Below are 144179 nucleotides of genomic sequence, written 5' to 3'. Positions count from 1 at the left end.
GTTGTTACGGCCATGTTTCATCCAAATGAAGCCATCTTGCACTATTTGAATGGCCTTGAAATTTGATGTTGAGTTTTGTTGCCATCTATTATCGTTGTTACGGCCATGTTTCATCCAAATGAAGCCATCTTGCACTATTTGAATGGCCTTGAAATTTGATGTTGAGTTTTTTTGCCATCTATTATCGTTGTTACGGCCATGTTTCATCCAAATGAAGCCATCTTGCACTATTTGCATGTACTTAAAATTTGATGTTGAGTTTTTTTGCCATCTATTATCGTTGTTACGGCCATGTTTCATCCAAATGAAGCCATCTTGCACTATTTGAATGGCCTTGAAATTTGATGTTGAATTTTGTTGCCATCTATTATCGTTGTTACGGCCATGTTTCATCCAAATAAAGGCATCTTGCACTAATTCAATGGCCTTGAAATTTGATGTTGAGTATTTTTGCCATCTATTATCGTTGTTACGGCCATGTTTCATCCAAATGAAGCCATCTTGCACTATTTGAATGGCCTTGAAATTTGATGTTGAATTTTGTTGCCATCTATTATCGTTGTTACGGCCATGTTTCATCCAAATGAAGCCATCTTGCACTATTTGAATGGCCTTGAAATTTGATGTTGAGTTTTTTTGCCATCTATTATCGTTGTTACGGCCATGTTTCATCCAAATGAAGTCATATTGCACTATTTGAATGACCTTGAAATTTGATGTTGAGTTTGTTGCCATCTATTATCGTTGTTACGGCCATGTTTCATCCAAATGAAGCCATCTTGCACTATTTGAATGGCCTTGAAATTTGATGTTGAATTTTGTTGCCATCTATTATCGTTGTTACGGCCATGTTTCATCCAAATGAAGCCATATTGCACTATTTGCATGTACTTAAAATTTGATGTTGAGTTTTGTTGCCATCTATTATCGTTGTTATGGCCATGTTTCATCCAAATGAAGCCATCTTGCACTATTTGAATGGCCTTGAAATTTGATGTTGAATTTTGTTGCCATCTATTATCGTTATTACGGCCATGTTTCATCCAAATGAAGCCATATTGCACTATTTGCATGTACTTTAAATTTGATGTTGAGTTTTTTTGCCATCTATTATCGTTGTTACGGCCATGTTTCATCCAAATGAAGCCATCTTGCACTATTTGAATGGCCTTGAAATTTGATGTTGAATTTTGTTGCCATCTATTATCGTTGTTACGGCCATGTTTCATCCAAATGAAGCCATCTTGCACTAATTCAATGGCCTTGAAATTTGATGTTGAATTTTGTTGCTATCTATTATCGTTGTTACGGCCATGTTTCATCCAAATGAAGCCATATTGCACTATTTGAATGGCCTTGAAATTTGATGTTGAATTTTGTTGCCATCTATTATCGTTGTTACGGCCATGTTTCATCCAAATGAAGCCATCTTGCACTATTTGAATGGCCTTGAAATTTGATGTTGAGTTTTTTTGCCATCTATTATCGTTGTTACGGCCGTGTTTCATCCAAATGAAGCCATCTTGCACTATTTGAATGGCCTTGAAATTTGATGTTGAATTTTGTTGCCATCTATTATCGATGCTACGGCCATGTTTCATCCAAATGAAGCCATCTTGCACTATTTGAATGGACTTAAAATTTGATGTTGAGTTTGGTTGCCTTCTATTATCGTTGTTACGACCATGTTACATCCAAATAAAGGCATCTTGCACTAATTCATTGGCCTTGAAATTTGATGTTGAATTTTGTTGCCATCTATTATCGTTGTTACGGCCATGTTTCATCCAAATGAAGCCATCTTGCACTATTTGAATGGCCTTGAAATTTGATGTTGAATTTTGTTGCCATCTATTATCGTTGTTACGGCCATGTTTCATCGAAATAAAGGCATCTTGCTCTAATTCAATGGCCTTGAAATTTGATGTTGAGTTTTTTTGCCATCTATTATCGTTGTTACGGCCATGTTTCATCCAAATGAAGCCATCTTGCACTATTTGAATGGCCTTGAAATTTGATGTTGAGTTTTGTTGCCATCTATAATCGTTGTTACGGCCGTGTTTCATCCAAATGAAGTCATCTTGCACTATTTGAATGGCCTTGAAATTTGATGTTGAGTTTTTTTGCCATCTATTATCGTTGTTACGGCCATGTTTCATCCAAATGAAGCCATCTTGCACTATTTGAATGGCCTTGAAATTTGATGTTGAATTTTGTTGCCATCTATTATCGTTGTTACGGCCATGTTTCATCCAAATGAAGCCATCTTGCACTATTTGAATGGCCTTGAAATTTGATGTTGAGTTTTGTTGCCATCTATTATCGTTGTTACGGTCGTGTTTCATCCAAATGAAGCCATCTTGCACTATTTGAATGGCCTTGAAATTTGATGTTGAATTTTGTTGCCATCTATTATCGTTGTTACGGCCATGTTTCATCCAAATGAAGCCATCTTGCACTATTTGAATGAACTTAAAATTTGATGTTGAGTTTTGTTGCCTTCTATTATCGTTGTTACGACCATGTTACATCCAAATAAAGGCATCTTGCACTAATTAATTGGCCTTGAAATATGATGTTGAATTTTGTTGCCATCTATTATCGTTGTTACGGCCATGTTTCATCCAAATGAAGCCATCTTGCACTATTTGAATGGCCTTGAAATTTGATGTTGAGTTTTTTTGCCATCTATTATCGTTGTTACGGCCATGTTATATCCAAATGAAGTCATATTGCACTATTTGAATGGCCTTGAAATTTGATGTTGAATTTTGTTGCCATCTATTATCGTTGTTACGGCCATGTTTCATCCAAATGAAGCCATCTTGCACTATTTGAATGGCCTTTAAATTTGATGTTGAGTTTTTTTGCCATCTATTATCGTTGTTACGGCCATGTTTCATCCAAATGAAGCCATCTTGCACTAATTCAATGGCCTTGAAATTTGATGTTGAGTTTTTTTTGCCATCTATTATCGTTGTTACGGCCATGTTATATCCAAATGAAGTCATATTGCACTATTTGAATGGCCTTGAAATTTGATGTTGAGTTTTTTTTGCCATCTATTATCGTTGTTACGGCCATGTTTCATCCAAATGAAGCCATCTTGCACTATTTGAATGGCCTTGAAATTTGATGTTGAATTTTGTTGCCATCTATTATCGTTGTTACGGCCGTGTTTCATCCAAATGAAGCCATCTTGCGCTAATTCAATGGCCTTGAAATTTGATGTTAAGTTTTTTTTGCCATCTATTATCGTTGTTACGGCCATGTTTCATCCAAATGAAGCCATCTTGCACTATTTGAATGGCCTTGAAATTTGATGTTGAGTTTTTTTTTGCCATCTATTATCGTTGTTACGGCCATGTTACATCCAAATGAAGTCATATTGCACTATTTGAATGGCCTTGAAATTTGATGTTGAATTTTGTTGCCATCTATTATCGTTGTTACGGCCATGTTTCATCCAAATGAAGCCATCTTGCACTATTTGAATGGCCTTGAAATTTGATGTTGAATTTTGTTGCCATCTATTATCGTTGTTACGGCCATGTTTCATCGAAATAAAGGCATCTTGCTCTAATTCAATGGCCTTGAAATTTGATGTTGAGTTTTTTTGCCATCTATTATCGTTGTTACGGCCATGTTTCATCCAAATGAAGCCATCTTGCACTATTTGAATGGCCTTGAAATTTGATGTTGAGTTTTGTTGCCATCTATAATCGTTGTTACGGCCGTGTTTCATCCAAATGAAGTCATCTTGCACTATTTCAATGGCCTTGAAATTTGATGTTGAGTTTTTTTGCCATCTATTATCGTTGTTACGGCCATGTTTCATCCAAATGAAGCCATCTTGCACTATTTGAATGGCCTTGAAATTTGATGTTGAATTTTGTTGCCATCTATTATCGTTGTTACGGCCATGTTTCATCCAAATGAAGCCATCTTGCACTATTTGAATGGCCTTGAAATTTGATGTTGAGTTTTGTTGCCATCTATTATCGTTGTTACGGTCGTGTTTCATCCAAATGAAGCCATCTTGCACTATTTGAATGGCCTTGAAATTTGATGTTGAATTTTGTTGCCATCTATTATCGTTGTTACGGCCATGTTTCATCCAAATGAAGCCATCTTGCACTATTTGAATGGCCTTGAAATTTGGTGTTGAGTTTTGTTGCAATCTATTATCGTTGTTACGGCCATGTTTCATAGAATAAAAGCCATCTTGCACTATTGAATGGCCTTGAAATTTGGTGTTGAGTTTTTTTGCCATCTATTATCGTTGTTACGGCCATGTTTCATCCAAATGAAGCCATCTTGCACTATTTGCATGTACTTAAAATTTGATGTTGAGTTTTTTTGCCATCTATTATCGTTGTTACGGCCATGTTTCATCCAAATGAAGCCATCTTGCACTATTTGAATGGCCTTGAAATTTGATGTTGAATTTTGTTGCCATCTATTATCGTTGTTACGGCCATGTTTCATCCAAATAAAGGCATCTTGCACTAATTCAATGGCCTTGAAATTTGATGTTTAGTTTTTTTGCCATCTATTATCGTTGTTACGGCCATGTTTCATCCAAATGAAGCCATCTTGCACTATTTGAATGGCCTTGAAATTTGATGTTGAATTTTGTTGCCATCTATTATCGTTGTTACGGCCATGTTTCATCCAAATGAAGCCATCTTGCACTATTTGAATGGCCTTGAAATTTGATGTTGAGTTTTTTTGCCATCTATTATCGTTGTTACGGCCATGTTTCATCCAAAAAAAGGCATCTTGCACTATTTGAATGACCTTGAAATTTGATGTTGAATTTTGTTGCCATCTATTATCGTTGTTACGGCCATGTTTCATCCAAATGAAGCCATCTTGCACTATTTGAATGGCCTTGAAATTTGATGTTGAATTTTGTTGCCATCTATTATCGTTGTTACGGCCATGTTTCATCCAAATGAAGCCATATTGAACTATTTGCATGTACTTAAAATTTGATGTTGAGTTTTGTTGCCATCTATTATCGTTGTTACGGCCATGTTTCATCCAAATGAAAGCATCTTGCACTATTTGAATGGCCTTGAAATTTGATGTTGAATTTTGTTGCCATCTATTATCGTTATTACGGCCATGTTTCATCCAAATGAAGCCCATATTGCACTATTTGCATGTACTTTAAATTTGATGTTGAGTTTTTTTGCCATCTATTATCGTTGTTACGGCCATGTTTCATCCAAATGAAGCCATCTTGCACTATTTGAATGGCCTTGAAATTTGATGTTGAGTTTTGTTGCCATCTATTATCGTTGTTACGGCCATGTTTCATCCAAATGAAGCCATCTTGCACTAATTCAATGGCCTTGAAATTTGATGTTGAATTTTGTTGCTATCTATTATCGTTGTTACGGCCATGTTTCATCCAAATGAAGCCATATTGCACTATTTGAATGGCCTTGAAATTTGATGTTGAATTTTTTTGCCATCTATTATCGTTGTTACGGCCATGTTTCATCCAAATCAAGCCATCTTGCACTATTTGAATGGCCTTGAAATTTGATGTTGAGTTTTGTTGCCATCTATTATCGTTGTTACGGCCATGTTTCATCCAAATGAAGCCATCTTGCACTATTTGAATGGCCTTGAAATTTGATGTTGAATTTTGTTGCCATCTATTATCGATGCTACGGCCATGTTTCATCCAAATAAAGCCATCTTGCACTATTTCAATGGACTTAAAATTTGATGTTGAGTTTGGTTGCCTTCTATTATCGTTGTTACGACCATGTTACATCCAAATAAAGGCATCTTGCACTAATTCATTGGCCTTGAAATTTGATGTTGAATTTTGTTGCCATCTATTATCGTTGTTTACGGCCATGTTTCATCCAAATGAAGCCATCTTGCACTATTTGAATGGCCTTGAAATTTGATGTTGAATTTTGTTGCCATCTATTATCGTTGTTACGGCCATGTTTCATCGAAATAAAGGCATCTTGCTCTAATTCAATTGCCTTGAAATTTGATGTTGAGTTTTGTTGCCATCTATTATCGTTGTTACGGCCATGTTTCATCCAAATGAAGCCATCTTGCACTATTGAATGGCCTTGAAATTTGATGTTGAGTTTTGTTGCCATCTATAATCGTTGTTACGGCCGTGGTTTCATCCAAATGAAGTCATCTTGCACTATTTCAATGGCCTTGAAATTTGATGTTGAGTTTTGTTGCCATCTATTATCGTTGTTACGGCCATGTTTCATCCAAATGAAGCATCTTGCACTATTTGAATGGCCTTGAAATTTGATGTTGAATTTTGTTGCCATCTATTATCGTTGTTACGGCCATGTTTCATCCAAATGAAGCCATCTTGCACTATTTGAATGGCCTTGAAATTTGATGTTGAGTTTTGTTGCCATCTATTATCGTTGTTACGGTCGTGTTTCATCCAAATGAAGCCATCTTGCACTATTTGAATGGCCTTGAAATTTGATGTTGAATTTTGTTGCCATCTATTATCGTTGTTACGGCCATGTTTCATCCAAATGAAGCCATCTTGCACTATTTGAATGAACTTAAAATTTGATGTTGAGTTTTGTTGCCTTCTATTATCGTTGTTACGACCATGTTACATCCAAATAAAGGCATCTTGCACTAATTAATTGGCCTTGAAATATGATGTTGAATTTTGTTGCCATCTATTATCGTTGTTACGGCCATGTTTCATCCAAATGAAGCCATCTTGCACTATTTGAATGGCCTTGAAATTTGATGTTGAGTTTTTTTACCATCTATTATCGTTGTTACGGCCATGTTATATACAAATGAAGTCATATTGCACTATTTGAATGGCCTTGAAATTTGATGTTGAATTTTGTTGCCATCTATTATCGTTGTTACGGCCATGTTTCATCCAAATGAAGCCATCTTGCACTATTTGAATGGCCTTGAAATTTGATGTTGAGTTTTGTTGCCATCTATTATCGTTGTTACGGCCATGTTTCATCCAAATAAAGCCATCTTGCACTATTTGAATGGCCTTGAAATTTGATGTTGAATTGTGTTGCCATCTATTATCGTTGTTACGGCCATGTTTCATCGAAATAAAGGCATCTTGCTCTAATTCAATGGCCTTGGAATTTGATGTTGAGTTTTGTTGCCATCTATTATCGTTGTTACGGCCATGTTTCATCCAAATGAAGCCATCTTGCACTATTTGAATGGCCTTGAAATTTGATGTTGAGTTTTGTTGCCATCTATAATCGTTGTTACGGCCGTGTTTCATCCAAATGAAGTCATCTTGCACTATTTCAATGGCCTTGAAATTTGATGTTGAGTTTTTTTGCCATCTATTATCGTTGTTACGGCCATGTTTCATCCAAATGAAGCCATCATGCACTATTTGAATGGCCTTGAAATTTGATGTTGAATTTTGTTGCCATCTATTATCGTTGTTACGGCCATGTTTCATCCAAATGAAGCCATCTTGCACTATTTGAATGGCCTTGAAATTTGATGTTGAGTTTTGTTGCCATCTATTATCGTTGTTACGGTCGTGTTTCATCCAAATGAAGCCATCTTGCACTATTTGAATGGCCTTGAAATTTGATGTTGAATTTTGTTGCCATCTATTATCGTTGTTACGGCCATGTTTCATCCAAATGAAGCCATCTTGCACTATTTGAATGAACTTAAAATTTGATGTTGAGTTTTGTTGCCTTCTATTATCGTTGTTACGACCATGTTACATCCAAATAAAGGCATCTTGCACTAATTAATTGGCCTTGAAATATGATGTTGAATTTTGTTGCCATCTATTATCGTTGTTACGGCCATGTTTCATCCAAATGAAGCCATCTTGCACTATTTGAATGGCCTTGAAATTTGATGTTGAGTTTTTTTGCCATCTATTATCGTTGTTACGGCCATGTTATATCCAAATGAAGTCATATTGCACTATTTGAATGGCCTTGAAATTTGATGTTGAATTTTGTTGCCATCTATTATCGTTGTTACGGCCATGTTTCATCCAAATGAAGCCATCTTGCACTATTTGAATGGCCTTGAAATTTGATGTTGAGTTTTTTTGCCATCTATTATCGTTGTTACGGCCATGTTTCATCCAAATGAAGCCATCTTGCACTAATTCAATGGCCTTGAAATTTGATGTTGAGTTTTTTTTGCCATCTATTATCGTTGTTACGGCCATGTTATATCCAAATGAAGTCATATTGCACTATTTGAATGGCCTTGAAATTTGATGTTTAGTTTTTTTTGCCATCTATTATCGTTGTTACGGCCATGTTTCATCCAAATGAAGCCATCTTGCACTATTTGAATGGCCTTGAAATTTGATGTTGAATTTTGTTGCCATCTATTATCGTTGTTACGGCCGTGTTTCATCCAAATGAAGCCATCTTGCACTAATTCAATGGCCTTGAAATTTGATGTTAAGTTTTTTTTGCCATCTATTATCGTTGTTACGGCCATGTTTCATCCAAATGAAGCCATCTTGCACTATTTGAATGGCCTTGAAATTTGATGTTGAGTTTTTTTTTGCCATCTATTATCGTTGTTACGGCCATGTTACATCCAAATGAAGTCATATTGCACTATTTGAATGGCCTTGAAATTTGATGTTGAATTTTGTTGCCATCTATTATCGTTGTTACGGCCATGTTTCATCCAAATGAAGCCATCTTGCACTATTTGAATGGCCTTGAAATTTGATGTTGAGTTTTGTTGCCATCTATTATCGTTGTTACGGCCATGTTTCATCCAAATGAAGCCATCTTGCACTATTTGAATGGCCTTGAAATTTGATGTTGAGTTTTGTTGCCATCTATTATCGTTGTTACGGCCGTGTTTCATCCAAATGAAGCCATCTTGCACTATTTGAATGGCCTTGAAATTTGATGTTGAATTTTGTTGCCATCTATTATCGTTGCTACGGCCATGTTTCATCCAAATGAAGCCATCTTGCATTATTTGAATGGACTTAAAATTTGATGTTGAGTTTGGTTGCCTTCTATTATCGTTGTTACGACCATGTTACATCCAAATAAAGGCATCTTGCACTAATTCATTGGCCTTGAAATTTGATGTTGAATTTTGTTGCCATCTATTATCGTTGTTACGGCCATGTTTCATCCAAATGAAGCCATCTTGCACTATTTGAATGGCCTTGAAATTTGATGTTGAATTTTGTTGCCATCTATTATCGTTGTTACGGCCATGTTTCATCGAAATAAAGGCATCTTGCTCTAATTCAATGGCCTTGAAATTTGATGTTGAGTTTTTTTGCCATCTATTATCGTTGTTACGGCCATGTTTCATCCAAATGAAGCCATCTTGCACTATTTGAATGGCCTTGAAATTTGATGTTGAGTTTTGTTGCCATCTATAATCGTTGTTACGGCCGTGTTTCATCCAAATGAAGTCATCTTGCACTATTTCAATGGCCTTGAAATTTGATGTTGAGTTTTTTTGCCATCTATTATCGTTGTTACGGCCATGTTTCATCCAAATGAAGCCATCTTGCACTATTTGAATGGCCTTGAAATTTGATGTTGAATTTTGTTGCCATCTATTATCGTTGTTACGGCCATGTTTCATCCAAATGAAGCCATCTTGCACTATTTGAATGGCCTTGAAATTTGATGTTGAGTTTTGTTGCCATCTATTATCGTTGTTACGGTCGTGTTTCATCCAAATGAAGCCATCTTGCACTATTTGAATGGCCTTGAAATTTGATGTTGAATTTTGTTGCCATCTATTATCGTTGTTACGGCCATGTTTCATCCAAATGAAGCCATCTTGCACTATTTGAATGAACTTAAAATTTGATGTTGAGTTTTGTTGCCTTCTATTATCGTTGTTACGACCATGTTACATCCAAATAAAGGCATCTTGCACTAATTAATTGGCCTTGAAATATGATGTTGAATTTTGTTGCCATCTATTATCGTTGTTACGGCCATGTTTCATCCAAATGAAGCCATCTTGCACTATTTGAATGGCCTTGAAATTTGATGTTGAGTTTTTTTGCCATCTATTATCGTTGTTACGGCCATGTTATATCCAAATGAAATCATATTGCACTATTTGAATGGCCTTGAAATTTGATGTTGAATTTTGTTGCCATCTATTATCGTTGTTACGGCCATGTTTCATCCAAATGAAGCCATCTTGCACTATTTGAATGGCCTTTAAATTTGATGTTGAGTTTTTTTGCCATCTATTATCGTTGTTACGGCCATGTTTCATCCAAATGAAGCCATCTTGCACTAATTCAATGGCCTTGAAATTTGATGTTGAGTTTTTTTTGCCATCTATTATCGTTGTTACGGCCATGTTATATCCAAATGAAGTCATATTGCACTATTTGAATGGCCTTGAAATTTGATGTTCAGTTTTTTTTGCCATCTATTATCGTTGTTACGGCCATGTTTCATCCAAATGAAGCCATCTTGCACTATTTGAATGGCCTTGAAATTTGATGTTGAATTTTGTTGCCATCTATTATCGTTGTTACGGCCGTGTTTCATCCAAATGAAGCCATCTTGCGCTAATTCAATGGCCTTGAAATTTGATGTTAAGTTTTTTTTGCCATCTATTATCGTTGTTACGGCCATGTTTCATCCAAATGAAGCCATCTTGCACTATTTGAATGGCCTTGAAATTTGATGTTGAGTTTTTTTTTGCCATCTATTATCGTTGTTACGGCCATGTTACATCCAAATGAAGTCATATTGCACTATTTGAATGGCCTTGAAATTTGATGTTGAATTTTGATGCCATCTATTATCGTTGTTACGGCCATGTTTCATCCAAATGAAGCCATCTTGCACTATTTGAATGGCCTTGAAATTTGATGTTGAATTTTGTTGCCATCTATTATCGTTGTTACGGCCATGTTTCATCGAAATGAAGCCATCTTGCACTATTTGAATGGCCTTGAAATTTGATGTTGAGTTTTGTTGCCATCTATTATCGTTGTTACGGTCGTGTTTCATCCAAATGAAGCCATCTTGCACTATTTGAATGGCCTTGAAATTTGATGTTGAATTTTGTTGCCATCTATTATCGTTGTTACGGCCATGTTTCATCCAAATGAAGCCATCTTGCACTATTTGAATGGCCTTGAAATTTGATGTTGAGTTTTGTTGCCATCTATTATCGTTGTTACGGCCATGTTTCATCCAAATGAAGCCATCTTGCACTATTTGAATGGCCTTGAAATTTGATGTTGAGTTTTTTTGCCATCTATTATCGTTGTTACGGCCATGTTTCATCCAAATGAAGCCATCTTGCACTATTTGCATGTACTTAAAATTTGATGTTGAGTTTTTTTGCCATCTATTATCGTTGTTACGGCCATGTTTCATCCAAATGAAGCCATCTTGCACTATTTGAATGGCCTTGAAATTTGATGTTGAATTTTGTTGCCATCTATTATCGTTGTTACGGCCATGTTTCATCCAAATAAAGGCATCTTGCACTAATTCAATGGCCTTGAAATTTGATGTTGAGTTTTTTTGCCATCTATTATCGTTGTTACGGCCATGTTTCATCCAAATGAAGCCATCTTGCACTATTTGAATGGCCTTGAAATTTGATGTTGAATTTTGTTGCCATCTATTATCGTTGTTACGGCCATGTTTCATCCAAATGAAGCCATCTTGCACTATTTGAATGGCCTTGAAATTTGATGTTGAGTTTTTTTGCCATCTATTATCGTTGTTACGGCCATGTTTCATCCAAAAAAAGGCATCTTGCACTATTTGAATGACCTTGAAATTTGATGTTGAATTTTGTTGCCATCTATTATCGTTGTTACGGCCATGTTTCATCCAAATGAAGCCATCTTGCACTATTTGAATGGCCTTGAAATTTGATGTTGAATTTTGTTGCCATCTATTATCGTTGTTACGGCCATGTTTCATCCAAATGAAGCCATATTGCACTATTTGCATGTACTTAAAATTTGATGTTGAGTTTTGTTGCCATCTATTATCGTTGTTACGGCCATGTTTCATCCAAATGAAGCCATCTTGCACTATTTGAATGGCCTTGAAATTTGATGTTGAATTTTGTTGCCATCTATTATCGTTGTTACGGCCATGTTTCATCCAAATGAAGCCATATTGCACTATTTGCATGTACTTTAAATTTGATGTTGAGTTTTTTTGCCATCTATTATCGTTGTTACGGCCATGTTTCATCCAAATGAAGCCATCTTGCACTATTTGAATGGCCTTGAAATTTGATGTTGAATTTTGTTGCCATCTATTATCGTTGTTACGGCCATGTTTCATCCAAATGAAGCCATCTTGCACTAATTCAATGGCCTTGAAATTTGATGTTGAATTTTGTTGCTATCTATTATCGTTGTTACGGCCATGTTTCATCCAAATGAAGCCATATTGCACTATTTGAATGGCCTTGAAATTTGATGTTGAATTTTTTTGCCATCTATTATCGTTGTTACGGCCATGTTTCATCCAAATCAAGCCATCTTGCACTATTTGAATGGCCTTGAAATTTGATGTTGAGTTTTGTTGCCATCTATTATCGTTGTTACGGCCGTGTTTCATCCAAATGAAGCCATCTTGCACTATTTGAATGGCCTTGAAATTTGATGTTGAATTTTGTTGCCATCTATTATCGATGCTACGGCCATGTTTCATCCAAATAAAGCCATCTTGCACTATTTCAATGGACTTAAAATTTGATGTTGAGTTTGGTTGCCTTCTATTATCGTTGTTACGACCATGTTACATCCAAATAAAGGCATCTTGCACTAATTCATTGGCCTTGAAATTTGATGTTGAATTTTGTTGCCATCTATTATCGTTGTTACGGCCATGTTTCATCCAAATGAAGCCATCTTGCACTATTTGAATGGCCTTGAAATTTGATGTTGAATTTTGTTGCCATCTATTATCGTTGTTACGGCCATGTTTCATCCAAATGAAGCCATCTTGCACTATTTGAATGAACTTAAAATTTGATGTTGAGTTTTGTTGCCTTCTATTATCGTTGTTACGACCATGTTACATCCAAATGAAGCCATCTTGCACTATTTGAATGGCCTTGAAATTTGATGTTGAATTTTGTTGCCATCTATTATCGTTGTTACGGCCATGTTTCATCCAAATGAAGCCATCTTGCACTATTTGAATGGCCTTGAAATTTGATGTTGAGTTTTGTTGCCATCTATTATCGTTGTTACGGCCGTGTTTCATCCAAATGAAGCCATCTTGCACTATTTGAATGGCCTTGAAATTTGATGTTGAATTTTGTTGCTATCTATTATCGTTGTTACGGCCATGTTTCATCCAAATGAAGCCATATTGCACTATTTGAATGGCCTTGAAATTTGATGTTGAATTTTTTTGCCATCTATTATCGTTGTTACGGCCATGTTTCATCCAAATCAAGCCATCTTGCACTATTTGAATGGCCTTGAAATTTGATGTTGAGTTTTGTTGCCATCTATTATCGTTGTTACGGCCGTGTTTCATCCAAATGAAGCCATCTTGCACTATTTGAATGGCCTTGAAATTTGATGTTGAATTTTGTTGCCATCTATTATCGATGCTACGGCCATGTTTCATCCAAATAAAGCCATCTTGCACTATTTCAATGGACTTAAAATTTGATGTTGAGTTTGGTTGCCTTCTATTATCGTTGTTACGACCATGTTACATCCAAATAAAGGCATCTTGCACTAATTCATTGGCCTTGAAATTTGATGTTGAATTTTGTTGCCATCTATTATCGTTGTTACGGCCATGTTTCATCCAAATGAAGCCATCTTGCACTATTTGAATGGCCTTGAAATTTGATGTTGAGTTTTGTTGCCATCTATTATCGTTGTTACGGCCATGTTTCATCCAAATGAAGCCATCTTGCACTATTTGAATGGCCTTGAAATTTGATGTTGAGTTTTTTTGCCATCTATTATCGTTGTTACGGCCATGTTTCATCCAAATGAAGCCATCTTGCACTATTTGCATGTACTTAAAATTTGATGTTGAGTTTTTTTGCCATCTATTATCGTTGTTACGGCCATGTTTCATCCAAATGAAGCCATCTTGCACTATTTGAATGGCCTTGAAATTTGATGTTGAATTTTGTTGCCATCTATTATCGTTGTTACGGCCATGTTTCATCCAAATAAAGGCATCTTGCACTAATTCAATGGCCTTGAAATTTGATGTTTAGTTTTTTTGCCATCTATTATCGTTGTTACGGCCATGTTTCATCCAAATGAAGCCATCTTGCACTATTTGAATGGCCTTGAAATTTGATGTTGAGTTTTGTTGCCATCTATTATCGTTGTTACGGCCATGTTTCATCCAAATGAAGCCATCTTGCACTATTTGAATGGCCTTGAAATTTGATGTTGAGTTTTGTTGCCATCTATTATCGTTGTTACGGCCGTGTTTCATCCAAATGAAGCCATCTTGCACTATTTGAATGGCCTTGAAATTTGATGTTGAATTTTGTTGCCATCTATTATCGTTGCTACGGCCATGTTTCATCCAAATGAAGCCATCTTGCATTATTTGAATGGACTTAAAATTTGATGTTGAGTTTGGTTGCCTTCTATTATCGTTGTTACGACCATGTTACATCCAAATAAAGGCATCTTGCACTAATTCATTGGCCTTGAAATTTGATGTTGAATTTTGTTGCCATCTATTATCGTTGTTACGGCCATGTTTCATCCAAATGAAGCCATCTTGCACTATTTGAATGGCCTTGAAATTTGATGTTGAATTTTGTTGCCATCTATTATCGTTGTTACGGCCATGTTTCATCGAAATAAAGGCATCTTGCTCTAATTCAATGGCCTTGAAATTTGATGTTGAGTTTTTTTGCCATCTATTATCGTTGTTACGGCCATGTTTCATCCAAATGAAGCCATCTTGCACTATTTGAATGGCCTTGAAATTTGATGTTGAGTTTTGTTGCCATCTATAATCGTTGTTACGGCCGTGTTTCATCCAAATGAAGTCATCTTGCACTATTTGAATGGCCTTGAAATTTGATGTTGAGTTTTTTTGCCATCTATTATCGTTGTTACGGCCATGTTTCATCCAAATGAAGCCATCTTGCACTATTTGAATGGCCTTGAAATTTGATGTTGAATTTTGTTGCCATCTATTATCGTTGTTACGGCCATGTTTCATCCAAATGAAGCCATCTTGCACTATTTGAATGGCCTTGAAATTTGATGTTGAGTTTTGTTGCCATCTATTATCGTTGTTACGGTCGTGTTTCATCCAAATGAAGCCATCTTGCACTATTTGAATGGCCTTGAAATTTGATGTTGAATTTTGTTGCCATCTATTATCGTTGTTACGGCCATGTTTCATCCAAATGAAGCCATCTTGCACTATTTGAATGAACTTAAAATTTGATGTTGAGTTTTGTTGCCTTCTATTATCGTTGTTACGACCATGTTACATCCAAATAAAGGCATCTTGCACTAATTAATTGGCCTTGAAATATGATGTTGAATTTTGTTGCCATCTATTATCGTTGTTACGGCCATGTTTCATCCAAATGAAGCCATCTTGCACTATTTGAATGGCCTTGAAATTTGATGTTGAGTTTTTTTGCCATCTATTATCGTTGTTACGGCCATGTTATATCCAAATGAAATCATATTGCACTATTTGAATGGCCTTGAAATTTGATGTTGAATTTTGTTGCCATCTATTATCGTTGTTACGGCCATGTTTCATCCAAATGAAGCCATCTTGCACTATTTGAATGGCCTTTAAATTTGATGTTGAGTTTTTTTGCCATCTATTATCGTTGTTACGGCCATGTTTCATCCAAATGAAGCCATCTTGCACTAATTCAATGGCCTTGAAATTTGATGTTGAGTTTTTTTTGCCATCTATTATCGTTGTTACGGCCATGTTATATCCAAATGAAGTCATATTGCACTATTTGAATGGCCTTGAAATTTGATGTTTAGTTTTTTTTGCCATCTATTATCGTTGTTACGGCCATGTTTCATCCAAATGAAGCCATCTTGCACTATTTGAATGGCCTTGAAATTTGATGTTGAATTTTGTTGCCATCTATTATCGTTGTTACGGCCGTGTTTCATCCAAATGAAGCCATCTTGCGCTAATTCAATGGCCTTGAAATTTGATGTTAAGTTTTTTTTGCCATCTATTATCGTTGTTACGGCCATGTTTCATCCAAATGAAGCCATCTTGCACTATTTGAATGGCCTTGAAATTTGATGTTGAGTTTTTTTTTGCCATCTATTATCGTTGTTACGGCCATGTTACATCCAAATGAAGTCATATTGCACTATTTGAATGGCCTTGAAATTTGATGTTGAATTTTGTTGCCATCTATTATCGTTGTTACGGCCATGTTTCATCCAAATGAAGCCATCTTGCACTATTTGAATGGCCTTGAAATTTGATGTTGAATTTTGTTGCCATCTATTATCGTTGTTACGGCCATGTTTCATCGAAATAAAGGAATCTTGCTCTAATTCAATGGCCTTGAAATTTGATGTTGAGTTTTTTTGCCATCTATTATCGTTGTTACGGCCATGTTTCATCCAAATGAAGCCATCTTGCACTATTTGAATGGCCTTGAAATTTGATGTTGAGTTTTGTTGCCATCTATTATCGTTGTTACGGCCGTGTTTCATCCAAATGAAGTCATCTTGCACTATTTCAATGGCCTTGAAATTTGATGTTGAGTTTTTTTGCCATCTATTATCGTTGTTACGGCCATGTTTCATCCAAATGAAGCCATCTTGCACTATTTGAATGGCCTTGAAATTTGATGTTGAATTTTGTTGCCATCTATTATCGTTGTTACGGCCATGTTTCATCCAAATGAAGCCATCTTGCACTATTTGAATGGCCTTGAAATTTGATGTTGAGTTTTGTTGCCATCTATTATCGTTGTTACGGTCGTGTTTCATCCAAATGAAGCCATCTTGCACTATTTGAATGGCCTTGAAATTTGATGTTGAATTTTGTTGCCATCTATTATCGTTGTTACGGCCATGTTTCATCCAAATGAAGCCATCTTGCACTATTTGAATGGCCTTGAAATTTGATGTTGAGTTTTGTTGCCATCTATTATCGTTGTTACGGCCATGTTTCATCCAAATGAAGCCATCTTGCACTATTTGAATGGCCTTGAAATTTGATGTTGAGTTTTTTTGCCATCTATTATCGTTGTTACGGCCATGTTTCATCCAAATGAAGCCATCTTGCACTATTTGCATGTACTTAAAATTTGATGTTGAGTTTTTTTGCCATCTATTATCGTTGTTACGGCCATGTTTCATCCAAATGAAGCCATCTTGCACTATTTGAATGGCCTTGAAATTTGATGTTGAATTTTGTTGCCATCTATTATCGTTGTTACGGCCATGTTTCATCCAAATAAAGGCATCTTGCACTAATTCAATGGCCTTGAAATTTGATGTTTAGTTTTTTTGCCATCTATTATCGTTGTTACGGCCATGTTTCATCCAAATGAAGCCATCTTGCACTATTTGAATGGCCTTGAAATTTGATGTTGAATTTTGTTGCCATCTATTATCGTTGTTACGGCCATGTTTCATCCAAATGAAGCCATCTTGCACTATTTGAATGGCCTTGAAATTTGATGTTGAGTTTTTTTGCCATCTATTATCGTTGTTACGGCCATGTTTCATCCAAAAAAAGGCATCTTGCACTATTTGAATGACCTTGAAATTTGATGTTGAATTTTGTTGCCATCTATTATCGTTGTTACGGCCATGTTTCATCCAAATGAAGCCATCTTGCACTATTTGAATGGCCTTGAAATTTGATGTTGAATTTTGTTGCCATCTATTATCGTTGTTACGGCCATGTTTCATCCAAATGAAGCCATATTGCACTATTTGCATGTACTTAAAATTTGATGTTGAGTTTTGTTGCCATCTATTATCGTTGTTACGGCCATGTTTCATCCAAATGAAGCCATCTTGCACTATTTGAATGGCCTTGAAATTTGATGTTGAATTTTGTTGCCATCTATTATCGTTATTACGGCCATGTTTCATCCAAATGAAGCCATATTGCACTATTTGCATGTACTTTAAATTTGATGTTGAGTTTTTTTGCCATCTATTATCGTTGTTACGGCCATGTTTCATCCAAATGAAGCCATCTTGCACTATTTGAATGGCCTTGAAATTTGATGTTGAATTTTGTTGCCATCTATTATCGTTGTTACGGCCATGTTTCATCCAAATGAAGCCATCTTGCACTAATTCAATGGCCTTGAAATTTGATGTTGAATTTTGTTGCTATCTATTATCGTTGTTACGGCCATGTTTCATCCAAATGAAGCCATATTGCACTATTTGAATGGCCTTGAAATTTGATGTTGAATTTTTTTGCCATCTATTATCGTTGTTACGGCCATGTTTCATCCAAATCAAGCCATCTTGCACTATTTGAATGGCCTTGAAATTTGATGTTGAGTTTTGTTGCCATCTATTATCGTTGTTACGGCCGTGTTTCATCCAAATGAAGCCATCTTGCACTATTTGAATGGCCTTGAAATTTGATGTTGAATTTTGTTGCCATCTATTATCGATGCTACGGCCATGTTTCATCCAAATAAAGCCATCTTGCACTATTTCAATGGACTTAAAATTTGATGTTGAGTTTGGTTGCCTTCTATTATCGTTGTTACGACCATGTTACATCCAAATAAAGGCATCTTGCACTAATTCATTGGCCTTGAAATTTGATGTTGAATTTTGTTGCCATCTATTATCGTTGTTACGGCCATGTTTCATCCAAATGAAGCCATCTTGCACTATTTGAATGGCCTTGAAATTTGATGTTGAATTTTGTTGCCATCTATTATCGTTGTTACGGCCATGTTTCATCCAAATGAAGCCATCTTGCACTATTTGAATGAACTTAAAATTTGATGTTGAGTTTTGTTGCCTTCTATTATCGTTGTTACGACCATGTTACATCCAAATGAAGCCATCTTGCACTATTTGAATGGCCTTGAAATTTGATGTTGAATTTTGTTGCCATCTATTATCGTTGTTACGGCCATGTTTCATCCAAATGAAGCCATCTTGCACTATTTGAATGGCCTTGAAATTTGATGTTGAGTTTTGTTGCCATCTATTATCGTTGTTACGGCCGTGTTTCATCCAAATGAAGCCATCTTGCACTATTTGAATGGCCTTGAAATTTGATGTTGAATTTTGTTGCTATCTATTATCGTTGTTACGGCCATGTTTCATCCAAATGAAGCCATATTGCACTATTTGAATGGCCTTGAAATTTGATGTTGAATTTTTTTGCCATCTATTATCGTTGTTACGGCCATGTTTCATCCAAATCAAGCCATCTTGCACTATTTGAATGGCCTTGAAATTTGATGTTGAGTTTTGTTGCCATCTATTATCGTTGTTACGGCCGTGTTTCATCCAAATGAAGCCATCTTGCACTATTTGAATGGCCTTGAAATTTGATGTTGAATTTTGTTGCCATCTATTATCGATGCTACGGCCATGTTTCATCCAAATAAAGCCATCTTGCACTATTTCAATGGACTTAAAATTTGATGTTGAGTTTGGTTGCCTTCTATTATCGTTGTTACGACCATGTTACATCCAAATAAAGGCATCTTGCACTAATTCATTGGCCTTGAAATTTGATGTTGAATTTTGTTGCCATCTATTATCGTTGTTACGGCCATGTTTCATCCAAATGAAGCCATCTTGCACTATTTGAATGGCCTTGAAATTTGATGTTGAGTTTTGTTGCCATCTATTATCGTTGTTACGGCCATGTTTCATCCAAATGAAGCCATCTTGCACTATTTGAATGGCCTTGAAATTTGATGTTGAGTTTTTTTGCCATCTATTATCGTTGTTACGGCCATGTTTCATCCAAATGAAGCCATCTTGCACTATTTGCATGTACTTAAAATTTGATGTTGAGTTTTTTTGCCATCTATTATCGTTGTTACGGCCATGTTTCATCCAAATGAAGCCATATTGCACTATTTGAATGGCCTTGAAATTTGATGTTGAATTTTGTTGCCATCTATTATCGTTGTTACGGCCATGTTTCATCCAAATAAAGGCATCTTGCACTAATTCAATGGCCTTGAAATTTGATGTTTAGTTTTTTTGCCATCTATTATCGTTGTTACGGCCATGTTTCATCCAAATGAAGCCATCTTGCACTATTTGAATGGCCTTGAAATTTGATGTTGAATTTTGTTGCCATCTATTATCGTTGTTACGGCCATGTTTCATCCAAATGAAGCCATCTTGCACTATTTGAATGGCCTTGAAATTTGATGTTGAGTTTTTTTGCCATCTATTATCGTTGTTACGGCCATGTTTCATCCAAAAAAAGGCATCTTGCACTATTTGAATGACCTTGAAATTTGATGTTGAATTTTGTTGCCATCTATTATCGTTGTTACGGCCATGTTTCATCCAAATGAAGCCATCTTGCACTATTTGAATGGCCTTGAAATTTGATGTTGAATTTTGTTGCCATCTATTATCGTTGTTACGGCCATGTTTCATCCAAATGAAGCCATATTGCACTATTTGCATGTACTTAAAATTTGATGTTGAGTTTTGTTGCCATCTATTATCGTTGTTACGGCCATGTTTCATCCAAATGAAGCCATCTTGCACTATTTGAATGGCCTTGAAATTTGATGTTGAATTTTGTTGCCATCTATTATCGTTGTTACGGCCGTGTTTCATCCAAATGAAGCCATATTGCACTATTTGCATGTACTTTAAATTTGATGTTGAGTTTTTTTGCCATCTATTATCGTTGTTACGGCCATGTTTCATCCAAATGAAGCCATCTTGCACTATTTGAATGGCCTTGAAATTTGATGTTGAATTTTGTTGCCATCTATTATCGTTGTTACGGCCATGTTTCATCCAAATGAAGCCATCTTGCACTAATTCAATGGCCTTGAAATTTGATGTTGAATTTTGTTGCTATCTATTATCGTTGTTACGGCCATGTTTCATCCAAATGAAGCCATATTGCACTATTTGAATGGCCTTGAAATTTGATGTTGAATTTTTTTGCCATCTATTATCGTTGTTACGGCCATGTTTCATCCAAATCAAGCCATCTTGCACTATTTGAATGGCCTTGAAATTTGATGTTGAGTTTTGTTGCCATCTATTATCGTTGTTACGGCCGTGTTTCATCCAAATGAAGCCATCTTGCACTATTTGAATGGCCTTGAAATTTGATGTTGAATTTTGTTGCCATCTATTATCGATGCTACGGCCATGTTTCATCCAAATAAAGCCATCTTGCACTATTTCAATGGACTTAAAATTTGATGTTGAGTTTGGTTGCCTTCTATTATCGTTGTTACGACCATGTTACATCCAAATAAAGGCATCTTGCACTAATTCATTGGCCTTGAAATTTGATGTTGAATTTTGTTGCCATCTATTATCGTTGTTACGGCCATGTTTCATCCAAATGAAGCCATCTTGCACTATTTGAATGGCCTTGAAATTTGATGTTGAATTTTGTTGCCATCTATTATCGTTGTTACGGCCATGTTTCATCGAAATAAAGGCATCTTGCTCTAATTCAATGGCCTTGAAATTTGATGTTGAGTTTTGTTGCCATCTATTATCGTTGTTACGGCCATGTTTCATCCAAATGAAGCCATCTTGCACTATTTGAATGGCCTTGAAATTTGATGTTGAGTTTTGTTGCCATCTATAATCGTTGTTACGGCCGTGTTTCATCCAAATGAAGTCATCTTGCACTATTTCAATGGCCTTGAAATTTGATGTTGAGTTTTTTTGCCATCTATTATCGTTGTTACGGCCATGTTTCATCCAAATGAAGCCATCTTGCACTATTTGAATGGCCTTGAAATTTGATGTTGAATTTTGTTGCCATCTATTATCGTTGTTACGGCCATGTTTCATCCAAATGAAGCCATCTTGCACTATTTGAATGGCCTTGAAATTTGATGTTGAGTTTTGTTGCCATCTATTATCGTTGTTACGGTCGTGTTTCATCCAAATGAAGCCATCTTGCACTATTTGAATGGCCTTGAAATTTGATGTTGAATTTTGTTGCCATCTATTATCGTTGTTACGGCCATGTTTCATCCAAATGAAGCCATCTTGCACTATTTGAATGAACTTAAAATTTGATGTTGAGTTTTGTTGCCTTCTATTATCGTTGTTACGACCATGTTACATCCAAATAAAGGCATCTTGCACTAATTAATTGGCCTTGAAATATGATGTTGAATTTTGTTGCCATCTATTATCGTTGTTACGGCCATGTTTCATCCAAATGAAGCCATCTTGCACTATTTGAATGGCCTTGAAATTTGATGTTGAGTTTTTTTGCCATCTATTATCGTTGTTACGGCCATGTTATATCCAAATGAAGTCATATTGCACTATTTGAATGGCCTTGAAATTTGATGTTGAATTTTGTTGCCATCTATTATCGTTGTTACGGCCATGTTTCATCCAAATGAAGCCATCTTGCACTATTTGAATGGCCTTGAAATTTGATGTTGAGTTTTGTTGCCATCTATTATCGTTGTTACGGCCATGTTTCATCCAAATAAGGCCATCTTGCACTATTTGAATGGCCTTGAAATTTGATGTTGAATTGTGTTGCCATCTATTATCGTTGTTACGGCCATGTTTCATCGAAATAAAGGCATCTTGCTCTAATTCAATGGCCTTGGAATTTGATGTTGAGTTTTGTTGCCATCTATTATCGTTGTTACGGCCATGTTTCATCCAAATGAAGCCATCTTGCACTATTTGAATGGCCTTGAAATTTGATGTTGAGTTTTGTTGCCATCTATAATCGTTGTTACGGCCGTGTTTCATCCAAATGAAGTCATCTTGCACTATTTCAATGGCCTTGAAATTTGATGTTGAGTTTTTTTGCCATCTATTATCGTTGTTACGGCCATGTTTCATCCAAATGAAGCCATCTTGCACTATTTGAATGGCCTTGAAATTTGATGTTGAATTTTGTTGCCATCTATTATCGTTGTTACGGCCATGTTTCATCCAAATGAAGCCATCTTGCACTATTTGAATGGCCTTGAAATTTGATGTTGAGTTTTGTTGCCATCTATTATCGTTGTTACGGTCGTGTTTCATCCAAATGAAGCCATCTTGCACTATTTGAATGGCCTTGAAATTTGATGTTGAATTTTGTTGCCATCTATTATCGTTGTTACGGCCATGTTTCATCCAAATGAAGCCATCTTGCACTATTTGAATGAACTTAAAATTTGATGTTGAGTTTTGTTGCCTTCTATTATCGTTGTTACGACCATGTTACATCCAAATAAAGGCATCTTGCACTAATTAATTGGCCTTGAAATATGATGTTGAATTTTGTTGCCATCTATTATCGTTGTTACGGCCATGTTTCATCCAAATGAAGCCATCTTGCACTATTTGAATGGCCTTGAAATTTGATGTTGAGTTTTTTTGCCATCTATTATCGTTGTTACGGCCATGTTATATCCAAATGAAGTCATATTGCACTATTTGAATGGCCTTGAAATTTGATGTTGAATTTTGTTGCCATCTATTATCGTTGTTACGGCCATGTTTCATCCAAATGAAGCCATCTTGCACTATTTGAATGGCCTTGAAATTTGATGTTGAGTTTTTTTTGCCATCTATTATCGTTGTTACGGCCATGTTTCATCCAAATGAAGCCATCTTGCACTAATTCAATGGCCTTGAAATTTGATGTTGAGTTTTTTTTGCCATCTATTATCGTTGTTACGGCCATGTTATATCCAAATGAAGTCATATTGCACTATTTGAATGGCCTTGAAATTTGATGTTTAGTTTTTTTTGCCATCTATTATCGTTGTTACGGCCATGTTTCATCCAAATGAAGCCATCTTGCACTATTTGAATGGCCTTGAAATTTGATGTTGAATTTTGTTGCCATCTATTATCGTTGTTACGGCCGTGTTTCATCCAAATGAAGCCATCTTGCACTAATTCAATGGCCTTGAAATTTGATGTTAAGTTTTTTTTGCCATCTATTATCGTTGTTACGGCCATGTTTCATCCAAATGAAGCCATCTTGCACTATTTGAATGGCCTTGAAATTTGATGTTGAGTTTTTTTTTGCCATCTATTATCGTTGTTACGGCCATGTTATATCCAAATGAAGTCATATTGCACTATTTGAATGGCCTTGAAATTTGATGTTGAATTTTGTTGCCATCTATTATCGTTGTTACGGCCATGTTTCATCCAAATGAAGCCATCTTGCACTATTTGAATGGCCTTGAAATTTGATGTTGAGTTTTGTTGCCATCTATTATCGTTGTTACGGCCATGTTTCATCCAAATGAAGCCATCTTGCACTATTTGAATGGCCTTGAAATTTGATGTTGAATTTTGTTGCCATCTATTATCGTTGTTACGGCCGTGTTTCATCCAAATGAAGCCATCTTGCACTATTTGAATGGCCTTGAAATTTGATGTTGAATTTTGTTGCCATCTATTATCGTTGCTACGGCCATGTTTCATCCAAATGAAGCCATCTTGCATTATTTGAATGGACTTAAAATTTGATGTTGAGTTTGGTTGCCTTCTATTATCGTTGTTACGACCATGTTACATCCAAATAAAGGCATCTTGCACTAATTAATTGGCCTTGAAATATGATGTTGAATTTTGTTGCCATCTATTATCGTTGTTACGGCCATGTTTCATCCAAATGAAGCCATCTTGCACTATTTGAATGGCCTTGAAATTTGATGTTGAGTTTTTTTGCCATCTATTATCGTTGTTACGGCCATGTTTCATCCAAATGAAGTCATATTGCACTATTTGAATGGCCTTGAAATTTGATGTTGAATTTTGTTGCCATCTATTATCGTTGTTACGGCCATGTTTCATCCAAATGAAGCCATATTGCACTATTTGAATGGCCTTGAAATTTGATGTTGAGTTTTGTTGCCATCTATTATCGTTGTTACGGCCATGTTATATCCAAATGAAGTCATATTGCACTATTTGAATGGCCTTGAAATTTGATGTTGAATTTTGTTGCCATCTATTATCGTTGTTACGGCCATGTTTCATCCAAATGAAGCCATCTTGCACTATTTGAATGGCCTTGAAATTTGATGTTGAGTTTTTTTGTCATCTATTATCGTTGTTACGGCCATGTTTCATCCAAATGAAGCCATCTTGCACTAATTCAATGGCCTTGAAATTTGATGTTGAGTTTTTTTGCCATCTATTATCGTTGTTACGGCCATGTTATATCCAAATGAAGCCATCTTGCACTATTTGAATGTCCTTGAAATTTGATGTTGAATTTTGTTGCCATCTATTATCGTTGTTACGGCCATGTTTCATCCAAATGAAGCCATCTTGCACTATTTGAATGTCCTTGAAATTTGATGTTGAATTTTGTTGCCATCTATTATCGTTGTTACGGCCATGTTTCATCCAAATGAAGCCATCTTGCACTATTTGAATGGCCTTGAAATTTGATGTTGAATTTTGTTGCCATCTATTATCGTTGTTACGGCCATGTTTCATCCAAATGAAGCCATCTTGCACTATTTCAATGTCCTTGAAATTTGATGTTGAGTTTTTTGCCATCTATTATCGTTGTTACAGCCATGTTTCATCCAAAGAAAGCCATCTTGCACTATTTGAATGGCCTTGAAATTTGATGTTGAATTTTGTTGCCATCTATTATCGTTGTTGTGGCCATGTTTCATCCAAATGAAGCCATCTTGCACTATTTGAATGTCCTTGAAATTTGATGTTGAATTTTGTTGCCATCTATTATCGTTGTTACGGCCATGTTTCATCCAAATAAAGCCATCTTGCACTATTTGAATGTCCTTGAAATTTGATGTTGAATTTTGTTGCCATCTATTATCGTTGTTACGGCCATGTTTCATCCAAAGAAAGCCATCTTGCACTATTTGAATGGCCTTGAAATTTGATGTTGAATTTTGCTGCCATCTATTATTGTTGTTGTGTCTATGTTTCATCCAAATGAAGCCATCTTGTACTATTTGAATGGCCTTGAAATTTGATGTTGAGTTTTGTTGCCATCTATTATCGTTGTTGTGGCCATGTTTCATCCAAATGAAGCCATCTTGCACTATTTGAATGGCCTTGAAATTTGATGTTGAGTTTTGTTGCCATCTATTATCGTTGTTACGGCCATGTTTCATCCAAATAAAGCCATCTTGCACTATTTGAATGACCTTGAAATTTGATGTTAAATTTTGTTGCCATCTATTATCGTTGTTGTGGCCATGTTTCATCCAAATGAAGCCATCTTGCACTATTTGAATGGCCTTGAAATTTGATGTTGAGTTTTTTTGCCATCTATTATCGTTGTTGGGGCCATGTTTCATCCAAATAAAGCCATCTTGCACTATTTGAATGGACTTAAAATTTGATGTTGAGTTTTGCTGCCATCTATTATTGTTGTTGTGTCTATGTTTCATCCAAATGAAGCCATCTTGCACTATTTGAATGGCCTTGAAATTTGATGTTGAGTTTTTTTTGCCATCTATTATCGTTGTTACGGCCATGTTTCATCCAAATGAAGCCATCTTGCACTATTTGAATGGCCTTGAAATTTGATGTTGAGTTTTTTTTTGCCATCTATTATCGTTGTTACGGCCATGTTACATCCAAATGAAGTCATATTGCACTATTTGAATGGCCTTGAAATTTGATGTTGAATTTTGTTGCCATCTATTATCGTTGCTACGGCCATGTTTCATCCAAATGAAGCCATCTTGCATTATTTGAATGGACTTAAAATTTGATGTTGAGTTTGGTTGCCTTCTATTATCGTTGTTACGACCATGTTACATCCAAATAAAGGCATCTTGCACTAATTCATTGGCCTTGAAATTTGATGTTGAATTTTGTTGCCATCTATTATCGTTGTTACGGCCATGTTTCATCCAAATGAAGCCATCTTGCACTATTTGAATGGCCTTGAAATTTGATGTTGAATTTTGTTGCCATCTATTATCGTTGTTACGGCCATGTTTCATCGAAATAAAGGCATCTTGCTCTAATTCAATGGCCTTGAAATTTGATGTTGAGTTTTTTTTGCCATCTATTATCGTTGTTACGGCCATGTTTCTTCCAAATGAAGCCATCTTGCACTATTTGAATGGCCTTGAAATTTGATGTTGAGTTTTGTTGCCATCTATAATCGTTGTTACGGCCGTGTTTCATCCAAATGAAGTCATATTGCACTATTTCAATGGCCTTGAAATTTGATGTTGAGTTTTTTTGCCATCTATTATCGTTGTTACGGCCATGTTTCATCCAAATGAAGCCATCTTGCACTATTTGAATGGCCTTGAAATTTGATGTTGAATTTTGTTGCCATCTATTATCGTTGTTACGGCCATGTTTCATCCAAATGAAGCCATCTTGCACTATTTGAATGGCCTTGAAATTTGATGTTGAGTTTTGTTGCCATCTATTATCGTTGTTACGGCCGTGTTTCATCCAAATGAAGCCATCTTGCACTATTTGAATGGCCTTGAAATTTGATGTTGAATTTTGTTGCCATCTATTATCGTTGTTACGGCCATGTTTCATCCAAATGAAGCCATCTTGCATTATTTGAATGGACTTAAAATTTGATGTTGAGTTTGGTTGCCTTCTATTATCGTTGTTACGACCATGTTACATCCAAATAAAGGCATCTTGCACTAATTCATTGGCCTTGAAATTTGATGTTGAATTTTGTTGCCATCTATTATCGTTGTTACGGCCATGTTTCATCCAAATGAAGCCATCTTGCACTATTTGAATGGCCTTGAAATTTGATGTTGAATTTTGTTGCCATCTATTATCGTTGTTACGGCCATGTTTCATCCAAATGAAGCCATCTTGCACTATTTGAATGGCCTTGAAATTTGATGTTGAGTTTTGTTGCCATCTATTATCGTTGTTACGGTCGTGTTTCATCCAAATGAAGCCATCTTGCACTATTTGAATGGCCTTGAAATTTGATGTTGAATTTTGTTGCCATCTATTATCGTTGTTACGGCCATGTTTCATCCAAATGAAGCCATCTTGCACTATTTGAATGGCCTTGAAATTTGATGTTGAGTTTTGTTGCCTTCTATTATCGTTGTTACGACCATGTTACATCCAAATAAAGGCATCTTGCACTATTTGAATGGCCTTGAAATTTGATGTTGAATTTTGTTGCCATCTATTATCGTTGTTACGGCCATGTTTCATCCAAATGAAGCCATCTTGCACTATTTGAATGGCCTTGAAATTTGATGTTGAGTTTTTTTGCCATCTATTATCGTTGTTACGGCCATGTTTCATCCAAATGAAGTCATATTGCACTATTTGAATGGCCTTGAAATTTGATGTTGAATTTTGTTGCCATCTATTATCGTTGTTACGGCCATGTTTCATCCAAATGAAGCCATATTGCACTATTTGAATGGCCTTGAAATTTGATGTTGAGTTTTGTTGCCATCTATTATCGTTGTTACGGCCATGTTATATCCAAATGAAGTCATATTGCACTATTTGAATGGCCTTGAAATTTGATGTTGAATTTTGTTGCCATCTATTATCGTTGTTACGGCCATGTTTCATCCAAATGAAGCCATCTTGCACTATTTGAATGGCCTTTAAATTTGATGTTGAGTTTTTTTGCCATCTATTATCGTTGTTACGGCCATGTTTCATCCAAATGAAGCCATCTTGCACTAATTCAATGGCCTTGAAATTTGATGTTGAGTTTTTTTGCCATCTATTATCGTTGTTACGGCCATGTTATATCCAAATGAAGTCATATTGCACTATTTGAATGGCCTTGAATTTTGATGTTTAGTTTTTTTTGCCATCTATTATCGTTGTTACGGCCATGTTTCATCCAAATGAAGCCATCTTGCACTATTTGAATGGCCTTGAAATTTGATGTTGAATTTTGTTGCCATCTATTATCGTTGTTACGGCCGTGTTTCATCCAAATGAAGCCATCTTGCACTAATTCAATGGCCTTGAAATTTGATGTTAAGTTTTTTTTGCCATCTATTATCGTTGTTACGGCCATGTTTCATCCAAATGAAGCCATCTTGCACTATTTGAATGGCCTTGAAATTTGATGTTGAGTTTTTTTGCCATCTATTATCGTTGTTACGGCCATGTTACATCCAAATGAAGTCATATTGCACTATTTGAATGGCCTTGAAATTTGATGTTGAATTTTGTTGCCATCTATTATCGTTGTTACGGCCATGTTTCATCCAAATGAAGCCATCTTGCACTATTTGAATGTCCTTGAAATTTGATGTTGAATTTTTTTGCCATCTATTATCGTTGTTACGGCCATGTTTCATCCAAATGAAGCCATCTTGCACTATTTGAATGGCCTTGAAATTTGATGTTGAATTTTGTTGCCATCTATTATCGTTGTTACGGCCATGTTTCATCCAAATGAAGCCATCTTGCACTATTTCAATGTCCTTGAAATTTGATGTTGAGTTTTTTTGCCATCTATTATCGTTGTTACAGCCATGTTTCATCCAAAGAAAGCCATCTTGCACTATTTGAATGGCCTTGAAATTTGATGTTGAATTTTGTTGCCATCTATTATCGTTGTTATGGCCATGTTTCATCCAAATGAAGCCATCTTGCACTATTTGAATGTCCTTGAAATTTGATGTTGAATTTTGTTGCCATCTATTATCGTTGTTACGGCCATGTTTCATCCAAATAAAGCCATCTTGCACTATTTGAATGTCCTTGAAATTTGATGTTGAGTTTTTTTGCCATCTATTATCGTTGTTACGGCCATGTTTCATCCAAAGAAAGCCATCTTGCACTATTTGAATGGCCTTGAAATTTGATGTTGAATTTTGCTGCCATCTATTATTGTTGTTGTGTCTATGTTTCATCCAAATGAAGCCATCTTGCACTATTTGAATGGCCTTTAAATTTGATGTTGAGTTTTTTTGCCATCTATTATCGTTGTTGTGGCCATGTTTCATCCAAATGAAGCCATCTTGCACTATTTGAATGGCCTTGAAATTTGATGTTGAGTTTTGTTGCCATCTATTATCGTTGTTACGGCCATGTTTCATCCAAATAAAGCCATCTTGCACTATTTGAATGACCTTGAAATTTGATGTTAAATTTTGTTGCCATCTATTATCGTTGTTGTGGCCATGTTTCATCCAAATGAAGCCATCTTGCACTATTTGAATGACCTTGAAATTTGATGTTGAGTTTTGTTGCCATCTATTATCGTTGTTGGGGCCATGTTTCATCCAAATAAAGCCATCTTGCACTATTTGAATGGCCTTGAAATTTGATGTTGAATTTTGTTGCCATCTATTATCGTTGTTACGGCCATGTTTCATCCAAATGAAGCCATCTTGCACTATTTGAATGGCCTTGAAATTTGATGTTGAGTTTTTTTGCCATCTATTATCGTTGTTACGGCCATGTTTCATCCAAATGAAGCCATCTTGCACTATTTGAATGTCCTTGAAATTTGATGTTGAGTTTTGTTGCCATCTATTATCGTTGTTACGACCATGTTTCATTAAAATAAAGCCATCTTGCACTATTTGAATGTCCTTGAAATTTGATGTTGAGTTTTGTTGCCATCTATTATCGTTGTTACGGCCATGTTTCATCGAAATAAAGGCATCTTGCTCTAATTCAATGGCCTTGAAATTTGATGTTGAGTTTTTTTGCCATCTATTATCGTTGTTGTGGCCATGTTTCTTCCAAATGAAGCCATCTTGCACTATTTGAATGGCCTTGAAATTTGATGTTGAGTTTTGTTGCCATCTATAATCGTTGTTACGGCCGTGTTTCATCCAAATGAAGTCATCTTGCACTATTTCAATGGCCTTGAAATTTGATGTTGAGTTTTTTTGCCATCTATTATCGTTGTTACGGCCATGTTTCATCCTAATGAAGCCATCTTGCACTATTTGAATGGCCTTGAAATTTGATGTTGAATTTTGTTGCCATCTATTATCGTTGTTACGGCCATGTTTCATCCAAATGAAGCCATCTTGCACTATTTGAATGGCCTTGAAATTTGATGTTGAATTTTGTTGCCATCTATTATCGTTGTTACGGCCATGTTTCATCCAAATGAAGCCATCTTGCACTATTTCAATGTCCTTGAAATTTGATGTTGAGTTTTTTGCCATCTATTATCGTTGTTACAGCCATGTTTCATCCAAAGAAAGCCATCTTGCACTATTTGAATGGCCTTGAAATTTGATGTTGAATTTTGTTGCCATCTATTATCGTTGTTGTGGCCATGTTTCATCCAAATGAAGCCATCTTGCACTATTTGAATGTCCTTGAAATTTGATGTTGAATTTTGTTGCCATCTATTATCGTTGTTACGGCCATGTTTCATCCAAATAAAGCCATCTTGCACTATTTGAATGTCCTTGAAATTTGATGTTGAATTTTGTTGCCATCTATTATCGTTGTTACGGCCATGTTTCATCCAAAGAAAGCCATCTTGCACTATTTGAATGGCCTTGAAATTTGATGTTGAATTTTGCTGCCATCTATTATTGTTGTTGTGTCTATGTTTCATCCAAATGAAGCCATCTTGTACTATTTGAATGGCCTTGAAATTTGATGTTGAGTTTTGTTGCCATCTATTATCGTTGTTGTGGCCATGTTTCATCCAAATGAAGCCATCTTGCACTATTTGAATGGCCTTGAAATTTGATGTTGAGTTTTGTTGCCATCTATTATCGTTGTTACGGCCATGTTTCATCCAAATAAAGCCATCTTGCACTATTTGAATGACCTTGAAATTTGATGTTAAATTTTGTTGCCATCTATTATCGTTGTTGTGGCCATGTTTCATCCAAATGAAGCCATCTTGCACTATTTGAATGGCCTTGAAATTTGATGTTGAGTTTTTTTGCCATCTATTATCGTTGTTGGGGCCATGTTTCATCCAAATAAAGCCATCTTGCACTATTTGAATGGCCTTGAAATTTGATGTTGAATTTTGCTGCCATCTATTATTGTTGTTGTGTCTATGTTTCATCCAAATGAAGCCATCTTGCACTATTTGAATGGCCTTGAAATTTGATGTTGAGTTTTTTTTGCCATCTATTATCGTTGTTACGGCCATGTTTCATCCAAATGAAGCCATCTTGCACTATTTGAATGGCCTTGAAATTTGATGTTGAGTTTTTTTTTGCCATCTATTATCGTTGTTACGGCCATGTTACATCCAAATGAAGTCATATTGCACTATTTGAATGGCCTTGAAATTTGATGTTGAATTTTGTTGCCATCTATTATCGTTGCTACGGCCATGTTTCATCCAAATGAAGCCATCTTGCATTATTTGAATGGACTTAAAATTTGATGTTGAGTTTGGTTGCCTTCTATTATCGTTGTTACGACCATGTTACATCCAAATAAAGGCATCTTGCACTAATTCATTGGCCTTGAAATTTGATGTTGAATTTTGTTGCCATCTATTATCGTTGTTACGGCCATGTTTCATCCAAATGAAGCCATCTTGCACTATTTGAATGGCCTTGAAATTTGATGTTGAATTTTGTTGCCATCTATTATCGTTGTTACGGCCATGTTTCATCGAAATAAAGGCATCTTGCTCTAATTCAATGGCCTTGAAATTTGATGTTGAGTTTTTTTTGCCATCTATTATCGTTGTTACGGCCATGTTTCTTCCAAATGAAGCCATCTTGCACTATTTGAATGGCCTTGAAATTTGATGTTGAGTTTTGTTGCCATCTATAATCGTTGTTACGGCCGTGTTTCATCCAAATGAAGTCATATTGCACTATTTCAATGGCCTTGAAATTTGATGTTGAGTTTTTTTGCCATCTATTATCGTTGTTACGGCCATGTTTCATCCAAATGAAGCCATCTTGCACTATTTGAATGGCCTTGAAATTTGATGTTGAATTTTGTTGCCATCTATTATCGTTGTTACGGCCATGTTTCATCCAAATGAAGCCATCTTGCACTATTTGAATGGCCTTGAAATTTGATGTTGAGTTTTGTTGCCATCTATTATCGTTGTTACGGCCGTGTTTCATCCAAATGAAGCCATCTTGCACTATTTGAATGGCCTTGAAATTTGATGTTGAATTTTGTTGCCATCTATTATCGTTGCTACGGCCATGTTTCATCCAAATGAAGCCATCTTGCATTATTTGAATGGACTTAAAATTTGATGTTGAGTTTGGTTGCCTTCTATTATCGTTGTTACGACCATGTTACATCCAAATAAAGGCATCTTGCACTAATTCATTGGCCTTGAAATTTGATGTTGAATTTTGTTGCCATCTATTATCGTTGTTACGGCCATGTTTCATCCAAATGAAGCCATCTTGCACTATTTGAATGGCCTTGAAATTTGATGTTGAATTTTGTTGCCATCTATTATCGTTGTTACGGCCATGTTTCATCGAAATAAAGGCATCTTGCTCTAATTCAATGGCCTTGAAATTTGATGTTGAGTTTTTTTTGCCATCTATTATCGTTGTTACGGCCATGTTTCTTCCAAATGAAGCCATCTTGCACTATTTGAATGGCCTTGAAATTTGATGTTGAGTTTTGTTGCCATCTATAATCGTTGTTACGGCCGTGTTTCATCCAAATGAAGCCATCTTGCACTATTTCAATGGCCTTGAAATTTGATGTTGAGTTTTTTTGCCATCTATTATCGTTGTTACGGCCATGTTTCATCCAAATGAAGCCATCTTGCACTATTTGAATGGCCTTGAAATTTGATGTTGAATTTTGTTGCCATCTATTATCGTTGTTACGGCCATGTTTCATCCAAATGAAGCCATCTTGCACTATTTGAATGGCCTTGAAATTTGATGTTGAGTTTTGTTGCCATCTATTATCGTTGTTACGGTCGTGTTTCATCCAAATGAAGCCATCTTGCACTATTTGAATGGCCTTGAAATTTGATGTTGAATTTTGTTGCCATCTATTATCGTTGTTACGGCCATGTTTCATCCAAATGAAGCCATCTTGCACTATTTGAATGGCCTTGAAATTTGATGTTGAGTTTTGTTGCCTTCTATTATCGTTGTTACGACCATGTTACATCCAAATAAAGGCATCTTGCACTATTTGAATGGCCTTGAAATTTGATGTTGAATTTTGTTGCCATCTATTATCGTTGTTACGGCCATGTTTCATCCAAATGAAGCCATCTTGCACTATTTGAATGGCCTTGAAATTTGATGTTGAGTTTTTTTGCCATCTATTATCGTTGTTACGGCCATGTTTCATCCAAATGAAGTCATATTGCACTATTTGAATGGCCTTGAAATTTGATGTTGAATTTTGTTGCCATCTATTATCGTTGTTACGGCCATGTTTCATCCAAATGAAGCCATATTGCACTATTTGAATGGCCTTGAAATTTGATGTTGAGTTTTGTTGCCATCTATTATCGTTGTTACGGCCATGTTATATCCAAATGAAGTCATATTGCACTATTTGAATGGCCTTGAAATTTGATGTTGAATTTTGTTGCCATCTATTATCGTTGTTACGGCCATGTTTCATCCAAATGAAGCCATCTTGCACTATTTGAATGGCCTTTAAATTTGATGTTGAGTTTTTTTGCCATCTATTATCGTTGTTACGGCCATGTTTCATCCAAATGAAGCCATCTTGCACTAATTCAATGGCCTTGAAATTTGATGTTGAGTTTTTTTGCCATCTATTATCGTTGTTACGGCCATGTTATATCCAAATGAAGTCATATTGCACTATTTGAATGGCCTTGAATTTTGATGTTTAGTTTTTTTTGCCATCTATTATCGTTGTTACGGCCATGTTTCATCCAAATGAAGCCATCTTGCACTATTTGAATGGCCTTGAAATTTGATGTTGAATTTTGTTGCCATCTATTATCGTTGTTACGGCCGTGTTTCATCCAAATGAAGCCATCTTGCACTAATTCAATGGCCTTGAAATTTGATGTTAAGTTTTTTTTGCCATCTATTATCGTTGTTACGGCCATGTTTCATCCAAATGAAGCCATCTTGCACTATTTGAATGGCCTTGAAATTTGATGTTGAGTTTTTTTGCCATCTATTATCGTTGTTACGGCCATGTTACATCCAAATGAAGTCATATTGCACTATTTGAATGGCCTTGAAATTTGATGTTGAATTTTGTTGCCATCTATTATCGTTGTTACGGCCATGTTTCATCCAAATGAAGCCATCTTGCACTATTTGAATGTCCTTGAAATTTGATGTTGAATTTTGTTGCCATCTATTATCGTTGTTACGGCCATGTTTCATCCAAATGAAGCCATCTTGCACTATTTGAATGGCCTTGAAATTTGATGTTGAATTTTGTTGCCATCTATTATCGTTGTTACGGCCATGTTTCATCCAAATGAAGCCATCTTGCACTATTTCAATGTCCTTGAAATTTGATGTTGAGTTTTTTTGCCATCTATTATCGTTGTTACAGCCATGTTTCATCCAAAGAAAGCCATCTTGCACTATTTGAATGGCCTTGAAATTTGATGTTGAATTTTGTTGCCATCTATTATCGTTGTTATGGCCATGTTTCATCCAAATGAAGCCATCTTGCACTATTTGAATGTCCTTGAAATTTGATGTTGAATTTTGTTGCCATCTATTATCGTTGTTACGGCCATGTTTCATCCAAATAAAGCCATCTTGCACTATTTGAATGTCCTTGAAATTTGATGTTGAGTTTTTTTGCCATCTATTATCGTTGTTACGGCCATGTTTCATCCAAAGAAAGCCATCTTGCACTATTTGAATGGCCTTGAAATTTGATGTTGAATTTTGCTGCCATCTATTATTGTTGTTGTGTCTATGTTTCATCCAAATGAAGCCATCTTGCACTATTTGAATGGCCTTTAAATTTGATGTTGAGTTTTTTTGCCATCTATTATCGTTGTTGTGGCCATGTTTCATCCAAATGAAGCCATCTTGCACTATTTGAATGGCCTTGAAATTTGATGTTGAGTTTTGTTGCCATCTATTATCGTTGTTACGGCCATGTTTCATCCAAATAAAGCCATCTTGCACTATTTGAATGACCTTGAAATTTGATGTTAAATTTTGTTGCCATCTATTATCGTTGTTGTGGCCATGTTTCATCCAAATGAAGCCATCTTGCACTATTTGAATGACCTTGAAATTTGATGTTGAGTTTTTTTGCCATCTATTATCGTTGTTGGGGCCATGTTTCATCCAAATAAAGCCATCTTGCACTATTTGAATGGCCTTGAAATTTGATGTTGAATTTTGTTGCCATCTATTATCGTTGTTACGGCCATGTTTCATCCAAATGAAGCCATCTTGCACTATTTGAATGGCCTTGAAATTTGATGTTGAGTTTTTTTGCCATCTATTATCGTTGTTACGGCCATGTTTCATCCAAATGAAGCCATCTTGCACTATTTGAATGTCCTTGAAATTTGATGTTGAGTTTTGTTGCCATCTATTATCGTTGTTACGACCATGTTTCATTAAAATAAAGCCATCTTGCACTATTTGAATGTCCTTGAAATTTGATGTTGAGTTTTGTTGCCATCTATTATCGTTGTTACGGCCATGTTTCATCGAAATAAAGGCATCTTGCTCTAATTCAATGGCCTTGAAATTTGATGTTGAGTTTTTTTGCCATCTATTATCGTTGTTGTGGCCATGTTTCTTCCAAATGAAGCCATCTTGCACTATTTGAATGGCCTTGAAATTTGATGTTGAGTTTTGTTGCCATCTATAATCGTTGTTACGGCCGTGTTTCATCCAAATGAAGTCATCTTGCACTATTTCAATGGCCTTGAAATTTGATGTTGAGTTTTTTTGCCATCTATTATCGTTGTTACGGCCATGTTTCATCCTAATGAAGCCATCTTGCACTATTTGAATGGCCTTGAAATTTGATGTTGAGTTTTGTTGCCATCTATAATCGTTGTTACGGCCGTGTTTCATCCAAATGAAGTCATCTTGCACTATTTCAATGGCCTTGAAATTTGATGTTGAGTTTTTTTGCCATCTATTATCGTTGTTACGGCCATGTTTCATCCAAATGAAGCCATCTTGCACTATTTGAATGGCCTTGAAATTTGATGTTGAATTTTGTTGCCATCTATTATCGTTGTTACGGCCATGTTTCATCCAAATGAAGCCATCTTGCACTATTTGAATGGCCTTTTAATTTGATGTTGAGTTTTGTTGCCATCTATTATCGTTGTTACGGTCGTGTTTCATCCAAATGAAGCCATCTTGCACTATTTGAATGGCCTTGAAATTTGATGTTGAATTTTGTTGCCATCTATTATCGTTGTTACGGCCATGTTTCATCCAAATGAAGCCATCTTGCACTATTTGAATGGCCTTGAAATTTGATGTTGAGTTTTGTTGCCTTCTATTATCGTTGTTACGGGCATGTTTCATCCAAATGAAGCCATATTGCACTATTTGAATGGCCTTGAAATTTGATGTTGAGTTTTGTTGCCATCTATTATCGTTGTTACGGCCATGTTATATCCAAATGAAATCATATTGCACTATTTGAATGGCCTTGAAATTTGATGTTGAGTTTTGTTGCCATCTATAATCGTTGTTACGGCCGTGTTTCATCCAAATGAAGTCATCTTGCACTATTTCAATGGCCTTGAAATTTGATGTTGAGTTTTTTTGCCATCTATTATCGTTGTTACGGCCATGTTTCATCCAAATGAAGCCATCTTGCACTATTTGAATGGCCTTGAAATTTGATGTTGAATTTTGTTGCCATCTATTATCGTTGTTACGGCCATGTTACATCCAAATAAAGGCATCTTGCACTAATTAATTGGCCTTGAAATATGATGTTGAATTTTGTTGCCATCTATTATCGTTGTTACGGCCATGTTTCATCCAAATGAAGCCATCTTGCACTATTTGAATGGCCTTGAAATTTGATGTTGAGTTTTTTTGCCATCTATTATCGTTGTTACGGGCATGTTTCATCCAAATGAAGTCATATTGCACTATTTGAATGGCCTTGAAATTTGATGTTGAATTTTGTTGCTATCTATTATCGTTGTTACGGCCATGTTTCATCCAAATGAAGCCATATTGCACTATTTGAATGGCCTTGAAATTTGATGTTGAGTTTTGTTGCCATCTATTATCGTTGTTACGGCCATGTTATATCCAAATGAAATCATATTGCACTATTTGAATGGCCTTGAAATTTGATGTTGAATTTTGTTGCCATCTATTATCGTTGTTACGGCCATGTTTCATCCAAATGAAGCCATCTTGCACTATTTGAATGGCCTTTAAATTTGATGTTGAGTTTTTTTGCCATCTATTATCGTTGTTACGGCCATGTTTCATCCAAATGAAGCCATCTTGCACTAATTCAATGGCCTTCAAATTTGATGTTGAGTTTTTTTGCCATCTATTATCGTTGTTACGGCCATGTTTCATCCAAATGAAGTCATATTGCACTATTTGAATGGCCTTGAAATTTGATGTTTAGTTTTTTTTGCCATCTATTATCGTTGTTACGGACATGTTTCATCCAAATGAAGCCATCTTGCACTATTTGAATGGCCTTGAAATTTGATGTTGAATTTTGTTGCCATCTATTATCGTTGTTACGGCCGTGTTTCATCCAAATGAAGCCATCTTGCACTAATTCAATGGCCTTGAAATTTGATGTTAAGTTTTTTTTGCCATCTATTATCGTTGTTACGGCCATGTTTCATCCAAACGATGCCATCTTGTACTATTTGAATGGCCTTGAAATTTGATGTTGAATTTTGTTGCCATCTATTATCGTTGTTACGACCATGTTTCGTTAAAATAAAGCCATCTTGCACTATTTGAATGTCCTTGCAATTTGATGTTGAGTTTTGTTGCCATCTATTATCGTTGTTACGGCCATGTTTCATCCAAATAAAGCCATCTTGCACTATTTGAATGGCCTTGAAATTTGATGTTGAGTTTTTTTGCCATCTATTATCGTTGTTGTGGCCATGTTTCATCCAAATGAAGCCATCTTGCACTATTTGAATGGCCTTGAAATTTGATGTTGAATTTTGTTGCCATCTATTATCGTTGTTACGGCCATGTTTCATCCAAATAAAGCCATCTTGCACTATTTGAATGGCCTTTTAATTTGATGTTGAATTTTGTTGCCATCTATTATCGTTGTTACGGCCATGTTTCATCCAAATGAAGCCATCTTGCACTATTTGAATGGCCTTGAAATTTGATGTTGAATTTTGTTGCCATCTATTATCGTTGTTACGGCCATGTTTCATCCAAATGAAGCCATCTTGCACTATTTGAATGGCCTTGAAATTTGATGTTGAGTTTTGTTGCCATCTATTATCGTTGTTGTGGCCATGTTTCATCCAAATGAAGCCATCTTGCACTATTTGAATGGCCTTGAAATTTGATGTTGAGTTTTGTTGCCATCTATTATCGTTGTTACGGCCATGTTTCATCCAAATGAAGCCATCTTGCACTATTTGAATGGCCTTGAAATTTGATGTTGAGTTTTTTTGCCATCTATTATCGTTGTTACCGCCATGTTTCATCCAAATGAAGCCATCTTGCACTATTTGCATGTACTTAAAATTTGATGTTGAGTTTTTTTGCCATCTATTATCGTTGTTACGGCCATGTTTCATCCAAATGAAGCCATCTTGCACTATTTGAATGGCCTTGAAATTTGATGTTGAATTTTGTTGCCATCTATTATCGTTGTTGTGGCCATGTTTCATCCAAATGAAGCCATCTTGCACAATGTTAATGGCCTTGAAATTTGATGTTGAATTTTGTTGCCATCTATTATCGTTGTTACGGCCATGTTTTATCCAAATGAAGCCATCTTGCACTATTTGAATGGCCTTGAAATTTGATGTTGAGTTTTTTTGCCATCTATTATCGTTGTTGGGGCCATGTTTCATCCAAATAAAGCCACCTTGCACTATTTCAATAGCCTTGAAATTTGATGTTGAATTTTGTTGCCATCTATTATCGTTGTTACGGCCATGTTTCATCCAAATGAAGCCATCTTGCACAATGTTAATGGCCTTGAAATTTGATGTTGAGTTTTTTTGCCATCTATTATCGTTGTTACGGCTATGTTTCATCCAAATGAAGCCATCTTGCACTATTTGAATGTCCTTGAAATTTGATGTTGAGTTTTGTTGCCATCTATTATCGTTGTTACAGCCATGTTTCATCCAAATGAAGCCATTTTGCACTATTTGAATGGCCTTGAAATTTGATGTTCAATTTTGTTGCCATCTATTATCGTTGTTACGGCCATGTTTCATCCAAATGAAGCCATCTTGCACTATTTGAATGGCCTTGAAATTTGATGTTGAATTTTGTTGCCATCTATTATCGTTGTTGTGGCCATGTTTCATCCAAATGAAGCCATCTTGCACTATTTGAATGGCCTTGAAATTTGATGTTGAATTTTGTTGCCATCTATTATCGTTGTTACGGCCATGTTTCATCCAAATGAAGCCATCTTGCACTATTTGAATGGCCTTGAAATTTGATGTTGAGTTTTGTTGCCATCTATTATCGTTGTTACGGTCGTGTTTCATCCAAATGAAGCCATCTTGCACTATTTGAATGGCCTTGAAATTTGATGTTGAATTTTGTTGCCATCTATTATCGTTGTTACGGCCATGTTTCATCCAAATGAAGCCATCTTGCACTATTTGAATGGCCTTGAAATTTGATGTTGAGTTTTGTTGCCATCTATTATCGTTGTTACGGCCATGTTTCATCCAAATGAAGCCATCTTGCACTATTTGAATGGCCTTGAAATTTGATGTTGAGTTTTGTTGCCATCTATTATCGTTGTTACGGCCATGTTTCATCCAAATGAAGCCATCTTGCACTGTTTGCATGTACTTAAAATTTGATGTTGAGTTTTTTGCCATCTATTATCGTTGTTACGGCCATGTTTCATCCAAATGAAGCCATCTTGCACTATTTGAATGGCCTTGAAATTTGATGTTGAATTTTGTTGCCATCTATTATCGTTGTTACGGCCATGTTTCATCCAAATAAAGGCATCTTGCACTAATTCATTGGCCTTGAAATTTGATGTTTAGTTTTTTTGCCATCTATTATCGTTGTTACGGCCATGCTTCATCCAAATGAAGCCATCTTGCACTATTTGAATGGCCTTGAAATTTGATGTTGAATTTTGTTGCCATCTATTATCGTTGTTACGGCCATGTTTCATCCAAATGAAGCCATCTTGCACTATTTGAATGGCCTTGAAATTTGATGTTGAGTTTTTTTGCCATCTATTATCGTTGTTACGGCCATGTTTCATCCAAATGAAGCCATCTTGCACTATTTGCATGTACTTAAAATTTGATGTTGAGTTTTTTTGCCATCTATTATCGTTGTTACGGCCATGTTTCATCCAAATGAAGCCATCTTGCACTATTTGAATGGCCTTGAAATTTGATGTTGAATTTTGTTGCCATCTATTATCGTTGTTACGGCCATGTTTCATCCAAATGAAGCCATCTTGCACTAATTCAATGGCCTTGAAATTTGATGTTGAGTTTTTTTGCCATCTATTATCGTTGTTACGGCCATGTTACATCCAAATGAAGCCATCTTGCACTATTTGCATGTACTTAAAATTTGATGTTGAGTTTTTTTGCCATCTATTATCGTTGTTACGGCCATGTTTCATCCAAATGAAGCCATCTTGCACTATTTGAATGGCCTTGAAATTTGATGTTGAATTTTGTTGCCATCTATTATCGTTGTTACGGCCATGTTTCATCCAAATGAAGCCATCTTGCACTAATTCAATGGCCTTGAAATTTGATGTTGAATTTTGTTGCCATCTATTATCGTTGCTACGGCCATGTTTCATCCAAATGAAGCCATCTTGCATTATTTGAATGGACTTAAAATTTGATGTTGAGTTTGGTTGCCTTCTATTATCGTTGTTACGACCATGTTACATCCAAATAAAGGCATCTTGCACTAATTCATTGGCCTTGAAATTTGATGTTGAATTTTGTTGCCATCTATTATCGTTGTTACGGCCATGTTTCATCCAAATGAAGCCATCTTGCACTATTTGAATGGCCTTGAAATTTGATGTTGAATTTTGTTGCCATCTATTATCGTTGTTACGGCCATGTTTCATCGAAATAAAGGCATCTTGCTCTAATTCAATGGCCTTGAAATTTGATGTTGAGTTTTTTTGCCATCTATTATCGTTGTTACGGCCATGTTTCTTCCAAATGAAGCCATCTTGCACTATTTGAATGGCCTTGAAATTTGATGTTGAGTTTTGTTGCCATCTATAATCGTTGTTACGGCCGTGTTTCATCCAAATGAAGTCATATTGCACTATTTCAATGGCCTTGAAATTTGATGTTGAGTTTTTTTGCCATCTATTATCGTTGTTACGGCCATGTTTCATCCAAATGAAGCCATCTTGCACTATTTGAATGGCCTTGAAATTTGATGTTGAATTTTGTTGCCATCTATTATCGTTGTTACGGCCATGTTTCATCCAAATGAAGCCATCTTGCACTATTTGAATGGCCTTGAAATTTGATGTTGAGTTTTGTTGCCATCTATTATCGTTGTTACGGCCGTGTTTCATCCAAATGAAGCCATCTTGCACTATTTGAATGGCCTTGAAATTTGATGTTGAATTTTGTTGCCATCTATTATCGTTGCTACGGCCATGTTTCATCCAAATGAAGCCATCTTGCATTATTTGAATGGACTTAAAATTTGATGTTGAGTTTGGTTGCCTTCTATTATCGTTGTTACGACCATGTTACATCCAAATAAAGGCATCTTGCACTAATTCATTGGCCTTGAAATTTGATGTTGAATTTTGTTGCCATCTATTATCGTTGTTACGGCCATGTTTCATCCAAATGAAGCCATCTTGCACTATTTGAATGGCCTTGAAATTTGATGTTGAATTTTGTTGCCATCTATTATCGTTGTTACGGCCATGTTTCATCGAAATAAAGGCATCTTGCTCTAATTCAATGGCCTTGAAATTTGATGTTGAGTTTTTTTTGCCATCTATTATCGTTGTTACGGCCATGTTTCATCCAAATGAAGCCATCTTGCACTATTTGAATGGCCTTGAAATTTGATGTTGAGTTTTGTTGCCATCTATAATCGTTGTTACGGCCGTGTTTCATCCAAATGAAGTCATCTTGCACTATTTCAATGGCCTTGAAATTTGATGTTGAGTTTTTTTGCCATCTATTATCGTTGTTACGGCCATGTTTCATCCAAATGAAGCCATCTTGCACTATTTGAATGGCCTTGAAATTTGATGTTGAATTTTGTTGCCATCTATTATCGTTGTTACGGCCATGTTTCATCCAAATGAAGCCATCTTGCACTATTTGAATGGCCTTGAAATTTGATGTTGAGTTTTGTTGCCATCTATTATCGTTGTTACGGTCGTGTTTCATCCAAATGAAGCCATCTTGCACTATTTGAATGGCCTTGAAATTTGATGTTGAATTTTGTTGCCATCTATTATCGTTGTTACGGCCATGTTTCATCCAAATGAAGCCATCTTGCACTATTTGAATGGCCTTGAAATTTGATGTTGAGTTTTGTTGCCTTCTATTATCGTTGTTACGACCATGTTACATCCAAATAAAGGCATCTTGCACTATTTGAATGGCCTTGAAATATGATGTTGAATTTTGTTGCCATCTATTATCGTTGTTACGGCCATGTTTCATCCAAATGAAGCCATCTTGCACTATTTGAATGGCCTTGAAATTTGATGTTGAGTTTTTTTGCCATCTATTATCGTTGTTACGGCCATGTTTCATCCAAATGAAGTCATATTGCACTATTTGAATGGCCTTGAAATTTGATGTTGAATTTTGTTGCCATCTATTATCGTTGTTACGGCCATGTTTCATCCAAATGAAGCCATCTTGCACTATTTGAATGGCCTTGAAATTTGATGTTGAGTTTTGTTGCCATCTATTATCGTTGTTACGGCCATGTTATATCCAAATGAAGTCATATTGCACTATTTGAATGGCCTTGAAATTTGATGTTGAATTTTGTTGCCATCTATTATCGTTGTTACGGCCATGTTTCATCCAAATGAAGCCATCTTGCACTATTTGAATGGCCTTTAAATTTGATGTTGAGTTTTTTTGCCATCTATTATCGTTGTTACGGCCATGTTTCATCCAAATGAAGCCATCTTGCACTAATTCAATGGCCTTGAAATTTGATGTTGAGTTTTTTTGCCATCTATTATCGTTGTTACGGCCATGTTATATCCAAATGAAGTCATATTGCACTATTTGAATGGCCTTGAATTTTGATGTTTAGTTTTTTTTGCCATCTATTATCGTTGTTACGGCCATGTTTCATCCAAATGAAGCCATCTTGCACTATTTGAATGGCCTTGAAATTTGATGTTGAATTTTGTTGCCATCTATTATCGTTGTTACGGCCGTGTTTCATCCAAATGAAGCCATCTTGCACTAATTCAATGGCCTTGAAATTTGATGTTAAGTTTTTTTTGCCATCTATTATCGTTGTTACGGCCATGTTTCATCCAAATGAAGCCATCTTGCACTATTTGAATGGCCTTGAAATTTGATGTTGAGTTTTTTTGCCATCTATTATCGTTGTTACGGCCATGTTACATCCAAATGAAGTCATATTGCACTATTTGAATGGCCTTGAAATTTGATGTTGAATTTTGTTGCCATCTATTATCGTTGTTACGGCCATGTTTCATCCAAATGAAGCCATCTTGCACTATTTGAATGTCCTTGAAATTTGATGTTGAATTTTGTTGCCATCTATTATCGTTGTTACGGCCATGTTTCATCCAAATGAAGCCATCTTGCACTATTTGAATGGCCTTGAAATTTGATGTTGAATTTTGTTGCCATCTATTATCGTTGTTACGGCCATGTTTCATCCAAATGAAGCCATCTTGCACTATTTCAATGTCCTTGAAATTTGATGTTGAGTTTTTTTGCCATCTATTATCGTTGTTACAGCCATGTTTCATCCAAAGAAAGCCATCTTGCACTATTTGAATGGCCTTGAAATTTGATGTTGAATTTTGTTGCCATCTATTATCGTTGTTATGGCCATGTTTCATCCAAATGAAGCCATCTTGCACTATTTGAATGTCCTTGAAATTTGATGTTGAATTTTGTTGCCATCTATTATCGTTGTTACGGCCATGTTTCATCCAAATAAAGCCATCTTGCACTATTTGAATGTCCTTGAAATTTGATGTTGAGTTTTTTTGCCATCTATTATCGTTGTTACGGCCATGTTTCATCCAAAGAAAGCCATCTTGCACTATTTGAATGGCCTTGAAATTTGATGTTGAATTTTGCTGCCATCTATTATTGTTGTTGTGTCTATGTTTCATCCAAATGAAGCCATCTTGCACTATTTGAATGGCCTTTAAATTTGATGTTGAGTTTTTTTGCCATCTATTATCGTTGTTGTGGCCATGTTTCATCCAAATGAAGCCATCTTGCACTATTTGAATGGCCTTGAAATTTGATGTTGAGTTTTGTTGCCATCTATTATCGTTGTTACGGCCATGTTTCATCCAAATAAAGCCATCTTGCACTATTTGAATGACCTTGAAATTTGATGTTAAATTTTGTTGCCATCTATTATCGTTGTTGTGGCCATGTTTCATCCAAATGAAGCCATCTTGCACTATTTGAATGACCTTGAAATTTGATGTTGAGTTTTTTTGCCATCTATTATCGTTGTTGGGGCCATGTTTCATCCAAATAAAGCCATCTTGCACTATTTGAATGGCCTTGAAATTTGATGTTGAATTTTGTTGCCATCTATTATCGTTGTTACGGCCATGTTTCATCCAAATGAAGCCATCTTGCACTATTTGAATGGCCTTGAAATTTGATGTTGAGTTTTTTTGCCATCTATTATCGTTGTTACGGCCATGTTTCATCCAAATGAAGCCATCTTGCACTATTTGAATGGCCTTGAAATTTGATGTTGAGTTTTGTTGCCATCTATTATCGTTGTTACGACCATGTTTCATTAAAATAAAGCCATCTTGCACTATTTGAATGTCCTTGAAATTTGATGTTGAGTTTTGTTGCCATCTATTATCGTTGTTACGGCCATGTTTCATCGAAATAAAGGCATCTTGCTCTAATTCAATGGCCTTGAAATTTGATGTTGAGTTTTTTTGCCATCTATTATCGTTGTTGTGGCCATGTTTCTTCCAAATGAAGCCATCTTGCACTATTTGAATGGCCTTGAAATTTGATGTTGAGTTTTGTTGCCATCTATAATCGTTGTTACGGCCGTGTTTCATCCAAATGAAGTCATCTTGCACTATTTCAATGGCCTTGAAATTTGATGTTGAGTTTTTTTGCCATCTATTATCGTTGTTACGGCCATGTTTCATCCTAATGAAGCCATCTTGCACTATTTGAATGGCCTTGAAATTTGATGTTGAGTTTTGTTGCCATCTATAATCGTTGTTACGGCCGTGTTTCATCCAAATGAAGTCATCTTGCACTATTTCAATGGCCTTGAAATTTGATGTTGAGTTTTTTTGCCATCTATTATCGTTGTTACGGCCATGTTTCATCCAAATGAAGCCATCTTGCACTATTTGAATGGCCTTGAAATTTGATGTTGAATTTTGTTGCCATCTATTATCGTTGTTACGGCCATGTTTCATCCAAATGAAGCCATCTTGCACTATTTGAATGGCCTTTTAATTTGATGTTGAGTTTTGTTGCCATCTATTATCGTTGTTACGGTCGTGTTTCATCCAAATGAAGCCATCTTGCACTATTTGAATGGCCTTGAAATTTGATGTTGAATTTTGTTGCCATCTATTATCGTTGTTACGGCCATGTTTCATCCAAATGAAGCCATCTTGCACTATTTGAATGGCCTTGAAATTTGATGTTGAGTTTTGTTGCCTTCTATTATCGTTGTTACGGGCATGTTTCATCCAAATGAAGCCATATTGCACTATTTGAATGGCCTTGAAATTTGATGTTGAGTTTTGTTGCCATCTATTATCGTTGTTACGGCCATGTTATATCCAAATGAAATCATATTGCACTATTTGAATGGCCTTGAAATTTGATGTTGAGTTTTGTTGCCATCTATAATCGTTGTTACGGCCGTGTTTCATCCAAATGAAGTCATCTTGCACTATTTCAATGGCCTTGAAATTTGATGTTGAGTTTTTTTGCCATCTATTATCGTTGTTACGGCCATGTTTCATCCAAATGAAGCCATCTTGCACTATTTGAATGGCCTTGAAATTTGATGTTGAATTTTGTTGCCATCTATTATCGTTGTTACGGCCATGTTACATCCAAATAAAGGCATCTTGCACTAATTAATTGGCCTTGAAATATGATGTTGAATTTTGTTGCCATCTATTATCGTTGTTACGGCCATGTTTCATCCAAATGAAGCCATCTTGCACTATTTGAATGGCCTTGAAATTTGATGTTGAGTTTTTTTGCCATCTATTATCGTTGTTACGGGCATGTTTCATCCAAATGTAGTCATATTGCACTATTTGAATGGCCTTGAAATTTGATGTTGAATTTTGTTGCTATCTATTATCGTTGTTACGGCCATGTTTCATCCAAATGAAGCCATATTGCACTATTTGAATGACCTTGAAAATTGATGTTGAGTTTGTTGCCATCTATTATCGTTGTTACGGCCATGTTTCATCCAAATGAAGCCATCTTGCACTATTTGAATGGCCTTGAAATTTGATGTTGAATTTTGTTGCCATCTATTATCGTTGTTACGGCCATGTTTCATCCAAATGAAGCCATCTTGCACTAATTCAATGGCCTTGAAATTTGATGTTGAGTTTTTTTGCCATCTATTATCGTTGTTACGGCCATGTTTCATCCAAATGAAGCCATCTTGCACTATTTGAATGGCCTTGAAATTTGATGTTGAGTTTTTTTGCCATCTATTATCGTTGTTACGGCCATGTTTCATCCAAATGAAGTCATATTGCACTATTTGAATGGCCTTGAAATTTGATGTTTAGTTTTTTTTGCCATCTATTATCGTTGTTACGGCCATGTTTCATCCAAATGAAGCCATCTTGCACTATTTGAATGGCCTTGAAATTTGATGTTGAATTTTGTTGCCATCTATTATCGTTGTTACGGCCGTGTTTCATCCAAATGAAGCCATCTTGCACTAATTCAATGGCCTTGAAATTTGATGTTAAGTTTTTTTTGCCATCTATTATCGTTGTTACGGCCATGTTTCATCCAAACGATGCCATCTTGTACTATTTGAATGGCCTTGAAATTTGATGTTGAATTTTGTTGCCATCTATTATCGTTGTTACGACCATGTTTCATTAAAATAAAGCCATCTTGCACTATTTGAATGTCCTTGCAATTTGATGTTGAGTTTTGTTGCCATCTATTATCGTTGTTACGGCCATGTTTCATCCAAATAAAGCCATCTTGCACTATTTGAATGACCTTGAAATTTGATGTTGAATTTTGTTGCCATCTATTATCGTTGTTACGGCCATGTTTCATCCAAATGAAGCCATCTTGCACTATTTGAATGGCCTTGAAATTTGATGTTGAGTTTTTTTGCCATCTATTATCGTTGTTGTGGCCATGTTTCATCCAAATGAAGCCATCTTGCACTATTTGAATGGCCTTGAAATTTGATGTTGAGTTTTTTTGCCATCTATTATCGTTGTTGTGGCCATGTTTCATCCAAATGAAGCCATCTTGCACTATTTGAATGGCCTTGAAATTTGATGTTGAATTTTGTTGCCATCTATTATCGTTGTTACGGCCATGTTTCATCCAAATAAAGCCATCTTGCACTATTTGAATGGCCTTTTAATTTGATGTTGAATTTTGTTGCCATCTATTATCGTTGTTACGGCCATGTTTCATCCAAATGAAGCCATCTTGCACTATTTGAATGGCCTTGAAATTTGATGTTGAGTTTTGTTGCCATCTATTATCGTTGTTACGGCCATGTTTCATCCAAATGAAGCCATCTTGCACTATTTGAATGGCCTTGAAATTTGATGTTGAGTTTTGTTGCCATCTATTATCGTTGTTGTGGCCATGTTTCATCCAAATGAAGCCATCTTGCACTATTTGAATGGCCTTGAAATTTGATGTTGAGTTTTGTTGCCATCTATTATCGTTGTTACGGCCATGTTTCATCCAAATGAAGCCATCTTGCACTATTTGAATGGCCTTGAAATTTGATGTTGAGTTTTTTTGCCATCTATTATCGTTGTTACCGCCATGTTTCATCCAAATGAAGCCATCTTGCACTATTTGCATGTACTTAAAATTTGATGTTGAGTTTTTTTTGCCATCTATTATCGTTGTTACGGCCATGTTTCATCCAAATGAAGCCATCTTGCACTATTTGAATGGCCTTGAAATTTGATGTTGAATTTTGTTGCCATCTATTATCGTTGTTGTGGCCATGTTTCATCCAAATGAAGCCATCTTGCACAATGTTAATGGCCTTGAAATTTGATGTTGAATTTTGTTGCCATCTATTATCGTTGTTACGGCCATGTTTTATCCAAATGAAGCCATCTTGCACTATTTGAATGGCCTTGAAATTTGATGTTGAGTTTTTTTGCCATCTATTATCGTTGTTGGGGCCATGTTTCATCCAAATAAAGCCACCTTGCACTATTTCAATAGCCTTGAAATTTGATGTTGAATTTTGTTGCCATCTATTATCGTTGTTACGGCCATGTTTCATCCAAATGAAGCCATCTTGCACAATGTTAATGGCCTTGAAATTTGATGTTGAGTTTTTTTGCCATCTATTATCGTTGTTACGGCTATGTTTCATCCAAATGAAGCCATCTTGCACTATTTGAATGTCCTTGAAATTTGATGTTGAGTTTTGTTGCCATCTATTATCGTTGTTACAGCCATGTTTCATCCAAATGAAGCCATTTTGCACTATTTGAATGGCCTTGAAATTTGATGTTCAATTTTGTTGCCATCTATTATCGTTGTTACGGCCATGTTTCATCCAAATGAAGCCATCTTGCACTATTTGAATGGCCTTGAAATTTGATGTTGAATTTTGTTGCCATCTATTATCGTTGTTGTGGCCATGTATCATCCAAATGAAGCCATCTTGCACTATTTGAATGGCCTTGAAATTTGATGTTGAATTTTGTTGCCATCTATTATCGTTGTTACGGCCATGTTTCATCCAAATGAAGCCATCTTGCACTATTTGAATGGCCTTGAAATTTGATGTTGAGTTTTGTTGCCATCTATTATCGTTGTTACGGTCGTGTTTCATCCAAATGAAGCCATCTTGCACTATTTGAATGGCCTTGAAATTTGATGTTGAATTTTGTTGCCATCTATTATCGTTGTTACGGCCATGTTTCATCCAAATGAAGCCATCTTGCACTATTTGAATGGCCTTGAAATTTGATGTTGAGTTTTGTTGCCATCTATTATCGTTGTTACGGCCATGTTTCATCCAAATGAAGCCATCTTGCACTATTTGAATGGCCTTGAAATTTGATGTTGAGTTTTGTTGCCATCTATTATCGTTGTTACGGCCATGTTTCATCCAAATGAAGCCATCTTGCACTGTTTGCATGTACTTAAAATTTGATGTTGAGTTTTTTGCCATCTATTATCGTTGTTACGGCCATGTTTCATCCAAATGAAGCCATCTTGCACTATTTGAATGGCCTTGAAATTTGATGTTGAATTTTGTTGCCATCTATTATCGTTGTTACGGCCATGTTTCATCCAAATAAAGGCATCTTGCACTAATTCAATGGCCTTGAAATTTGATGTTTAGTTTTTTTGCCATCTATTATCGTTGTTACGGCCATGTTTCATCCAAATGAAGCCATCTTGCACTATTTGAATGGCCTTGAAATTTGATGTTGAATTTTGTTGCCATCTATTATCGTTGTTACGGCCATGTTTCATCCAAATGAAGCCATCTTGCACTATTTGAATGGCCTTGAAATTTGATGTTGAGTTTTTTTGCCATCTATTATCGTTGTTACGGCCATGTTTCATCCAAATGAAGCCATCTTGCACTATTTGCATGTACTTAAAATTTGATGTTGAGTTTTTTTGCCATCTATTATCGTTGTTACGGCCATGTTTCATCCAAATGAAGCCATCTTGCACTATTTGAATGGCCTTGAAATTTGATGTTGAATTTTGTTGCCATCTATTATCGTTGTTACGGCCATGTTTCATCCAAATAAAGGCATCTTGCACTAATTCAATGGCCTTGAAATTTGATGTTTAGTTTTTTTGCCATCTATTATCGTTGTTACGGCCATGTTTCATCCAAATGAAGCCATCTTGCACTATTTGAATGGCCTTGAAATTTGATGTTGAATTTTGTTGCCATCTATTATCGTTGTTACGGCCATGTTTCATCCAAATGAAGCCATCTTGCACTATTTGAATGGCCTTGAAATTTGATGTTGAGTTTTGTTGCCATCTATTATCGTTGTTACGGTCGTGTTTCATCCAAATGAAGCCATCTTGCACTATTTGAATGGCCTTGAAATTTGATGTTGAATTTTGTTGCCATCTATTATCGTTGTTACGGCCATGTTTCATCCAAATGAAGCCATATTGCACTATTTGAATGGCCTTTAAATTTGATGTTGAGTTTTGTTGCCATCTATTATCGTTGTTGTGGCCATGTTTCATCCAAATGAAGCCATCTTGCACTATTTGAATGGCCTTGAAATTTGATGTTGAATTTTGTTGCCATCTATTATCGTTATTACGGCCATGTTTCATCCAAATGAAGCCATATTGCACTATTTGCATGTACTTTAAATTTGATGTTGAGTTTTTTTGCCATCTATTATCGTTGTTACGGCCATGTTTCATCCAAATGAAGCCATCTTGCACTATTTGAATGGCCTTGAAATTTGATGTTGAGTTTTTTTGCCATCTATTATCGTTGTTACGGCCATGTTTCATCCAAATGAAGCCATCTTGCACTATTTGAATGGCCTTGAAATTTGATGTTGAATTTTGTTGCCATCTATTATCGTTGTTACGGCCATGTTTCATCCAAATGAAGCCATATTGCACTATTTGAATGGCCTTGAAATTTGATGTTGAATTTTTTTGCCATCTATTATCGTTGTTACGGCCATATTTCATCCAAATGAAGCCATCTTGCACTATTTGAATGGCCTTGAAATTTGATGTTGAGTTTTGTTGCCATCTATAATCGTTGTTACGGCCGTGTTTCATCCAAATGAAGCCATCTTGCACTATTTGAATGGCCTTGAAATTTGATGTTGAATTTTGTTGCCATCTATTATCGTTGCTACGGCCATGTTTCATCCAAATGAAGCCATCTTGCACTATTTGAATGGACTTAAAATTTGATGTTGAGTTTGGTTGCCTTCTATTATCGTTGTTACGACCATGTTACATCCAAATAAAGGCATCTTGCACTAATTCATTGGCCTTGAAATTTGATGTTGAATTTTGTTGCCATCTATTATCGTTGTTACGGCCATGTTTCATCCAAATGAAGCCATCTTGCACTATTTGAATGGCCTTGAAATTTGATGTTGAATTTTGTTGCCATCTATTATCGTTGTTACGGCCATGTTTCATCGAAATAAAGGCATCTTGCTCTAATTCAATGGCCTTGAAATTTGATGTTGAGTTTTTTTGCCATCTATTATCGTTGTTACGGCCATGTTTCATCCAAATGAAGCCATCTTGCACTATTTGAATGGCCTTGAAATTTGATGTTGAGTTTTGTTGCCATCTATAATCGTTGTTACGGCCGTGTTTCATCCAAATGAAGTCATCTTGCACTATTTCAATGGCCTTGAAATTTGATGTTGAGTTTTTTTGCCATCTATTATCGTTGTTACGGCCATGTTTCATCCAAATGAAGCCATCTTGCACTATTTGAATGGCCTTGAAATTTGATGTTGAATTTTGTTGCCATCTATTATCGTTGTTACGGCCATGTTTCATCCAAATGAAGCCATCTTGCACTATTTGAATGGCCTTGAAATTTGATGTTGAGTTTTGTTGCCATCTATTATCGTTGTTACGGTCGTGTTTCATCCATATGAAGCCATCTTGCACTATTTGAATGGCCTTGAAATTTGATGTTGAATTTTGTTGCCATCTATTATCGTTGTTACGGCCATGTTTCATCCAAATGAAGCCATCTTGCACTATTTGAATGAACTTAAAATTTGATGTTGAGTTTTGTTGCCTTCTATTATCGTTGTTACGACCATGTTACATCCAAATAAAGGCATCTTGCACTTATTAATTGGCCTTGAAATTTGATGTTGAATTTTGTTGCCATCTATTATCGTTGTTACGGCCATGTTTCATCCAAATGAAGCCATCTTGCACTATTTGAATGGCCTTGAAATTTGATGTTGAGTTTTTTTGCCATCTATTATCGTTGTTACGGCCATGTTATATCCAAATGAAGTCATATTGCACTATTTGAATGGCCTTGAAATTTGATGTTGAATTTTGTTGCCATCTATTATCGTTGTTACGGCCATGTTTCATCCAAATGAAGCCATCTTGCACTATTTGAATGGCCTTTAAATTTGATGTTGAGTTTTTTCGCCATCTATTATCGTTGTTACGGCCATGTTTCATCCAAATGAAGCCATCTTGCACTAATTCAATGGCCTTGAAATTTGATGTTGAGTTTTTTTTGCCATCTATTATCGTTGTTACGGCCATGTTATATCCAAATGAAGTCATATTGCACTATTTGAATGGCCTTGAAATTTGATGTTTAGTTTTTTTTGCCATCTATTATCGTTGTTACGGCCATGTTTCATCCAAATGAAGCCATCTTGCACTATTTGAATGGCCTTGAAATTTGATGTTGAATTTTGTTGCCATCTATTATCGTTGTTACGGCCGTGTTTCATCCAAATGAAGCCATCTTGCACTAATTCAATGGCCTTGAAATTTGATGTTAAGTTTTTTTTGCCATCTATTATCGTTGTTACGGCCATGTTTCATCCAAATGAAGCCATCTTGCACTATTTGAATGGCCTTGAAATTTGATGTTGAGTTTTTTTTGCCATCTATTATCGTTGTTACGGCCATGTTACATCCAAATGAAGTCATATTGCACTATTTGAATGGCCTTGAAATTTGATGTTGAATTTTGTTGCCATCTATTATCGTTGTTACGGCCATGTTTCATCCAAATGAAGCCATCTTGCACTATTTGAATGGCCTTGTAATTTGATGTTGAGTTTTGTTGCCATCTATTATCGTTGTTACGGCCATGTTTCATCCAAATGAAGCCATCTTGCACTATTTGAATGGCCTTGAAATTTGATGTTGAATTTTGTTGCCATCTATTATCGTTGTTACGGCCATGTTTCATCCAAATGAAGCCATCTTGCACTATTTGAATGGCCTTGAAATTTGATGTTGAATTTTGTTGCCATCTATTATCGTTGTTACGGCCATGTTTCATCCAAATGAAGCCATCTTGCACTATTTGAATGGCCTTGAAATTTGATGTTGAATTTTGTTGCCATCTATTATCGTTGTTACGGCCATGTTTCATCCAAATGAAGCCATCTTGCACTATTTGAATGGCCTTGAAATTTGATGTTGAGTTTTGTTGCCATCTATTATCGTTGTTACGGCCGTGTTTCATCCAAATGAAGCCATCTTGCACTATTTGAATGGCCTTGAAATTTGATGTTGAATTTTGTTGCCATCTATTATCGTTGCTACGGCCATGTTTCATCCAAATGAAGCCATCTTGCACTATTTGAATGGACTTAAAATTTGATGTTGAGTTTGGTTGCCTTCTATTATCGTTGTTACGACCATGTTACATCCAAATAAAGGCATCTTGCACTAATTCATTGGCCTTGAAATTTGATGTTGAATTTTGTTGCCATCTATTATCGTTGTTACGGCCATGTTTCATCCAAATGAAGCCATCTTGCACTATTTGAATGGCCTTGAAATTTGATGTTGAATTTTGTTGCCATCTATTATCGTTGTTACGGCCATGTTTCATCGAAATAAAGGCATCTTGCTCTAATTCAATGGCCTTGAAATTTGATGTTGAGTTTTTTTTGCCATCTATTATCGTTGTTACGGCCATGTTTCTTCCAAATGAAGCCATCTTGCACTATTTGAATGGCCTTGAAATTTGATGTTGAGTTTTGTTGCCATCTATAATCGTTGTTACGGCCGTGTTTCATCCAAATGAAGTCATCTTGCACTATTTGAATGGCCTTGAAATTTGATGTTGAGTTTTTTTGCCATCTATTATCGTTGTTACGGCCATGTTTCATCCAAATGAAGCCATCTTGCACTATTTGAATGGCCTTGAAATTTGATGTTGAATTTTGTTGCCATCTATTATCGTTGTTACGGCCATGTTTCATCCAAATGAAGCCATCTTGCACTATTTGAATGGCCTTGAAATTTGATGTTGAGTTTTGTTGCCATCTATTATCGTTGTTACGGTCGTGTTTCATCCAAATGAAGCCATCTTGCACTATTTGAATGGCCTTGAAATTTGATGTTGAATTTTGTTGCCATCTATTATCGTTGTTACGGCCATGTTTCATCCAAATGAAGCCATCTTGCACTATTTGAATGAACTTAAAATTTGATGTTGAGTTTTGTTGCCTTCTATTATCGTTGTTACGACCATGTTACATCCACATAAAGGCATCTTGCACTAATTAATTGGCCTTGAAATATGATGTTGAATTTTGTTGCCATCTATTATCGTTGTTACGGCCATGTTTCATCCAAATGAAGCCATCTTGCACTATTTGAATGGCCTTGAAATTTGATGTTGAGTTTTGTTGCCATCTATTATCGTTGTTACGGCCATGTTTCATCCAAATGAAGTCATATTGCACTATTTGAATGGCCTTGAAATTTGATGTTGAATTTTGTTGCCATCTATTATCGTTGTTACGGCCATGTTTCATCCAAATGAAGCCATATTGCACTATTTGAATGGCCTTGAAATTTGATGTTGAGTTTTGTTGCCATCTATTATCGTTGTTACGGCCATGTTTCATCCAAATGAAGTCATATTGCACTATTTGAATGGCCTTGAAATTTGATGTTGAATTTTGTTGCCATCTATTATCGTTGTTACGGCCATGTTTCATCCAAATGAAGTCATCTTGCACTATTTCAATGGCCTTTAAATTTGATGTTGAGTTTTTTTGCCATCTATTATCGTTGTTACGGCCATGTTTCATCCAAATGAAGCCATCTTGCACTAATTCAATGGCCTTGAAATTTGATGTTGAGTTTTTTTGCCATCTATTATCGTTGTTACGGCCATGTTATATCCAAATGAAGTCATATTGCACTATTTGAATGGCCTTGAATTTTGATGTTTAGTTTTTTTTTGCCATCTATTATCGTTGTTACGGCCATGTTTCATCCAAATGAAGCCATCTTGCACTATTTGAATGGCCTTGAAATTTGATGTTGAATTTTGTTGCCATCTATTATCGTTGTTACGGCCGTGTTTCATCCAAATGAAGCCATCTTGCACTAATTCAATGGCCTTGAAATTTGATGTTAAGTTTTTTTTGCCATCTATTATCGTTGTTACGGCCATGTTTCATCCAAATGAAGCCATCTTGCACTATTTGAATGGCCGTGAAATTTGATGTTGAGTTTTGTTGCCATCTATTATCGTTGTTACGGCCATGTTACATCCAAATGAAGTCATATTGCACTATTTGAATGGCCTTGAAATTTGATGTTGAATTTTGTTGCCATCTATTATCGTTGTTACGGCCATGTTTCATCCAAATGAAGCCATCTTGCACTATTTGAATGTCCTTGAAATTTGATGTTGAATTTTGTTGCCATCTATTATCGTTGTTACGGCCATGTTTCATCCAAATGAAGCCATCTTGCACTATTTGAATGGCCTTGAAATTTGATGTTGAATTTTGTTGCCATCTATTATCGTTGTTACGGCCATGTTTCATCCAAATGAAGCCATCTTGCACTATTTCAATGTCCTTGAAATTTGATGTTGAGTTTTTTTGCCATCTATTATCGTTGTTACAGCCATGTTTCATCCAAAGAAAGCCATCTTGCACTATTTGAATGGCCTTGAAATTTGATGTTGAATTTTGTTGCCATCTATTATCGTTGTTACGGCCATGTTTCATCCAAATGAAGCCATCTTGCACTATTTGAATGTCCTTGAAATTTGATGTTGAATTTTGTTGCCATCTATTATCGTTGTTACGGCCATGTTTCATCCAAATAAAGCCATCTTGCACTATTTGAATGTCCTTGAAATTTGATGTTGAGTTTTTTTGCCATCTATTATCGTTGTTACGGCCATGTTTCATCCAAAGAAAGCCATCTTGCACTATTTGAATGGCCTTGAAATTTGATGTTGAATTTTGTTGCCATCTATTATTGTTGTTGTGTCTATGTTTCATCCAAATGAAGCCATCTTGCACTATTTGAATGGCCTTTAAATTTGATGTTGAGTTTTTTTGCCATCTATTATCGTTGTTGTGGCCATGTTTCATCCAAATGAAGCCATCTTGCACTATTTGAATGGCCTTGAAATTTGATGTTGAGTTTTGTTGCCATCTATTATCGTTGTTACGGCCATGTTTCATCCAAATAAAGCCATCTTGCACTATTTGAATGACCTTGAAATTTGATGTTAAATTTTGTTGCCATCTATTATCGTTGTTGTGGCCATGTTTCATCCAAATGAAGCCATCTTGCACTATTTGAATGGCCTTGAAATTTGATGTTGAGTTTTGTTGCCATCTATTATCGTTGTTGGGGCCATGTTTCATCCAAATAAAGCCATCTTGCACTATTTGAATGGCCTTGAAATTTGATGTTGAATTTTGTTGCCATCTATTATCGTTGTTACGGCCATGTTTCATCCAAATGAAGCCATCTTGCACTATTTGAATGGCCTTGAAATTTGATGTTGAGTTTTTTTGCCATCTATTATCGTTGTTATGGCCATGTTTCATCCAAATGAAGCCATCTTGCACTATTTGAATGTCCTTGAAATTTGATGTTGAGTTTTGTTGCCATCTATTATCGTTGTTACGACCATGTTTCATTAAAATAAAGCCATCTTGCACTATTTGAATGTCCTTGAAATTTGATGTTGAGTTTTGTTGCCATCTATTATCGTTGTTACGGCCATGTTTCATCGAAATAAAGGCATCTTGCTCTAATTCAATGGCCTTGAAATTTGATGTTGAGTTTTTTTGCCATCTATTATCGTTGTTACGGCCATGTTTCTTCCAAATGAAGCCATCTTGCACTATTTGAATGGCCTTGAAATTTGATGTTGAGTTTTGTTGCCATCTATAATCGTTGTTACGGCCGTGTTTCATCCAAATGAAGTCATCTTGCACTATTTCAATGGCCTTGAAATTTGATGTTGAGTTTTTTTGCCATCTATTATCGTTGTTACGGCCATGTTTCATCCAAATGAAGCCATCTTGCACTATTTGAATGGCCTTGAAATTTGATGTTGAGTTTTGTTGCCATCTATAATCGTTGTTACGGCCGTGTTTCATCCAAATGAAGTCATCTTGCACTATTTCAATGGCCTTGAAATTTGATGTTGAGTTTTTTTTGCCATCTATTATCGTTGTTACGGCCATGTTTCATCCAAATGAAGCCATCTTGCACTATTTGAATGGCCTTGAAATTTGATGTTGAATTTTGTTGCCATCTATTATCGTTGTTACGGCCATGTTTCATCCAAATGAAGCCATCTTGCACTATTTGAATGGCCTTGAAATTTGATGTTGAGTTTTGTTGCCATCTATTATCGTTGTTACGGTCGTGTTTCATCCAAATGAAGCCATCTTGCACTATTTGAATGGCCTTGAAATTTGATGTTGAATTTTGTTGCCATCTATTATCGTTGTTACGGCCATGTTTCATCCAAATGAAGCCATCTTGCACTATTTGAATGAACTTAAAATTTGATGTTGAGTTTTGTTGCCTTCTATTATCGTTGTTACGACCATGTTACATCCAAATAAAGGCATCTTGCACTAATTAATTGGCCTTGAAATATGATGTTGAATTTTGTTGCCATCTATTATCGTTGTTACGGCCATGTTTCATCCAAATGAAGCCATCTTGCACTATTTGAATGGCCTTGAAATTTGATGTTGAGTTTTTTTGCCATCTATTATCGTTGTTACGGCCATGTTTCATCCAAATGAAGTCATATTGCACTATTTGAATGGCCTTGAAATTTGATGTTGAATTTTGTTGCTATCTATTATCGTTGTTACGGCCATGTTTCATCCAAATGAAGCCATATTGCACTATTTGAATGGCCTTGAAATTTGATGTTGAGTTTTGTTGCCATCTATTATCGTTGTTACGGCCATGTTATATCCAAATGAAGTCATATTGCACTATTTGAATGGCCTTGAAATTTGATGTTGAATTTTGTTGCCATCTATTATCGTTGTTACGGCCATGTTTCATCCAAATGAAGCCATCTTGCACTATTTGAATGGCCTTTAAATTTGATGTTGAGTTTTTTTGCCATCTATTATCGTTGTTACGGCCTTGTTTCATCCAAATGAAGCCATCTTGCACTAATTCAATGGCCTTGAAATTTGATGTTGAGTTTTTTTGCCATCTATTATCGTTGTTACGGCCATGTTATATCCAAATGAAGTCATATTGCACTATTTGAATAGCCTTGAAATTTGATGTTTAGTTTTTTTTGCCATCTATTATCGTTGTTACGGCCATGTTTCATCCAAATGAAGCCATCTTGCACTATTTGAATGGCCTTGAAATTTGATGTTGAATTTTGTTGCCATCTATTATCGTTGTTACGGCCGTGTTTCATCCAAATGAAGCCATCTTGCACTAATTCAATGGCCTTGAAATTTGATGTTAAGTTTTTTTTGCCATCTATTATCGTTGTTACGGCCATGTTTCATCCAAATGAAGCCATCTTGCACTATTTGAATGGCCTTGAAATTTGATGTTGAGTTTTTTTGCCATCTATTATCGTTGTTACGGCCATGTTACATCCAAATGAAGTCATATTGCACTATTTGAATGGCCTTGAAATTTGATGTTGAATTTTGTTGCCATCTATTATCGTTGTTACGGCCATGTTTCATCCAAATGAAGCCATCTTGCACTATTTGAATGGCCTTGAAATTTGATGTTGAATTTTGTTGCCATCTATTATCGTTGTTACGGCCATGTTTCATCCAAATGAAGCCATCTTGCACTATTTGAATGGCCTTGAAATTTGATGTTGAATTTTGTTGCCATCTATTATCGTTGTTACGGCCATGTTTCATCCAAATGAAGCCATCTTGCACTATTTCAATGTCCTTGAAATTTGATGTTGAGTTTTTTTGCCATCTATTATCGTTGTTACAGCCATGTTTCATCCAAAGAAAGCCATCTTGCACTATTTGAATGGCCTTGAAATTTGATGTTGAATTTTGTTGCCATCTATTATCGTTGTTGTGGCCATGTTTCATCCAAATGAAGCCATCTTGCACTATTTGAATGTCCTTGAAATTTGATGTTGAATTTTGTTGCCATCTATTATCGTTGTTACGGCCATGTTTCATCCAAATAAAGCCATCTTGCACTATTTGAATGTCCTTGAAATTTGATGTTGAGTTTTGTTGCCATCTATTATCGTTGTTACGGCCATGTTTCATCCAAATAAAGCCATCTTGCACTATTTGAGTGACCTTGAAATTTGATGTTAAATTATTTCGCCATCTATTATTGTTGTTGTGTCTATGTTTCATCCAAATGAAGCCATCTTGCACTATTTGAATGGCCTTTAAATTTGATGTTGAGTTTTTTTGCCATCTATTATCGTTGTTGTGGCCATGTTTCATCCAAATGAAGCCATCTTGCACTATTTGAATGGCCTTGAAATTTGATGTTGAGTTTTGTTGCCATCTATTATCGTTGTTACGGCCATGTTTCATCCAAATAAAGCCATCTTGCACTATTTGAATGACCTTGAAATTTGATGTTAAATTTTGTTGCCATCTATTATCGTTGTTGTGGCCATGTTTCATCCAAATGAAGCCATCTTGCACTATTTGAATGGCCTTGAAATTTGATGTTGAGTTTTTTTGCCATCTATTATCGTTGTTGTGGCCATGTTTCATCCAAATGAAGCCATCTTGTACTATTTGAATGGCCTTGAAATTTGATGTTGAATTTTGTTGCCATCTATTATCGTTGTTACGGCCATGTTTCATCCAGCCATGGCCATGATACTACGTTGTTACGGCCATGTTTAATCCAAATAAAGCCATCTTGCACTATTTGAATGACCTTGAAATTTGATGTTGAATTTTGTTGCCATCTATTATCGTTGTTACGGCCATGTTTCATCCAAATGAAGCCATCTTGCACTATTTGAATGGCCTTGAAATTTGATGTTGAGTTTTTTTGCCATCTATTATCGTTGTTGTGGCCATGTTTCATCCAAATGAAGCCATCTTGCACTATTTGAATGGCCTTGAAATTTGATGTTGATTTTTTTTGCCATCTATTATCGTTGTTGTGGCCATGTTTCATCCAAATGAAGCCATCTTGCACTATTTGAATGGCCTTGAAATTTGATGTTGAGTTTTTTTGCCATCTATTATCGTTGTTGTGTCCATGTTTCATCCAAATGAAGCCATCTTGCACTATTTGAATGGCCTTGAAATTTGATGTTGAGTTTTTTTGCCATCTAGTATCGTTGTTACGGCCATGTTTCATCCAAATGAAGCCATCTTGCACAATGTTAATGGCCTTGAAATTTGATGTTGAATTTTGTTGCCATCTATTATCGTTGTTACGGCCATGTTTCATCCAAATGAAGCCATCTTGCACTATTTGAATGGCCTTGAAATTTGATGTTGAGTTTTTTTGCCATCTATTATCGTTGTTGGGGCCATGTTTCATCCAAATAAAGCCACCTTGCACTATTTGAATGGCCTTGAAATTTGATGTTGAATTTTGTTGCCATCTATTATCGTTGTTACGGCCATGTTTCATCCAAATGAAGCCATCTTGCACTATTTGAATGGCCTTGAAATTTGATGTTGAGTTTTTTTGCCATCTATTATCGTTGTTACGGCCATGTTTCATCCAAATGAAGCCATCTTGCACTATTTGAATGTCCTTGAAATTTGATGTTGAGTTTTGTTGCCATCTATTATCGTTGTTACGACCATGTTTCATTAAAATAAAGCCATCTTGCACTATTTGAATGTCCTTGAAATTTGATGTTGAGTTTTGTTGCCATCTATTATCGTTATTACGGCCATGTTTCATCCAAATAAAGCCATCTTGCACTATTTGAATGACCTTGAAATTTGATGTTGAATTTTGTTGCCATCTATTATCGTTGTTACGGCCATGTTTCATCCAAATGAAGCCATCTTGCACTATTTGAATGGCCTTGAAATTTGATGTTGAGTTTTTTTGCCATCTATTATCGTTGTTGTGGCCATGTTTCATCCAAATGAAGCCATCTTGCACTATTTGAATGGCCTTGAAATTTGATGTTGAATTTTGTTGCCATCTATTATCGTTGTTACGGCCATGTTTTATCCAAATGAAGCCATCTTGCACTATTTGAATGGCCTTGAAATTTGATGTTGAGTTTTTTTGCCATCTATTATCGTTGTTGGGGCCATGTTTCATCCAAATAAAGCCACCTTGCACTATTTCAATAGCCTTGAAATTTGATGTTGAATTTTGTTGCCATCTATTATCGTTGTTACGGCCATGTTTCATCCAAATGAAGCCATCTTGCACTATTTGAATGGCCTTGAAATTTGATGTTGAGTTTTTTTGCCATCTATTATCGTTGTTACGGCTATGTTTCATCCAAATGAAGCCATCTTGCACTATTTGAATGTCCTTGAAATTTGATGTTGAGTTTTGTTGCCATCTATTATCGTTGTTACAGCCATGTTTCATCCAAATGAAGCCATTTTGCACTATTTGAATGGCCTTGAAATTTGATGTTGAATTTTGTTGCCATCTATTATCGTTGTTACGGCCATGTTTCATCCAAATGAAGCCATCTTGCACTATTTGAATGGCCTTGAAATTTGATGTTGAATTTTGTTGCCATCTATTATCGTTGTTACGGCCATGTTTCATCCAAACGATGCCATCTTGTACTATTTGAATGGCCTTGAAATTTGATGTTGAGTTTGGTTGCCATCTATTATCGTTGTTACGACCATGTTTCATTAAAATAAAGCCATCTTGCACTATTTGAATGTCCTTGAAATTTGATGTTGAGTTTTGTTGCCATCTATTATCGTTGTTACGGCCATGTTTCATCCAAATAAAGCCATCTTGCACTATTTGAATGACCTTGAAATTTGATGTTGAATTTTGTTGCCATCTATTATCGTTGTTACGGCCATGTTTCATCCAAATGAAGCCATCTTGCACTATTTGAATGGCCTTGAAATTTGATGTTGAGTTTTTTTGCCATCTATTATCGTTGTTGTGGCCATGTTTCATCCAAATGAAGCCATCTTGCACTATTTGAATGGCCTTGAAATTTGATGTTGAGTTTTTTTTGCCATCTATTATCGTTGTTACGGCCATGTTTCATCCAAATGAAGCCATCTTGCACTATTTGAATGGCCTTGAAATTTGATGTTGAATTTTGTTGCCATCTATTATCGTTGTTACGGCCATGTTTCATCCAAATGAAGCCATCTTGCACTATTTGAATGGCCTTGAAATTTGATGTTGAGTTTTGTTGCCATCTATTATCGTTGTTACGGTCGTGTTTCATCCAAATGAAGCCATCTTGCACTATTTGAATGGCCTTGAAATTTGATGTTGAATTTTGTTGCCATCTATTATCGTTGTTACGGCCATGTTTCATCCAAATGAAGCCATCTTGCACTATTTGAATGAACTTAAAATTTGATGTTGAGTTTTGTTGCCTTCTATTATCGTTGTTACGACCATGTTACATCCAAATAAAGGCATCTTGCACTAATTAATTGGCCTTGAAATATGATGTTGAATTTTGTTGCCATCTATTATCGTTGTTACGGCCATGTTTCATCCAAATGAAGCCATCTTGCACTATTTGAATGGCCTTGAAATTTGATGTTGAGTTTTTTTGCCATCTATTATCGTTGTTACGGCCATGTTTCATCCAAATGAAGTCATCTTGCACTATTTGAATGGCCTTGAAATTTGATGTTGAATTTTGTTGCTATCTATTATCGTTGTTACGGCCATGTTTCATCCAAATGAAGCCATATTGCACTATTTGAATGGCCTTGAAATTTGATGTTGAGTTTTGTTGCCATCTATTATCGTTGTTACGGCCATGTTATATCCAAATGAAGTCATATTGCACTATTTGAATGGCCTTGAAATTTGATGTTGAATTTTGTTGCCATCTATTATCGTTGTTACGGCCATGTTTCATCCAAATGAAGCCATCTTGCACTATTTGAATGGCCTTTAAATTTGATGTTGAGTTTTTTTGCCATCTATTATCGTTGTTACGGCCTTGTTTCATCCAAATGAAGCCATCTTGCACTAATTCAATGGCCTTGAAATTTGATGTTGAGTTTTTTTGCCATCTATTATCGTTGTTACGGCCATGTTATATCCAAATGAAGTCATATTGCACTATTTGAATAGCCTTGAAATTTGATGTTTAGTTTTTTTTGCCATCTATTATCGTTGTTACGGCCATGTTTCATCCAAATGAAGCCATCTTGCACTATTTGAATGGCCTTGAAATTTGATGTTGAATTTTGTTGCCATCTATTATCGTTGTTACGGCCGTGTTTCATCCAAATGAAGCCATCTTGCACTAATTCAATGGCCTTGAAATTTGATGTTAAGTTTTTTTTGCCATCTATTATCGTTGTTACGGCCATGTTTCATCCAAATGAAGCCATCTTGCACTATTTGAATGGCCTTGAAATTTGATGTTGAGTTTTTTTGCCATCTATTATCGTTGTTACGGCCATGTTACATCCAAATGAAGTCATATTGCACTATTTGAATGGCCTTGAAATTTGATGTTGAATTTTGTTGCCATCGATTATCGTTGTTACGGCCATGTTTCATCCAAGTGAAGCCATCTTGCACTATTTGAATGGCCTTGAAATTTGATGTTGAATTTTGTTGCCATCTATTATCGTTGTTACGGCCATGTTTCATCCAAATGAAGCCATCTTGCACTATTTGAATGGCCTTGAAATTTGATGTTGAATTTTGTTGCCATCTATTATCGTTGTTACGGCCATGTTTCATCCAAATGAAGCCATCTTGCACTATTTCAATGTCCTTGAAATTTGATGTTGAGTTTTTTTGCCATCTATTATCGTTGTTACAGCCATGTTTCATCCAAAGAAAGCCATCTTGCACTATTTGAATGGCCTTGAAATTTGATGTTGAATTTTGTTGCCATCTATTATCGTTGTTGTGGCCATGTTTCATCCAAATGAAGCCATCTTGCACTATTTGAATGTCCTTGAAATTTGATGTTGAATTTTGTTGCCATCTATTATCGTTGTTACGGCCATGTTTCATCCAAATAAAGCCATCTTGCACTATTTGAATGTCCTTGAAATTTGATGTTGAGTTTTGTTGCCATCTATTATCGTTGTTACGGCCATGTTTCATCCAAATAAAGCCATCTTGCACTATTTGAGTGACCTTGAAATTTGATGTTAAATTATTTTGCCATCTATTATTGTTGTTGTGTCTATGTTTCATCCAAATGAAGCCATCTTGCACTATTTGAATGGCCTTTAAATTTGATGTTGAGTTTTTTTGCCATCTATTATCGTTGTTGTGGCCATGTTTCATCCAAATGAAGCCATCTTGCACTATTTGAATGGCCTTGAAATTTGATGTTGAGTTTTGTTGCCATCTATTATCGTTGTTACGGCCATGTTTCATCCAAATAAAGCCATCTTGCACTATTTGAATGACCTTGAAATTTGATGTTAAATTTTGTTGCCATCTATTATCGTTGTTGTGGCCATGTTTCATCCAAATGAAGCCATCTTGCACTATTTGAATGGCCTTGAAATTTGATGTTGAGTTTTTTTGCCATCTATTATCGTTGTTGTGGCCATGTTTCATCCAAATGAAGCCATCTTGTACTATTTGAATGGCCTTGAAATTTGATGTTGAATTTTGTTGCCATCTATTATCGTTGTTACGGCCATGTTTCATCCAGCCATGGCCATGATACTACGTTGTTACGGCCATGTTTAATCCAAATAAAGCCATCTTGCACTATTTGAATGACCTTGAAATTTGATGTTGAATTTTGTTGCCATCTATTATCGTTGTTACGGCCATGTTTCATCCAAATGAAGCCATCTTGCACTATTTGAATGGCCTTGAAATTTGATGTTGAGTTTTTTTGCCATCTATTATCGTTGTTGTGGCCATGTTTCATCCAAATGAAGCCATCTTGCACTATTTGAATGGCCTTGAAATTTGATGTTGATTTTTTTTGCCATCTATTATCGTTGTTGTGGCCATGTTTCATCCAAATGAAGCCATCTTGCACTATTTGAATGGCCTTGAAATTTGATGTTGAGTTTTTTTGCCATCTATTATCGTTGTTGTGTCCATGTTTCATCCAAATGAAGCCATCTTGCACTATTTGAATGGCCTTGAAATTTGATGTTGAGTTTTTTTGCCATCTAGTATCGTTGTTACGGCCATGTTTCATCCAAATGAAGCCATCTTGCACAATGTTAATGGCCTTGAAATTTGATGTTGAATTTTGTTGCCATCTATTATCGTTGTTACGGCCATGTTTCATCCAAATGAAGCCATCTTGCACTATTTGAATGGCCTTGAAATTTGATGTTGAGTTTTTTTGCCATCTATTATCGTTGTTGGGGCCATGTTTCATCCAAATAAAGCCACCTTGCACTATTTGAATGGCCTTGAAATTTGATGTTGAATTTTGTTGCCATCTATTATCGTTGTTACGGCCATGTTTCATCCAAATGAAGCCATCTTGCACTATTTGAATGGCCTTGAAATTTGATGTTGAGTTTTTTTGCCATCTATTATCGTTGTTACGGCCATGTTTCATCCAAATGAAGCCATCTTGCACTATTTGAATGTCCTTGAAATTTGATGTTGAGTTTTGTTGCCATCTATTATCGTTGTTACGACCATGTTTCATTAAAATAAAGCCATCTTGCACTATTTGAATGTCCTTGAAATTTGATGTTGAGTTTTGTTGCCATCTATTATCGTTGTTACGGCCATGTTTCATCCAAATAAAGCCATCTTGCACTATTTGAATGACCTTGAAATTTGATGTTGAATTTTGTTGCCATCTATTATCGTTGTTACGGCCATGTTTCATCCAAATGAAGCCATCTTGCACTATTTGAATGGCCTTGAAATTTGATGTTGAGTTTTTTTGCCATCTATTATCGTTGTTGTGGCCATGTTTCATCCAAATGAAGCCATCTTGCACTATTTGAATGGCCTTGAAATTTGATGTTGAATTTTGTTGCCATCTATTATCGTTGTTACGGCCATGTTTTATCCAAATGAAGCCATCTTGCACTATTTGAATGGCCTTGAAATTTGATGTTGAGTTTTTTTGCCATCTATTATCGTTGTTGGGGCCATGTTTCATCCAAATAAAGCCACCTTGCACTATTTCAATAGCCTTGAAATTTGATGTTGAATTTTGTTGCCATCTATTATCGTTGTTACGGCCATGTTTCATCCAAATGAAGCCATCTTGCACTATTTGAATGGCCTTGAAATTTGATGTTGAGTTTTTTTGCCATCTATTATCGTTGTTACGGCTATGTTTCATCCAAATGAAGCCATCTTGCACTATTTGAATGTCCTTGAAATTTGATGTTGAGTTTTGTTGCCATCTATTATCGTTGTTACAGCCATGTTTCATCCAAATGAAGCCATTTTGCACTATTTGAATGGCCTTGAAATTTGATGTTGAATTTTGTTGCCATCTATTATCGTTGTTACGGCCATGTTTCATCCAAATGAAGCCATCTTGCACTATTTGAATGGCCTTGAAATTTGATGTTGAATTTTGTTGCCATCTATTATCGTTGTTACGGCCATGTTTCATCCAAACGATGCCATCTTGTACTATTTGAATGGCCTTGAAATTTGATGTTGAGTTTGGTTGCCATCTATTATCGTTGTTACGACCATGTTTCATTAAAATAAAGCCATCTTGCACTATTTGAATGTCCTTGAAATTTGATGTTGAGTTTTGTTGCCATCTATTATCGTTGTTACGGCCATGTTTCATCCAAATAAAGCCATCTTGCACTATTTGAATGACCTTGAAATTTGATGTTGAATTTTGTTGCCATCTATTATCGTTGTTACGGCCATGTTTCATCCAAATGAAGCCATCTTGCACTATTTGAATGGCCTTGAAATTTGATGTTGAGTTTTTTTGCCATCTATTATCGTTGTTGTGGCCATGTTTCATCCAAATGAAGCCATCTTGCACTATTTGAATGGCCTTGAAATTTGATGTTGAGTTTTTTTGCCATCTATTATCGTTGTTGTGGCCATGTTTCATCCAAATGAAGCCATCTTGCACTATTTGAATGGCCTTGAAATTTGATGTTGAATTTTGTTGCCATCTATTATCGTTGTTGTGGCCATGTTTCATCCAAATGAAGCCATCTTGTACTATTTGAATGGCCTTGAAATTTGATGTTGAGTTTTTTTGCCATCTATTATCGTTGTTACGGCCATATTTCATCCAAATAAAGCCATCTTGCACTATTTGAATGGCCTTGAAATTTGATGTTGAGTTTGTTGCCATCTATTATCGTTGTTGTGTCCATGTTTCATCCAAATGAAGCCATCTTGCACTATTTGAATGGCCTTTAAATTTGATGTTGAATTTTGTTGCCATCTATTATCGTTGTTACGGCCATGTTTCATCCAAATGAAGCCATCTTGCACTATTTGAATGGCCTTGAAATTTGATGTTGAATTTTGTTGCCATCTATTATCGTTGTTACGGCCATGTATCATCCAAATAAGCCATCTTGCACTATTTGAATGGCCTTGAAATTTGATGTTGAATTTTGTTGCCATCTATTATCGTTGTTGTGGCCATGTTTCATCCAAATGAAGCCATCTTACACTATTTCAATGGCCTTGAAATTTGATGTTGAATTTTGTTGCCATCTATTATCGTTGTTACGGCCATGGTTCATCCAAATAAGCCATCTTGCACTATTTGAATGGCCTTGAAATTTGATGTTGAATTTTGTTGCCATCTATTATCGTTGTTGTGGCCATGTTTCATCCAAATGAAGCCATCTTGCACTATTTGAATGGCCTTGAAATTTGATGTTGAATTTTGTTGCCATCTATTATCGTTGTTACGGCCATGTATCATCCAAATGAAGCCATCTTGCACTATCTCAATGACCTTTAAATTTGATGTTGAGTTTTTTTGCCATCTATTATCGTTGTTGTGGCCATGTTTCATCCAAAGAAAGCCATCTTGCACTATTTGAATGGCCTTTAAATTTGATGTTGAGTTTTTTTGCCATCTATTATCGTTGTTACGGCCATGTTTCATTCAAATAAGCCATCTTGCACTATTTGAATGGCCTTGAAATTTGATGTTGAGTTTTTTTGCCATCTATTATCGTTGTTACGGCCATGTTTCATCCAAATGAAGCCATCTTGCACTATTTGAATGGCCGTGAAATTTGATGTTGAGTTTTGTTGCCATCTATTATCGTTGTTGTGGCCATGTTTCATCCAAATGAAGCCATCTTGCACTATTTCAATGGCCTTGAAATTTGATGTTGAATTTTGTTGCCATCTATTATCGTTGTTACGGCCATGTTTCATAAAAATAAAGCCATCTTGCACTATTTGAATGGCCTTGAAATTTGATGTTGAGTTTTTTTGCCATCTAGTATCGTTGTTACGGCCATGTTTCATCCAAATGAAGCCATCTTGCACAATGTTAATGGCCTTGAAATTTGATGTTGAGTTTTTTTGCCATCTATTATCGTTGTTGGGGCCATGTTTCATCCAAATAAAGCCACCTTGCACTATTTGAATGGCCTTGAAATTTGATGTTGAATTTTGTTGCCATCTATTATCGTTGTTACGGCCATGTTTCATCCAAATGAAGCCATCTTGCACTATTTGAATGGCCTTGAAATTTGATGTTGAATTTTGTTGCCATCTATTATCGTTGTTACGGCCATGTTTCATAAAAATAAAGCCATCTTGCACTATTTGAATGGCCTTGAAATTTGATGTTGAGTTTTTTTGCCATCTATTATCGTTGTTACGGCCATGTTTTATCCAAATGAAGCCATCTTGCACTATCTGAATGGCCTTGAAATTTGATGTTGAGTTTTTTTGCCATCTATTATCGTTGTTGGGGCCATGTTTCATCCAAATAAAGCCACCTTGCACTATTTGAATGGCCTTGAAATTTGATGTTGAATTTTGTTGCCATCTATTATCGTTGTTACGGCCATGTTTCATCCAAATGAAGCCATCTTGCACTATTTGAATGGCCTTGAAATTTGATGTTGAGTTTTTTTGCCATCTATTATCGTTGTTACGGCCATGTTTCATCCAAATGAAGCCATCTTGCACTATTTGAATGTCCTTGAAATTTGATGTTGAGTTTTGTTGCCATCTATTATCGTTGTTACGACCATGTTTCATTAAAATAAAGCCATCTTGCACTATTTGAATGTCCTTGAAATTTGATGTTGAGTTTTGTTGCCATCTATTATCGTTGTTACGGCCATGTTTCATCCAAATAAAGCCATCTTGCACTATTTGAATGACCTTGAAATTTGATGTTGAATTTTGTTGCCATCTATTATCGTTGTTACGGCCATGTTTCATCCAAATGAAGCCATCTTGCACTATTTGAATGGCCTTGAAATTTGATGTTGAGTTTTTTTGCCATCTATTATCGTTGTTGTGGCCATGTTTCATCCAAATGAAGCCATCTTGCACTATTTGAATGGCCTTGAAATTTGATGTTGAATTTTGTTGCCATCTATTATCGTTGTTACGGCCATGTTTTATCCAAATGAAGCCATCTTGCACTATTTGAATGGCCTTGAAATTTGATGTTGAGTTTTTTTGCCATCTATTATCGTTGTTGGGGCCATGTTTCATCCAAATAAAGCCACCTTGCACTATTTCAATAGCCTTGAAATTTGATGTTGAATTTTGTTGCCATCTATTATCGTTGTTACGGCCATGTTTCATCCAAATGAAGCCATCTTGCACTATTTGAATGGCCTTGAAATTTGATGTTGAGTTTTTTTGCCATCTATTATCGTTGTTACGGCTATGTTTCATCCAAATGAAGCCATCTTGCACTATTTGAATGTCCTTGAAATTTGATGTTGAGTTTTGTTGCCATCTATTATCGTTGTTACAGCCATGTTTCATCCAAATGAAGCCATTTTGCACTATTTGAATGGCCTTGAAATTTGATGTTGAATTTTGTTGCCATCTATTATCGTTGTTACGGCCATGTTTCATCCAAATGAAGCCATCTTGCACTATTTGAATGGCCTTGAAATTTGATGTTGAATTTTGTTGCCATCTATTATCGTTGTTACGGCCATGTTTCATCCAAACGATGCCATCTTGTACTATTTGAATGGCCTTGAAATTTGATGTTGAATTTTGTTGCCATCTATTATCGTTGTTACGACCATGTTTCATTAAAATAAAGCCATCTTGCACTATTTGAATGTCCTTGAAATTTGATGTTGAGTTTTGTTGCCATCTATTATCGTTGTTACGGCCATGTTTCATCCAAATAAAGCCATCTTGCACTATTTGAATGACCTTGAAATTTGATGTTGAATTTTGTTGCCATCTATTATCGTTGTTACGGCCATGTTTCATCCAAATGAAGCCATCTTGCACTATTTGAATGGCCTTGAAATTTGATGTTGAGTTTTTTTGCCATCTATTATCGTTGTTGTGGCCATGTTTCATCCAAATGAAGCCATCTTGCACTATTTGAATGGCCTTGAAATTTGATGTTGAGTTTTTTTGCCATCTATTATCGTTGTTGTGGCCATGTTTCATCCAAATGAAGCCATCTTGCACTATTTGAATGGCCTTGAAATTTGATGTTGAATTTTGTTGCCATCTATTATCGTTGTTACGGCCATGTTTCATCCAAATGAAGCCATCTTGTACTATTTGAATGGCCTTGAAATTTGATGTTGAGTTTTTTTGCCATCTATTATCGTTGTTACGGCCATATTTCATCCAAATAAAGCCATCTTGCACTATTTGAATGGCCTTGAAATTTGATGTTGAATTTTGTTGCCATCTATTATCGTTGTTACGGCCATGTTTCATCCAAATAAAGCCATCTTGCACTATTTGAATGGCCTTGAAATTTGATGTTGAGTTTGTTGCCATCTATTATCGTTGTTGGGGCCATGTTTCATCCAAATAAAGCCACCTTGCACTATTTGAATGGCCTTTTAATTTGATGTTGAATTTTTTTACCATCCATTATCGTTGTTACGGCCATGTTTCATCCAAATGAAGCCATCTTGCACTATTTGAATGGCCTTGAAATTTGATGTTGAGTTTTTTTGCCATCTATTATCGTTGTTGTGTCCATGTTTCATCCAAATGAAGCCATCTTGCACTATTTGAATGGCCTTTAAATTTGATGTTGAATTTTGTTGCCATCTATTATCGTTGTTACGGCCATGTTTCATCCAAATGAAGCCATCTTGCACTATTTGAATGGCCTTGAAATTTGATGTTGAATTTTGTTGCCATCTATTATCGTTGTTACGGCCATGTATCATCCAAATAAGCCATCTTGCACTATTTGAATGGCCTTGAAATTTGATGTTGAATTTTGTTGCCATCTATTATCGTTGTTGTGGCCATGTTTCATCCAAATGAAGCCATCTTACACTATTTCAATGGCCTTGAAATTTGATGTTGAATTTTGTTGCCATCTATTATCGTTGTTACGGCCATGGTTCATCCAAATAAGCCATCTTGCACTATTTGAATGGCCTTGAAATTTGATGTTGAATTTTGTTGCCATCTATTATCGTTGTTGTGGCCATGTTTCATCCAAATGAAGCCATCTTGCACTATTTGAATGGCCTTGAAATTTGATGTTGAATTTTGTTGCCATCTATTATCGTTGTTACGGCCATGTATCATCCAAATGAAGCCATCTTGCACTATCTCAATGACCTTTAAATTTGATGTTGAGTTTTTTTGCCATCTATTATCGTTGTTGTGGCCATGTTTCATCCAAAGAAAGCCATCTTGCACTATTTGAATGGCCTTTAAATTTGATGTTGAGTTTTTTTGCCATCTATTATCGTTGTTACGGCCATGTTTCATTCAAATAAGCCATCTTGCACTATTTGAATGGCCTTGAAATTTGATGTTGAGTTTTTTTGCCATCTATTATCGTTGTTACGGCCATGTTTCATCCAAATGAAGCCATCTTGCACTATTTGAATGGCCGTGAAATTTGATGTTGAGTTTTGTTGCCATCTATTATCGTTGTTGTGGCCATGTTTCATCCAAATGAAGCCATCTTGCACTATTTCAATGGCCTTGAAATTTGATGTTGAATTTTGTTGCCATCTATTATCGTTGTTACGGCCATGTTTCATAAAAATAAAGCCATCTTGCACTATTTGAATGGCCTTGAAATTTGATGTTGAGTTTTTTTGCCATCTATTATCGTTGTTGTGGCCATGTTTCATCCAAATGAAGCCATCTTGCACTATGTGAATGGCCTTGAAATTTGATGTTGAGTTTTTTTGCCATCTATTATCGTTGTTGTGTCCATGTTTCATCCAAATGAAGCCATCTTGCACTATTTGAATGGCCTTGAAATTTGATGTTGAGTTTTTTTGCCATCTATTATCGTTGTTGTGGCCATGTTTCATCCAAATGAAGCCATCTTGCACTATTTGAATGGCCTTGAAATTTGATGTTGAATTTTGTTGCCATCTATTATCGTTGTTACGGCCATGTTTCATCCAAATGAAGCCATCTTGCACTATTTCAATGACCTTTAAATTTGATGTTGAATTTTGTTGCCATCTATTATCGTTGTTACGGCCATGTTTCATCCAAATGAAGCCATCTTGCACTATTTGAATGACCTTGAAATTTGATGTTGAGTTTTGTTGCCATCTATTATCGTTGTTACGGCCATGTTTCATCCAAATGAAGCCATATTGCACTATTTGAATGGCCTTGAAATTTGATGTTGAGTTTTGTTGCCATCTATTATCGTTGTTGTGGCCATGTTTCATCCAAATGAAGCCATCTTGCACTATTTGAATGGCCTTGAAATTTGATGTTGAGTTTTTTTGCCATCTATTATCCTTGTTGTGGCCATGTTTCATCCAAATGAAGCCATCTTGCACTATTTGAATGGCCTTTAAATTTGATGTTGAATTTTGTTGCCATCTATTATCGTTGTTACGGCCATGTTTCATCCAAATGAAGCCATCTTGCACTATTTGAATGGCCTTGAAATTTGATGTTGAGTTTTTTAGCCATCTATTATCGTTGTTGTGTCCATGTTTCATCCAAATGAAGCCATCTTGCACTATTTGAATGGCCTTTAAATTTGATGTTGAGTTTTTTTGCCATCTATTATCGTTGTTACGGCCATGTTTCATCCTGTAATGGGTTAGGCGATAGCTACGGTCGCCATTTGATGAGCGTACAGCTGTACCTCAAGTACCGTCGCGGTAGGTCTGTTTTTACTGACATGAGCCGAGGTGGAATAACACTTTTGTTCGAAGCGGACTTTTCAACACTTGATCGTCCAGGCGATCATAGAAACCTTTAGGAGGTTTCCCTTACTGGAAACGTTGGAGTTTAGAAGCCTTACCTTGGGTAGGGGGACATAACTAAACTCTTGAAATAAGTTGGAAGGCGAAGTATTAGGAAGCGTAGCGTCCTATCTTGGCAGTCCGAACGAATCTGCTTTGCCAGGGCCGGAATTGGTTTTATTTATACTCAACGGGTTTCGTACATTTGGTTTTGGAATGTGTTTTTGTCCTAATTAAAGGTTATTGATATGAAGTACAATTAATACATTTTATTGGTGTGAGGTGTCTGTCAATTTGTCCCTATGCTGCGCTTTTAGTGTTTTTACAAAGGTTCTGGAAAGTTTCAACTGTTCTAGCCAAAGAACGAGTGCGTTCGTCGATCTTTGCCTACACTGCGCTTTTTAGCAATAAGTTGCTATGCGTTCTCTGTTTGTCCACTTTGCCGCAGTAACGCTTGAATTGCTTATGCTGCGCGTTTCGGTTGTTTTCAATAAATGTTTCTCAATTGTTTTTTCTATGAACGGTATGGTCTGGGTGTGTTGCTATGGTGTGGATTGATTTGCTGATGTGTTATAATGAATGTGTTGCAATGTGTCTATAGCTGATAGTGTGTATTATAATAAGTTCTGTATAGCAGATATGCTACACCTCCCCCCTTTAATAGAATAACGTAATGAATTGAAGTTATTCTCCTGTGTACTTAATTAGTCTGTTTTTGTGTACTGTAGAGGTTTTCTTTGTTGTATTGTTTTGTATTACGCAATTAGGCCCTTGGTCACTTACTACTGTGAAAGGTCCAATGTAGACTGGATCTAATTTTTTTCTGTTTTCATTTTCCAAATAAACCTGATCTCCTATCTTTATAATGAGTGGTACTGTATCTTTATTTAAGATTTGCTGTCTTTTATTTTTTGCTTTTATCAAATTTTCTCTAGCTATTTCGTTTGATTTTTGGAGTTTATATTTCATTTCAAAATAATATTGGTCAATATTATAAACTGGTTCTGTTTTTGTTTTAAATATATCTTGTGGTAAATTCGCTTTTCTTCCAAATACCAATTCGTATGGTGTGTAGTTTGTGTCTGTGTGTTCTGTTGTATCGTAAACAAATTCGTAAAATTTTGTCCAATCGTCCCAGTCGTCATGATGTTCGTTTGTATAACTTCTTAGGTATTCGTTTAGACATCTATGATTTCTTTCTAATGATCCTATTGTCTGTGGGTGGTAAGCTGTGCTAAAAGTCTGTTTGATCTTTAAGATTTCTGAGATTTTGTGTAATATTTCATTGTTATATTCTAGTCCTTGATCTGATTTTAATTCGATAAATGTTCCAAATGTAAGAATAAAATTTTCTACCAATGCGTTTGCTATAGTATTTGCTGCTTTGTTATGGATAGGTATTACTACGATGTATTTTGTTAAGTCACATTGTATGGTTATTGCATACCTGTTGTTTTTGTTAGTTTTTGTTAGTGGTCCTACTGTGTCGATTGAAATTATGTTAAAAGGTTTTGTCGGTGTTGTAGTTACAACTGTGTCCTCCTTAGTATGTCTAGTTGTCTCATTAACTATGCATGCCTTACAATTTCGTACGTATTTCTTGATATCATCTTTCATATTTTTCCATTTATATTTTTCCCTTATTTTCTGGTACAGTCTGTACTGGCCAATATGTCCTCCCGAAGGGGTCATATGATAATCTGCAATTATTCTCAGCCTATCTTTCTCTGTTGTTATCCATCTAGTTGGAGTAAACAGGATTATTTCAAACTTGGTAATGGCTCTGTTGGCGATTTCCTTAATAGTTTGTTGGGAATATTCTTTGAATAAATGGTCTTCTTCTGACCACGCTAGCTTATTTCTTCCATATTGCTTTGCGATTTTGCACATTTCTAGAAGAGCAAACTCTAATGCTTGACTTCCATTTACATCTTTTCTCAAAAGAAATTTTCCTAGTGCTTTACCATATGAATGGTTGTATATAATGAATTCAACGTTGTTCTTATTTCTCTGCGTACCTATTTTCAATACCTTTCTCACTTCTGAAGGTCTATCTGTTTTTCACATCGCGGGGTGATCAGTCCCTGTTGTTGCGATTGGTTTACCTTTGTTTATATCAGTTTGTGCGTTATTTTTCTTAACCATGGCTCTCGTATTAACCATTAAAATCGTTTTGGATTTTGGTATTGATGCCTTTAGGTCATCCGAGTTAAGAATTATTCTCGATAATGCGTCTGCCGCAACATTAGCTTTACCTGCTAAATATTCTATTTCAAAGTCAAATTCTTCTAAATCTAGTCTCATTCTAGTCAGTTTAGAAGTAGGATTTTTCATACCAAATAAGTATGCTAATGGTCTATGATCTGTTCTAACTATAAATTTTTGACCATATACATAAGGTTTAAAATAATTGATTGCCCAATGTATAGCTGTAAGCTCTTTCTCGATAATTGGCTTATTCTTCTCTCCTGGTGTAAAACTTTTACTCGCAAACGCGACTGGTAAATCGTTTCCATCTGTTATTTGTGATAACACTGCACCACATGCCATATCCGATGCATCTGTCGTAATTATAAATTGCTTTTTAAAATCTGGATATTGTAAAATTGTGGGTGAGAGTAAGTTTTGTTTCAAGGTATCGAAAGCTGCTTGACATTCTGATGTCCATGCAAACTTAACGTCTTTCTTAATCAAATTATTAATAGGTTTAGCTATCTTTGCAAAATTTTGTACAAATTTACGAAAATAGTTACAAAATGCGACAAAACGTCTTGCTTCATCAGCATTAGTAGGAATCGGGAAGTTTTTAATCGTATCAAACTTCGCGTCGTCCGGATAAATTCTTTTATCTGTTATTTTATGACCTAAGTACGTTACTTCTGTTTTGAAGAAACAACATTTCTCTGCATTTAGTTTAAGGTTATACTTTCTTAGTCTATCAAAAACTTTACCTAAATTACTGATATGATGCCGTGCACTGCATCCAGTAACTATAATATCATCTATATATACAAATGCTAGCTCTGGTGTTAAACCAGCCATAGCGATAGCCATCATTCTTTGAAAGCTGTTTGGGCTAATGTTGAGTCCAAATGGCATTCGTGTAAACTGATAGTGGCCTGTAGGTGTGGAAAAAGCTGTATATTTTCTAGAATTTTTATCAAGCTCGATTTGATGAAACCCTGACATCAAATCCAATGTGCTGAAATATTTGGCTCTTCCTAACTGATCAAGTATCGTGTCTATGCGGGGTAAAGGGAATTTGTCTGGTAAAATTTTCTTGTTTAACTGCCGAAAATCCACTACTAAACGCCATTTCTTCTTGTCTTCAACTGATTTCTTCGGTACTAATAGTATCGGTGAATTATATGACGAAACAGAATGTTCTATAATATTATTTTTTAACATCTTTTCTACCTGCGATTGCATTTCCTCAGTTTGTGAATGTATTTGCTTGTAATTTGGTATATAAGAAGGATAGTTATCTTTCAATGAGATTTCCTGGGTATAAAAATTGTTAGTAGAGACTGGTTCATCTTCTAAACAAAATATATCCGAGAATTTTGTGATAAGATTTTCTAATTCTTCTCTTGCTATTTTTGGAATATTTTCTACATGAATTTTGTTATGAATTTTCTGTATTCGTTCCCTAGATGTGTTTGATTTTCTCTGTAGCTGTTCATAATCTGTTAAAGGTTCGATTTCTGGTTTGTAAGATTTTATCTCAAAAGAAACATCTTTATCTGTGGTATTAATGAATTTGATATACTGATTACGTTTTGAGACTATTGTGTTTCCGCAAAATACTCCTGGTTGGATTTCCTGTGATAAGATGATTGAATCTTCTGTCAAATTAGGTATAGTTATTTTTCGTACTACTTCACTTCGTTTTGGTAAAATATAATTTCCATTTACATTGTCTTCTATTGGATGTGAAATCAATCCGTTATCAGATGAGAAGTATATCATCCAATTAACATAATCAACAATACACCTGTGCTTTATAAAGTCTTTTCCTAATAGTCCGTCAGAAAAAATGGATTCTACGTCTTCTATTATATGAAATTCGTGTATAATGGAATAATCGCCAAAGTGAATTGTTGTCATAGCAGTTCCTAAAGTTTCTGATTCATGGTCACTAAAGCTTATCAAAGTTAATTTTTTTGATGTATTGATCTTGCAACCTGGTTTTAATTTACTAGCTTTAAGTACGGATACGGTTGCTCCTGTATCTATGATGAGTGTGCTATAGATTTCCTTTGCAATTTCTATTTTAACTTTAACAAAATTATCTGCATCAGTATTTATGGTTAGTATAGGGTATTTTCTGATGCTTGAGAGTGGGCTAAAAAATTATTCTGTTCTTCTGCTGTTACTGTATTATGAATAGGCGCTCGAGTATTTTGCCCATTGCTATTATTCCTCTGACTGGATTGTACGTACTGATTTCTGTTGAAATTATTTTGTCGATTTGACTGCTGATTTCTGTTGTTGTTAGTATTGTTATTGTTGTTATATCTGAAATTATTATTATTTCGGTTGTTGTTCTGTCCATATCTTATGGGTGGGAACCTGGGTGGGTTTTGTGTTTGAAACCTATTATTATTTGGGAATTTGTTGAAATTGTTCCTTCCCTGGTAGTTGTTTCCATACCTTCTATTGTTCCTGGTAGCGTTTGAATATAGGATATTTGTCTGATCATTCCTTCCCTTTTTCGTTTTGTCTTCTAGCTCCAACTTTACTGCTTGCTCTATTGCTTCATGCAAGGATTCAAATTTACTCGATCTCATTATAATTTTGGTCTCGCCATCTTTAAGTCCATAACTCAATGCACTGATTCCTGATTTAGTTGCCTTTTTTCTGGCTACTTCTGGCGCTATCTCTTCTGCAATATATGCTTCTTCTAGTTGTTGTGTTAATTTTTCAATAACGCTGCCAAAATCTTCTATCGTTCCAGTCTGTTTAGTATTGTCCATTTTTGATACTATGATCTCTGGTGTTACCTTTATGCTGCACCTGTCTTGTAATTTGCTAACTATTTCTTCAATTGAGGTTGGGGTTTCCCCTACGACAATTCGCGCTTTTCCTGTAAGACGTCCTAATACCAGTTCTATTACTGTTTCTTTATTTTCTGGCTTTACTATTTTCTTTAATACATTTAAGTTAGATACCACACCTTTCAAATCCTTCTCATTACCATCATACTTCGATATGAGAGAAGTGGTGATTTTAATTAATTCCATAATGTCCGCCATTTTGTCAGGTTTCGTTTCTATTGTTATGTCAAATTGGTTCTCTGATAATGTCGTATTTAATGAATCTGGATGTCTTTCGAAATGTATTTTCATGCACTTATTTATTTCGTAGTATATGTATCTACTCTTTTTAATTAGCTTCGTTAATATTTCATCTTTAATATACGATTCGTGCTTTCGTAGGAGTTCTTGTATTTCGTCGTATATTTCCTTAGTTTTATCCCTTAATGTTGTTAACGCGCAAAGCCTATAACATTTGTTCAGCTGTTTCACCTGTTCATAAATTCTATCTAATATTTCTATTTTTTCGAATAGTTTTTGCATATTTATGCAGCCTCATCAGTAAAATTGCATATTTACGGTACCTTGTTTACATACATAGCATGTATTTGTTGTTGTTGCTGCTGATGGTGCTACGCTCGTTACCGGTGCTTGGTATTTAATCGGTGCTTGATGTGAAGTTCTACGGTGTCATCATTCGTCGCTCGATGTCTTGTCGGGGTTGGGACACTTGTCCATTCTCGCCTGCCAATCCAGATTGGGCAGTGAGCTCGCCTTGTCTTTTCGTCTTCCACGTTGGGAACGGCTGTTCCTTTCAATCTCGCTGGCCAAAACTTGTTTTGCACTGCTTTTTATTATTCCATATCACTTTGGCCACGAATCGTATAGATTACCAAAATGAGTTATATTATATAGGCAGTTGCATGTTATTGATTGCATCACGTTTTGCTAGAGTTTTCAATATTTTGAAAACGGTTTTAATTACTTTTTGTATGAGTATGATAGCAAGAAGTATCAGCACAATATTCAGTTTTAACTCATGGGTTTCATGCTGCTCTGAGTGAACATTTTGTGTTTGAATAATGGTAAGATCATTATCGCCATTGACATTAGCTTTAGGGTTTGATGCGTCGTTACCCATTTTATAAATATGTGCTGTATTGGTAAATCTATCGCATGGGAGTTCATATGTTTTTACACATTGGGATAGGTTTTCACAACAGTGTGTACGGGGAATGTTTGTTCATCAATTCATTTTGCACTACACTGCACTAAATGTTTTTATTTTTCTTTCTGTACTGCACTTTTTTTCTGGCAGTTCATACACCGTTATTGTTTACATGTAGGTGACTTGTTCAATCTTCACTGATTAAATTTCCGTAAAAAAATGCACATTTCACACGCGTCTACGCGACACTGCTCACATGACTTTCGGCGAGTTAACTTGCGCTTTACGTTACCGTTATACGTATCACATTTTTCTTGTTTTTACTTTAACTTCTGCCCGTCGATTGCAGATTATGGTCACGGTCGCCATGTAATGGGTTAGGCAATAACTACGGTCGCCATATGATGAGCGTACAGCTGTACCTCAAGTACCGTCGCGGTAGGTCAGTTTTTACTGACATGAGCCGAGGTGGAATAACACTTTTGTTCGAAGCGGACTTTTCAACACTTGATCGTCCAGGCGATCATAGAAACCTTTAGGAGGTTTCCCTTACTGGAAACGTTGGAGTTTAGAAGCCTTACCTTGGGTAGGGGGACATAACTAAACTCTTGAAATAAGTTGGAAGGCGAAGTATTAGGAAGCGTAACGTCCTATCTTGGCAGTCCGAACGAATCTGCTTTGCCAGGGCCGGAATTGGTTTTATTTATACTCAACGGGTTTCGTACATTTGGTTTTGGAATGTGTTTTTGTCCTAATTAAAGGTTATTGATATGAAGTACAATTAATACATTTTATTGGTGTGAGGTGTCTGTCAATTTGTCCCTATGCTGCGCTTTTAGTGTTTTTACAAAGGTTCTGGAAAGTTTCAACTGTTCTAGCCAAAGAACGAGTGCGTTCGTCGATCTTTGCCTACACTGCGCTTTTTAGCAATAAGTTGCTATGCGTTCTCTGTTTGTCCACTTTGCCGCAGTAACGCTTGAATTGCTTATGCTGCGCGTTTCGGTTGTTTTCAATAAAAGTTTCTCAATTGTTTTTTCTATGAACGGTATGGTGTGTTGCTATGGTGTGGATTGATTTGCTGATGTGTTATAATGAATGTGTTGCAATGTGTCTATAGCTGATAGTGTGTATTATAATAAGTTCTGTATAGCAGATATGCTACAATCCAAATGAAGCCATCTTGCACTATTTGAATGGCCGTGAAATTTGATGTTGAGTTTTTTTGCCATCTATTATCGTTGTTGTGGCCATGTTTCATCCAAATGAAGCCATCTTGCACTATTTCAATGGCCTTGAAATTTGATGTTGAATTTTGTTGCCATCTATTATCGTTGTTACGGCCATGTTTCATCCAAATAAGCCATCTTGCACTATTTGAATGGCCTTGAAATTTGATGTTGAGTTTTTTTGCCATCTATTATCGTTGTTACGGCCATGTTTCATCCAAATGAAGCCATCTTGCACTATTTGAATGGCCTTGAAATTTGATGTTGAATTTTGTTGCCATCTATTATCGTTGTTACGGCCATGTATCATCCAAATGAAGCCATCTTGCACTATTTGAATTAACTTTAAATTTGATGTTGAGTTTTTTTGCCATCTATTATCGTTGTTGTGGCCATGTTTCATCCAAATGAAGCCATCTTGCACTATTTGAATGGCCTTGAAATTTGATGTTGAATTTCGTTACCATCTATTATCGTTGTTACGGCCATGTTTCATCCAAATGAAGCCATCTTGCACTATTTCAATGGCCTTGAAATTTGATGTTGAGTTTTTTTGCCATCAATTATCGTTGTTGTGGCCATGTTTCATCCAAATGAAGCCATCTTGCACTATTTGAATGGCCTTGAAATTTGATGTTGAATTTTGTTGCCATCTATTATCGTTGTTACGGCCATGTTTCATCCAAATGAAGCCATCTTGCACTATTTGAATGGCCTGAAATTCGATGTTGAGTTTTGTTGTCATCTATTATCGTTGTTACGGCCATGTTTCATCCAAATAAAGCCACCTTGCACTATTTGAATGGCCTTTTAATTTGATGTTGAATTTTTTTACCATCCATTATCGTTGTTACGGCCATGTTTCATCCAAATGAAGCCATCTTGCACAATGTTAATGGCCTTGAAATTTGATGTTGAATTTTGTTGCCATCTATTATCGTTGTTACGGCCATGTTTCATCCAAATGAAGCCATCTTGCACTATTTCAATGGCCTTGAAATTTGATGTTGAGTTTTTTTGCCATCAATTATCGTTGTTGTGGCCATGTTTCATCCAAATGAAGCCATCTTGCACTATTTGAATGGCCTTGAAATTTGATGTTGAATTTTGTTGCCATCTATTATCGTTGTTACGGCCATGTTTCATCCAAATGAAGCCATCTTGCACTATTTGAATGGCCTGAAATTCGATGTTGAGTTTTGTTGTCATCTATTATCGTTGTTGTGGCCATGTTTCATCCAAATGAAGCCATCTTGCATTATTTGAATGGCCTTGAAATTTGATGTTGAGTTTTTTTGCCATCAATTATCGTTGTTACGGCCATGTTTCATCCAAATGAAGGCATCTTGCACTATTTGAATGGCCTTGAAATTTGATGTTGAATTTTGTTGCCATCTATTATCGTTGTTACGGCCATGTTTCATCCAAATAAAGCCATCTTGCACTATTTGAATGGCCTGAAATTTGATGTTGAATTTTGTTGCCATCTATTATCGTTGTTACGGCCATGTTTCATCCAAATAAAGCCATCTTGCACCATTTGAATGGCCTTGAAATTTGATGTTGAGTTTTTTTGCCATCTATTATCGTTGTTACGGCCATGTTTCATCCAAATAAAGCCACCTTGCACTATTTGAATGGCCTTTTAATTTGATGTTGAATTTTTTTACCATCCATTATCGTTGTTACGGCCATGTTTCATCCAAATGAAGCCATCTTGCACAATGTTAATGGCCTTGAAATTTGATGTTGAATTTTGTTGCCATCTATTATCGTTGTTACGGCCATGTTTTATCCAAATGAAGCCATCTTGCACTATTTGAATGGCCTTGAAATTTGATGTTGAGTTTTTTTGCCATCTATTATCGTTGTTGGGGCCATGTTTCATCCAAATAAAGCCACCTTGCACTATTTGAATGGCCTTGAAATTTGATGTTGAATTTTGTTGCCATCTATTATCGTTGTTACGGCCATGTTTCATCCAAATGAAGCCATCTTGCACTATTTGAATGGCCTTGAAATTTGATGTTGAGTTTTTTTGCCATCTATTATCGTTGTTACGGCCATGTTTCATCCAAATGAAGCCATCTTGCACTATTTGAATGTCCTTGAAATTTGATGTTGAGTTTTGTTGCCATCTATTATCGTTGTTACGACCATGTTTCATTAAAATAAAGCCATCTTGCACTATTTGAATGTCCTTGAAATTTGATGTTGAGTTTTGTTGCCATCTATTATCGTTGTTACGGCCATGTTTCATCCAAATAAAGCCATCTTGCACTATTTGAATGACCTTGAAATTTGATGTTGAATTTTGTTGCCATCTATTATCGTTGTTACGGCCATGTTTCATCCAAACGATGCCATCTTGTACTATTTGAATGGCCTTTAAATTTGATGTTGAATTTTGTTGCCATCTATTATCGTTGTTACGACCATGTTTCATTAAAATAAAGCCATCTTGCACTATTTGAATGTCCTTGAAATTTGATGTTGAGTTTTGTTGCCATCTATTATCGTTGTTACAGCCATGTTTCATCCAAATGAAGCCATTTTGCACTATTTGAATGGCCTTGAAATTTGATGTTGAATTTTGTTGCCATCTATTATCGTTGTTACGGCCATGTTTCATCCAAATGAAGCCATCTTGCACTATTTGAATGACCTTGAAATTTGATGTTGAGTTTTGTTGCCATCTATTATCGTTGTTACGGCCATGTTTCATCCAAATGAAGCCATCTTGCACTATTTGAATGGCACTGAAATTTGATGTTGAGTTTTGTTGCCATCTATTATCGTTGTTGTGGCCATGTTTCATCCAAATGAAGCCATCTTGCACTATTTGAATGGCCTTGAAATTTGATGTTGAGTTTTTTTGCCATCTATTATCCTTGTTGTGGCCATGTTTCATCCAAATGAAGCCATCTTGCACTATTTGAATGGCCTTTAAATTTGATGTTGAATTTTGTTGCCATCTATTATCGTTGTTACGGCCATGTTTCATCCAAATGAAGCCATCTTGCACTATTTGAATGGCCTTGAAATTTGATGTTGAGTTTTTTAGCCATCTATTATCGTTGTTGTGTCCATGTTTCATCCAAAAGAAGCCATCTTGCACTATTTGAATGGCCTTTAAATTTGATGTTGAGTTTTTTTGCCATCTATTATCGTTGTTACGGCCATGTTTCATCCTGTAATGCGTTAGGCGATAGCTACGGTCGCCATTTGATGAGCGTACAGCTGTACCTCAAGTACCGTCGCGGTAGGTCAGTTTTTACTGACATGAGCCGAGGTGGAATAACACTTTTGTTCGAAGCGGACTTTTCAACACTTGATCGTCCAGGCGATCATAGAAACCTTTAGGAGGTTTCCCTTACTGGAAACGTTGGAGTTTAGAAGCCTTACCTTGGGTAGGGGGACATAACTTCTTCTTCTTCTCGTTGGCTCAACAACCGTTGTCGGTCAAGGCCTGCCTTTACCACTTGTGGGCTTGGCTTTCAGTGACTAAATGATTTTCCCCCATAGCAGGATAGTCAGTCCTACGTATGGCGGCACGGTCTATTTAGGGATTGAACCCAGGACGGGCATGTTGTTAAGTCGTACGAGTTGACGACTGTACTACGAGACCGGCTTGGGGGACATAACTAAACTCTTGAAATAAGTTGGAAGGCGAAGTATTAGGAAGCGTAACGTCCTATCTTGGCAGTCCGAACGAATCTGCTTTGCCAGGGCCGGAATTGGTTTTATTTATACTCAACGGGTTTCGTACATTTGGTTTTGGAATGTGTTTTTGTCCTAATTAAAGGTTATTGATATGAAGTACAATTAATACATTTTATTGGTGTGAGGTGTCTGTCAATTTGTCCCTATGCTGCGCTTTTAGTGTTTTTACAAAGGTTCTGGAAAGTTTCAACTGTTCTAGCCAAAGAACGAGTGCGTTCGTCGATCTTTGCCTACACTGCGCTTTTTAGCAATAAGTTGCTATGCGTTCTCTGTTTGTCCACTTTGCCGCAGTAACGCTTGAATTGCTTATGCTGCGCGTTTCGGTTGTTTTCAATAAATGTTTCTCAATTGTTTTTTCTATGAACGGTATGGTCTGGGTGTGTTGCTATGGTGTGGATTGATTTGCTGATGTGTTATAATGAATGTGTTGCAATGTGTCTATAGCTGATAGTTTGTATTATAATAAGTTCTGTATAGCACATATGCTACACCTCCCCCCTTTAATAGAATAACGTAATGAATTGAAGTTATTCTCCTGTGTACTTAATTAGTCTGTTTTTGTGTACTGTAGAGGTTTTCTTTGTTGTATTGTTTTGTATTACGCAATTAGGCCCTTGGTCACTTACTACTGTGAAAGGTCCAATGTAGACTGGATCTAATTTTTTTCTGTTTTCATTTTCCAAATAAACCTGATCTCCTATCTTTATAATGAGTGGTACTGTATCTTTATTTAAGATTTGCTGTCTTTTATTTTTTGCTTTTATCAAATTTTCTCTAGCTATTTCGTTTGATTTTTGGAGTTTATATTTCATTTCAAAATAATATTGGTCAATATTATAAACTGGTTCTGTTTTTGTTTTAAATATATCTTGTGGTAAATTCGCTTTTCTTCCAAATACCAATTCGTATGGTGTGTAGTTTGTGTCTGTGTGTTCTGTTGTATCGTAAACAAATTCGTAAAATTTTGTCCAATCGTCCCAGTCGTCATGATGTTCGTTTGTATAACTTCTTAGGTATTCGTTTAGACATCTATGATTTCTTTCTAATGATCCTATTGTCTGTGGGTGGTAAGCTGTGCTAAAAGTCTGTTTGATCTTTAAGATTTCTGAGATTTTGTGTAATATTTCATTGTTATATTCTAGTCCTTGATCTGATTTTAATTCGATAAATGTTCCAAATGTAAGAATAAAATTTTCTACCAATGCGTTTGCTATAGTATTTGCTGCTTTGTTATGGATAGGTATTACTACGATGTATTTTGTTAAGTCACATTGTATGGTTATTGCATACCTGTTGTTTTTGTTAGTTTTTGTTAGTGGTCCTACTGTGTCGATTGAAATTATGTTAAAAGGTTTTGTCGGTGTTGTAGTTACAACTGTGTCCTCCTTAGTATGTCTAGTTGTCTCATTAACTATGCATGCCTTACAATTTCGTACGTATTTCTTGATATCATCTTTCATATTTTTCCATTTATATTTTTCCCTTATTTTCTGGTACAGTCTGTACTGGCCAATATGTCCTCCCGAAGGGGTCATATGATAATCTGCAATTATTCTCAGCCTATCTTTCTCTGTTGTTATCCATCTAGTTGGAGTAAACAGGATTATTTCAAACTTGGTAATGGCTCTGTTGGCGATTTCCTTAATAGTTTGTTGGGAATATTCTTTGAATAAATGGTCTTCTTCTGACCACGCTAGCTTATTTCTTCCATATTGCTTTGCGATTTTGCACATTTCTAGAAGAGCAAACTCTAATGCTTGACTTCCATTTACATCTTTTCTCAAAAGAAATTTTCCTAGTGCTTTACCATATGAATGGTTGTATATAATGAATTCAACGTTGTTCTTATTTCTCTGCGTACCTATTTTCAATACCTTTCTCACTTCTGAAGGTCTATCTGTTTTCCACATCGCGGGGTGATCAGTCCCTGTTGTTGCGATTGGTTTACCTTTGTTTATATCAGTTTGTGCGTTATTTTTCTTAACCATGGCTCTCGTATTAACCATTAAAATCGTTTTGGATTTTGGTATTGATGCCTTTAGGTCATCCGAGTTAAGAATTATTCTCGATAATGCGTCTGCCGCAACATTAGCTTTACCTGCTAAATATTCTATTTCAAAGTCAAATTCTTCTACATCTAGTCTCATTCTAGTCAGTTTAGAAGTAGGATTTTTCATACCAAATAAGTATGCTAATGGTCTATGATCTGTTCTAACTATAAATTTTTGACCATATACATAAGGTTTAAAATAATTGATTGCCCAATGTATAGCTGTAAGCTCTTTCTCGATAATTGGCTTATTCTTCTCTCCTGGTGTAAAACTTTTACTCGCAAACGCGACTGGTAAATCGTTTCCATCTGTTATTTGTGATAACACTGCACCACATGCCATATCCGATGCATCTGTCGTAATTATAAATTGCTTTTTAAAATCTGGATATTGTAAAATTGTGGGTGAGAGTAAGTTTTGTTTCAAGGTATCGAAAGCTGCTTGACATTCTGATGTCCATGCAAACTTAACGTCTTTCTTAATCAAATTATTAATAGGTTTAGCTATCTTTGCAAAATTTTGTACAAATTTACGAAAATAGTTACAAAATGCGACAAAACGTCTTGCTTCATCAGCATTAGTAGGAATCGGGAAGTTTTTAATCGTATCAAACTTCGCGTCGTCCGGATAAATTCTTTTATCTGTTATTTTATGACCTAAGTACGTTACTTCTGTTTTGAAGAAACAACATTTCTCTGCATTTAGTTTAAGGTTATACTTTCTTAGTCTATCAAAAACTTTACCTAAATTACTGATATGATGCCGTGCACTGCATCCAGTAACTATAATATCATCTATATATACAAATGCTAGCTCTGGTGTTAAACCAGCCATAGCGATAGCCATCATTCTTTGAAAGCTGTTTGGGCTAATGTTGAGTCCAAATGGCATTCGTGTAAACTGATAGTGGCCTGTAGGTGTGGAAAAAGCTGTATATTTTCTAGAATTTTTATCAAGCTCGATTTGATGAAACCCTGACATCAAATCCAATGTGCTGAAATATTTGGCTCTTCCTAACTGATCAAGTATCGTGTCTATGCGGGGTAAAGGGAATTTGTCTGGTAAAATTTTCTTGTTTAACTGCCGAAAATCCACTACTAAACGCCATTTCTTCTTGTCTTCAACTGATTTCTTCGGTACTAATAGTATCGGTGAATTATATGACGAAACAGAATGTTCTATAATATTATTTTTTAACATCTTTTCTACCTGCGATTGCATTTCCTCAGTTTGTGAATGTATTTGCTTGTAATTTGGTATATAAGAAGGATAGTTATCTTTCAATGAGATTTCCTGGGTATAAAAATTGTTAGTAGAGACCGGTTCATCTTCTAAACAAAATATATCCGAGAATTTTGTGATAAGATTTTCTAATTCTTCTCTTGCTATTTTTGGAATATTTTCTACATGAATTTTGTTATGAATTTTCTGTATTCGTTCCTTAGATGTGTTTGATTTTCTCTGTAGCTGTTCATAATCTGTTAAAGGTTCGATTTCTGGTTTGTAAGATTTTATCTCAAAAGAAACATCTTTATCTGTGGTATTAATGAATTTGATATACTGATTACGTTTTGAGACTATTGTGTTTCCGCAAAATACTCCTGGTTGGATTTCCTGTGATAAGATGATTGAATCTTCTGTCAAATAAGGTATAGTTATTTTTCGTACTACTTCACTTCGTTTTGGTAAAATATAATTTCCATTTACATTGTCTTCTATTGGATGTGAAATCAATCCGTTATCAGATGAGAAGTATATCATCCAATTAACATAATCAACAATACACCTGTGCTTTATAAAGTCTTTTCCTAATAGTCCGTCAGAAAAAATGGATTCTACGTCTTCTATTATATGAAATTCGTGTATAATGGAATAATCGCCAAAGTGAATTGTTGTCATAGCAGTTCCTAAAGTCTCTGATTCATGGTCACTAAAGCTTATCAAAGTTAATTTTTTTGATGTATTGATCTTGCAACCTGGTTTTAATTTACTAGCTTTAAGTACGGATACGGTTGCTCCTGTATCTATGATGAGTGTGCTATAGATTTCCTTTGCAATTTCTATTTTAACTTTAACAAAATTATCTGCATCAGTATTTATGGTTAGTATAGGGTATTTTCTGATGCTTGAGAGTGGGCTAAAAAATTATTCTGTTCTTCTGCTGTTACTGTATTATGAATAGGCGCTCGAGTATTTTGCCCATTGCTATTATTCCTCTGACTGGATTGTACGTACTGATTTCTGTTGAAATTATTTTGTCGATTTGACTGCTGATTTCTGTTGTTGTTAGTATTGTTATTGTTGTTATATCTGAAATTATTATTATTTCGGTTGTTGTTCTGTCCATATCTTATGGGTGGGAACCTGGGTGGGTTTTGTGTTTGAAACCTATTATTATTTGGGAATTTGTTGAAATTGTTCCTTCCCTGGTAGTTGTTTCCATACCTTCTATTGTTCCTGGTAGCGTTTGAATATAGGATATTTGTCTGATCATTCCTTCCCTTTTTCGTTTTGTCTTCTAGCTCCAACTTTACTGCTTGCTCTATTGCTTCATGCAAGGATTCAAATTTACTCGATCTCATTATAATTTTGGTCTCGCCATCTTTAAGTCCATAACTCAATGCACTGATTCCTGATTTAGTTGCCTTTTTTCTGGCTACTTCTGGCGCTATCTCTTCTGCAATATATGCTTCTTCTAGTTGTTGTGTTAATTTTTCAATAACGCTGCCAAAATCTTCTATCGTTCCAGTCTGTTTAGTATTGTCCATTTTTGATACTATGATCTCTGGTGTTACCTTTATGCTGCACCTGTCTTGTAATTTGCTAACTATTTCTTCAATTGAGGTTGGGGTTTCCCCTACGACAATTCGCGCTTTTCCTGTAAGACGTCCTAATACCAGTTCTATTACTGTTTCTTTATTTTCTGGCTTTACTATTTTCTTTAATACATTTAAGTTAGATACCACACCTTTCAAATCCTTCTCATTACCATCATACTTCGATATGAGAGAAGTGGTGATTTTAATTAATTCCATAATGTCCGCCATTTTGTCAGGTTTCGTTTCTATTGTTATGTCAAATTGGTTCTCTGATAATGTCGTATTTAATGAATCTGGATGTCTTTCGAAATGTATTTTTATGCACTTATTTATTTCGTAGTATATGTATCTACTCTTTTTAATTAGCTTCGTTAATATTTCATCTTTAATATACGATTCGTGCTTTCGTAGGAGTTCTTGTATTTCGTCGTATATTTCCTTAGTTTTATCCCTTAATGTTGTTAACGCGCAAAGCCTATAACATTTGTTCAGCTGTTTCACCTGTTCATAAATTCTATCTAATATTTCTATTTTTTCGAATAGTTTTTGCATATTTATGCAGCCTCATCAGTAAAATTGCATATTTACGGTACCTTGTTTACATACATAGCATGTATTTGTTGTTGTTGCTGCTGATGGTGCTACGCTCGTTACCGGTGCTTGGTATTTAATCGGTGCTTGATGTGAAGTTCTACGGTGTCATCATTCGTCGCTCGATGTCTTGTCGGGGTTGGGACACTTGTCCATTCTCGCCTGCCAATCCAGATTGGGCAGTGAGCTCGCCTTGTCTTTTCGTCTTCCACGTTGGGAACGGCTGTTCCTTTCAATCTCGCTGGCCAAAACTTGTTTTGCACTGCTTTTTATTATTCCATATCACTTTGGCCACGAATCGTATAGATTACCAAAATGAGTTATATTATATAGGCAGTTGCATGTTATTGATTGCATCACGTTTTGCTAGAGTTTTCAATATTTTGAAAACGGTTTTAATTACTTTTTGTATGAGTATGATAGCAAGAAGTATCAGCACAATATTCAGTTTTAACTCATGGGTTTCATGCTGCTCTGAGTGAACATTTTGTGTTTGAATAATGGTAAGATCATTATCGCCATTGACATTAGCTTTAGGGTTTGATGCGTCGTTACCCATTTTATAAATATGTGCTGTATTGGTAAATCTATCGCATGGGAGTTCATATGTTTTTACACATTGGGATAGGTTTTCACAACAGTGTGTACGGGGAATGTTTGTTCATCAATTCATTTTGCACTACACTGCACTAAATGTTTTTATTTTTCTTTCTGTACTGCACTTTTTTTCTGGCAGTTCATACACCGTTATTGTTTACATGTAGGTGACTTGTTCAATCTTCACTGATTAAATTTCCGTAAAAAAATGCACATTTCACACGCGTCTACGCGACACTGCTCACATGACTTTCGGCGAGTTAACTTGCGCTTTACGTTACCGTTATACGTATCACATTTTTCTTGTTTTTACTTTAACTTCTGCCCGTCGATTGCAGATTATGGTCACGGTCGCCATGTAATGGGTTAGGCGATAACTACGGTCGCCATATGATGAGCGTACAGCTGTACCTCAAGTACCGTCGCGGTAGGTCAGTTTTTACTGACATGAGCCGAGGTGGAATAACACTTTTGTTCGAAGCGGACTTTTCAACACTTGATCGTCCAGGCGATCATAGAAACCTTTAGGAGGTCTCCCTTACTGGAAACGTTGGAGTTTAGAAGCCTTACCTTGGGTAGGGGGACATAACTAAACTCTTGAAATAAGTTGGAAGGCGAAGTATTAGGAAGCGTAACGTCCTATCTTGGCAGTCCGAACGAATCTGCTTTGCCAGGGCCGGAATTGGTTTTATTTATACTCAACGGGTTTCGTACATTTGGTTTTGGAATGTGTTTTTGTCCTAATTAAAGGTTATTGATATGAAGTACAATTAATACATTTTATTGGTGTGAGGTGTCTGTCAATTTGTCCCTATGCTGCGCTTTTAGTGTTTTTACAAAGGTTCTGGAAAGTTTCAACTGTTCTAGCCAAAGAACGAGTGCGTTCGTCGATCTTTGCCTACACTGCGCTTTTTAGCAATAAGTTGCTATGCGTTCTCTGTTTGTCCACTTTGCCGCAGTAACGCTTGAATTGCTTATGCTGCGCGTTTCGGTTGTTTTCAATAAAAGTTTCTCAATTGTTTTTTCTATGAACGGTATGGTGTGTTGCTATGGTGTGGATTGATTTGCTGATGTGTTATAATGAATGTGTTGCAATGTGTCTATAGCTGATAGTGTGTATTATAATAAGTTCTGTATAGCAGATATGCTACAATCCAAATGAAGCCATCTTGCACTATTTGAATGGCCGTGAAATTTGATGTTGAGTTTTTTTGCCATCTATTATCGTTGTTGTGGCCATGTTTCATCCAAATGAAGCCATCTTGCACTATTTGAATGGCCTTGAAATTTGATGTTGAATTTCGTTACCATCTATTATCGTTGTTACGGCCATGTTTCATCCAAATGAAGCCATCTTGCACTATTTCAATGGCCTTGAAATTTGATGTTGAGTTTTTTTGCCATCAATTATCGTTGTTATGGCCATGTTTCATCCAAATGAAGCCATCTTGCACTATTTGAATGGCCTTGAAATTTGATGTTGAGTTTTTTTGCCATCTATTATCGTTGTTACGGCCATGTTTCATCCAAATGAAGCCATCTTGCACTATTTGAATGGCCTGAAATTCGATGTTGAGTTTTGTTGTCATCTATTATCGTTGTTACGGCCATGTTTCATCCAAATGAAGCCATCTTGCACTATTTGAATGGCCTTGAAATTTGATGTTGAGTTTTTTTGCCATCAATTATCGTTGTTATGGCCATGTTTCATCCAAATGAAGCCATCTTGCACTATTTGAATGGCCTTGAAATTTGATGTTGAATTTTGTTGCCATCTATTATCGTTGTTACGGCCATGTTTCATCCAAATAAAGCCATCTTGCACTATTTGAATGGCCTGAAATTTGATGTTGAATTTTGTTGCCATCTATTATCGTTGTTACGGCCATGTTTCATCCAAATAAAGCCATATTGCACCATTTGAATGGCCTTGAAATTTGATGTTGAGTTTTTTTGCCATCTATTATCGTTGTTACGGCCATGTTTCATCCAAATAAAGCCACCTTGCACTATTTGAATGGCCTTGAAATTTGATGTTGAATTTTGTTACCATCTATTATCGTTGTTGGGGCCATGTTTCATCCAAATAAAGCCATCTTGCACTATTTGAATGGCCTTGAAATTTGATGTTGAGTTTTTTTTGCCATCTATTATCGTTGTTACGGCCATGTTTCATCCAAATGAAGCCATCTTGCACTATTTGAATGGCCTTGAAATTTGATTTTGAGTTTTTTTGCCATCTATTATCGTTGGTAAGGCCATGTTTCATCCAAATGAAGCCATCTTGCACTATTTGAATGGCCTTGAAATTTGATGTTGAGTTTTTTTTGCCATCTATTATCGTTGTTACGGCCATGTTTCATCCAAATGAAGCCATCTTGCACTATTTGAATGGCTTTTAAATTTGATGTTGAATTTTGTTACCATCTATTATCGTTGTTACGGCCATGTTTCATCCAAATGAAGCCATCTTGCACTATTTGAATGGCCTTGAAATTTGATTTTGAGTTTTTTTGCCATCTATTATCGTTGTTGTGGCCATGTTTCATCCAAATGAAGCTATCTTGCACTATTTCAATGGCCTTGAAATTTGATGTTGAATTTTGTTGCCATCTATTATCGTTGTAACGGCCATGTTTCATCCAAATGAAGCCATCTTGCACTATTTGAATGTTTCATGTTTCATCCAAATGAAGCCATCTTGCACTATTTCAATGGCCTTGAAATTTGATGTTGAATTTTGTTGCCATCTATTATCGTTGTTACGGCCATGTTTCATCCAAATAAGCCATCTTGCACTATTTGAATGGCCTTGAAATTTGATGTTGAATTTTGTTGCCATCTATTATCGTTGTTGTGGCCATGTTGCATCCAAATGAAGCCATCTTGCACTATTTGAATGGCCTTGAAATTTGATGTTGAATTTTGTTGCCATCTATTATCGTTATTACGGCCATGTTTCATCCAAATGAAGCCATCTTGCACTATTTGAATGGCCTTGAAATTTGATGTTGAATTTTGTTGCCATCTATTATCGTTGTTGTGGCCATGTTTCATCCAAATGAAGCCATCTTGCACTATTTCAATGGCCTTGAAATTTGATGTTGAATTTCGTTACCATCTATTATCGTTGTTACGGCCATGTTTCATCCAAATGAAGCCATCTTGCACTATTTGAATGGCCTTGAAATTTGATGTTGAGTTTTTTTGCCATCTATTATCGTTGTTACGGCCATGTTTCATCCAAATGAAGCCATCTTGCACTATTTGAATGGCCTTTAAATTTGATGTTGAATTTTGTTGTCATCTATTATCGTTGTTACGGCCATGTTTCATCCAAATAAAGCCACCTTGCACTATTTGAATGGCCTTGAAATTTGATGTTGAATTTTGTTACCATCTATTATCGTTGTTACGGCCATGTTTCATCCAAATAAAGCCATCTTGCACTATTTGAATGGCCTTGAAATTTGATGTTGAATTTCGTTACCATCTATTATCGTTATTACGGCCATGTTTCATCCAAATGAAGCCATCTAGCACTATTTGAATGGCCTTGAAATTTGATGTTGAGTTTTTTTGCCATCTATTATCGTTGTTGTGGCCATGTTTCATCCAAATGAAGCCATCTTGCACTATTTGAATGGCCGTGAAATTTGATGTTGAGTTTTTTTGCCATCTATTATCGTTGTTGTGGCCATGTTTCATCCAAATGAAGCCATCTTGCACTATTTCAATGGCCTTGAAATTTGATGTTGAATTTTGTTGCCATCTATTATCGTTGTTACGGCCATGTTTCATCCAAATAAGCCATCTTGCACTATTTGAATGGCCTTGAAATTTGATGTTGAATTTTGTTGCCATCTATTATCGTTGTTGTGGCCATGTTTCATCCAAATGAAGCCATCTTGCACTATTTGAATGTCCTTGAAATTTGATGTTGAGTTTTGTTGCCATCTATTATCGTTGTTACGGCCATGTTTCATCCAAATAAAGCCATCTTGCACTATTTGAATGGCCTTGAAATTTGATGTTGAATTTTGTTGCCATCTATTATCGTTGTTGTGGCCATGTTTCATCCAAATGAAGCCATCTTGCACTATTTGAATGGCCTTGAAATTTGATGTTGAATTTTGTTGCCATCTATTATCGTTGTAACGGCCATGTTTCATCCAAATGAAGCCATCTTGCACTATTTGAATGGCCTTGAAATTTGATGTTGAATTTTGTTGCCATCTATTATCGTTGTTACGGCCATGTTTCATCCAAATAAAGCCATCTTGCACTATTTGAATGGCCTGAAATTTGATGTTGAATTTTGTTGCCATCTATTATCGTTGTTACGGCCATGTTTCATCCAAATAAAGCCATCTTGCACCATTTGAATGGCCTTGAAATTTGATGTTGAGTTTTTTTGCCATCTATTATCGTTGTTACGGCCATGTTTCATCCAAATAAAGCCACCTTGCACTATTTGAATGGCCTTGAAATTTGATGTTGAATTTTGTTACCATCTATTATCGTTGTTGGGGCCATGTTTCATCCAAATGAAGCCATCTTGCACTATTTGAATGGCCTTTAAATTTGATGTTGAGTTTTTTTTGCCATCTATTATCGTTGTTACGGCCATGTTTCATCCAAATGAAGCCATCTTGCACTATTTGAATGGCCTTGAAATTTGATGTTGAATTTTGTTGTCATCTATTATCGTTGTTACGGCCATGTTTCATCCAAATAAAGCCACCTTGCACTATTTGAATGGCCTTGAAATTTGATGTTGAATTTTGTTACCATCTATTATCGTTGTTACGGCCATGTTTCATCCAAATAAAGCCATCTTGCACTATTTGAATGGCCTTGAAATTTGATGTTGAATTTTGTTGCCATCTATTATCGTTATTACGGCCATGTTTCATCCAAATGAAGCCATCTTGCACTATTTGAATGGCCTTGAAATTTGATGTTGAGTTTTTTTGCCATCTATTATCGTTGTTGTGGCCATGTTTCATCCAAATGAAGCCATCTTGCACTATTTGAATGGCCTTGAAATTTGATTTTGAGTTTTTTTGCCATCTATTATCGTTGTTAAGGCCATGTTTCATCCAAATGAAGCCATCTTGCACTATTTGAATGGCCTTGAAATTTGATGTTCAGTTTTTTTTGCCATCTATTATCGTTGTTACGGCCATGTTTCATCCAAATGAAGCCATCTTGCACTATTTGAATGGCCTTGAAATTTAATGTTGAATTTTGTTGCCATCTATTATCGTTGTTGTGTCCATGTTTCATCCAAATGAAGCCATCTTGCACTATTTGAATGGCCTTGAAATTTGATGTTCAGTTTTTTTGCCATCTATTATCGTTGTTGTGGCCATGTTTCATCCAAATGAAGCTATCTTGCACTATTTCAATGGCCTTGAAATTTGATGTTGAATTTTGTTGCCATCTATTATCGTTGTTACGGCCATGTTTCATCCAAATGAAGCCATCTTGCACTATTTGAATGTCCTTGAAATTTGATGTTGAGTTTTGTTACCATCTAGTATCGTTGTTACGGCCATGTTTCATCCAAATAAAGCCATCTTGCACTATTTGAATGGCCTTGAAATTTGATGTTGAATTTTGTTGCCATCTATTATCGTTGTTACGGCCATGTTTCATCCAAATGAAGCCTTCTTGCACTATTTGAATGGCCTTGAAATTTGATGTTGAATTTTGTTGCCATCTATTATCGTTGTTGTGGCCATGTTTCATCCAAATGAAGCCATCTTGCACTATTTGAATGGCCTTGAAATTTGATGTTGAATTTTGTTGCTATCTATTATCGTTGTTACGGCCATGTTTCATCCAAATGAAGCCATCTTGCACTATTTGAATGGCCTTGAAATTTGATGTTGAGTTTTTTTGCTATCTATTATAGTTGTTGTGGCCATGTTTCAACCAAATGAAGCCATCTTGCACTATTTGAATGGCCTTTAAATTTGATGTTGAATTTTGTTGACATCTATTATCGTTGTTACGGCCATGTTTCATTAAAATGAAGCCATCTTGTACTATTTGAATGGCCTTGAAATTTGATGTTGAATTTTGTTGCCATCTATTATCGTTGTTACGGCCATGTTTCATCCAAATAAAGCCATCTTGCACTATTTGAATGACCTTGAAATTTGATGTTGAATTTTGTTGCCATCTATTATCGTTGTTACGGCCATGTTTCATCCAAATGAAGCCATCTTGCACTATTTGAATGGCCTTGAAATTTGATGTTGAGTTTTTTTGCCATCTATTATCGTTGTTGTGGCCATGTTTCATCCAAATGAAGCCATCTTGCACTATTTGAATGGCCTTGAAATTTGATGTTGAGTTTTTTTGCCATCTATTATCGTTGTTACGGCCATGTTTCATCCAAATGAAGCCATCTTGTACTATTTGAATGGCCTTGAAATTTGATGTTGAGTTTTTTTGCCATCTATTATCGTTGTTACGGCCATATTTCATCCAAATAAAGCCATCTTGCACTATTTGAATGGCCTTGAAATTTGATGTTGAATTTTGTTGCTATCTATTATCGTTGTTACGGCCATGTTTCATCCAAATGAAGCCATCTTGCACTATTTGAATGGCCTTGAAATTTGATGTTGAGTTTTTTTGCTATCTATTATAGTTGTTGTGGCCATGTTTCAACCAAATGAAGCCATCTTGCACTATTTGAATGGCCTTTAAATTTGATGTTGAATTTTGTTGACATCTATTATCGTTGTTACGGCCATGTTTCATTAAAATGAAGCCATCTTGTACTATTTGAATGGCCTTGAAATTTGATGTTGAATTTTGTTGCCATCTATTATCGTTGTTACGGCCATGTTTCATCCAAATAAAGCCATCTTGCACTATTTGAATGACCTTGAAATTTGATGTTGAATTTTGTTGCCATCTATTATCGTTGTTACGGCCATGTTTCATCCAAATGAAGCCATCTTGCACTATTTGAATGGCCTTGAAATTTGATGTTGAGTTTTTTTGCCATCTATTATCGTTGTTGTGGCCATGTTTCATCCAAATGAAGCCATCTTGCACTATTTGAATGGCCTTGAAATTTGATGTTGAGTTTTTTTGCCATCTATTATCGTTGTTACGGCCATGTTTCATCCAAATGAAGCCATCTTGTACTATTTGAATGGCCTTGAAATTTGATGTTGAGTTTTTTTGCCATCTATTATCGTTGTTACGGCCATATTTCATCCAAATAAAGCCATCTTGCACTATTTGAATGGCCTTGAAATTTGATGTTGAATTTTGTTGCCATCTATTATCGTTGTTACGGCCATGTTTCATCCAAATAAAGCCATCTTGCACTATTTGAATGGCCTTGAAATTTGATGTTGAGTTTGTTGCCATCTATTATCGTTGTTGGGGCCATGTTTCATCCAAATAAAGCCATCTTGCACTATTTGAATGGCCTTGAAATTTGATGTTGAGTTTTTTTTGCCATCTATTATCGTTGTTACGGCCATGTATCATCCAAATGAAGCCATCTTGCACTATTTGAATAAACTTTAAATTTGATGTTGAGTTTTTTTGCCATCTATTATCGTTGTTGTGGCCATGTTTCATCCAAATGAAGCCATCTTGCACTATTTGAATGGCCTTGAAATTTGATGTTGAATTTCGTTACCATCTATTATCGTTGTTACGGCCATGTTTCATCCAAATGAAGCCATCTTGCACTATTTCAATGGCCTTGAAATTTGATGTTGAGTTTTTTTGCCATCAATTATCGTTGTTATGGCCATGTTTCATCCAAATGAAGCCATCTTGCACTATTTGAATGGCCTTGAAATTTGATGTTGAGTTTTTTTGCCATCTATTATCGTTGTTACGGCCATGTTTCATCCAAATGAAGCCATCTTGCACTATTTGAATGGCCTGAAATTCGATGTTGAGTTTTGTTGTCATCTATTATCGTTGTTACGGCCATGTTTCATCCAAATGAAGCCATCTTGCACTATTTGAATGGCCTTGAAATTTGATGTTGAGTTTTTTTGCCATCAATTATCGTTGTTATGGCCATGTTTCATCCAAATGAAGCCATCTTGCACTATTTGAATGGCCTTGAAATTTGATGTTGAATTTTGTTGCCATCTATTATCGTTGTTACGGCCATGTTTCATCCAAATAAAGCCATCTTGCACTATTTGAATGGCCTGAAATTTGATGTTGAATTTTGTTGCCATCTATTATCGTTGTTACGGCCATGTTTCATCCAAATAAAGCCATATTGCACCATTTGAATGGCCTTGAAATTTGATGTTGAGTTTTTTTGCCATCTATTATCGTTGTTACGGCCATGTTTCATCCAAATAAAGCCACCTTGCACTATTTGAATGGCCTTGAAATTTGATGTTGAATTTTGTTACCATCTATTATCGTTGTTGGGGCCATGTTTCATCCAAATAAAGCCATCTTGCACTATTTGAATGGCCTTGAAATTTGATGTTGAGTTTTTTTTGCCATCTATTATCGTTGTTACGGCCATGTTTCATCCAAATGAAGCCATCTTGCTCTATTTGAATGGCCTTGAAATTTGATTTTGAGTTTTTTTGCCATCTATTATCGTTGGTAAGGCCATGTTTCATCCAAATGAAGCCATCTTGCACTATTTGAATGGCCTTGAAATTTGATGTTGAGTTTTTTTTTGCCATCTATTATCGTTGTTACGGCCATGTTTCATCCAAATGAAGCCATCTTGCACTATTTGAATGGCTTTTAAATTTGATGTTGAATTTTGTTACCATCTATTATCGTTGTTACGGCCATGTTTCATCCAAATGAAGCCATCTTGCACTATTTGAATGGCCTTGAAATTTGATTTTGAGTTTTTTTGCCATCTATTATCGTTGTTGTGGCCATGTTTCATCCAAATGAAGCTATCTTGCACTATTTCAATGGCCTTGAAATTTGATGTTGAATTTTGTTGCCATCTATTATCGTTGTAACGGCCATGTTTCATCCAAATGAAGCCATCTTGCACTATTTGAATGGCCTTTAAATTTGATGTTGAATTTTGTTGCCATCTATTATCGTTGTTGTGTCCATGTTTCATCCAAATGAAGCCATCTTGCACTATTTGAATGTCCTTGAAATTTGATGTTGAGTTTTGTTGCCATCTATTATCGTTGTTACGGCCATGTTTCATCCAAATAAAGCCATCTTGCACTATTTGAATGGCCTTGAAATTTGATGTTGAATTTTGTTGCCATCTATTATCGTTGTTGTGGCCATGTTTCATCCAAATAAAGCCTTCTTGCACTATTTGAATGGCTTTGAAATTTGATGTTGAATTTTGTTGCCATCTATTATCGTTGTTGTGGCCATGTTTCATCCAAATGAAGCCATCTTGCACTATTTGAATGGCCTTTAAATTTGATGTTGAATTTTGTTGCCATCTATTATCGTTGTTACGGCCATGTTTCATCCAAATGAAGCCATCTTGCACTATTTGAATGGCCTTGAAATTTGATGTTGAGTTTTGTTGTCATCTATTATCGTTGTTACGGCCATGTTTCATCCAAATAAAGCCACCTTGCACTATTTGAATGTCCTTGAAATTTGATGTTGAATTTTGTTGTCATCTATTATCGTTGTAACGGCCATGTTTCATCCAAATAAAGCCACCTTGCACTATTTGAATGTCCTTGAAATTTGATGTTGAATTTTGTTACCATCTATTATCGTTGTTACGGCCATGTTTCATCCAAATAAAGCCATCTTGCACTATTTGAATGGCCTTGAAATTTGATGTTGAATTTCGTTACCATCTATTATCGTTATTACCGCCATGTTTCATCCAAATGAAGCCATCTTGCACTATTTGAATGGCCTTGAAATTTGATGTTGAGTTTTTTTTGCCATCTATTATCGTTGTTGTGGCCATGTTTCATCCAAATGAAGCCATCTTGCACTATTTGAATGGCCGTGAAATTTGATGTTGAGTTTTTTTGCCATCTATTATCGTTGTTACGGCCATGTTTCATCCAAATAAGCCATCTTGCACTATTTGAATGGCCTTGAAATTTGATGTTGAATTTTGTTGCCATCTATTATCGTTGTTGTGGCCATGTTTCATCCAAATGAAGCCATCTTGCACTATTTGAATGGCCTTGAAATTTGATGTTGAATTTTGTTGCCATCTATTATCGTTATTACGGCCATGTTTCATCCAAATGAAGCCATCTTGCACTATTTGAATGGCCTTGAAATTTGATGTTGAATTTTGTTGCCATCTATTATCGTTGTTACGGCCATGTATCATCCAAATGAAGCCATCTTGCACTATTTGAATAAACTTTAAATTTGATGTTGAGTTTTGTTGCCATCTATTATCGTTGTTGTGGCCATGTTTCATCCAAATGAAGCCATCTTGCACTATTTGAATGGCCTTGAAATTTGATGTTGAATTTTGTTGCCATCTATTATCGTTGTTACGGCCATGTATCATCCAAATGAAGCCATCTTGCACTATTTGAATTAACTTTAAATTTGATGTTGAGTTTTTTTGCCATCTATTATCGTTGTTGTGGCCATGTTTCATCCAAATGAAGCCATCTTGCACTATTTGAATGGCCTTGAAATTTGATGTTGAATTTCGTTACCATCTATTATCGTTGTTACGGCCATGTTTCATCCAAATGAAGCCATCTTGCACTATTTCAATGGCCTTGAAATTTGATGTTGAGTTTTTTTGCCATCAATTATCGTTGTTATGGCCATGTTTCATCCAAATGAAGCCATCTTGCACTATTTGAATGGCCTTGAAATTTGATGTTGAATTTTGTTGCCATCTATTATCGTTGTTACGGCCATGTTTCATCCAAATGAAGCCATCTTGCACTATTTGAATGGCCTGAAATTCGATGTTGAGTTTTGTTGTCATCTATTATCGTTGTTACGGCCATGTTTCATCCAAATGAAGCCATCTTGCACTATTTGAATGGCCTTGAAATTTGATGTTGAGTTTTTTTGCCATCAATTATCGTTGTTATGGCCATGTTTCATCCAAATGAAGCCATCTTGCACTATTTGAATGGCCTTGAAATTTGATGTTGAATTTTGTTGCCATCTATTATCGTTGTTACGGCCATGTTTTATCCAAATAAAGCCATCTTGCACTATTTGAATGGCCTGAAATTTGATGTTGAATTTTGTTGCCATCTATTATCGTTGTTACGGCCATGTTTCATCCAAATAAAGCCATCTTGCACCATTTGAATGGCCTTGAAATTTGATGTTGAGTTTTTTTGCCATCTATTATCGTTGTTACGGCCATGTTTCATCCAAATAAAGCCACCTTGCACTATTTGAATGGCCTTGAAATTTGATGTTGAATTTTGTTACCATCTATTATCGTTGTTGGGGCCATGTTTCATCCAAATAAAGCCATCTTGCACTATTTGAATGGCCTTGAAATTTGATGTTGAGTTTTTTTTGCCATCTATTATCGTTGTTACGGCCATGTTTCATCCAAATGAAGCCATCTTGCACTATTTGAATGGCCTTGAAATTTGATTTTGAGTTTTTTTGCCATCTATTATCGTTGGTAAGGCCATGTTTCATCCAAATGAAGCCATCTTGCACTATTTGAATGGCCTTGAAATTTGATGTTGAGTTTTTTTGCCATCTATTATCGTTGTTACGGCCATGTTTCATCCAAATGAAGCCATCTTGCACTATTTGAATGGCTTTTAAATTTGATGTTGAATTTTGTTGCCATCTATTATCGTTGTTGTGTCCATGTTTCATCCAAATGAAGCCATCTTGCACTATTTGAATGGCCTTGAAATTTGATGTTCAGTTTTTTTGCCATCTATTATCGTTGTTGTGGCCATGTTTCATCCAAATGAAGCTATCTTGCACTATTTCAATGGCCTTGAAATTTGATGTTGAATTTTGTTGCCATCTATTATCGTTGTAACGGCCATGTTTCATCCAAATGAAGCCATCTTGCACTATTTGAATGGCCTTTAAATTTGATGTTGAATTTTGTTGCCATCTATTATCGTTGTTGTGTCCATGTTTCATCCAAATGAAGCCATCTTGCACTATTTGAATGTCCTTGAAATTTGATGTTGAGTTTTGTTGCCATCTATTATCGTTGTTACGGCCATGTTTCATCCAAATAAAGCCATCTTGCACTATTTGAATGGCCTTGAAATTTGATGTTGAATTTTGTTGCCATCTATTATCGTTGTTACGGCCATGTTTCATCCAAATAAAGCCTTCTTGCACTATTTGAATGGCTTTGAAATTTGATGTTGAATTTTGTTGCCATCTATTATCGTTGTTGTGGCCATGTTTCATCCAAATGAAGCCATCTTGCACTATTTGAATGGCCTTTAAATTTGATGTTGAATTTTGTTGCCATCTATTATCGTTGTTACGGCCATGTTTCATCCAAATGAAGCCATCTTGCACTATTTGAATGGCCTTGAAATTTGATGTTGAGTTTTGTTGTCATCGATTATCGTTGTTACGGCCATGTTTCATCCAAATAAAGCCACCTTGCACTATTTGAATGTCCTTGAAATTTGATGTTGAATTTTGTTGTCATCTATTATCGTTGTAACGGCCATGTTTCATCCAAATAAAGCCACCTTGCACTATTTGAATGTCCTTGAAATTTGATGTTGAATTTTGTTACCATCTATTATCGTTGTTACGGCCATGTTTAATCCAAATAAAGCCATCTTGCACTATTTGAATGGCCTTGAAATTTGATGTTGAATTTCGTTACCATCTATTATCGTTATTACCGCCATGTTTCATCCAAATGAAGCCATCTTGCACTATTTGAATGGCCTTGAAATTTGATGTTGAGTTTTTTTGCCATCTATTATCGTTGTTGTGGCCATGTTTCATCCAAATGAAGCCATCTTGCACTATTTGAATGGCCGTGAAATTTGATGTTGAGTTTTTTTGCCATCTATTATCGTTGTTGTGGCCATGTTTCATCCAAATGAAGCCATCTTGCACTATTTCAATGGCCTTGAAATTTGATGTTGAATTTTGTTGCCATCTATTATCGTTGTTACGGCCATGTTTCATCCAAATAAGCCATCTTGCACTATTTGAATGGCCTTGAAATTTGATGTTGAATTTTGTTGCCATCTATTATCGTTGTTGTGGCCATGTTGCATCCAAATGAAGCCATCTTGCACTATTTGAATGGCCTTGAAATTTGATGTTGAATTTTGTTGCCATCTATTATCGTTATTACGGCCATGTTTCATCCAAATGAAGCCATCTTGCACTATTTGAATGGCCTTGAAATTTGATGTTGAATTTTGTTGCCATCTATTATCGTTGGCCTTATTATCGTTGCAATGGCCTTGAAATTTGATGTTGAATTTCGTTACCATCTATTATCGTTGTTACGGCCATGTTTCATCCAAATGAAGCCATCTTGCACTATTTCAATGGCCTTGAAATTTGATGTTGAGTTTTTTTGCCATCTATTATCGTTGTTACGGCCATGTTTCATCCAAATGAAGCCATCTTGCACTATTTGAATGGCCTTTAAATTTGATGTTGAATTTTGTTGTCATCTATTATCGTTGTTACGGCCATGTTTCATCCAAATAAAGCCACCTTGCACTATTTGAATGGCCTTGAAATTTGATGTTGAATTTTGTTACCATCTATTATCGTTGTTACGGCCATGTTTCATCCAAATAAAGCCATCTTGCACTATTTGAATGGCCTTGAAATTTGATGTTGAATTTCGTTACCATCTATTATCGTTATTACGGCCATGTTTCATCCAAATGAAGCCATCTAGCACTATTTGAATGGCCTTGAAATTTGATGTTGAGTTTTTTTGCCATCTATTATCGTTGTTGTGGCCATGTTTCATCCAAATGAAGCCATCTTGCACTATTTGAATGGCCGTGAAATTTGATGTTGAGTTTTTTTGCCATCTATTATCGTTGTTGTGGCCATGTTTCATCCAAATGAAGCCATCTTGCACTATTTCAATGGCCTTGAAATTTGATGTTGAATTTTGTTGCCATCTATTATCGTTGTTACGGCCATGTTTCATCCAAATAAGCCATCTTGCACTATTTGAATGGCCTTGAAATTTGATGTTGAATTTTGTTGCCATCTATTATCGTTGTTGTGGCCATGTTTCATCCAAATGAAGCCATCTTGCACTATTTGAATGTCCTTGAAATTTGATGTTGAGTTTTGTTGCCATCTATTATCGTTGTTACGGCCATGTTTCATCCAAATAAAGCCATCTTGCACTATTTGAATGGCCTTGAAATTTGATGTTGAATTTTGTTGCCATCTATTATCGTTGTTGTGGCCATGTTTCATCCAAATGAAGCCATCTTGCACTATTTGAATGGCCTTGAAATTTGATGTTGAATTTTGTTGCCATCTATTATCGTTGTAACGGCCATGTTTCATCCAAATGAAGCCATCTTGCACTATTTGAATGGCCTTGAAATTTGATGTTGAATTTTGTTGCCATCTATTATCGTTGTTACGGCCATGTTTCATCCAAATAAAGCCATCTTGCACTATTTGAATGGCCTGAAATTTGATGTTGAATTTTGTTGCCATCTATTATCGTTGTTACGGCCATGTTTCATCCAAATAAAGCCATCTTGCACCATTTGAATGGCCTTGAAATTTGATGTTGAGTTTTTTTGCCATCTATTATCGTTGTTACGGCCATGTTTCATCCAAATAAAGCCACCTTGCACTATTTGAATGGCCTTGAAATTTGATGTTGAATTTTGTTACCATCTATTATCGTTGTTGGGGCCATGTTTCATCCAAATGAAGCCATCTTGCACTATTTGAATGGCCTTTAAATTTGATGTTGAGTTTTTTTTGCCATCTATTATCGTTGTTACGGCCATGTTTCATCCAAATGAAGCCATCTTGCACTATTTGAATGGCCTTGAAATTTGATGTTGAATTTTGTTGTCATCTATTATCGTTGTTACGGCCATGTTTCATCCAAATAAAGCCACCTTGCACTATTTGAATGGCCTTGAAATTTGATGTTGAATTTTGTTACCATCTATTATCGTTGTTACGGCCATGTTTCATCCAAATAAAGCCATCTTGCACTATTTGAATGGCCTTGAAATTTGATGTTGAATTTTGTTACCATCTATTATCGTTATTACGGCCATGTTTCATCCAAATGAAGCCATCTTGCACTATTTGAATGGCCTTGAAATTTGATGTTGAGTTTTTTTGCCATCTATTATCGTTGTTGTGGCCATGTTTCATCCAAATGAAGCCATCTTGCACTATTTGAATGGCCTTGAAATTTGATTTTGAGTTTTTTTGCCATCTATTATCGTTGTTAAGGCCATGTTTCATCCAAATGAAGCCATCTTGCACTATTTGAATGGCCTTGAAATTTGATGTTCAGTTTTTTTTGCCATCTATTATCGTTGTTACGGCCATGTTTCATCCAAATGAAGCCATCTTGCACTATTTGAATGGCCTTGAAATTTAATGTTGAATTTTGTTGCCATCTATTATCGTTGTTGTGTCCATGTTTCATCCAAATGAAGCCATCTTGCACTATTTGAATGGCCTTGAAATTTGATGTTGAGTTTTTTTGCCATCTATTATCGTTGTTGTGGCCATGTTTCATCCAAATGAAGCTATCTTGCACTATTTCAATGGCCTTGAAATTTGATGTTGAATTTTGTTGCCATCTATTATCGTTGTTACGGCCATGTTTCATCCAAATGAAGCCATCTTGCACTATTTGAATGTCCTTGAAATTTGATGTTGAGTTTTGTTACCATCTAGTATCGTTGTTACGGCCATGTTTCATCCAAATAAAGCCATCTTGCACTATTTGAATGGCCTTGAAATTTGATGTTGAATTTTGTTGCCATCTATTATCGTTGTTACGGCCATGTTTCATCCAAATGAAGCCTTCTTGCACTATTTGAATGGCCTTGAAATTTGATGTTGAATTTTGTTGCCATCTATTATCGTTGTTGTGGCCATGTTTCATCCAAATGAAGCCATCTTGCACTATTTGAATGGCCTTGAAATTTGATGTTGAATTTTGTTGCTATCTATTATCGTTGTTACGGCCATGTTTCATCCAAATGAAGCCATCTTGCACTATTTGAATGGCCTTGAAATTTGATGTTGAGTTTTTTTGCTATCTATTATAGTTGTTGTGGCCATGTTTCAACCAAATGAAGCCATCTTGCACTATTTGAATGGCCTTTAAATTTGATGTTGAATTTTGTTGACATCTATTATCGTTGTTACGGCCATGTTTCATTAAAATGAAGCCATCTTGTACTATTTGAATGGCCTTGAAATTTCATGTTGAATTTTGTTGCCATCTATTATCGTTGTTACGGCCATGTTTCATCCAAATAAAGCCATCTTGCACTATTTGAATGGCCTTGAAATTTGATGTTGAATTTTGTTGCCATCTATTATCGTTGTTACGGCCATGTTTCATCCAAATAAAGCCATCTTGCACTATTTGAATGTCCTTGAAATTTGATGTTGAGTTTTGTTGCCATCTATTATCGTTGTTACGGCCATGTTACATCCAAATGAAGCCATCTTGCACTATTTGAATGACCTTGAAATTTGATGTTGAATTTTGTTGCCATCTATTATCGTTGTTGTGGCCATGTTTCATCCAAATGAAGCCATCTTGCACTATTTGAATGTCCTTGAAATTTGATGTTGAGTTTTTTTGCCATCTATTATCGTTGTTGTGGCCATGTTTCATCCAAATGAAGCCATCTTGCACTATTTGAATGGCCTTGAAATTTGATGTTGAATTTCGTTACCATCTATTATCGTTGTTACGGCCATGTTTCATCCAAATGAAGCCATCTTGCACTATTTCAATGGCCTTGAAATTTGATGTTCAGTTTTTTGCCATCTATTATCGTTGTTATGGCCATGTATCATCCAACTGAAGCCATCTTGCACTATTTGAATGGCCTTGAAATTTAATGTTGAATTTTGTTGCCATCTATTATCGTTGTTACGGCCATGTTTCATCCAAATAAAGCCATCTTGCACTATTTGAATGGCCTGAAATTCGATGTTGAGTTTTTTTGTCATCTATTATCGTTGTTACGGCCATGTTTCATCCAAATGAAGCCATCTTGCACTATTTGAATGGCCTTGAAATTTGATGTTGAGTTTTTTTGCCATCAATTATCGTTGTTATGGCCATGTTTCATCCAAATGAAGCCATCTTGCACTATTTGAATGGCCTTGAAATTTGATGTTGAGTTTTGTTGCCATCTATTATCGTTGTTACGGCCATGTTTCATCCAAATTAAGCCATATTGCACTATTTGAATGGCCTTGAAATTTGATGTTGAATTTTGTTGCCATCTATTATCGTTGTTACGGCCATGTTTCATCCAAATAAAGCCATCTTGCACCATTTGAATGGCCTTGAAATTTTTTTTTGAGTTTTGTTGCCATCTATTATCGTTGTTACGGCCATATTTCATCCAAATAAAGCCACCTTGCACTATTTGAATGGCCTTGAAATTTGATGTTGAATTTTGTTACCATCTATTATCGTTGTTGGGGCCATGTTTCATCCAAATGAAGCCATCTTGCACTATTTGAATGGCCTTGAAATTTGATGTTGAGTTTTTTTTTGCCATCTATTATCGTTGTTACGGCCATGTTTCATCCAAATGAAGCCATCTTGCACTATTTGAATGGCCTTGAAATTTGATGTTGAATTTTGTTGTCATCTATTATCGTTGTTACGGCCATGTTTCATCCAAATAAAGCTACCTTGCACTATTTGAATGGCCTTGAAATTTGATGTTGAATTTTGTTACCATCTATTATCGTTGTTACGGCCATGTTTCATCCAAATAAAGCCATCTTGCACTGTTTGAATGGCATTGAAATTTGATGTTGAATTTTGTTGCCATCTATTATCGTTATTACGGCCATGTTTCATCCAAATGAAGCCATCTTGCACTATTTGAATGGCCTTGAAATTTGATGTTGAATTTTGTTGCCATCTATTATCGTTGTTGTGGCCATGTTTCATCCAAATGAAGCCATCTTGCACTATTTGAATGGCCTTGAAATTTGATGTTGAATTTTGTTGCCATCTATTATCGTTGTTACGTCCATGTTTCATCCAAATGAAGCCATCTTGCACTATTTGAATGGCCTTGAAATTTGATGTTGAATTTTGTTGCCATCTATTATCGTTGTTACGGCCATGTTTCATCCAAATGAAGCCATCTTGCACTATTTGAATGGCCTTTAAATTTGATGTTGAATTTTGTTGCCATCTATTATCGTTGTTACGGCCATGTTTCATCCAAATGAAGCCATCTTGCACTATTTGAATGGCCTTGAAATTTGATGTTGAGTTTTTTTGCCATCTATTATCGTTGTTGTGGCCATGTTTCATCCAAATGAAGCCATCTTGCACTATTTGAATGGCCTTGAAATTTGATGTTGAGTTTTTTTGCCATCTATTATCGTTGTTAAGGCCATGTTTCATCCAAATGAAGCCATCTTGCACTATTTGAATGGCCTTAAAATTTGATGTTGAGTTTTTTTGCCATCTATTATCGTTGTTACGGCCATGTTTCATCCAAATGAAGCCATCTTGCACTATTTGAATGGCCTTGAAATTTGATTTTGAGTTTTTTTGCCATCTATTATCGTTGTTAAGGCCATGTTTCATCGAAATGAAGCCATCTTGCACTATTTGAATGGCCTTAAAATTTGATGTTGAGTTTTTTTTGCCATCTATTATCGTTGTTACGGCCATGTTTCATCCAAATGAAGCCATCTTGCACTATTTGAATGGCCTTTAAATTTGATGTTGAATTTTGTTGCCATCTATTATCGTTGTTATGGCCATGTATCATCCAACTGAAGCCATCTTGCACTATTTGAATGGCCTTGAAATTTAATGTTGAATTTTGTTGCCATCTATTATCGTTGTTACGGCCATGTTTCATCCAAATAAAGCCATCTTGCACTATTTGAATGTCCTTGAAATTTGATGTTGAGTTTTGTTGCCATCTATTATCGTTGTTACGGCCATGTTTCATCCAAATGAAGCCATCTTGCACTATTTGAATGACCTTGAAATTTGATGTTGAATTTTGTTGCCATCTATTATCGTTGTTGTGGCCATGTTTCATCCAAATGAAGCCATCTTGCACTATTTGAATGTCCTTGAAATTTGATGTTGAGTTTTTTGCCATCTATTATCGTTGTTGTGGCCATGTTTCATCCAAATGAAGCCATCTTGCACTATTTGAATGGCCTTGAAATTTGATGTTGAATTTCGTTACCATCTATTATCGTTGTTACGGCCATGTTTCATCCAAATGAAGCCATCTTGCACTATTTCAATGGCCTTGAAATTTGATGTTCAGTTTTTTGCCATCTATTATCGTTGCTATGGCCATGTATCATCCAACTGAAGCCATCTTGCACTATTTGAATGGCCTTGAAATTTAATGTTGAATTTTGTTGCCATCTATTATCGTTGTTACGGCCATGTTTCATCCAAATAAAGCCATCTTGCACTATTTGAATGGCCTGAAATTCGATGTTGAGTTTTTTTGTCATCTATTATCGTTGTTACGGCCATGTTTCATCCAAATGAAGCCATCTTGCACTATTTGAATGGCCTTGAAATTTGATGTTGAGTTTTTTTGCCATCAATTTTCGTTGTTATGGCCATGTTTCATCCAAATGAAGCCATCTTGCACTATTTGAATGGCCTTGAAATTTGATGTTGAGTTTTTTTGCCATCTATTATCGTTGTTGTGGCCATGTTTCATCCAAATAAAGCCATCTTGCACTATTTGAATGGCCTTGAAATTTGATGTTGAATTTTGTTGCCATCTATTATCGTTGTTACGGCCATGTTTCATCCAAATTAAGCCATCTTGCACTATTTGAATGTCCTTGAAATTTGATGTTGAGTTTTGTTGCCATCTATTATCGTTGTAACGGCCATGTTTCATCCAAATGAAGCCATCTTGCACTATTTGAATGACCTTGAAATTTGATGTTGAATTTTGTTGCCATCTATTATCGTTGTTGTGGCCATGTTTCATCCAAATGAAGCCATCTTGCACTATTTGAATGGCCTTGAAATTTGATGTTGAATTTTGTTGCCATCTATTATCGTTGTTACGTCCATGTTTCATCCAAATGAAGCCATCTTGCACTATTTGAATGGCCTTGAAATTTGATGTTGAATTTTGTTGCCATCTATTATCGTTGTTACGGCCATGTTTCATCCAAATGAAGCCATCTTGCACTATTTGAATGGCCTTTAAATTTGATGTTGAATTTTGTTGCCATCTATTATCGTTGTTACGGCCATGTTTCATCCAAATGAAGCCATCTTGCACTATTTGAATGGCCTTGAAATTTGATGTTGAGTTTTTTTGCCATCTATTATCGTTGTTGTGTCCATGTTTCATCCAAATGAAGCCATCTTGCACTATTTGAATGGCCTTTTAATTTGATGTTGAGTTTTTTTGCCATCTATTATCGTTGTTACGGCCATGTTATATCCAAATGAAGCCATCTTGCACCATTTGAATGGCCTTGAAATTTGATGTTGAGTTGTTTTGCCATCTATTATCGTTGTTGTGGCCATGTTTCATCCAAATGAAGCCATCTTGCACTATTTGAATGGCCTTGAAATTTGATGTTGAATTTTGTTGCCATCTATTATCGTTGTTACGGCCATGTTTCATCCAAATGAAGCCATCTTGCACTATTTGATTGTCCTTGAAATAGATGGTTCATGAACTGATGTTGAGTCCATTATTGATGTTGAGTTTTGTTGCCATCTATTATCGTTGTTACGGCCATGTTTCATCCAAATGAAGCCATCTTGCACTATTTGAATGGCCTTTAAATTTGATGTTGAATTTTGTTGCCATCTATTATCGTTGTTACGGCCATGTTTCATCCAAATGAAGCCATCTTGCACTATTTGAATGGCCTTGAAATTTGATGTTGAGTTTTTTTGCCATCTATTATCGCTGTTGGGGCCATGTTTCATCCAAATAAAGCCACCTTGCACTATTTGAATGGCCTTTTAATTTGATGTTGAATTTTGTTGCCATCTATTATCGTTGTTGTGGCCATGTTTCATCCAAATAAAGCAATCTTGCACTATTTGAATGGCCTTTTAATTTGATGTTGAATTTTGTTACCATCTATTATCGTTGTTACGGCCATGTTTCATCTAAATGAAGCCATCTTGCACTATTTGAATGGCCTTGAAATTTGATGTTGAGTTTTTTTGCCATCTAGTATCGTTGTTACGGCCATGTTTCATCCAAATGAAGCCATCTTGCACTATTTGAATGGCCTTGAAATTTGATGTTGAATTTTGTTGCCATCTATTATCGTTGTTGTGTCCATGTTTCATCCAAATGAAGTTATCTTGTACTATTTGAATGGCCTTTTAATTTGATGTTGAATTTTGTTGACATCTATTATCGTTGTTACGGCCATGTTTCATCTAAATGAAGCCATCTTGCACTATTTGAATGGCCTTGAAATTTGATGTTGAGTTTTTTTGCCATCTATTATCGTTGTTACGGCCATGTTTCATCCAAATGAAGCCATCTTGCACTATTTGAATGGCCTTGAAATTTGATGTTGAATTTTGTTGCCATCTATTATCGTTGTTGTGTCCATGTTTCATCCAAATGAAGTTATCTTGTACTATTTGAATGGCCTTTTAATTTGATGTTGAATTTTGTTGACATCTATTATCGTTGTTACGGCCATGTTTCATCCAAATGAAGCCATCTTGCACTATTTGAATGGCCTTGAAATTTGATGTTGAGTTTTTTAGCCATCTATTATCGTTGTTGTGGCCATGTTTCATCCAAATGAAGCCATCTTGCACTATTTGAATGGCCTTTAAATTTGATGTTGAGTTTTGTTGCCATCTATTATCGTTGTTACGGCCATGTTTCATCCAAATGAAGCCATCTTGCACTATTTGAATGGCCTTGAAATTTGATGTTGAGTTTTTTTGCTATCTATTATAGTTGTTACGGCCATGTTTCAACCAAATGAAGCCATCTTGCACTATTTGAATGGCCTTGAAATTTGATGTTGAGTTTTTTTGCCATCTATTATCGTTGTTGTGGCCATGTTTCATCCAAATGAAGCCATCTTGCACTATTTGAATGGCCTTGAAATATGATTTTGAGTTTTTTTTGCCATCTATTATCGTTGTTAAGGCCATGTTTCATCCAAATGAAGCCATCTTGCACTATTTGAATGGCCTTGAAATTTGATGTTGAATTTTGTTTCCATCTATTATCGTTGTTACGGCCATGTTTCATCCAAATGAAGCCTTCTTGCACTATTTGAATGGCCTTGAAATTTGATGTTGAATTTTGTTGCCATCTATTATCGTTGTTGTGGCCATGTTTCATCCAAATGAAGCCATCTTGCACTATTTGAATGGCCTTTAAATTTGATGTTGAATTTTGTTGCCATCTATTATCGTTGTTACGGCCATGTTTCATCCAAATGAAGCCATCTTGCACTATTTGAATGGCCTTGAAATTTGATGTTGAATTTTTTTGCCATCTATTATCGTTGTTACGTCCATGTTTCATCCAAATGAAGGCATCTTGCACTATTTGAATGGCCTTGAAATTTGATGTTGAATTTTGTTGGCATCTATTATAGTTGTTACGGCCATGTTTCAACCAAATGAAGCCATCTTGCACTATTTGAATGGCCTTGAAATTTGATGTTGAGTTTTTTTGCCATCTATTATCGTTGTTGTGGCCATGTTTCATCCAAATGAAGCCATCTTGCACTATTTGAATGGCCTTGAAATTTGATTTTAAGTTTTTTTTTGCCATCTATTATCGTTGTTAAGGCCATGTTTCATCCAAATGAAGCCATCTTGCACTATTTGAATGGCCTTTAAATTTGATGTTGAATTTTGTTGCCATCTATTATCGTTGTTGTGGCCATGTTTCATCCAAATGAAGCCATCTTGCACTATTTGAATGTCCTTGAAATTTGATGTTGAGTTTTGTTGCCATCTATTATCGTTGTAACGGCCATGTTTCATCCAAATGAAGCCATCTTGCACTATTTGAATGACCTTGAAATTTGATGTTGAATTTTGTTGCCATCTATTATCGTTGTTACGTCCATGTTTCATCCAAATGAAGGCATCTTGCACTATTTGAATGGCCTTGAAATTTGATGTTGAATTTTGTTGCCATCTATTATCGTTGTTACGGCCATGTTTCATCCAATTGAAGCCATCTTGCACTATTTGAATGGCCTTTAAATTTGATGTTGAATTTTGTTGCCATCTATTATCGTTGTTACGGCCATGTTTCATCCAAATGAAGCCATCTTGCACTATTTGAATGGCCTTGAAATTTGATGTTGAGTTTTTTTGCCATCTATTATCGTTGTTGTGTCCATGTTTCATCCAAATGAAGCCATCTTGCACTATTTGAATGGCCTTGAAATTTGATGTTGAGTTTTTTAGCCATCTATTATCGTTGTTGTGGCCATGTTATATGCAAATGAAGCCATCTGCACCATTTGAATGGCCTTGAAATTTGATGTTGAGTTTTTTTGCCATCTATTATCGTTGTTGTGGCCATGTTTCATCCAAATGAAGCCATCTTGCACTATTTGAATGGCCTTGAAATTTGTTGTTGAATTTTGTTGCCATCTATTATCGTTGTTACGGCCATGTTTCATCCAAATGAAGCCATCTTGCACTATTTGATTGTCCTTGAAATAGATGGTCCATGAACTGATGTTGAGTCCATTATTGATGTTGAGTTTTGTTGCCATCTATTATCGTTGTTACGGCCATGTTTCATCCAAATGAAGCCATCTTGCACTATTTGAATGGCCTTTAAATTTGATGTTGAATTTTGTTGCCATCTATTATCGTTGTTACGGCCATGTTTCATCCAAATGAAGCCATCTTGCACTATTTGAATGGCCTTGAAATTTGATGTTGAGTTTTTTTGCCATCTATTATCGCTGTTGGGGCCATGTTTCATCCAAATAAAACCACCTTGCACTATTTGAATGGCCTTTAAATTTGATGTTGAATTTTGTTACCATCTATTATCGTTGTTACGGCCATGTTTCATCCAAATAAAGCCATCTTGCACTATTTGAATGGCCTTTTAATTTGATGTTGAATTTTGTTACCATCTATTATCGTTGTTACGGCCATGTTTCATCTAAATGAAGCCATCTTGCACTATTTGAATGGCCTTGAAATTTGATGTTGAGTTTTTTTGCCATCTAGTATCGTTGTTACGGCCATGTTTCATCCAAATGAAGCCATCTTGCACTATTTGAATGGCCTTGAAATTTGATGTTGAATTTTGTTGCCATCTATTATCGTTGTTGTGTCCATGTTTCATCCAAATGAAGCCATCTTGTACTATTTGAATGGCCTTTTAATTTGATGTTGAATTTTGTTGACATCTATTATCGTTGTTACGGCCATGTTTCATCCAAATGAAGCCATCTTGCACTATTTGAATGGCCTTGAAATTTGATGTTGAGTTTTTTTTTTGCCATCTATTATCGTTGTTGTGGCCATGTTTCATCCAAATGAAGCCATCTTGCACTATTTGAATGGCCTTGAAATTTGATGTTGAGTTTTTTGCCATCTATTATCGTTGTTGTGGCCATGTTTCATCCAAATGAAGCCATCTTGCACTATTTAAATGGCCTTGAAATTTGATGTTGAATTTTGTTGCCATCTATTATCGTTGTTACGGCCATGTTTCATCCAAATGAAGCCATCTTGCACTATTTGAATGGCCTTTAAATTTGATGTTGAGTTTTTTTGCCATCTATTATCGTTGTTGTGTCCATGTTTCATCCAAATGAAGCCATCTTGCACTATTTGAATGGCCTTTAAATTTGATTTAGAGTTTTTTTTGCCATCTATTATCGTTGTTACGGCCATGTTTCATCCAAATGAAGCCATCTTGCACTATTTGAATGGCCTTTTAATTTGATGTTGAATTTTGTTACCATCTATTATCGTTGTTACGGCCATGTTTCATCTTAATGAAGCCATCTTGCACTATTTGAATGGCCTTGAAATTTGATGTTGAGTTTTTTTGCCATCTAGTATCGTTGTTACGGCCATGTTTCATCCAAATGAAGCCATCTTGCACTATTTGAATGGCCTTTAAATTTGATGTTGAGTTTTTTTGCCATCTAGTATCGTTGTTACGGCCATGTTTCATCCAAATGAAGCCATCTTGCACTATTTGAATGGCCTTTAAATTTGATGTTGAGTTTTTTTTGCCATCTATTATCGTTGTTACGGCCATGTTTCATCCAAATAAAGCCATCTTGCACTATTTGAATGGCCTTTTAATTTGATGTTGAATTTTGTTACCATCTATTATCGTTGTTACGGCCATGTTTCATCTAAATGAAGCCATCTTGCACTATTTGAATGGCCTTGAAATTTGATGTTGAGTTTTTTTGCCATCTAGTATCGTTGTTACGGCCATGTTTCATCCAAATGAAGCCATCTTGCACTATTTGAATGGCCTTGAAATTTGATGTTGAGTTTTGTTGCCATCTATTATCGTTGTTACGGCCATGTTTCATCCAAATAAAGCCATCTTGCACTATTTGAATGGCCTTGAAATTTGATGTTGAATTTTGTTGCCATCTATTATCGTTGTTACGGCCATGTTTCATCCAAATAAAGCCTTCTTGCACTATTTGAATGGCCTTGAAATTTGATGTTGAATTTTGTTGCCATCTATTATCGTTGTTACGGCCATGTTTCATCCAAATGAAGCCATCTTGCACTATTTGAATGGCCTTTAAATTTGATGTTGAATTTTGTTGCCATCTATTATCGTTGTTACGGCCATGTTTCATCCAAATGAAGCCATCTTGCACTATTTCAATGGCCTTGAAATTTGATGTTGAGTTTTTTTGCCATCTATTATAGTTGTTGTGGCCATGTTTCAACCAAATGAAGCCATCTTGCACTATTTGAATGGCCTTGAAATTTGATGTTAATTTTTGTTGCCATCGATTATCGTTGTTATGGCCATGTTTCATCCAAATGAAGCCATCTTGCACTATTTCAATGGCCTTGAAATTTGATGTTGAGTTTTTTTGCCATCTATTATCGTTGTTACGGCCATGTTTCATCCAAATGAAGCCATCTTGCACTATTTGAATGGCCTTTAAATTTGATGTTGAATTTTGTTGCCATCTATTATCGTTGTTACGGCCATGTTTCATCCAAATAAAGCCACCTTGCACTATTTGAATGGCCTTGAAATTTGATCTTGAATTTTGTTACCATCTATTATCGTTGTTACGGCCATGTTTCATCCAAATGAAGCCATCTTGCACTATTTGAATGGCCTTGAAATTTGATGTTGAATTTCGTTACCATCTATTATCGTTATTACGGCCATGTTTCATCCAAATGAAGCCATCTTGCACTATTTGAATGGCCTTGAAATTTGATGTTGAGTTTTTTTGCCATCTATTATCGTTGTTGTGGCCATGTTTCATCCAAATGAAGCCATCTTGCACTATTTGAATGGCCGTGAAATTTGATGTTGAGTTTTTTTGCCATCTATTATCGTTGTTGTGACCATGTTTCATCCAAATGAAGCCATCTTGCACTATTTCAATGGCCTTGAAATTTGATGTTGAATTTTGTTGCCATCTATTATCGTTGTTACGGCCATGTTTCATCCAAATAAGCCATCTTGCACTGTTTGAATGTCCTTGAAATTTGATGTTGAATTTTGTTGCCATCTATTATCGTTGTTGTGGCCATGTTTCATCCAAATGAAGCCATCTTGCACTATTTGAATGGCCTTGAAATTTGATGTTGAATTTTGTTGCCATCTATTATCGTTATTACGGCCATGTTTCATCCAAATGAAGCCATCTTGCACTATTTGAATGGCCTTGAAATTTGATGTTGAATTTTGTTGCCATCTATTATCGTTGTTGTGGCCATGTTTCATCCAAATGAAGCCATCTTGCACTATTTCAATGGCCTTGAAATTTGATGTTGAATTTCGTTACCATCTATTATCGTTGTTGCGGCCATGTTTCATCCAAATGAAGCCATCTTGCACTATTTCAATGGCCTTGAAATTTGATGTTGAGTTTTTTTGCCATCTATTATCGTTGTTACGGCCATGTTTCATCCAAATGAAGCCATCTTGCACTATTTGAATGGCCTTTAAATTTGATGTTGAATTTTGTTGTCATCTATTATCGTTGTTACGGCCATGTTTCATCCAAATAAAGCCACCTTGCACTATTTGAATGGCCTTGAAATTTGATGTTGAATTTTGTTACCATCTATTATCGTTGTTACGGCCATGTTTTATCCAAATAAAGCCATCTTGCACTATTTGAATGGCCTTGAAATTTGATGTTGAATTTCGTTACCATCTATTATCGTTATTACGGCCATGTTTCATCCAAATAAAGCCATCTTGCACTATTTGAATGGCCTTGAAATTTGATGTTGAATTTCGTTACCATCTATTATCGTTGTTACGGCCATGTTTCATCTAAATGAAGCCATCTTGCACTATTTGAATGGCCTTGAAATTTGATGTTGAGTTTTTTTGCCATCTAGTATCGTTGTTACGGCCATGTTTCATCCAAATGAAGCCATCTTGCACTATTTGAATGGCCTTGAAATTTGATGTTGAATTTTGTTGCCATCTATTATCGTTGTTATGTCCATGTTTCATCCAAATGAAGTTATCTTGTACTATTTGAATGGCCTTTTAATTTGATGTTGAATTTTGTTGACATCTATTATCGTTGTTACGGCCATGTTTCATCCAAATGAAGCCATCTTGCACTATTTGAATGGCCTTTTAATTTGATGTTGAATTTTGTTACCATCTATTATCGTTGTTACGGCCATGTTTCATCTAAATGAAGCCATCTTGCACTATTTGAATGGCCTTGAAATTTGATGTTGAATTTTGTTGCCATCTATTATCGTTGTTACGGCCATGTTTCATCCAAATGAAGCCATCTTGCACTATTTGAATGTCCTTGAAATTTGATGTTGAGTTTTTTTGCCATCTATTATCGTTGTTGTGTCCATGTTTCATCCAAATGAAGCCATCTTGCACTATTTGAATGGCCTTTAAATTTGATGTAGAGTTTTTTTTGCCATCTATTATCGTTGTTACGGCCATGTTTCATCCAAATGAAGCCATCTTGCACTATTTGAATGGCCTTTTAATTTGATGTTGAATTTTGTTACCATCTATTATCGTTGTTACGGCCATGTTTCATCTAAATGAAGCCATCTTGCACTATTTGAATGGCCTTGAAATTTGATGTTGAGTTTTTTTGCCATCTAGTATCGTTGTTACGGCCATGTTTCATCCAAATGAAGCCATCTTGCACTATTTGAATGTCCTTGAAATTTGATGTTGAGTTTTTTTGCCATCTATTATCGTTGTTGTGTCCATGTTTCATCCAAATGAAGCCATCTTGCACTATTTGAATGGCCTTGAAATTTGATGTTGAGTTTTTTTTGCCATCTATTATCGTTGTTACGGCCATGTTTCATCCAAATAAAGCCATCTTGCACTATTTGAATGGCCTTTTAATTTGATGTTGAATTTTGTTACCATCTATTATCGTTGTTACGGCCATGTTTCATCCAAATGAAGCCATCTTGCACTATTTGAATGGCCTTGAAATTTGATGTTGAGTTTTTTTGCCATCTAGTATCGTTGTTACGGCCATGTTTCATCCAAATGAAGCCATCTTGCACTATTTGAATGGCCTTTAAATTTGATGTTGAATTTTGTTGCCATCTACTATCGTTGTTACGGCCATGTTTCATCCAAATGAAGCCATCTTGCACTATTTGAATGGCCTTGAAATTTGATGTTGAATTTTGTTGCCATCTATTATCGTTGTTACGGCCATGTTTCATCCAAATAAAGCCTTCTTGCACTATTTGAATGGCCTTGAAATTTGATGTTGAATTTTGTTGCCATCTATTATCGTTGTTGTGGCCATGTTTCATCCAAATGAAGCCATCTTGCACTATTTGAATGGCCTTTAAATTTGATGTTGAATTTTGTTGCCATCTATTATCGTTGTTACGGCCATGTTTCATCCAAATGAAGCCATCTTGCACTATTTCAATGGCCTTGAAATTTGATGTTGAGTTTTTTTTGCCATCTATTATAGTTGTTGTGGCCATGTTTCAACCAAATGAAGCCATCTTGCACTATTTGAATGGCCTTGAAATTTGATGTTAATTTTTGTTGCCATCGATTATCGTTGTTATGGCCATGTTTCATCCAAATGAAGCCATCTTGCACTATTTCAATGGCCTTGAAATTTGATGTTGAGTTTTTTTGCCATCTATTATCGTTGTTACGGCCATGTTTCATCCAAATGAAGCCATCTTGCACTATTTGAATGGCCTTTAAATTTGATGTTGAATTTTGTTGCCATCTATTATCGTTGTTACGGCCATGTTTCATCCAAATAAAGCCACCTTGCACTATTTGAATGGCCTTGAAATTTGATGTTGAATTTTGTTACCATCTATTATCGTTGTTACGGCCATGTTTCATCCAAATAAAGCCATCTTGCACTATTTGAATGGCCTTGAAATTTGATGTTGAATTTCGTTACCATCTATTATCGTTATTACGGCCATGTTTCATCCAAATGAAGCCATCTTGCACTATTTGAATGGCCTTGAAATTTGATGTTGAGTTTTTTTGCCATCTATTATCGTTGTTGTGGCCATGTTTCATCCAAATGAAGCCATCTTGCACTATTTGAATGGCCGTGAAATTTGATGTTGAGTTTTTTTGCCATCTATTATCGTTGTTGTGACCATGTTTCATCCAAATGAAGCCATCTTGCACTATTTCAATGGCCTTGAAATTTGATGTTGAATTTTGTTGCCATCTATTATCGTTGTTACGGCCATGTTTCATCCAAATAAGCCATCTTGCACTGTTTGAATGTCCTTGAAATTTGATGTTGAATTTTGTTGCCATCTATTATCGTTGTTGTGGCCATGTTTCATCCAAATGAAGCCATCTTGCACTATTTGAATGGCCTTGAAATTTGATGTTGAATTTTGTTGTCATCTATTATCGTTGTTACGGCCATGTTTCATCCAAATAAAGCCACCTTGCACTATTTGAATGGCCTTGAAATTTGATGTTGAATTTTGTTACCATCTATTATCGTTGTTACGGCCATGTTTTATCCAAATAAAGCCATCTTGCACTATTTGAATGGCCTTGAAATTTGATGTTGAATTTCGTTACCATCTATTATCGTTATTACGGTCATGTTTCATCCAAATAAAGCCATCTTGCACTATTTGAATGGCCTTGAAATTTGATGTTGAATTTCGTTACCATCTATTATCGTTGTTACGGCCATGTTTCATCTAAATGAAGCCATCTTGCACTATTTGAATGGCCTTGAAATTTGATGTTGAGTTTTTTTGCCATCTAGTATCGTTGTTACGGCCATGTTTCATCCAAATGAAGCCATCTTGCACTATTTGAATGGCCTTGAAATTTGATGTTGAATTTTGTTGCCATCTATTATCGTTGTTATGTCCATGTTTCATCCAAATGAAGTTATCTTGTACTATTTGAATGGCCTTTTAATTTGATGTTGAATTTTGTTGACATCTATTATCGTTGTTACGGCCATGTTTAATCCAAATGAAGCCATCTTGCACTATTTGAATGGCCTTGAAATTTGATGTTGAGTTTTTTTTGCCATCTATTATCGTTGTTGTGGCCATGTTTCATCCAAATGAAGCCATCTTGCACTATTTGAATGGCCTTGAAATTTGATGTTGAGTTTTTTGCCATCTATTATCGTTGTTGTGGCCATGTTTCATCCAAATGAAGCCATCTTGCACTATTTGAATGGCCTTGAAATTTGATGTTGAATTTTGTTGCCATCTATTATCGTTGTTACGGCCATGTTTCATCCAAATGAAGCCATCTTGCACTATTTGAATGTCCTTGAAATTTGATGTTGAGTTTTTTTGCCATTTATTATCGTTGTTGTGTCCATGTTTCATCCAAATGAAGCCATCTTGCACTATTTGAATGGCCTTTAAATTTGATGTTGAGTTTTTTTTGCCATCTATTATCGTTGTTACGGCCATGTTTCATCCAAATGAAGCCATATTGCACTATTTGAATGGCCTTTAAATTTGATGTTGAGTTTTTTTTGCCATCTATTATCGTTGTTACGGCCATGTTTCATCTAAATGAAGCCATCTTGCACTATTTGAATGGCCTTGAAATTTGATGTTGAGTTTTGTTGCCATCTAGTATCGTTGTTACGGCCATGTTTCATCCAAATGAAGCCATCTTGCACTATTTGAATGTCCTTGAAATTTGATGTTGAGTTTTTTTGCCATCTATTATCGTTGTTGTGTCCATGTTTCATCCAAATGAAGCCATCTTGCACTATTTGAATGGCCTTGAAATTTGATGTTGAGTTTTTTTTGCCATCTATTATCGTTGTTACGGCCATGTTTCATCCAAATGAAGCCATCTTGCACTATTTGAATGGCCTTGAAATTTGATGTTGAGTTTTTTTGCTATCTATTATAGTTGTTACGGCCATGTTTCATCCAAATGAAGCTATCTTGCACTATTTGAATGGCCTTGAAATTTGATGTTGAATTTTGTTGCCATCTATTATCGTTGTTACGGCCATGTTTCATCCAAATGAAGCCATCTTGCACTATTTGAATGTCCTTGAAATTTGATGTTGAGTTTTGTTGCCATCTAGTATCGTTGTTACGGCCATGTTTCATCCAAATAAAGCCATCTTGCACTATTTGAATGGCCTTGAAAATTGATGTTGAATTTTGTTTCCATCTATTATCGTTGTTACGGCCATGTTTCATCCAAATGAAGCCTTCTTGCACTATTTGAATGGCCTTGAAATTTGATGTTGAATTTTGTTGCCATCTATTATCGTTGTTGTGGCCATGTTTCATTAAAATGAAGCCATCTTGCACTATTTGAATGGCCTTTAAATTTGATGTTGAATTTTGTTGCCATCTATTATCGTTGTTACGGCCATGTTTCATCCAAATGAAGCCATCTTGCACTATTTGAATGTCCTTGAAATTTGATGTTGAGTTTTTTTGCCATCTATTATCGTTGTTGTGTCCATGTTTCATCTAAATGAAGCCATCTTGCACTATTTGAATGGCCTTTAAATTTGATGTAGAGTTTTTTTTGCCATCTATTATCGTTGTTACGGCCATGTTTCATCCAAATGAAGCCATCTTGCACTATTTGAATGGCCTTTTAATTTGATGTTGAATTTTGTTGCCATCTATTATCGTTGTTACGGCCATGTTTCATCTAAATGAAGCCATCTTGCACTATTTGAATGGCCTTGAAATTTGATGTTGAGTTTTTTTGCCATCTAGTATCGTTGTTACGGCCATGTTTCATCCAAATGAAGCCATCTTGCACTATTTGAATGTCCTTGAAATTTGATGTTGAGTTTTTTTGCCATCTATTATCGTTGTTGTGTCCATGTTTCATCCAAATGAAGCCATCTTGCACTATTTGAATGGCCTTGAAATTTGATGTTGAGTTTTTTTTGCCATCTATTATCGTTGTTACGGCCATGTTTCATCCAAATAAAGCCATCTTGCACTATTTGAATGGCCTTTTAATTTGATGTTGAATTTTGTTACCATCTATTATCGTTGTTACGGCCATGTTTCATCCAAATGAAGCCATCTTGCACTATTTGAATGGCCTTGAAATTTGATGTTGAGTTTTTTTGCCATCTAGTATCGTTGTTACGGCCATGTTTCATCCAAATGAAGCCATCTTGCACTATTTGAATGGCCTTTAAATTTGATGTTGAATTTTGTTGCCATCTATTATCGTTGTTACGGCCATGTTTCATCCAAATGAAGCCATCTTGCACTATTTGAATGGCCTTGAAATTTGATGTTGAATTTTGTTGCCATCTATTATCGTTGTTACGGCCATGTTTCATCCAAATAAAGCCTTCTTGCACTATTTGAATGGCCTTGAAATTTGATGTTGAATTTTGTTGCCATCTATTATCGTTGTTGTGGCCATGTTTCATCCAAATGAAGCCATCTTGCACTATTTGAATGGCCTTTAAATTTGATGTTGAATTTTGTTGCCATCTATTATCGTTGTTACGGCCATGTTTCATCCAAATGAAGCCATCTTGCACTATTTCAATGGCCTTGAAATTTGATGTTGAGTTTTTTTTGCCATCTATTATAGTTGTTGTGGCCATGTTTCAACCAAATGAAGCCATCTTGCACTATTTGAATGGCCTTGAAATTTGATGTTAATTTTTGTTGCCATCGATTATCGTTGTTATGGCCATGTTTCATCCAAATGAAGCCATCTTGCACTATTTCAATGGCCTTGAAATTTGATGTTGAGTTTTTTTGCCATCTATTATCGTTGTTACGGCCATGTTTCATCCAAATGAAGCCATCTTGCACTATTTGAATGGCCTTTAAATTTGATGTTGAATTTTGTTGCCATCTATTATCGTTGTTACGGCCATGTTTCATCCAAATAAAGCCACCTTGCACTATTTGAATGGCCTTGAAATTTGATGTTGAATTTTGTTACCATCTATTATCGTTGTTACGGCCATGTTTCATCCAAATAAAGCCATCTTGCACTATTTGAATGGCCTTGAAATTTGATGTTGAATTTCGTTACCATCTATTATCGTTATTACGGCCATGTTTCATCCAAATGAAGCCATCTTGCACTATTTGAATGGCCTTGAAATTTGATGTTGAGTTTTTTTGCCATCTATTATCGTTGTTGTGGCCATGTTTCATCCAAATGAAGCCATCTTGCACTATTTGAATGGCCGTGAAATTTGATGTTGAGTTTTTTTGCCATCTATTATCGTTGTTGTGACCATGTTTCATCCAAATGAAGCCATCTTGCACTATTTCAATGGCCTTGAAATTTGATGTTGAATTTTGTTGCCATCTATTATCGTTGTTACGGCCATGTTTCATCCAAATAAGCCATCTTGCACTGTTTGAATGTCCTTGAAATTTGATGTTGAATTTTGTTGCCATCTATTATCGTTGTTGTGGCCATGTTTCATCCAAATGAAGCCATCTTGCACTATTTGAATGGCCTTGAAATTTGATGTTGAATTTTGTTGTCATCTATTATCGTTGTTACGGCCATGTTTCATCCAAATAAAGCCACCTTGCACTATTTGAATGGCCTTGAAATTTGATGTTGAATTTTGTTACCATCTATTATCGTTGTTACGGCCATGTTTCATCCAAATAAAGCCATCTTGCACTATTTGAATGGCCTTGAAATTTGATGTTGAATTTCGTTACCATCTATTATCGTTATTACGGCCATGTTTCATCCAAATAAAGCCATCTTGCACTATTTGAATGGCCTTGAAATTTGATGTTGAATTTCGTTACCATCTATTATCGTTGTTACGGCCATGTTTCATCTAAATGAAGCCATCTTGCACTATTTGAATGGCCTTGAAATTTGATGTTGAGTTTTTTTGCCATCTAGTATCGTTGTTACGGCCATGTTTCATCCAAATGAAGCCATCTTGCACTATTTGAATGGCCTTGAAATTTGATGTTGAATTTTGTTGCCATCTATTATCGTTGTTATGTCCATGTTTCATCCAAATGAAGTTATCTTGTACTATTTGAATGGCCTTTTAATTTGATGTTGAATTTTGTTGACATCTATTATCGTTGTTACGGCCATGTTTAATCCAAATGAAGCCATCTTGCACTATTTGAATGGCCTTGAAATTTGATGTTGAGTTTTTTTTGCCATCTATTATCGTTGTTGTGGCCATGTTTCATCCAAATGAAGCCATCTTGCACTATTTGAATGGCCTTGAAATTTGATGTTGAGTTTTTTGCCATCTATTATCGTTGTTGTGGCCATGTTTCATCCAAATGAAGCCATCTTGCACTATTTGAATGGCCTTGAAATTTGATGTTGAATTTTGTTGCCATCTATTATCGTTGTTACGGCCATGTTTCATCCAAATGAAGCCATCTTGCACTATTTGAATGTCCTTGAAATTTGATGTTGAGTTTTTTTGCCATCTATTATCGTTGTTGTGTCCATGTTTCATCCAAATGAAGCCATCTTGCACTATTTGAATGGCCTTTAAATTTGATGTTGAGTTTTTTTTGCCATCTATTATCGTTGTTACGGCCATGTTTCATCCAAATGAAGCCATCTTGCACTATTTGAATGGCCTTTAAATTTGATGTTGAGTTTTTTTTGCCATCTATTATCGTTGTTACGGCCATGTTTCATCTAAATGAAGCCATCTTGCACTATTTGAATGGCCTTGAAATTTGATGTTGAGTTTTGTTGCCATCTAGTATCGTTGTTACGGCCATGTTTCATCCAAATGAAGCCATCTTGCACTATTTGAATGTCCTTGAAATTTGATGTTGAGTTTTTTTGCCATCTATTATCGTTGTTGTGTCCATGTTTCATCCAAATGAAGCCATCTTGCACTATTTGAATGGCCTTGAAATTTGATGTTGAGTTTTTTTTGCCATCTATTATCGTTGTTACGGCCATGTTTCATCCAAATGAAGCCATCTTGCACTATTTGAATGGCCTTGAAATTTGATGTTGAGTTTTTTTGCTATCTATTATAGTTGTTACGGCCATGTTTCATCCAAATGAAGCTATCTTGCACTATTTGAATGGCCTTGAAATTTGATGTTGAATTTTGTTGCCATCTATTATCGTTGTTACGGCCATGTTTCATCCAAATGAAGCCATCTTGCACTATTTGAATGTCCTTGAAATTTGATGTTGAGTTTTGTTGCCATCTAGTATCGTTGTTACGGCCATGTTTCATCCAAATAAAGCCATCTTGCACTATTTGAATGGCCTTGAAAATTGATGTTGAATTTTGTTTCCATCTATTATCGTTGTTACGGCCATGTTTCATCCAAATGAAGCCTTCTTGCACTATTTGAATGGCCTTGAAATTTGATGTTGAATTTTGTTGCCATCTATTATCGTTGTTGTGGCCATGTTTCATTAAAATGAAGCCATCTTGCACTATTTGAATGGCCTTGAAATTTGATGTTGAATTTTGTTGCCATCTATTATCGTTGTTACGGCCATGTTTCATCCAAATGAAGCCATCTTGCACTATTTTAATGGCCTTGAAATTTGATGTTGAGTTTTTTTGCTATCTATTATAGTTGTTACGGCCATGTTTCAACCAAATGAAGCCATCTTGCACTATTTGAATGGCCTTTAAATTTGATGTTGAATTTTGTTGACATCTATTATCGTTGTTACGGCCATGTTTCATTAAAATGAAGCCATCTTGTACTATTTGAATGGCCTTGAAATTTGATGTTGAATTTTGTTGCCATCTATTATCGTTGTTACGGCCATGTTTCATCCAAATGAAGCCATCTTGCACTATTTGAATGGCCTTGAAATTTGATGTTGAATTTTGTTGACATCTATTATCGTTGTTACGGCCATGTTTCATCCAAATAAAGCCATCTTGCACTATTTGAATGTCCTTGAAATTTGATGTTGAGTTTTGTTGCCATCTATTATCGTTGTAACGGCCATGTTTCATCCAAATGAAGCCATCTTGCACTATTTGAATGACCTTGAAATTTGATGTTGAATTTTGTTGCCATCTATTATCGTTGTTGTGGCCATGTTTCATCCAAATGAAGCCATCTTGCACTATTTGAATGGCCTTGAAATTTGATGTTGATTTTTTTTGCCATCTATTATCGTTGTTACGTCCATGTTTCATCCAAATGAAGGCATCTTGCACCATTTGAATGGCCTTGAAATTTGATGTTGAATTTTGTTGCCATCTATTATCGTTGTTACGGCCATGTTTCATCCAAATGAAGCCATCTTGCACTATTTGAATGGCCTTTAAATTTGATGTTGAATTTTGTTGCCATCTATTATCGTTGTTACGGCCATGTTTCATCCAAATGAAGCCATCTTGCACTATTTCAATGGCCTTGAAATTTGATGTTGAGTTTTGTTGCCATCTATTATCGTTGTTACGGCCATGTTTCATCCAAATGAAGCCATCTTGCACTATTTTAATGGCCTTTAAATTTGATGTTGAATTTTGTTGCCATCTATTATCGTTGTTACGGCCATGTTTCATCCAAATGAAGCCATCTTGCACTATTTGAATGGCCTTGAAATTTGATGTTGAGTTTTTTTGCCATCTATTATCGCTTTTGGGGCCATGTTTCATCCAAATAAAGCCAGCTTGCACTATTTGAATGGCCTTTTAATTTGATGTTGAATTTTGTTGCCATCTATTATCGTTGTTACGGCCATGTTTCATCCAAATAAAGCCATCTTCCACTATTTGAATGGCCTTTTAATTTGATGTTGAATTTTGTTACCATCTATTATCGTTGTTACGGCCATGTTTCATCTAAATGAAGCCATCTTGCACTATTTGAATGGCCTTGAAATTTGATGTTGAGTTTTTTTGCCATCTAGTATCGTTGTTACGGCCATGTTTCATCCAAATGAAGCCATCTTGCACTATTTGAATGGCCATGAAATTTGATGTTGAATTTTGTTGCCATCTATTATCGTTGTTGTGTCCATGTTTCATCCAAATGAAGCCATCTTGCACTATTTGAATGGCCTTTTAATTTGATGTTGAATTTTGTTGACATCTATTATCGTTGTTACGGCCATGTTTCATCCAAATGAAGCCATCTTGCACTATTTGAATGGCCTTGAAATTTGATGTTGAGTTTTTTTTGCCATCTATTATCGTTGTTGTGGCCATGTTTCATCCAAATGAAGCCATCTTGCACTATTTGAATGGCCTTGAAATTTGATGTTGAGTTTTTTTGCCATCTATTATCGTTGTTGTGGCCATGTTTCATCCAAATGAAGCCATCTTGCACTATTTGAATGGCCTTGAAATTTGATGTTGAATTTTGTTGCCATCTATTATCGTTGTTACGGCCATGTTTCATCCAAATGAAGCCATCTTGCACTATTTGAATGTCCTTGAAATTTGATGTTGAGTTTTTTTGCCATCTATTATCGTTGTTACGGCCATGTTTCATCCAAATGAAGCCATCTTGCACTATTTGAATGGCCTTTAAATTTGATGTTGAGTTTTTTTTGCCATCTATTATCGTTGTTACGGCCATGTTTCATCCAAATAAAGCCATCTTGCACTATTTGAATGGCCTTGAAATTTGATTTTGAGTTTTTTTGCCATCTATTATCGTTGTTAAGGCCATGTTTCATCCAAATGAAGCCATCTTGCACTATTTGAATGGCCTTGAAATTTGATGTTGAGTTTTTTTTGCCATCTATTATCGTTGTTACGGCCATGTTTCATCCAAATGAAGCCATCTTGCACTATTTGAATGGCCTTTAAATTTGATGTTGAATTTTGTTGCCATCTATTATCGTTGTTGTGTCCATGTTTCATCCAAATAAAGCCATCTTGCACTATTTGAATGGCCTTGAAATTTGATGTTCAGTTTTTTTGCCATCTATTATCGTTGTTGTGGCCATGTTTCATCCAAATGAAGCTATCTTGCACTATTTCAATGGCCTTGAAATTTGATGTTGAATTTTGTTGCCATCTATTATCGTTGTTACGGCCATGTTTCATCCAAATGAAGCCATCTTGCACTATTTGAATGTCCTTGAAATTTGATGTTGAGTTTTGTTGCCATCTATTATCGTTGTTACGGCCATGTTTCATCCAAATGAAGCCATCTTGCACTATTTGAATGGCCTTTAAATTTGATGTTGAATTTTGTTGCCATCTATTATCGTTGTTACGGCCATGTTTCATCCAAATGAAGCCATCTTGCACTATTTGAATGGCCTTGAAATTTGATGTTGAATTTTGTTGCCATCTATTATCGTTGTTACGGCTATGTTTCATCCAAATGAAGCCATCTTGCACTATTTGAATGGCCTTTAAATTTGATGTTGAATTTTGTTGCCATCTATTATCGTTGTTACGGCCATGTTTCATCCAAATGAAGCCATCTTGCACTATTTGAATGGCCTTTAAATTTGATGTTGAATTTTGTTGCCATCTATTATCGTTGTTACGGCCATGTTTCATCCATATGAAGCCATCTTGCACTATTTTAATGGCCTTGAAATTTGATGTTGAGTTTTTTTGCTATCTATTATAGTTGTTACGGCCATGTTTCAACCATATGAAGCCATCTTGCACTATTTGAATGGCCTTTAAATTTGATGTTGAATTTTGTTGACATCTATTATCGTTGTTACGGCCATGTTTCATTAAAATGAAGCCATCTTGTACTATTTGAATGGCCTTGAAATTTGATGTTGAGTTTTGTTGCCATCTATTATCGTTGTAACGGCCATGTTTCATCCAAATGAAGCCATCTTGCACTATTTGAATGACCTTGAAATTTGATGTTGAATTTTGTTGCCATCTATTATCGTTGTTGTGGCCATGTTTCATCCAAATGAAGCCATCTTGCACTATTTGAATGGCCTTGAAATTTGATGTTGAATTTTTTTGCCATCTATTATCGTTGTTACGTCCATGTTTCATCCAAATGAAGGCATCTTGCACTATTTGAATGGCCTTGAAATTTGATGTTGAATTTTGTTGCCATCTATTATCGTTGTTACGGCCATGTTTCATCCAAATGAAGCCATCTTGCACTATTTGAATGGCCTTTAAATTTGATTTTGAATTTTGTTGCCATCTATTATCGTTGTTACGGCCATGTTTCATCCAAATGAAGCCATCTTGCACTATTTCAATGGCCTTGAAATTTGATGTTGAGTTTTGTTGCCATCTATTATCGTTGTTACGGCCATGTTTCATCCAAATGAAGCCATCTTGCACTATTTTAATGGCCTTTAAATTTGTTGTTGAATTTTGTTGCCATCTATTATCGTTGTTACGGCCATGTTTCATCCAAATGAAGCCATCTTGCACTATTTGAATGGCCTTGAAATTTGATGTTGAGTTTTTTTGCCATCTATTATCGCTTTTGGGGCCATGTTTCATCCAAATAAAGCCACCTTGCACTATTTGAATGGCCTTTTAATTTGATGTTGAATTTTGTTGCCATCTATTATCGTTGTTACGGCCATGTTTCATCCAAATAAAGCCATCTTCCACTATTTGAATGGCCTTTTAATTTGATGTTGAATTTTGTTACCATCTATTATCGTTGTTACGGCCATGTTTCATCTAAATGAAGCCATCTTGCACTATTTGAATGGCCTTGAAATTTGATGTTGAGTTTTTTTGCCATCTATTATCGTTGTTACGGCCATGTTTCATCCAAATGAAGCCATCTTGCACTATTTGAATGGCCATGAAATTTGATGTTGAATTTTGTTGCCATCTATTATCGTTGTTGTGTCCATGTTTCATCCAAATGAAGCCATCTTGCACTATTTGAATGGCCTTTTAATTTGATGTTGAATTTTGTTGACATCTATTATCGTTGTTACGGCCATGTTTCATCCAAATGAAGCCATCTTGCACTATTTGAATGGGCTTGAAATTTGATGTTGAGTTTTTTTTGCCATCTATTATCGTTGTTGTGGCCATGTTTCATCCAAATGAAGCCATCTTGCACTATTTGAATGGCCTTGAAATTTGATGTTGAGTTTTTTTGCCATCTATTATCGTTGTTGTGGCCATGTTTCATCCAAATGAAGCCATCTTGCACTATTTGAATGGCCTTGAAATTTGATGTTGAATTTTGTTGCCATCTATTATCGTTGTTACGGCCATGTTTCATCCAAATGAAGCCATCTTGCACTATTTGAATGTCCTTGAAATTTGATGTTGAGTTTTTTTGCCATCTATTATCGTTGTTGTGTCCATGTTTCATCCAAATGAAGCCATCTTGCACTATTTGAATGGCCTTTAAATTTGATGTTGAGTTTTTTTTGCCATCTATTATCGTTGTTGTGGCCATGTTTCATCCAAATGAAGCCATCTTGCACTATTTGAATGGCCTTTTAATTTGATGTTGAATTTTGTTACCATCTATTATCGTTGTTACGGCCATGTTTCATCTAAATGAAGCCATCTTGCACTATTTGAATGGCCTTGAAATTTGATGTTGAGTTTTTTTGCCATCTAGTATCGTTGTTACGGCCATGTTTCATCCAAATGAAGCCATCTTGCACTATTTGAATGTCCTTGAAATTTGATGTTGAGTTTTTTTGCCATCTATTATCGTTGTTGTGTCCATGTTTCATCCAAATGAAGCCATCTTGCACTATTTGAATGGCCTTTAAATTTGATGTTGAGTTTTTGTTGCCATCTATTATCGTTGTTACGGCCATGTTTCATCCAAATAAAGCCATCTTGCACTATTTGAATGGCCTTGAAATTTGATGTTGAGTTTTTTTGCCATCTATTATCGTTGTTACGGCCATGTTTCATCTAAATGAAGCCATCTTGCACTATTTGAATGGCCTTGAAATTTGATGTTGAGTTTTTTTGCCATCTAGTATCGTTGTTACGGCCATGTTTCATCCAAATGAAGCCATCTTGCACTATTTGAATGTCCTTGAAATTTGATGTTGAGTTTTGTTGCCATCTATTATCGTTGTTACGGTCATGTTTCATCCAAATAAAGCCATCTTGCACTATTTGAATGGCCTTGAAATTTGATGTTGAATTTTGTTGCCATCTATTATCGTTGTTACGGCCATGTTTCATCCAAATAAAGCCTTCTTGCACTATTTGAATGGCCTTGAAATTTGATGTTGAATTTTGTTGCCATCTATTATCGTTGTTGTGGCCATGTTTCAACCAAATGAAGCCATTTTGCACTATTTGAATGGCCTTGAAATTTGATGTTGATTTTTGTTGCCATCTATTATCGTTGTTACGGCCATGTTTCATCCAAATGAAGCCATCTTGCACTATTTCAATGGCCTTGAAATTTGATGTTGAGTTTTTTTGCCATCTATTATCGTTGTTACGGCCATGTTTCATCCAAATGAAGCCATCTTGCACTATTTGAATGGCCTTTAAATTTGATGTTGAATTTTGTTGTCATCTATTATCGTTGTTACGGCCATGTTTCATCCAAATAAAGCCACCTTGCACTATTTGAATGGCCTTGAAATTTGATGTTAATTCTTGTTACCATCTATTATCGTTGTTACGGCCATGTTTCATCCAAATAAAGCCTTCTTGCACTATTTGAATGGCCTTGAAATTTGATGTTGAATTTTGTTGCCATCTATTATCGTTGTTGTGGCCATGTTTCATCCAAATGAAGCCATCTTGCACTATTTCAATGGCCTTGAAATTTGATGTTGAATTTTGTTGCCATCTATTATCGTTGTTACGGCCATGTTTCATCCAAATAAGCCATCTTGCACTATTTGAATGGCCTTGAAATTTGATGTTGAATTTTGTTGCCATCTATTATCGTTGTTGTGGCCATGTTTCATCCAAATGAAGCCATCTTGCACTATTTGAATGGCCTTGAAATTTGATGTTGAATTTCGTTACCATCTATTATCGTTATTACGGCCATGTTTCATCCAAATGAAGCCATCTTGCACTATTTGAATGGCCTTGAAATTTGATGTTGAGTTTTTTTGCCATCTATTATCGTTGTTGTGGCCATGTTTCATCCAAATGAAGCCATCTTGCACTATTTGAATGGCCGTGAAATTTGATGTTGAGTTTTGTTGCCATCTATAATCGTTGTTGTGGCCATGTTTCATCCAAATGAAGCCATCTTGCACTATTTGAATGGCCTTGAAATTTGATGTTGAATTTTGTTGCCATCTATTATCGTTGTTACGGCCATGTTTCATCCAAATGAAGCCATCTTGCACTATTTGAATGGCCTTGAAATTTGATGTTGAATTTTGTTGCCATCTATTATCGTTGTTGTGGCCATGTTTCATCCAAATGAAGCCATCTTGCACTATTTGAATGGCCTTGAAATTTGATGTTGAATTTTGTTGCCATCTATTATCGTTATTACGGCCATGTTTCATCCAAATGAAGCCATCTTGCACTATTTGAATGGCCTTGAAATTTGATGTTGAATTTTGTTGCCATCTATTATCGTTGTTGTGGCCATGTTTCATCCAAATGAAGCCATCTTGCACTATTTCAATGGCCTTGAAATTTGATGTTGAATTTCGTTACCATCTATTATCGTTGTTACGGCCATGTTTCATCCAAATGAAGCCATCTTGCACTATTTCAATGGCCTTTAAATTTGATGTTGAATTTTGTTGCCATCTATTATCGTTGTTGTGGCCATGTTTCATCCAAATGAAGCCATCTTGCACTATTTGAATGGCCGTGAAATTTGATGTTGAGTTTTTTTTGCCATCTATTATCGTTGTTGTGGCCATGTTTCATCCAAATGAAGCCATCTTGCACTATTTCAATGGCCTTGAAATTTGATGTTGAATTTTGTTGCCATCTATTATCGTTGTTACGGCCATGTTTCATCCAAATAAAGCCATCTTGCACTATTTGAATGGCCTGAAATTTGATGTTGAATTTTGTTGCCATCTATTATCGTTGTTACGGCCATGTTTCATCCAAATAAAGCCATCTTGCACCATTTGAATGGCCTTGAAATTTGATGTTGAGTTTTTTTGCCATCTATTATCGTTATTACGGCCATGTTTCATCCAAATGAAGCCATCTTGCACTATTTGAATGGCCTTGAAATTTGATGTTGAATTTTGTTGCCATCTATTATCGTTGTTACGGCCATGTTTCATCCAAATAAAGCCATCTTGCACTATTTGAATGGCCTGAAATTTGATGTTGAATTTTGTTGCCATCTATTATCGTTGTTACGGCCATGTTTCATCCAAATAAAGCCATCTTGCACCATTTGAATGGCCTTGAAATTTGATGTTGAGTTTTTTTGCCATCTATTATCGTTGTTACGGCCATGTTTCATCCAAATAAAGCCACCTTGCACTATTTGAATGGCCTTGAAATTTGATGTTGAATTTTGTTACCATCTATTATCGTTGTTGGGGCCATGTTTCATCCAAATGAAGCCATCTTGCACTATTTGAATGGCCTTGAAATTTGATGTTGAGTTTTTTTTGCCATCTATTATCGTTGTTGTGGCCATGTTTCATCCAAATGAAGCCATCTTGCACTATTTGAATGGCCTTTAAATTTGATGTTGAATTTTGTTGTCATCTATTATCGTTGTTACGGCCATGTTTCATCCAAATAAAGCCACCTTGCACTATTTGAATGGCCTTGAAATTTGATGTTGAATTTTGTTACCATCTATTATCGTTGTTACGGCCATGTTTCATCCAAATAAAGCCATCTTGCACTATTTGAATGGCCTTGAAATTTGATGTTGAATTTTGTTACCATCTATTATCGTTATTACGGCCATGTTTCATCCAAATGAAGCCATCTTGCACTATTTGAATGGCCTTGAAATTTGATGTTGAGTTTTTTTGCCATCTATTATCGTTGTTGTGGCCATGTTTCATCCAAATGAAGCCATCTTGCACTATTTGAATGGCCTTGAAATTTGATTTTGAGTTTTTTTGCCATCTATTATCGTTGTTAAGGCCATGTTTCATCCAAATGAAGCCATCTTGCACTATTTGAATGGCCTTGAAATTTGATGTTGAGTTTTTTTTGCCATCTATTATCGTTGTTACGGCCATGTTTCATCCAAATGAAGCCATCTTGCACTATTTGAATGGCCTTGAAATTTGATGTTGAATTTTGTTGCCATCTATTATCGTTGTTGTGTCCATGTTTCATCCAAATGAAGCCATCTTGCACTATTTGAATGGCCTTGAAATTTGATGTTCAGTTTTTTTGCCATTTATTATCGTTGTTGTGGCCATGTTTCATCCAAATGAAGCTATCTTGCACTATTTCAATGGCCTTGAAATTTGATGTTGAATTTTGTTGCCATCTATTATCGTTGTTACGGCCATGTTTCATCCAAATGAAGCCATCTTGCACTATTTGAATGTCCTTGAAATTTGATGTTGAGTTTTGTTACCATCTATTATCGTTGTTACGGCCATGTTTCATCCAAATGAAGCCATCTTGCACTATTTGAATGTCCTTGAAATTTGATGTTGAGTTTTTTTGCCATCTATTATCGTTGTTGTGTCCATGTTTCATCCAAATGAAGCCATCTTGCACTATTTGAATGGCCTTTAAATTTGATGTTGAGTTTTTTTTGCCATCTATTATCGTTGTTGTGGCCATGTTTCATCCAAATGAAGCCATCTTGCACTATTTGAATGGCCTTTTAATTTGATGTTGAATTTTGTTACCATCTATTATCGTTGTTACGGCCATGTTTCATCTAAATGAAGCCATCTTGCACTATTTGAATGGCCTTGAAATTTGATGTTGAGTTTTTTTGCCATCTAGTATCGTTGTTACGGCCATGTTTCATCCAAATGAAGCCATCTTGCACTATTTGAATGTCCTTGAAATTTGATGTTGAGTTTTTTTGCCATCTATTATCGTTGTTGTGTCCATGTTTCATCCAAATGAAGCCATCTTGCACTATTTGAATGGCCTTGAAATTTGATGTTGAGTTTTTTTTGCCATCTATTATCGTTGTTACGGCCATGTTTCATCCAAATAAAGCCATCTTGCACTATTTGAATGGCCTTGAAATTTGATGTTGAGTTTTTTTGCCATCTATTATCGTTGTTACGGCCATGTTTCATCTAAATGAAGCCATCTTGCACTATTTGAATGGCCTTGAAATTTGATGTTGAGTTTTTTTGCCATCTAGTATCGTTGTTACGGCCATGTTTCATCCAAATGAAGCCATCTTGCACTATTTGAATGGCCTTTAAATTTGATGTTGAATTTTGTTGTCATCTATTATCGTTGTTACGGCCATGTTTCATCCAAATAAAGCCACCTTGCACTATTTGAATGGCCTTGAAATTTGATGTTGAATTTTGTTACCATCTATTATCGTTGTTACGGCCATGTTTCATCCAAATAAAGCCTTCTTGCACTATTTGAATGGCCTTGAAATTTGATGTTGAATTTTGTTGCCATCTATTATCGTTGTTGTGGCCATGTTTCATCCAAATGAAGCCATCTTGCACTATTTCAATGGCCTTGAAATTTGATGTTGAATTTTGTTGCCATCTATTATCGTTGTTACGGCCATGTTTCATCCAAATAAGCCATCTTGCACTATTTGAATGGCCTTGAAATTTGATGTTGAATTTTGTTGCCATCTATTATCGTTGTTGTGGCCATGTTTCATCCAAATGAAGCCATCTTGCACTATTTGAATGGCCTTGAAATTTGATGTTGAATTTCGTTACCATCTATTATCGTTATTACGGCCATGTTTCATCCAAATGAAGCCATCTTGCACTATTTGAATGGCCTTGAAATTTGATGTTGAGTTTTTTTGCCATCTATTATCGTTGTTGTGGCCATGTTTCATCCAAATGAAGCCATCTTGCACTATTTGAATGGCCGTGAAATTTGATGTTGAGTTTTGTTGCCATCTATAATCGTTGTTGTGGCCATGTTTCATCCAAATGAAGCCATCTTGCACTATTTCAATGGCCTTGAAATTTGATGTTGAATTTTGTTGCCATCTATTATCGTTGTTACGGCCATGTTTCATCCAAATGAAGCCATCTTGCACTATTTGAATGGCCTTGAAATTTGATGTTGAATTTTGTTGCCATCTATTATCGTTGTTGTGGCCATGTTTCATCCAAATGAAGCCATCTTGCACTATTTGAATGGCCTTGAAATTTGATGTTGAATTTTGTTGCCATCTATTATCGTTATTACGGCCATGTTTCATCCAAATGAAGCCATCTTGCACTATTTGAATGGCCTTGAAATTTGATGTTGAATTTCGTTACCATCTATTATCGTTGTTACGGCCATGTTTCATCCAAATGAAGCCATCTTGCACTATTTCAATGGCCTTTAAATTTGATGTTGAATTTTGTTGCCATCTATTATCGTTGTTGTGGCCATGTTTCATCCAAATGAAGCCATCTTGCACTATTTGAATGGCCGTGAAATTTGATGTTGAGTTTTGTTGCCATCTATTATCGTTGTTGTGGCCATGTTTCATCCAAATGAAGCCATCTTGCACTATTTCAATGGCCTTGAAATTTGATGTTGAATTTTGTTGCCATCTATTATCGTTGTTACGGCCATGTTTCATCCAAATAAAGCCATCTTGCACTATTTGAATGGCCTGAAATTTGATGTTGAATTTTGTTGCCATCTATTATCGTTGTTACGGCCATGTTTCATCCAAATAAAGCCATCTTGCACCATTTGAATGGCCTTGAAATTTGATGTTGAGTTTTTTTGCCATCTATTATCGTTATTACGGCCATGTTTCATCCAAATGAAGCCATCTTGCACTATTTGAATGGCCTTGAAATTTGATGTTGAATTTTGTTGCCATCTATTATCGTTGTTACGGCCATGTTTCATCCAAATAAAGCCATCTTGCACTATTTGAATGGCCTGAAATTTGATGTTGAATTTTGTTGCCATCTATTATCGTTGTTACGGCCATAATTCATCCAAATAAAGCCATCTTGCACCATTTGAATGGCCTTGAAATTTGATGTTGAGTTTTTTTGCCATCTATTATCGTTGTTACGGCCATGTTTCATCCAAATAAAGCCACCTTGCACTATTTGAATGGCCTTGAAATTTGATGTTGAATTTTGTTACCATCTATTATCGTTGTTGGGGCCATGTTTCATCCAAATGAAGCCATCTTGCACTATTTGAATGGCCTTGAAATTTGATGTTGAGTTTTTTTTGCCATCTATTATCGTTGTTGTGGCCATGTTTCATCCAAATGAAGCCATCTTGCACTATTTGAATGGCCTTTAAGTTTGATGTTGAATTTTGTTGTCATCTATTATCGTTGTTACGGCCATGTTTCATCCAAATAAAGCCACCTTGCACTATTTGAATGGCCTTGAAATTTGATGTTGAATTTTGTTACCATCTATTATCGTTGTTACGGCCATGTTTCATCCAAATAAAGCCATCTTGCACTATTTGAATGGCCTTGAAATTTGATGTTGAATTTTGTTACCATCTATTATCGTTATTACGGCCATGTTTCATCCAAATGAAGCCATCTTGCACTATTTGAATGGCCTTGAAATTTGATGTTGAGTTTTTTTGCCATCTATTATCGTTGTTGTGGCCATGTTTCATCCAAATGAAGCCATCTTGCACTATTTGAATGGCCTTGAAATTTGATTTTGAGTTTTTTTGCCATCTATTATCGTTGTTAAGGCCATGTTTCATCCAAATGAAGCCATCTTGCACTATTTGAATGGCCTTGAAATTTGATGTTGAGTTTTTTTTGCCATCTATTATCGTTGTTACGGCCATGTTTCATCCAAATGAAGCCATCTTGCACTATTTGAATGGCCTTGAAATTTGATGTTGAATTTTGTTGCCATCTATTATCGTTGTTGTGTCCATGTTTCATCCAAATGAAGCCATCTTGCACTATTTGAATGGCCTTGAAATTTGATGTTCAGTTTTTTTGCCATTTATTATCGTTGTTGTGGCCATGTTTCATCCAAATGAAGCTATCTTGCACTATTTCAATGGCCTTGAAATTTGATGTTGAATTTTGTTGCCATCTATTATCGTTGTTACGGCCATGTTTCATCCAAATGAAGCCATCTTGCACTATTTGAATGTCCTTGAAATTTGATGTTGAGTTTTGTTACCATCTATTATCGTTGTTACGGCCATGTTTCATCCAAATGAAGCCATCTTGCACTATTTGAATGTCCTTGAAATTTGATGTTGAGTTTTTTTGCCATCTATTATCGTTGTTGTGTCCATGTTTCATCCAAATGAAGCCATCTTGCACTATTTGAATGGCCTTTAAATTTGATGTTGAGTTTTTTTTTGCCATCTATTATCGTTGTTGTGGCCATGTTTCATCCAAATGAAGCCATCTTGCACTATTTGAATGGCCTTTTAATTTGATGTTGAATTTTGTTACCATCTATTATCGTTGTTACGGCCATGTTTCATCTAAATGAAGCCATCTTGCACTATTTGAATGGCCTTGAAATTTGATGTTGAGTTTTTTTGCCATCTAGTATCGTTGTTACGGCCATGTTTCATCCAAATGAAGCCATCTTGCACTATTTGAATGTCCTTGAAATTTGATGTTGAGTTTTTTTGCCATCTATTATCGTTGTTGTGTCCATGTTTCATCCAAATGAAGCCATCTTGCACTATTTGAATGGCCTTTAAATTTGATGTTGAGTTTTTTTTGCCATCTATTATCGTTGTTACGGCCATGTTTCATCCAAATAAAGCCATCTTGCACTATTTGAATGGCCTTGAAATTTGATGTTGAGTTTTTTTGCCATCTATTATCGTTGTTACGGCCATGTTTCATCTAAATGAAGCCATCTTGCACTATTTGAATGGCCTTGAAATTTGATGTTGAGTTTTTTTGCCATCTAGTATCGTTGTTACGGCCATGTTTCATCCAAATGAAGCCATCTTGCACTATTTGAATGTCCTTGAAATTTGATGTTGAGTTTTGTTGCCATCTATTATCGTTGTTACGGTCATGTTTCATCCAAATAAAGCCATCTTGCACTATTTGAATGGCCTTGAAATTTGATGTTGAATTTTGTTGCCATCTATTATCGTTGTTACGGCCATGTTTCATCCAAATAAAGCCTTCTTGCACTATTTGAATGGCCTTGAAATTTGATGTTGAATTTTGTTGCCATCTATTATCGTTGTTGTGGCCATGTTTCAACCAAATGAAGCCATTTTGCACTATTTGAATGGCCTTGAAATTTGATGTTGATTTTTGTTGCCATCTATTATCGTTGTTACGGCCATGTTTCATCCAAATGAAGCCATCTTGCACTATTTCAATGGCCTTGAAATTTGATGTTGAGTTTTTTTGCCATCTATTATCGTTGTTACGGCCATGTTTCATCCAAATGAAGCCATCTTGCACTATTTGAATGGCCTTTAAATTTGATGTTGAATTTTGTTGTCATCTATTATCGTTGTTACGGCCATGTTTCATCCAAATAAAGCCACCTTGCACTATTTGAATGGCCTTGAAATTTGATGTTGAATTTTGTTACCATCTATTATCGTTGTTACGGCCATGTTTCATCCAAATAAAGCCTTCTTGCACTATTTGAATGGCCTTGAAATTTGATGTTGAATTTTGTTGCCATCTATTATCGTTGTTGTGGCCATGTTTCATCCAAATGAAGCCATCTTGCACTATTTCAATGGCCTTGAAATTTGATGTTGAATTTTGTTGCCATCTATTATCGTTGTTACGGCCATGTTTCATCCAAATAAGCCATCTTGCACTATTTGAATGGCCTTGAAATTTGATGTTGAATTTTGTTGCCATCTATTATCGTTGTTGTGGCCATGTTTCATCCAAATGAAGCCATCTTGCACTATTTGAATGGCCTTGAAATTTGATGTTGAATTTCGTTACCATCTATTATCGTTATTACGGCCATGTTTCATCCAAATGAAGCCATCTTGCACTTTTTGAATGGCCTTGAAATTTGATGTTGAGTTTTTTTGCCATCTATTATCGTTGTTGTGGCCATGTTTCATCCAAATGAAGCCATCTTGCACTATTTGAATGGCCGTGAAATTTGATGTTGAGTTTTGTTGCCATCTATAATCGTTGTTGTGGCCATGTTTCATCCAAATGAAGCCATCTTGCACTATTTCAATGGCCTTGAAATTTGATGTTGAATTTTGTTGCCATCTATTATCGTTGTTACGGCCATGTTTCATCCAAATGAAGCCATCTTGCACTATTTGAATGGCCTTGAAATTTGATGTTGAATTTTGTTGCCATCTATTATCGTTGTTGTGGCCATGTTTCATCCAAATGAAGCCATCTTGCACTATTTGAATGGCCTTGAAATTTGATGTTGAATTTTGTTGCCATCTATTATCGTTATTACGGCCATGTTTCATCCAAATGAAGCCATCTTGCACTATTTGAATGGCCTTGAAATTTGATGTTGAATTTTGTTGCCATCTATTATCGTTGTTGTGGCCATGTTTCATCCAAATGAAGCCATCTTGCACTATTTGAATGGCCTTGAAATTTGATGTTGAATTTCGTTACCATCTATTATCGTTGTTACGGCCATGTTTCATCCAAATGAAGCCATCTTGCACTATTTCAATGGCCTTTAAATTTGATGTTGAATTTTGTTGCCATCTATTATCGTTGTTGTGGCCATGTTTCATCCAAATGAAGCCATCTTGCACTATTTGAATGGCCGTGAAATTTGATGTTGAGTTTTTTTGCCATCTATTATCGTTGTTGTGGCCATGTTTCATCCAAATGAAGCCATCTTGCACTATTTCAATGGCCTTGAAATTTGATGTTGAATTTTGTTGCCATCTATTATCGTTGTTACGGCCATGTTTCATCCAAATAAAGCCATCTTGCACTATTTGAATGGCCTGAAATTTGATGTTGAATTTTGTTGCCATCTATTATCGTTGTTACGGCCATGTTTCATCCAAATAAAGCCATCTTGCACCATTTGAATGGCCTTGAAATTTGATGTTGAGTTTTTTTGCCATCTATTATCGTTATTACGGCCATGTTTCATCCAAATGAAGCCATCTTGCACTATTTGAATGGCCTTGAAAT

Source organism: Anopheles gambiae, unplaced genomic scaffold (genome assembly GCF_943734735.2).
Source record: "Anopheles gambiae unplaced genomic scaffold, idAnoGambNW_F1_1 scaffold_14, whole genome shotgun sequence".
Taxonomy (NCBI): domain Eukaryota; kingdom Metazoa; phylum Arthropoda; class Insecta; order Diptera; family Culicidae; genus Anopheles; species Anopheles gambiae.
This window is presented reverse-complemented; position numbering follows the sequence as displayed.